The sequence below is a fragment of the Larus michahellis genome, chromosome 8 (genome assembly GCF_964199755.1).
Source record: "Larus michahellis chromosome 8, bLarMic1.1, whole genome shotgun sequence".
In the NCBI taxonomy this organism is placed as follows: domain Eukaryota; kingdom Metazoa; phylum Chordata; class Aves; order Charadriiformes; family Laridae; genus Larus; species Larus michahellis.
Window position 1 is genome coordinate 28,485,972 of NC_133903.1, and position 121,896 is coordinate 28,607,867.

Below are 121,896 nucleotides of genomic sequence, written 5' to 3' on the forward strand. Positions count from 1 at the left end.
ATGAAGAAGAAAACTTCTTGGAGAATTTTACAGACCACAGAAAAGTGATTTTGGTTTATGAAAAATTATGGCTAGAAAATTGTAATTTTAAAAATGTTTTAAAACTTAAATTAGGCAAAGGACTGCCATAAATTGAACAGGAAATTTGAACAGCATCTTCATGACACCACCAAAAAAAAATTGGCCTGATACCAGGGCTGAATTTCACAAAGGACTTTGTTTTTAATAAGTTTGAACAAGAAAAATGGGCTTTGTTATCAATATATGGAAAACTGAATTTCATCTGAAAGACAAAATGCTGTAATTTTGGTCACAATATACTATCTCACTGAAAGAAAAGGAGGTTTTCTCATCCCTGTTTCCCACAAAAAATTGCCTTAACTATGGAGCAGAACCAGTAAGACCACAGCACAGTGCTCCAGCAGCACTCAGTCAGGAATAACCTCCTCTGATGAGTATGGTCAGAGTGAGTCTGTACAAAATTGGTTAAGAAACGAAAAGCAAAATATAAAATCAAAATTGAGAGAAAATGTTTGTTTCTGCTGACTGTTGAGTATAATTCCTACTCAGTGCGTGAATTCACACGTACTCAGCCCAGTGGGATTGCTACCGTGGATAACTTGCCAGAAGGTTGATTCAAGAGAAAAGATTTTAACTTAGGAGAGTTAAGAAAAAAAAAAATCGTTCATATCAAGCAATGAAATGAAGGACTTATTTCAGCAGGTTGTGTTAGGAAATGCCATATTGAATCATATCAATAGTCCTTTAGACAACTTTAGAATGATTATTGGTAAAGGAAGTTGATTCTTCATTTCTCCTGTTAAAGACTTCCAATCTCACTCTTAGCCGTGCAGTCACTACTAACTATCCAGCCTTCAAGGAAGTACTTCCAACAAATTTCCATCAGTTTCAATGAAGCAGATAAGAAAAGTGCTACCAAAGAAGAAAATTTGAAAATTTTACTTCATACATGCTCAAGATGTTATTGATACTCCATATAGACATTGTATAGCAATAACAAAAACAGAACAATAGCAAAAATAAATTTACTGTTAAAAATGTTCTATAATTTAAGACAACCACAACTAGATTAGCAACAGGTGAATCAAAATTTTATCCCAGTTCTCTACGCTGTACAAATGTGAACGACATTTGGCATTGAAGAATTCACACTGAAACCAAAGGAGGAATAAAGGCAGCTGTAGTGAAACTTCTGCTCTCAGTGATGCCCAGGGAAAGCCCTGCGTCAGAGTTTTAGGAAGAAAATCATCTCCTCATTTCTCTCTAGACTTCCTTCAACATCTATTTCTGCGTGTCTGTAGGGAACACATTAATAATCTCCTTCTGAAATTTTATCAGGAAATTATCAAAACAAATAGGAACACTTTTCAGTGTTGTTTTCTCCATGGTGTTTCTAGACAAAGTAAACATGCTCGAGCTGGCCTCGTTAGCTGTTTCTTCCAAGCTGTGAGATCTTTACCATATATACACACGGGCCATAAGGAAGGGAGTCACGGAGCAATGCCTGATTAAATACAGAGCAGCGAGATTCATTTCAAGTTACATTCCCAGGAAACTGAGACAAGGTTAAATATATATGGGTTATGACAGGAGGAGGCTTCTGCTCAGGTGAGCTGGCATCTACACATTGCCACATCTTCAGGACATGGCAGATTTGCTGACTTGACACAGGCAACCCTCCAAGTGCAGGTGTCCCAGATACCTACAAATAAAATACCTACCGCAAACAGCAGCAGCCAGAGGAACATTGATTGCGGGCAGCAGCTCTCTAACACCTGAAAAAGGATTCATGATTACGGTGTTAAATATCTATAGTAAGACAGAGATCAAAATAAATATCTGGGGAAATAGGTTTACAGCCAGAGTAGCATAAATGCACTTTGCACCCTTTCCTCACTGAAAAATATAACTGGAGCCATTTGGTGTCATACTAAAGTGGTATTTGCTGTATTTCAGGGAAGGGATGAGGTACAAATTCTTCTAATTTACACAGGAAGATGAGCATTGAATTCATCACACTGCTTTATTCATGTCTTCTCCCACATTCACGCTCTTCCTAGTTCTTCTAATTTGAGTTTCAGGTTCACGTAGCCGTGATTATGGAACAATTCATTCACAGGATGAGGAAAAGAAAAAGAAACCCCACTAGACTGCGGTTTGGCAGGACACGATCTGTCTTTAAACAAGGATTAAAATGAGAAGGATTGTTAAAAATCAAGTGAACTTATGCAAGCAATTAGTGCAAGCTCCTATAATTTTAGATTATTTCTCTTTGTTACTGTTCAACTGCAACTGGCTAGTCAGAGCAGGAAGTTTCCTTTTTATGGGTGTTGTTCAAGGCATCCGTACAGACACCTAGAAAACTCACTCATCACAGTTACCAAAGCTGCATTACGATTTTAAGAACAATAAAACTAGATTTGTTAAACTAGCTGAAGTTTAGACTGAGAACCAATCTTAAAACCAGCAAAAAGGCTATCTTACTAGTTCTCTTGTGCAAAGTCAAGTGGAGATTAGAAGAACTTCAAGCAATGAAATCTGATGCAGACTGAAATTATTAGGAAGAAACAGATTTATCTTCATCTTATTTTCATAATAGCAAACAGCAATCTGGCTGACATTTCAGAACCTGTAGTCTCAAATTCCTTAGAACTTGAGACATACTTTGGGAAACAAAGAGTGATTAAGTGCAGGTTCCCTGGGTGAGTAGGATCCATTCACTCAGGACTGCAGTGCAGGGATTTCCAGGCATGGGCCACTGAGTTCAGAAATGCTGTCCACCAGCTTACTCGCCTTGGGTAAAATGTCAAGGGGCCAATATGATCTGGAAAGCTGATGCAGTGCTTTATACCTAAAGAAGACCCCTAAAGATGCCACCATGTTATCTGTTTCCCTTGCCCTGCAGGCAGGAAGAGGCAGCAGAACACCCACATGACGTTCACCGATGTACCGACACCAAGACAAATCGACGGTGTAATTTGGGGATCTTTCAGCCTCAGAACTGAGAGCTGGAAGCTAGAAGAGGGTTACAGCTACATCTGCGTAATGTTTTCTAAATCAGGTACAGACAGCCCAGCAGCAAGGAAGGATTACCATTTTGTTTGGTTTCAGACATATTATCATGGCCTTTGATAAAGGGTAATCAAAGGTTAGTCTTGGCAATTAATTATTTGTTTAGAAGTATTCTATTAAATCAGTGTGAATTGTTTCAAATAGGTTACACTCATAATGCCTAAAATACATTAATACAGAACAGGCAGTGAGTAATAAAAGGGAACCCGGCACCTTGAGCTGAAGATTTTGTTTGCTGAAGGTGTTACTGTGACTGAGGCCAGGTTTCAGATTAGGAACATGGGGTCGGTAAAAAAGAACAGAAGCACCTGCATTATGTCTGTAATCCTCCTGACGATGGGGGATGGACCTTGTTGAGCCTGCCTTGACTACAAACAAACACCCACCCCCCAAAACAAGAGAGAGGTCTGAAATCAAAAGGAATAAATAACTTAAATTTTATTAATATCTTAAGTTTTATTAAGGTGTAGCTCACCTAGCTATCCTTAAAGGTAAGGCAAAAGTTAGACCTGGAAATCCCACGGGACCTCTATTAGCCATTAAAGCTTACATTGCAAAAGCTGGGAAGTGATTGGGCCACAGGAGACACAACTAGGAAGCATCGGAGGTTGTCCAGTCACATCCCTGTGGGACTAACAAGACTAGGACTTGGAACTGTGAAACATCTCTCCTGCAGTCAGAAATCTCATCATGAAAATGTTAAGGCACACGTGGATTAATACTAGTTGCATCAAACATTTCATAAGAGATTTTCCCCTTCCTCTCCATCAGTTACCCTTCTGCTATCACATATTTAGAAATTATTTTATTTGGTAATTACATCACTTGGCAGGTAATTTATAAAGCAAAATGAGCAACAGTAAACCATTTACTAGAACTCTTGCTGAACAGGGAACAAATTATCTGCGGTGTCAGGGTAAGACAAACAAGTTGGAGTGAGTGGTCCGTACATAAATACTAATCATCACAATTAACTCAATTTTATTAATCATTACTACAGTAAAGTCCACAAGCTTGTTGTGTCCTTTTCTGCCTCTGGATATATTTTCCTCTGAAATTAATGAGTTCAAAGCTATCGTCTTTAAAACCTGTTAATGGTCACCACCTGGCTTGTTCACACTAGACCCTTTTGAAAATTTGGAGAGATACTTTACGTATCACCCCGTTAATTCCAAGAATTCAAGTAAGTCCCCGTTCTCTGAAAATGAGTCATCAGTTTTTGGTGCACCATCATTGTTTCCAGTCAAAACATTTGAGAAAGGAAATTACAGCAACCAAGATAATCAAGCATTGAGTTCTTTGGGGTGGATATTTTGCCACCTTAAATTTTACCATGGAAATTTGTTCTGCTTGAATGAATCAGTAACCTGGAAAAAACCCAAAATGAGTAAAAACAATACTACAATAAGTTGTGATTCATTTTTTCACCGTTAAGTGGCTACGCGCATTCATACCATACTAAAGGACACATTGTGAAGAAGAGCACCGCAGCTAGCAAGGAGAAGAAACCCAAACGAGCATCTAGATCAGCAAATGAGTGTGACACATCCACCAGGTTTCAGAGCTCCAGCACTGAAGAAATGCTTTGACACCATAATGATGAGTCTGGTAGGAAAATAAGGGGACAAAGGAAGAAATCACAGCTGAAGAAGTCATCTTTTCAAGGCAGGAATCTCCTCCTAGACATTAGGCAACATGGTTTACTCAGGATGATGTTAAATAGTAAACATAGTGAATAACAGGGTCAAGAGTTTTTTCAAGCCCCATTTGGCATTTAAAATGGTAAATCCTTTCATTTCAAGCCTGGAACAGAGTACAGGTACACATTGACTAATCACCATGCAAAAACTCTGTGCTGGCCAGCAAGATGCAGGGAAGTGAAGAGGCATCGTATTGGTAGGGACGGCATAGCTAACTAATGGCCCCTACATCTGAAGAGGAAGGATTTACCATTTTCCGTATTAATACCAATGGTTTTGTAGTAGGGAAAGAGAATTTAGAGAATTGCTTTTCTCAGAAACACGCAATCACTCCAAACGTGCTTTGCTTATACCATCTTGAACTCATGTATTTTAAAGTGCCAACTTGTACAACAGAGGCTGGTTGTTTTGTATCATGACACGAAAATACAGATCACACCTTTACCGCATGATGTAATAAAAGAACAGTTGGCAGCCAGCTCTTGCAAACATCCATCTTGCCAAAACATGCAAGGTAATCGCATCAATCACTGGCTCCATATAAAAAAGTTCATAATTGGTGGTAGCATGGTCTGATGACCACCGTGAATTAATTTACTTGTGAGACGGTGTCTCTTAGTCTACAAACTACAGTCATATCTCCTGCAAATCCACATAATTTCATTAATTCATTCATCCTCATCAAAATTCCATCTATTTTGGGCTGAATGGGACCTGCAAGTCAGGCTCCTGCAGCACAGGGGGATGTGACTCTCTCAGTTCAACCACCAGCCATCCAGAAGTTCTGGGCACCCAACATGCACGTCTGCGCCTCCCTCCTGCCTCACAGTGCCTCCTGGGGACAGCGGCCAGCAGCTCTCCTCAGAGATGGTCAGACCTCAAATGTCAGGCAGAATGAAAAGAAAGTCAATATAGAACAGGGTTGGGCCAAAAAAACATCCGTAGAGTGCACGCACTGCAACGTGAATGCCACCCTCCTCAGCTTCCCCTGGAGAAACAAAATAGAAGATAACTTTGGGTTGAGGCAAGGATTTAAAAATGCCCAGAATTTTGGGTCTGTTGATTATTTTCACTTGGTGGGGTAAAGGAGTTAGAAAGTTCAGAGCCATTTGGGCATTTTTAATTGAAAAGTTTCACTTCAAACACAGCAAAATCTTTAAGAATTTTTAAAAAATTGGTTAAAATTAAAAGATTATCCAAAGGCATCTGTGATTTCAAAATTAAATAAGACATCTTCGTGTGGCACCAAGTTAAGCCAAAATCACTTTTTAATGTTTTCATTTCAACAAAAAGCATTGAAGATGTTATTTTGACTCAAAAAAGCGCTCTTTTTTCAAGGTTCAGTTGCCCTCCTGAGCTATGTCTCTCTTCTGCCCAACTCTATGCAAACAGGACCTGTAAAGTCCACACAGAATATAGATTGGAGCGACTAACATAGCAAGTGTAGATTGGATCAGGGGTTTTCCAGCAAGAAAAAAAAAGCAGCATTGCTTCAGCTTCGGAAGTTCACAAATAGAACAGGAGAAAAAAAGAGAATTATATGTCCTTGTTTTAAAAAATCGTACATTCATAATGTTTCTTCAGGAATCCCTCTGGCATGCGAGACTGGATTCATAGCTAAGATGGTTGCATTGAATTTTCTGAAGATACTCCATTTTACATTCACACAGCTAATTTAGGAGATTAAAGTACTATTTCTTCCAAAAAAAACCAAAACCAAAACAAAAGATGTTTTCTGAGCACAAGTGTTTTTTTTTTTATTTCAGAGACTGAAGCCATAGCAGGTGAGTAGGCAGGGAAACAAAAATAGAAATCGCTATTTTCCTTTGCACTGGATTCCTAAACCATGTGCCGAGGCTTCACAAGCAAGCAAAAGGCAAAGTTTCTTTCCTGGTGTACTCCTCGGCTGTAAGTATGAAATTACATCAACGCCCTTCATTGATCATTGGCAATATCTGCTCCAACATCGCTGCGCAAGAATTACGGGAGTAACTGTTTCTAATTTTCTATCTGGAAAATCTCTCTTCCCCACTGAGTTTTTAATAGTTTGGGTGATTTTCAATCCCTCAGCAGTCTCGACCGGGAGAGACACCGTGGGGGGATGCTGCAGATGTCCCCTTCCTCGTCCCCACCCTCTGCAGCCTGATGCATGATGGCCGGGCAGACGAGCCACGCAGGCATGACTGTGCCGTGATGCGCTCTAAGGTACTCACACTTTCACACAGACGCATGCGTGTGGCACAGAAAGGCGAGGAAAAAAACATCCTGGCGTTTGACATTTTGAGGAGCGGGGAGGGAAGACTGCGGTTTTGTGGGTTTCCTCCCACCCCTTCTCCAACACCGCCCCCCCTCCCCCCAGGGTCTGACACCAAGCCTGTTTTCCTACCGTCTGGATATCAGGACAGCAGACGCAAGTGCCAGACTGGTTTATGATTTTGCCTAGCAATTATCTTCTATCTTTCGATAACACGCTGTACCGTCCTCCTTCGCAGTCAAGAGCTTTCCTGACACAGATGTTCTCTGAAGCAGCTCTGAAAACTGCTATCCTCTCCAGTTTGGGGTTTCCATCCTTTTTCTTTAAATATTTATATTGGAACAACCTGTTGAAATATGTAAGCGTATACAGAAAATGCCTTGAAACTGGAGAAGACAGCCAGTTTTACTTCCTTCATCTACTTGTTTTCTTGCTGCAGTAGAGAGAAGCCAAAATACAGGGCTGGAAGGAGTTCAGACCTAAACCACTGGAACATGGTAATGAGTTTTTTCCATTACTAGATAGAGTTTTATCTATCAGTTTGGAAAAGATCCTCAAACTCCACCAGTGAGGTTAGGAGAAGGTCAGTAAAAATGAGAGAAAGCCTACTTCCAGCAAGCCCCTGCTTCGACTATTTCATTGTATGAAACCCCACAACGAACTCCAAAGACAGAAAAAATACAGGAAAAGATAATGACCGCAATCTTCAGTAACAGCTGCGCAAGGTATTTAACTTGGAGAGAGGTAAGGTAGGAGAAGGTTTAAGCCATTTCCACGGTCCCCTAGGCCCAGGCCAGATAAGCCTGTTCAGTCGTGTAACATAACTCACAGCATCCCGCTATAATTTAAGCCCGTTACAGATGACCCCAGGGGCTGGAGATCATTGCAAGCAGCAGGTGTTCCCTTGCAGCGTCTCTCTCTCTCTCTACCGATTGCCAAGATGGAAAGAGAATGGAGGAAGAAGATGATGTCTTTTTAAAGCATTTAATCTATTTTGAATTGCTTGTAAAACTGTGATTCTTTATTACATCTGTAGAGTAAGATACGTTCATTTCACTTTAAGCCTTCGTTTCCCTTTCATCCTCCTTTGAAGGACTTGCATCATCTGCACAGTATTTCCTCCTTAGCTCCTTTCACTTGTTGCTTAGAAGTCCCATCACTTGAAAGGACTACATTTCTGCAACATCATTTCATCGACACTTGTCTTGAGATAAAAATGATCACTGTTTCACATAAACCAAAAGTTTACACAGTTTTCTGTCTCCATGTAGTTCTTTCTGTAAATCATTTGCAGGCTACCAGCGCACCCAATCCAAGGTGATGACGATGCCTCCTGTTCAGCTGACATGCTCTCCAGAAGCCTGTTGATCATAACTGTGAATGGAGCTGAAATCTGACTTGACACTTTCCTCTTGCTCCTGGTAGATGTGCGATAAGGGGACAGCGCGACAATAAAACCCCACCCCCCTGGATTTCTCCATTCAGAGCATCCCAGCATGGCTGTATGATGTTTTACATAGTCAGCTTCTTCTTCACAAACAAAAATACAGTGCATATCCTGGTGAGATTTCTCTGAATGCATTTAGTTTACTTGGGATACTCTGGAGGTCAGCTGTACCTCAGGAACCACTATTTATTATAAGAGATCGATGGCGTGAGGCTTAATGCATGTTCCTCTCTCATCTAGCAGTTGATGATAGTGAACTTTTAATTGATCCAATCAATTACACAGACTGGGATTTCTCAAAGGAGGCTAAGGGAGTTAGGTGGCAAGATCAGTGAATTTCCACGGGCACTCAGCACTGATATTACACACGCATCTTATATTCTGTGGTATCTCCTAACCAGACTGCCATCTTACAAGCGAATTCCTGTGGCTTATGTCATAGGCTTCAGGTTCTTGTCTTAAAAATAACACATGCAGCAACACAGATCATACGCAGCACAGAAATTTAAAAGGGCAACTCCTCTTAATATCTACATCTTGAGATGGGCAGGGGTCCAACTTTTCCTGAGCAAGCCAGTGTCAGGTGAAAGGTTGCCAAAATAGACATTGCCATCACACTTGGGGATCCTACTCCAAACTAAACGAGAGTCTTGACCATGTATGTCCTTCTATCCTGTCATTTTGTATTTTAAGTTCTTTGGGCAAAAGATACGGAGATCTGATCCAACCTGGCAAGTTCAAAGACACAAAAATATAAGAAAGAAGAATTCTTGCAGTTTACACCCTGGATTTTTCTCTCAGTTTTAAAAGCATTTTATTTTGCTGGAGGACCTTACTGGTGAATCAGGAAACTATTGTGCTAGGTACATATGAAGAGTAAAGCCCTCCAGACCCTTTCCCTCCTAATGGATGGTAAGTATCTTTTTTTTTTTTGTGGAAGAGAAACTGAGATTGAAATACTCAGGGTGATTAGCCAAGCAATCATTATTGACAAAAAGATAATGACCGCAACAGTATTTCTCCACATTTCCATGGATGCATTATAACGCAATTGATAACAGAAGAAGTAGTGCCAAGACTGATTCCAATATGCATTTCTAAAACCTCTTCAGGAAGTCATGTTAGAAGGACCCCTGTCAGATATTGACAGGTCCACTTATAAAACTCTATAAAACATTCTTGATGTGCATGACTTTAGATTTTTTTAAGGAAGTTAAGTAACCGAGGATATGTTTGGAAACTTACTCCAAATAGTTCTCTTTCTTTGGATCCAGCATTTAACTGTTAATGTAAATAAAATGTCTTGACATATTCTGCAGCTGAACACAGCCTGCCGCAATGGCACAGGGGAGGATTTCTGAGCAGAAAAACATGCCACTCCCACCGTTCCCACTATTCAGGAAATAAAACTTTGTGAGAGACATTCACAAACACTAATTCTCACATAGAAAAGCCACCGGCTGCAAGCGTCCTCCACAGACAGTGAAAAAAGCTGGTTTTGCATTATTTTACATCAACGTTTTTAGAACTGCAATATCGTAAGACATAATTTTGATTAGGCTACAGGGCTGGTAGAGCAAAGATCCAAACCAAACCCTTACGGGTTTATGGAAAAAGGAAAGAGCCTTCAGCACAGACATGTTAACATCACATAAATCAGGCAAGAATCAGAGCCAACACAAGTATGATTTAAGAAATGCATTAGTTCAAATAACAGAGAAAGTGAAAGCCCCAGGACACAGAGAAAGCAATGTCTTTCCCTTAAAATTTTGATTCTGCCAGATTATAGCACTGTTGGGCTCAGTGCCATTTACACCATGCCAGACTGGGCAAGAATCCTCCTCCTCGGGCAATGATTGGCAGGTTCAACAAAGGAACTCTTTCAAAAGTCAAATGAGGTAACATAAACACCCAAAGAAATCAGAGAAGGCCAGGGGACTATTTATAGTCCGTTCATACCTGTTTGAGCTTATGAATCTGACATACCAGTGAATCAAAAGAAGACAATTAGACCATCACTTTAGCAGTACCTGAGCAAAGCCAAAGACTATGCTGAGATTTCTTGGACTGATCAAAATCTTTGTGCTACCTCTTGATGAATTACTGTGCTCTCTACAAGAACCACACACTTTGAATTCCCAAAGCAAAACTTAATTATATCTTGCTTCCTTTGCTCTTAGGTTAAAACCAATACATTTACCCAAGATAACATCCAGCACATCTGATTGTTGTGCCAACTTCTCATTCTAACTGAAATACCTTATTGTGCTCCAACACTTCATGAATAAATTCCCAAAATTGTCTTTAACACAAATTTTGCCCTATAGTTTTTGCTATTACACAAAAAGAAATGTTGCATGTCCATGGAAAGGGGTCAGTAAAAGAAACATTCAAGATCCTTGAAAAGTGATTTGTGAGTCCCACTCACAGTATGGCTGAAAGGTACAGGCAGATGCAAATTCCTTTCTTTCACTATATGATATACAGGATTTGAGCATAACCTTGTGCCCTCGTTAATCTGAGCAGGTCCAAACTTACCTGTTCTGAGCAAATTCAGAGACGTTACTGTCTGTGTAGGTACACCTTCATTTTCTTCTCTCCAGTTGGTAAGGACAGCATCCAACTGCTGCTTTTTAAAACCCTCTAAATAGAAAAATGAGCCCTAGAGGCCAAGAGGCAATAATAGATTTTGCGGATTAAAGTGTTGATTATAATCTAATGCCATTTCACAAAACGTCCAAGAAATGCTGTAAATCCACCAGACAGCCATCACTAGCCCAAAAGCACCATGAAATGTTACTATCATTGCTAAGAAAGTTTAAGTGACACAATCAAATTCAAAAGCATTTTGAGGAAATCCCTGTCTATTCATGAGCGTTAAAAAACAAAAGTGTGTTAAAAGAAAAAGACCTTTTTTTATTACCTTTCTTAAGTTGTTTTGCTTTTAAGTTCTCCTCTGATGACACAATGAAAAATTAATTTATAAACCAATGCACTTAGCTTGCATTTTCAAGGTCTTTATGCTCTAAGGCTCTGTTTTGACCATAATGTAGGGAAAAAACACTTCAAACTCTTGCTTCTGTTGAATGTAATAGATCAATTGATCAGTATTATCTTGAAACATCATTTGGAAAGTATGATTCAGGGCCAGTATTTATCTTTAACATTTACTCAATCTGCACTAATTTCATAATCCAGAAGCAGAGAACCTAAGCGCACAGAAAATTGCCTGGTATTTGCTGTTAACAGATATAAAAATCCAGAACAGAAGAGGGATATGGTTATTTGAACCAAGAAAACCTATTCTGCCTGTCCTTCACAGCAGAGCCTCATGGAGCATATGCAGTTGGAAAGCCTTGTGTGTCTTTTTTCTGTTTCTTTGCATAGAAACAGAGCTGTACCAGCATCACGCTGCTGGGCACAGGTGATGCCGCACTACGCTGCCGGTTGCCAGAAGTTTGTTGGCATCAGCCAGTGCACGATGTGCCTTGTGCTGTGTCTCCCCAACAGGGAAGTTACATTCACCCAATCAAAGAAGAAACCAGATTTGCTTACTCAGTCACAAAAAAGAAATTTGAATCTCAAATACCCAAAGCAAACTGTGCACAAAGGACGTAAAAGCACGAAAAATCTTTGCAAAATTTTAGGATCGCACATGAGTAAGGCACAGTCTGTTCAGATAATTCACTGCACCAAAAGGGCGAATATTTACTGGAAAAGTAATTTTCAATGAATTACACATTTATTGTAATTTTTCAGTTCCTCTAAGGAATCAGAAACAACTCAAGAACTCACACTCTGCTATGTCTAATACATGTGTGAAACATGAACATACACAGGTGATATATATATATATACATGTGTAGATATATGACAACATAAACCAGCATATGCATCTGAGCCACATATTCTTTAGTAAAAAGCTAAGACAGAAAAAGCACACCCCAGCCAGAATTCCAACTCCCAGAGGACATTTTCCAGGACTCCTGTTCAGGAAACAAAATTACAAGTTTACTTAGCCACTGAAAATACTTAGATGGAAGTTACTGAGAAGCAGTAACCACGGAGCCCAAATTATGCCATTTTTTACTGTCATTTTTTTTTTCCAGAGTTTAACAACATTACACTGCAGTGCTTTTTTTTCTAAGACATGGACAGTGCAGTAAGCTGCCAAGAAACATCTTTGCTGGATATAATGACTAGTTGGCCTCCATGTGAGGAGGAGCGGCTCAGTGTAATTAAACTCTTCCATGACGCAGGGGACTGGACCTGGTGACCAACAAAGGGTTCCTTCCAAATGTTTTTCTGTGATTATATGCTGATTAAATACCTGTGTGTATCACCAGCTTATTTCCCCATTTTGCTCAAAATTCATCGGGCAGGCTTGGATCTGCATCACTTTATGACGTCCAGTATTGTATCAGGACCTATGAATAACTGCCTGCCTCCTTTCTGTGTCTGCCCCAGTCACTTCTGGTTTGTGGGGTTTTTTTTTCCTTCCCCCTGGTTTTATAATAATTTATTTTTTCCATGTTGTAACCATAGCCCTTGCACACAGACCACCCACCCAGCCCCTGCATGCAGAGAGCCAGCATAAGCAGTGTGACATTCCCATGGTGCATTCTCCGAAGATCTGCCAAAAAGATGCCCTTGATAAACTGCAAAAAACCCACAACATTATCACAGGCAATTAAAGTTTCACTGCTGCCTATGGCATTCAACTTTAAATAAACTTTGGAGGAGCAGCTGGCCACTGGAGAGAAATCTGAGAAGGAGCTTAAGGAGACCAGCAAGCACTGCACTCCTCTTGCTGTTAGAAATAGTTTGTTTGGGTTTTCTTCAAAACAGGTAAATAGGAGAGAGGTCCGAAAGACCTTTTCTGGGGTCTCAGTGACATTGCTCAGTGGGGGACTTACTGTACAGCCAGCGTGGCTCTCTACCACAAGACCTATGCGTACTCTGGTTCTTGGCAACACCATCCAAAGCAAGGGGCGGCACATAGCCTTTCACCAGGAAACAGCTGTTTCAGTTGCAAACTCTTTGGACCAGGAACTGTGACATCCTGTATTCAAACGTCTACTTACTTACTGCCTGCAGCTAGCTGTCATCTTAACTATTGTCTACACGGTAAATCAATAGCTACATGAGATTACCTGTGTTGCCTGGACTCTGTTAGGGGAAAACTTCCTATTTGCTTTTAAAGCTTTCACTGAACCATGCATGGAGCTCTGGTTAATCCCTGGGAAGGAAAACGAACACATGCAAGCTGTCTGCATTTGACTGCTGAAAGCTTTTGAATAATGGGGCGACTGACGGGTCAGTTTACTCGATTCAGTTTTGAACCTGACCCATTTCTCTGTCCAAATATTTTAATTGTGCTACACATGTTTGCAACAGATTTCTGGAATGCATCTGTTACACCTAGTCCATGATGAATTAATTGGGACTACCAAGTTGCTAATGTCCTTGATGATACCATATTGATCAGGTTCAAGACCATTTGAGGAACCTGAACATACATCAGTTTATGGGACCTGATGAGATGCGTCCCAGGGTCCTGAGGAAACTGGCAGATGTAGTCCCTAAGTCGCTCTCCATCGTATTTAAAAAGTGATGGCAGTCAGACGAAGTCCCCAGTGACTAGAAAAAGAGACGCATCACACCCTCATGAAGTTCAACAGGCCAAGTGCAAGGTCCCCAATGTCAGGGCAGCTAGGGCAATCCCCAACATCAGTACAGACTGGGGGATGAATGAATTGAGAGCAGCCCTGCAGAGAAGGACTTGGGGATACTGGTGGGGTGGCAAATTGGACATCAGCTGGCAATGTGTCCTTGCAGCCTAGAAAGCCAACCATATCCTGGGCTGCATCAAAAGAAGCATGGCCAGCAGGTCGAGGGAGGGGATTCTGCCCCTCTGCTCTGCTTTCATGAGATCCCACCTGGAGTCTGCGTCCAGCTCTGGGGTCCCCAGCACAAGAAGGACTTGGACCTGTTACAGCCAGTCCAGAAGTGACCACGAAAACAATCAGAGGACTGGAACACCTCCCCCATAACGAAAGGCTGGGAGAGTTGAGGTTGTTTAGCCTGGAGAAGAGAAGGATCTGGAGAGACCTTATTGCAACACTTCAACAATTAAAGGGGGCTTCAAAGAAAGATGGAGAGAGATTTTTACCAAGGCCTTGTCCTTACAGGACAAGGGGTGATGATTTTAAGCTGAAAGAGGATAGATTTAGATTAGATATTAAAAAGAAATTCTTAACTGTGAGGGTAGTGAGACACTGGAACAGGTCGTCCAGAGAAGCTGTGGATGTCCGCTCCCTGGAAGCATTCAAGGTCAGGTTGGACAGGGCTTTGTGCAGCCTGATCTAGTGAAAGATGTCTCTGCCCATGTCAGGAAGGCTGGAACTAGATGATCTTTAAAGTCCTTTCCAACCCAAACCACTCTATGATCATATTGAGGAGTGGCAATGTGAGCGACATATATCACTGTTTTGGAAAAGCGTATGTGGCAAATCCCTACAAGAAGACAACAGGAGAATTGCTTTGTCTGATTCCGGATTGTCACTCAATTTTAGCACGCAAAGGCTACCGCCGGTAATGGAAGAGAGACAAAAGTCTTATTACGTGGCAACAAATTAGTATAGAGACTGCAAGTGCGTCGTTGAACAGTTCCCAGCCTCACCCTTTACCCATTGTTCTGGTGAAAGAATTTGCTGCCTGCACGCACCCAGCCAGTGGAAACTAAGGGGTGAGGGGAACATTACCATGCCTTAGGTAAGAGTGCTCCCTTCTGGCTACAGGTCTGAAAGAAGAAAATCAGAAGTGATCTTCATTTGTCCAGACATAAATTGAGAAAGTCATGTATCATATTGTCCTGTGCGCTTCATTTAAAAAAAAATAAAATGTTAGAACTCACACACTTGTGTGCGAACAGAGTATTTCAACACTATGAGAACCCCTCACCCCATTGCCAAGACACTTAAGGAGGGAAAACACTTTTTAAGGTGGGAAAAAGAATATCAGAACAAATGTATAATTTCCACTTTTCCACTAATACATTTCCAAAAGCACTAGTTGCACCACGCTTTCTGCAAACACTTCATTAATAATCTATCATTCATATAAACTTCACAATGAATGGAATACTATCAAATTGAATTGCTTTGATTTTTGTAGAAAAATGGTCACTCTTCAAAGATGGATTAGGCCAACCTAATTAATGGAACACACAGAACTATTAATGGTAGTTTTTTCTTTTATCAAACAGGTGTGAAATACAAGAATTCGGACTATTTTGCAGCAAGGCATACTGCTCAAAACCATTTCCAACCATCATACACGATGAAGCTAAAGAATGCTTATGGTATTAAACAAAGTTTCTGTGTCTTGATATGATAATCTAGGATCTTTATCCAGCCTGTAAATTCATTTAACATTTCTGCTTAAAACGCATTTAGATGGTTCAGTAAACTGCAATGCACACAACCTAGGGGTAGTTTACAAATACAGTTGAGGAGATAACTAAGGGTGGTGCAATCCACACGATTCTTACCTCAATTTCCATGTGAAAGCATACGGAAACTAATTCAAAGTAACATTTTTTAAAGTTGTTTAGGTAACACTAGCAACGGCTCATTTAAAGAACATTTGAGAAGACAGTCTTTACAAAATACAGGCATGGTATTTTGGGTGACTGCTTTTATACTTTCCTCACCCAGCACTCACTCAAAACTACTCTACAGACTTTAGTTCCCAAAGTGTCTTCCATAATCTCAGGCAACTAGTTCGTGTAACTACTCTCATACAGCCGCAAATGTTGCTACCATTGACAAATAATAGTAGACAGGTCCCATGATAAAGAGGGAGGGTTTCATTCTACAAGCCAGTAAATGACTGCATAAAATATATGTAAGATGCTAACTACAGATATGGTTCTCACTCTGAATGGCCCTCTGTATTCCTCTTTTCGATATGCAAATATTTTATGAAATGTCAAGTTGTCGGGTTTTTTTGAAATACAATGTTTGATCTTCTAAAATATGTTAAAGATAGCAAAACCTAATGATGTACCAAAAAACATACTAACATTTTCCTTTTCAGTCACATCTTTAGAACCTCAAAAGGGATCAGTGTAACATTATTAACCCAGGGAAACGTGTAGAAGCAGATATGAAAGCCAGCTGCGTGTTAAGTGACAGGTATTACAGTGCTTCAGGAATACGGCTGTCCTTTCTGAAGGCAAACACCGACCTCTATGGGCAACACCTAATGGTGCAAAATAGATTTACTAAAGAAAGGCCAAACTGTTTGCAAAAAATATTTCAAAAAGCTTTGTGCAGCTTTCTGTAAGACAAAGTATTACACTGAAGGAGGATAAGGATAAGGATATCCTTTCCTTATAAGGAAAGGATAAGAAAGGATATCCTTTCTCTGGATGCAATGATGAACTTCAGAAGCAGTTACATCCCTCATCAAAATAGCTTTCATCAGTTTTGTATCGTCCTTCAGTGGAACAGATTTTTGCCTGTAAACATACTTAATTCAACATACAAAGCACTATTAATACCAAGGGAATGACTCACAAAGACACCTCCCCCAACGCTTGAACCGCTCCAGATTGCAGGCATCTCACCTGCATACCAAGATTCGAGATCTTCCTTGCTAAGGCTGTGAGGGTGGTCCAGCCCCAGCCCCAGGGTCACACAAAAGATGTAAGGATGGGCAAACAGGATGAAGGAGAAGATGTCATGGTGCCAGAAGATGGACCACTGGGAATATGGCTTCTCCTTGTCCCTCTTCAAAGACAGGGCACTGCCAGCAGGTACAGAACCATCTCTCTCTGTGTGACGGAGACTTGGTCCGCACCAGGAGAAAAACCAAGACACAAACTATGACACAAAATGCAAAAATATGAAATGGCAGTGCATCACAGCAGGAAGATGGGACGAGTCTTATCCCACCAGTGTGAGGACAGAGAGGTCTGGGCTGTCCCCCAGCACCTTCGTACTGATTGCAGGAGGCAATTGTTCTAAACTCTTCAATGAAAAAAATAATTAAATAGGCCAAAATTTTAAGGTTTGCTATGCCTCAGAGCTACAACAGGGCAAGACACTGCAGCTCCGTGATGAACAGGACACGGGAAACACATTGCCCCTCTTCCTGCTCTTTATTTTAATCTTCCTTAAGTTAATGACAGAGATGCAAACAAACGGAGTTTTCCTAATTGGTTTAGGATCAGTTTCCACGTCAAGATTTAATCCACGTTTTTGCAACAAAGGGCTTTTTAAGCCAATGATGAACAACTGCAATTTCATAAATATTCTCGCAAGTACAAATTCTTCACCATTAGATATAAAACTATCACAAAATAACACTAGCAATCAATTTTTTAAATAGATATTTTTCTGGAATCATGGCATATACACTACAGCATGGTAGCAGAAAAAAAAAAAGTAATTTTAAATTAAAGATATTAAGGTCATGTTTTAACCTAAAACTGTAGAAGCGATATCTCATCAAAAGCGGGGGGGGGAGGGGGGGGGAGGAGGGGAGAAGGAAAAAATAAAAATAAGAAACCTAAAAATGTATGAAAACTTACATGCTGTACAACACTGTAAATTGTTTCAAATGGCATTTTTAGGCCTCATGAAGCTTTTTGGACACACTAATTTAAGATGTTACCTGCACAAGGCATACTGCGAATTTTTAAATTTTTTTTTTTCCTGTCACTTGCAGTAGGGAAAAGCTAGAGGGTGATGATGCAGTTAAGACATACGGAGGCCTAATGCTGTCACAGAGAAGGAAATTAATGCCCACAGTCTGAAGTTATAAAAATAAATGAAACAGATAAACATAGAAGGTTAAACATTTACAAGCAATGACATTAACTATCATACTCAAATACAAAGCAGTCTCAAATCTAATGCGACCCTCTCTCTTCAAAGAGATGGACATTGACAAGTTTATATTTAAAATCCCCTGCTTGCCCTCTTTCCTATCCATATGTCCTCCTCTTGTTGCGCCTTGGAAAAGCCCCATCAACTGCTAAATGGAATTCTGCCTGTGTGCCGCTAACTGAAAACAGTGATATTACCTGTTTCCATAGGGTATGAAATTTCTTGCTTTTGCCCTTTGGAACAGAGCTAAGTGAGCTTCCCAATTTAATGGGATCTTCCATTAAAATTAGCAATTATCTCATAAAAGACAGGTAAATATTGCATAAGGAAGTGAAATGAAGTACCTGAAATCTCTGACAGCTAGTGCGTGTCAGGTATGAAATAGCTGAGGACCGGCTTAACAAATAGAGACATAGTCAAGCAGGTAATAAAAACCGGCAACCAAAGAAAGAACAAATGTAAACAAACTCCTATATAAATGCTAGAAGTTGGGGGGAAACATCACTGAAGTGGAATGTCTAATTTTAAAAGGAAATTTTATCATTTCAGCTTCTCAAAATTGTGATTATTTTTTTTAAATTCAGACACAATGCTTGGAGAGCTGTGACCCTTACTCCTGGTGCTGCTGTTACCTCGATAATACTCCATCAAGCCTAGGCTAGGAGTCCCAGCATGAGGGCATTTCCTCCTGGGCAGCATTCCTGCATTCTCCACTTGGCAGCTACACCAAATACACAGCCACTGTTTCAGCTGTCTGCAACTTAAATTTTGAGTTACAGAAAAAAATACAATAATGCAGAGCTTTTTTCTTTCATTGCAATAATCTCAGTGAAGAATTTTGTCAGGTCCCCAACACATTTACAATGTTCTTTCTGAGGATAAACCAACCTTTAATATGAAATTGAGTTTATCGATACAGGGGAAAACTGATTTCTCTTATCGTTCTCTACAATCTTATTTCTAAGGAAACAGCCACCCCATTTTTCAATAATTTGCAACTGATCCTTAAATAACTCTTACAGTGTTAACAACTTAAAAATTTAAAGACTAGCCAAGGTCGGAGGCACCTCTGGAGATCGTCCAAGCAGGGTCAGCTAGAGCAGGGTACCCAGGACTGGTCAGATGAGTTCTGAGTATCTCCAAGGAGATACTCATAATCTGTCCCTTGCCAGTGTTCAACCACCTTCATGGTAAAAAAGCATTCTTTTATGTTCATAGGAATTTCCTGTGTTTCAGTTTGTGTCCGTTGCCTCTTCTCCTGTCACTGGGCACTACTGCCCAGAGTCAGTCACCCTTCTTTATAACCACCCATCAGATATTCATAAACATTGATGAGATCCCCCTGAGCCTCCTCCTCTCCAAGCTGAGCACTCCCAGCTCTTTTGGCCTCTCTTCATATGACAGATGTTCCAATGCCTTAATCATCTTTGTGGCCCTTCACTGGGCTCGCTCCAGTAAGCCCACATCTCTCCTGTACTGGGGAACCCATGACTGGACACAGCATTCCAGATGTGCCTCTCCAGTGCTAAGCAGCAGTGGCCTCAAAATCGTGGGTACAGCCCATGTCCCATCGACTTTATTACATCCAATTTGTTTAAATGTTCCTTAACCTGATCCTCCTCCACCGCAAGAAGGAGGAGTCTTCCTTGTGCCAGACTTTCTGCACTCAGGAGGATGAGGATTAATGAAGGCTGGTCTTAATGAGGACTCAGACCTCTGGTGAGCTGTCAGTTTTATCAAGGGTCAGTGCTGGGTGGATGAAAACAGGACTGGCAGTTGACTGAAAGCTGGTCATTACTTTATCGCTAACACTAGTCACAAATGACACACAAGCTCAGTTAACCTAAGCTACCAGACGGCCACTCCAGCAACCCCTTCAGAGCCAGGTTTCCAAAAGCTTTTGGTACCCTGCAAGTCTCGCTCACCATATGCACAGGGCAATAAACCTCACATTGCACCTATGTAGCATGTTCTCCCCTCTATATATGTTTTTTTTAACTGGATAAAATTTCCTGATTTTGGTGCAACAATAAACTATCTCCATTACTGCTGCATAAGCACTTTGAATGAGCTGACAGCTAACAATGGACTAAAGCTGTGAGCCCATACCAGGAAAGCAGTTGACGCTAATTTTTTGGATTAGCTTTATCCCAGCAGATGTTATGAAACTTGCAGTGGGATAAACCCACCAGCTAATTCAGTAGAGAGGAAGAACTCTAAAAGAAACGTGCCATGAGACAGAGCAAACCTCTTTGAGCACAGCAGTTCCCGGCACCCCACGGGGCATCAGTGGCAGCATTTCCCACTTTTCCTCGACCGCACAACCAAAATGAGAAACAATTCAAGGGGAGGAGGACTCTCGGTTCAGGTACCTCGCTGCACCCTGGTCATTTCCACACTGCCCCACCAGGACACGTATGGGCACGGACACCGAAGCCAGGGTCCCCTCCCTTCCCCACCTCTGTTCATTACTTGTTAGTGTTTCCACAGGGCCACTCTCCATAAGCTCATCTGAGCAACAGTGTGGGCGAGAGATGGGACCTTCGTGGTTGCAAAGCATCCAACTATGTGTGAGAGCCACAGCTGCAGGTGTTTAAATTCAAGTCTTCCATTTGAAGCTGCTCTGAATTTAATAGAATCAGAATCGCCTAGACTGGAAGGGACCTTTCAGATCACCTAGTCCTAACTGCAGATCATTAACCTAAGTCTGACAAAAACCATCACTAAACCATGTCCCTCAGCACCACGTCTACCCGCCTTTTAAATACGTCCAGGGATGTGGCCTCAACCACTTCCCTGGGCAGCCTGTTCCAATGCTTGATAACCCTTTCAGTGTAAAAATGTTTCCTAATATCCGTCCTAAACCTCCCCTGGCGCAACTTGAGTCCGTTTCCTCTTGTCCTATTGCCTGTTACTTGAGAAGAGACCAACCCACCCTGGCTACACCCTCCTTTCAGGGAGTTGTAGACAGTGATGTTTCTTAATGCCACATACAATACTTATCATTTTCCATAGAATAAAATTCTCTCTCCCTCTTTTTTCATTTGCACTCTGTAAGTACTTAATTTTTTAAATTAATGACTAGCTAGGTATGACTGGGTGACTTATCTAAGTATTAGCATCATTTCCATGAATAGTTTTATCCTTTTTATAAACACACATTCACAATTCAGAAATATTTAAAAGGCCACCAGGGCTGTAAGGGTAGCTTTGCTGCGTACAGTAATGGGTTCTTATACCATGCTTATAATCCATCTGTGTATCTTTAGCATTTTTAATACACCTTGCTCTGCAATACTAAGGTGCCATCTGTATCTCTTCTTCAGGCTCGGTTGTTTTTCCCCCTTCCCAATTATATCTATGCACTAAATCCTTTAAACCTCTATCCAGTCTGCAACTTCATTGGCTCAAACTAATAAACAGAATTTTCTAATTCCCTTTTGGTAATCCTATTACCTGTCCCAAGCTATTTCTGCAAGGGTCATCGCTACACAGAGATGTAAATCTGAGACCAGGTCTACCCGTGGTCAGTTGTAATCCAGCTCCTCTCCTGGAAACCACCAAGGACATTTGTCAGCACTCGGAAAAAGCAGAGCTGAGCAACTGCGCCTCGCAGGTAGTGATTTGTATGTTGATTGCCTTTCAACTTTTATTTTAGTACAGGAATAAAATACGGTGTTTCAAAGATGGCCACAGCTGCTAAAAATTATTAGTGCCATATTAAGCATTCTAATAGGTAAACTTAACTGATGCGGTCTCTCAGAAGAGCTTTACCTTTGGCCTCAGGCTGAAATGTAGGTGTTGAGATAAAAACTAATGCCAGATTTCCAGTTATTAATTTGGCAGGCTGTTTTGATTAAACTGAGAATAACAAGCTACAAGAGTTGTTGTTATGCATGCTTTAAATAAATACTTGCTCTAGCATGGACAGTAAGTGGTGCTTCACGCCAGATGGAGTAATTTTGGGGAAGAGGAAATATATTAGAAATCTGACCCCTGAGCACTGACGGTGCTGAATATTGGAAGCGACACCTATGTCTAATTTAACAGGACTTTTATATTCCTTGCATGGAATCCCATCTCTCTTTATTTGATTTTGTCACTGATTTAATTCAAAATGGGATTTCTGCTTTTTTGTAACCTGTATTTGAGTAGTAACCTGTATATAAGAATCTGCAAGAGAATATAAACACGGCATTTCTTCTGCCTGTACTGCGATGAAGTTGCGTGCTCTGGGGAAGGGTGAGTGAAGGGTTCAAATGTCTGGGATAATCCCCAGAAAATTTTCATGCGTAGGTCCATCGTTTTCAGAGCCTCCAAGAAACTCTAAATCCTAACTTTAGAATAAATCCTTCTTACCTGGGTATCTAATTTCAGGCTCAGAATTGTTTTTTTGCAAAAGAATGTTTTGCTAAGTATAAATATTGGTGTGAAAGAATAATAAGCCAAATGTATTGGACAAGAAATTTCACTATGCAGCTGGTGTGACAGCGTTAATTTTAGGCAGGTTGCGAGTACGTAACTAAAGGTATAAATGATGTGTTACATGAAAAGATGAAGAAAATGTGCCTGTCTAGCTGGTGAGCCTACCTAATTTGAGGGCAATCTGCCATCGACAGCAATGGAAAAAATCATTGGGTCCACAGTTCAGTGGAGATGCACGGACTGCTTGACTTACCTCCTAGTATTTTGCTGTTCTCAGTGGCACTTCTTTGTCGTTTGTACTCAGATTTGGATTTGTCAGTGGATATAAGAACAGCAATATTTATTTATAATTATATATATATATGTGTGTCAATCCTTAGAAAATAACCATAACATGAACAAACAAAAAAACTTAGTATATATAACAGCCCACTAACCCCCCATTTTTGATACTAAGAGATGGCTTTCTACAGCTGAGATCCCCCAGATGATGAGCATGTTGTGAACTGTACAGGTCTAAGTAGTCTAGAAACCTTGGGGAAAAATTGCATTTTGGATTCTTGCTTCCACCCTGCTTACACGAACAATGTGATCTTCGCAATCAACAGCTTCACAAGTTTTTTGAAACTTCTTTGACAGGAGGGGACAGCTTGAACATGAAGTCACTCTTCTGCAGCTGATAAATACCAGATTGCTAGAATTATACGCGAATACTTTATCCTATTTCAGAATAGGATTTTAAGCTGATCTCTGTTATAAATATTAATGTCTAATCCTAGCAATTCTAATTACAGCACAGCTAAAATAACGGAGAAATGCATTAGGGAATGAAAGATAGTAATCAAAATAATACAACTTGGGAGCAAATTGCATAGCTGAAGATAAATGCTATATGCCAGTATATGCAACTACTCGTATCCGGTGATAAAGGGAACTTATCACGAGCAGCAGTGGATCTTGAGACCATCACAGGACTCCCTTATTTCTAATTTACAAAATGCAAAAACCCTACAGGTATTCTACAACTTCAGAATGCTCATGATACCATCTGTCCGTATCCTCATCTCAACTGCAAAGTTTTTTCCTGAGTCAATTACATTATTAAAGGACATCCCTGCCCCCTTCCAGGCCTCCAAAACAAAAGAGCAAAGAGAGCACCAATTCAGAAAAAAGGGCCTGATACAATCAGTAGCTGTGCCTCAGTTAGGAAATAACTTTCAATAAATATTGAATATTCAATATTAATTCAATATAAATATTGAATAGACTGGATTGCAGGGATTAGACAGATCAGTTGTGCAACTAACTGCCGTTAGAGGCAGCTGAGATTCTCACTATATGCAGAGACTGTGCAATTTCAGAATAGTCTTAAATGCAGAAGACACAAGATTTACAAAAAAACTACATCACCCTTAAATTTCCACCCTTTCTCTTAGACCTATTGTATTTTTAGACCACTTTCAGATAGCTAGTGGCACAAAACCAGAATAACAAACCCGTATTCCACAAGCCAGCTCTGGACAGAAACCCCTCCACAGACCATGCAGCACCCTGCTTAGACACCAGTAAGCAATGAGAGGAAAGAAAAATCGGATTGCCTCCATGATTTGGTACATTTAACATGGCAAAAGGATGCAGCGAACTCAGATGGAGAGTCTGGTAACTAGCTTTCAGTGCTATCCCATCTTAAACTACATAACAGGCTTCATTTTAAGTCATGTGGCTAAGCACAGTTAAACTGAATAACCTTAATTCTGAATTCATTGAATGAGCACAAAGATTTAGCCTGAGTCCCAATACAGTGAAATGTTACTCACTGATTTAAATGTAAGCTGGAACATGCTATAAATAACACAGAGAACTGTTATATTGCGACAAGCACACAACAATTTTTGCCTCTGATGGTCAGTGCTACAGAGTTCAAATGAAACCTGTAGAGCAATTTTCGCAATCAGCATCCAAGTAGAGAGCAATTCTTATTCTGCTGCTTACTGGAAGGAAGATATCAAAGAACTCTGAGTAGAAGAACATAAAACAAATGAGAGAAATGGGGTCTACCCAATACCAGGTATGAGCAGAGTTGGCCAAAATTAGGGGAATAGCCCTTTCTGTGTAAAAGAACAAAAATCAAAACGAAACAAAAAAGTCCCTTTGAACTATTTCAAGTGAAAGACTTTTTGAATTAATGACGCCTCTTGTATTAATTCTTTTTTTAAAGTTGAAATTAAACATTTCCATTTTTATTAGCATTTTAATTTCAGACAAACATGCAAGATAAGGGCAACAACAAGTAGAGGAAGTATGATAAACCTGAAAAATAGCCCCATATATTTGCCTGCCCAAACAAGAAAGTGGTTTTGATGACCCAGGACCCTTTCAACTCTTAACAGCCACAGAAAATAGAAGAGAAAGAAGGAACATGCATTAAATCATAGTGAGAAAATGCTGTATAGTTTTTCTCATCGCATTCAATCAGAGGAAGGGATGGCGATGTTGCGGGAACGGTGATTCCCGTGGAGAGAGCTAAGCTAAGCTTTAATGAGCCACCTCAGCTGCTTCGAGCAAAGTCCCTGCTGCCTCGCAAAAATCCACATGATCAAAGACCCCTCGAGAAATTTCCGAATTACCACTCTTGTTACCTAAACCAGCCATCTGAGTAAGGCTCTGTGAACTGGAACAGCAGCAGTAGCTTCAGCCTAAGCTCCTCCACGCCAGCCGGCAGGTTCAGTTCTTGGTCTTTCTCAGCCTCATAGAAAACTGATGGCTGACAGGTCTTGCAGAGAGCCAGGTGAAAGTGTGTTATCAAAGCTCTTCTTAACAAAAATCTATTTCACTGATTTATTTTTTTTAATTGTTTCAGTGTTGATAAGAACTTCCACAAAAGCAGCATCTTTGCTTTTCAAACATTAAAGTAATAAATCCAAATGTCAGCTTGAAATTAAATTTGTTTCTATTTGCATATCCTTGCCATTTCAGTAGTATAAGTCATTCATAATATGACATCATAATTAAAATATTCTTAAATTATTCCATTTATGCAATATCTTAAGGAAAGTTGCTTTGCATAGAATTAAATATTTCATCTTAATTGAGATGAAAGCATGTTATAATAAAGTCTTGTCATTTTCATACAAAGTATCAAATAAAACAATTGTGGTTCTGTGTTCCTTCATAATTGCTGGAACCCTGTTAAAATAGCTGCCTCCAGCAGTTCCCAAAGATAAGCGCACATTCCCATTCCTCCTTATAGCAGGGATGCTGTCTATGATTAAATCAGTAAAGACACTAGCTATTCCTTTTCTCAGAAATCCCTTCAGGAAGGTCTTCAAGTTTTTAAATAAATCAAACTGAGACTGTTTTGAAAGAAATTATGAGATAAAGCCTTGGATCTCGCCTCTTTGAAAGCTCACAATGATGAAATGCCGTCACTGAAAATTTTAAGTTAAATCCAAGCAAATCAATGCTGTTGACCATCAAGTTTAGTGGTGTTGTCCTTTGAACCTGTGACATGCAAAACTGGTCATGGGGAGACCTCGTTTCTTTCCTGAGAAGAGATCCCAGAAGGTAGCATTTGGGAGCTGCTCACCTTCGTTCTTCTGTACTTGGGATGCTCTCCAGGTTTATTTTGTTCCATATCACATTTGGTTGCAGGAAAGAGGCACATTTGAAAATACAGCCCCGCTAAAAATAAGCTTGCTAAGACTCAAGCCAAACAGGATAAAGTAAGCCCTCAGAAAGAGTTAGCAGGAGTCAGGCTATACCAGATGAGGAAACATGCCAGCCACTGACCATCTGAGGTCTAAATGCAGTGCCTGTAGACCCTGGGGACTTCCTCAGTGCCCATGCTACAGCCACCTCCAGGCACTCCTTGCTTTTCAGTAGACTGCCTCTCGCAATGAATGCAAATTTTTCTTCCCATTACCCATGCCTCCCTCCTCTCAAGATTAGTTAAATCCTGTAGTCCATCCAAAAAGGGTTTCCGGCCACCGAACCAAGTTGTCAGTAAACCACAGCCTACGGTAAACAAAACAAGTAGAATGCACGTATCCAGATCTTTCCTAGATGACTTAATAAATCATTTTAGAAAGTGGCTATTTCTTTAAAATACAGTACCAGTCATTTTAGGACTTTATAATTTTATGATTCTCTTCTGTTTAGTATGAATATCGATGCATCATCCAAGACTCTCCTAAAATATTTAAAATACAGGAATTGATATAGATTTGCTCTCATATAGACCAAACTAGTGTTTATCGACCGTTAAATAGTTAAATGAGTTATAATTTGATTTTCTTTAGGGAGCTTGTTAGAACACATCAATAAATGAGGCTCTTACAAACTGATTCACATTTGAACCGTTCTATTGGGACAGTTAATGCTGTAACAGTCATTTATCATGTAAATCAAATAACTGACATCATGCTAATCTGAAATAGCATGGTTTTTTCCTCTGATTTATGATGCTCTCTGGTTTTGTATCTGAGTCTAATTCTCCCAAGGGGAGAGCGAGCGCCCTCACATGCATTAACATCTTAGTCTTTAACACCGGACAATCCACAAATACAGCCCCTTCAAGCGATGAAGCCACAGCAAAAATCTTTTAGACACCAAAATCATTTCAGAAAAAAAAAAAATCATTTGAAAAAAACACAATCACAACACCTTCAGTATCTCTTGTTCTGACTTCTCTTAATCCTATGGCCAGCTGCTGCAAACAGAAGAGGTCAGGACCTGGCTTCTCTTATTGCGTCAGCCATACTAATTCTGTGATTCTGTAATGATAGCAATGAGACGTGGCGACTGGCACTTTGCAGAAAGTACCTAAATCCTGCAGTAACTTTCTACAATATAAGGAACACTGTGTTCAGCCACTTACCACTCATTTCCTATTTTATTCACTAGAAACCTGTGCTGTTGAGTATATTTTCCATTTACCCTTAAGACTAGCACTGAGGAACCAAAGGAATTGAGGTATCCTTGCCCATACCTAGGACCACAGTATCTGTCACACTTATTTCTTGGGTTTTGCATAAGCATGTTCACATCACGCAGGTGATAGTAATGCTTCACCTGGGCTTTGCTCCAAATTCTGTCCCTAGGAGGTAAACTGGCATTCAAGGGCTGGATTGGTGTGCAGGTCCTGTTCGTGTGCACATATGAAGCGGATGAAATGAATCAGAGGCATTTACAGTAAGATGTTCTCCGATAAGATCATTTTGTTCCCTTCATTTTCCTTTTTCCCTTTCCCTGCTTTTCCCACCACTCTCCCACAAGGAAACCAGGTTCCTGGTACCTCCTGCTGCTTGTAACGACAAGACCTTCTCTCCTGAGGCTCTCTTCTTGTGCTCAGATGAATGTCACAAGCCTTCTGGAAAAGATCACTGTTAGATGGCTGCAGCCAGGCTGGCTTCTTAGGAGGTGGTACAACTGTAGCCTGGCCATAGGGAAGGGTAAAATATATGGAATTGATTTGAGGATAGAGCCATGGTAGCCCCTGTGAAGGAGGCTTAGAAACAGCTAACTGTACTCAGAAAAACTGGCCCAGAATTTGTGCTCCAGTCACTACATAAATAAAAGCAAAGTAAAAGGATTTACTACGCTGTTTATCTGAGATGTGTTTTGGAGCGGGATAGGGAAAAGCATGTGTTTTAAGCCATTGGCCTTTTCTCCAAATTGTGACATTCATTTACACATCCAGAAAAACTTCTGTAAATGCCTTAGTTGCTGCATAACTGCACCCCCAGTTTACTTGGGTTTGGTCTGCAAAGGACGCAAAACCACAAATTTTAATTTTATGCAGTTTTACAAGCCACATGTAAAGCTGTTTACAGTTTAGCTGGCGAAACTTCACCATTATAATACGGAGTCAATCGCAGGATACAAAGAAAAACATGAAGCCTCTGGAACAATGCCAATGGTTTAAAAGATCTGGGCAGGAAAGGGATAAACCGGGAAGCATGGAGCTGACGTACCCTCTGCAGGAGCTACGGCTCTCCAGGGCTCTCTGTGGCCACATGGTATTGTCTGCTTTGCCTTTCATCTTCTGACTAATAAAGGTAGCATGAGGAATACATTCCTACTATTGCTTTTACTTCATGCGATTGTAGTTCCCACAGGGATGTCAGGATCCGTGGAGACAATGTTATTTCAGATATTGCAAGCGAGGGGGCCGGGTGAGCCCGCAGTACGCACTGAGGAGCTGCAGCTGGTTGGAACAGGACTTGGACTTCCATCCTTTAATCAATTACTTCATAAACGTTTACTGCATTTTCTGGTAAATGGTCAAGTTAAAAAAAAAAAACAACATTCTGCTCTAACACACCCAGCTGGCAACAGCTTTACAGTTCAACAGAGGAAATTTTTTTTCCTTCTCTTTTGGATCTACTGACCTGACTCAAGATTGCCTGTGCCTCTTCACAGTGGCTTTGCTGCCTTTTGACAAATACAGATATAATCCATTTTTACATGTGCATCTTCCCATTTCAGATAAACATGGGAATTAACCCCCAAGCTAGCAAATTTCACTTTTTGCAACCAATTTTGCATCCAAGAGCTGCACGTGCAGCTATTGTGTGAGTGTCAGGAGAGAAGAAAAACTTTTTTTTTATTCATATTTCTGCACGCTTAAGAAACATTAGTGTATGGCTGGGAGGAGAGATCACAGAACTGCAGAACCATCCCAGCTTTAGGTAGTGCCTCTTTCCATAATGATAAGAGTGGCTGAAAGCTGTTAATACAGAATGAATATCCACTTAACAGTGTAACAGCCAGCAGGATGGGAGATTCACACCAGCCTAACCCACTCACATGCATTACACAGAGAGTCTTCTCCACCTGAAAAAGGCAATACAGACCCATTTTCTGCAAAGCCACTCCCACCCACTGGCTAGATAAAGTTGAGAAAAACCAGCTTCCCATTGTTGGTGCCTTAAGCTTAACTGCCCACAACAAGATGATGTGAACAACTAACACTGTCAACTCTTCTAAAACATGGAGATGTCCTTGGTGGAGTCTCAGGACACTTTGCCAGAGGGTAAGAAAGGGAATGGAAGAACAACAACCTAGTGGGTCTAGTGGGAGGTGTCCCTGCCCAGGGCAGGGGGCTTGGAACTAGATGATCTTTGAGGTCCCTTCCAACCTGAACCACTCTATGATTCTATAACAGCAAGCACCCGTCAGCCCGTTCTGCTCGGCTCTGCCCGTCAAACAGGAACAGCTTCAAGGCAGTAGGCTGGAAGACACAAGAAATTCTTGAGAGCAAAGGGTGAAGGTCTCTCCTTCGTCAATGTCCCTTTCCTTACCATAGCACAGTCTTACTTGGTCTGCGCTGGCTTTACTCTCGAATCATCACCATGAGACATACGTAAATCTAATTAAACTGCCAAGAAGTTAATAAATGCTCCCTTGTCAAGAACTACTGCCCTGGCTTGCCCAAAGAATTAGGTGCTGCACTCTGTCCAACCAGGGTGAGTCCAGCTGCAGAGAAAGGTACTAATTCAGTATTAGAGTGTCAGAATTGGAAGATAATATAACTTTTCAAATGATGGCAAAGTGGCAAACAAAATCTTCACACATCTCAGAGGATGTATGTGAATGCTCAGAGAAAGCCAGGAATGAAGAATACGTGAATTTGAAAGCTTTCCTGAACAACTATTTTTTTCAAATTGATTAATTCTCTCAAATTTGAAAGCAAGACTGTTTAAGTAGACCCTGCATCTACAGGGAGCCTGTTGCCTAGGTCAAGTGTGCCTTTTACAGGTAATGATAACAAAGTCTGGGTATAAAGAAAGCAAAAGCAAGAATTCCTACTGATTTACAGTTACAAATACACATTTGAAAAAACTTCAACCAAGCTAAGAAAAAAACAACCAATCCACACCAGAATTAAATATTATCATTTCTGAGACAAACCTATTTTACTAACTGTTTTCTGGGGGCATTTTTCTGCATATCCAGAGCCTTAGGAGGCTTTCTTGGTCAAGCCCTACCCCAAGACAGTGGATGTTCTCCTAACTTCGGAAGTTTTGATTCCTCCCAGCCCTCGCCTGCAGGGACCATTTTATTTATTTTGGGTTTTGATGGAAAGGAGCAGTAAGAGTCTTTCTAAAGTCCCTACAGGGTACGACCTCTTCTAGGTCTTTAATTAACCTCACAACAAATTTTAGTTTCGTCCCTTTTCCATAAAATGCCGGCCATCAACCTCTCTAAATGCCTGGCTTCAGTCACTTCTAGAGTTACAGCTCTGACATAAGTGATTTTTGACAAATTATAGGGATTATATGCACTGCCAAACATCTGTTGAGCTTGGAAAAAAATTATATAAAATCTCTCCCCTGGGCTTCTGTAATTAATCATGCTGCTGCTTATTACAGCAATAAACTCCAACCAAAGCTCTAAAGGACATGTTAATTCTAGCAGGTATACAGATGCTTACTTAGAGTTCAGAAATTAAATATGTACCTAAACATCAACTGGAAACTCTGTCCTGACTTTCAGAGTACTGGGGTGAAATGCTCAATCCATATGATAAATTGGGCCAGGCACTGAGGTTAAACATGGACTGAGGTTCACGCCCTTAAATATCTGCATTTGAAAACGCTGGCTGTTCTGCTTTCGCTTCAAATAAACATTTTCTTAGGATCCAGCCATCCTCCTCTTCCACACCACTTGATACATCCAAGCTTATTTAAAAAGGACAGAAAGGAATAATAGGTTTCCTGACAGAATTAAAAAAAAAAAAAGAAAGGATGAATTCCTCAAAATAGTAACAAACACTGTAACCGCTCCAACAAATATATAACACGCTCCAAAAATTCAAATCCTCAGTTTCAAGAGACATTCACCATTTAATATACAAAAATAAGCTTTTTCAAGTAAAATACTTTGATAATGCTAATTGAGATTTGACATTATTAATGCCAACTAATGCTTTTTCTGAAATAATAAAACAAGTCCTGCTTTAAAATACCTGCATTCTCTCTTTCCATCCAAAATATAGTAGGTTCTGTGGTAGAAGTGAAGCGGATTGATGTGAAAGATGTTAAGCTGATTTCCCATTTCAGAGTGAAATCCAGAAATAAATGTGCAATCCATAAAAGATGAATAATTTTGGGTGCATAACTATAGGCCAAATTTTGAAAGACTTAAAAAAAAAAAAAAAGAGGAAGAGAAAGGGATAGTTTTTTTAATTCTATGATTTTTTTTAACCTAACACAATGCTGAAGCCGGGGTGGTCACACAGGGAATTTCCTAATTGGCAAAGCCTTAAAGGTAAATGAAACATTGCACTGCATCTATTTAAAATGTTTCAATCTCACAAATAAAGAACGGCGTAACTCTCCTAAAGCGGATAGAAGCAATAATCCAATCCCATAACCCTCTCATCAGTCACACTGACTTGCAGCAAAGCTGACAGCTTTCTACGTCAACCCATTCTGGTTTATATTTTCTTCCTGTCGTATGGTCTCTTCTTTAAGCAAATAAAGCCCCATTCTGCTGTTTGGAAATTATGTTTTTTCCCCAAACACAGTGATCTAATCACTACATGATACACCATCCTCTTACTTTAGGTAAGCCTAGGAAATTTCCATTTATCCATATAATAAGCTTGTCTGTGCACATCTGAGTAACACAATGCTGGCGTGAGGGGTCAAAGCAGGAGACCGCGGCTCTGAAGGATGGCTCTTAAATCTGTATTTACCCACCCACCTCACTGTGAGGGACCCGATTGCCTCTGAAAGCAAAGGGAGCTGCAGGAACTATGTGTGTCCGACCAGCAGCTACGCAGCTTGGTGCCTGGCAGACGTCATGGGGAGCAGATCACCAGAAGTGCCTACAGCTTTCGGCTCCCTCCGCAATGCTCTGGCAATGGGTCTGGAATTCTGACCCCCAACCTTGACATGGATTTGGCTTACGTAATGATGCTAAAGCCTCTTGCAAATCTAAATGTATGCATGACCAAGGTTGGACAGTGCTCTAGCTTTCCGTCCCCCCCCCGCCCTGGCTCCCCCCCCTTTTTTTTTTTTTAAAGGAACCAGCTGAAAAGCACTTAGAATCATAGAATCATAAAATCACCTAGGTTGGAAGGGACCTTTCAATCATCTAGTCCAACCATCAACCTCAGTCTGACAAAAACCACCACTAAACCATGTCCCTCAGCACCACGTCTGCCCGGCTTTTAAATACCTCCAGGGATGGTGACTCCACCACTTCCCTGGGCAGCCTGTTCCAATGCTTGATAACCCTTTCAGTGTAAAATTTTTCCTAATATCCATCCTAAACCTCCCCTGGCGCAACTTGAGGCCATTTCCTCTTGTCCCATCACCTGTTCCTTGGGAGAAGAGCCCGACCTCCCCTGGCTACCCCCTCCTTTCAGGGAGCTGTAGAGAGCGAGAAGGTCTCCCCTCAGCCTCCTTTTCTCCAGGCTGAACACCCCCAGCTCCCTCAGCCGCTCCTCACAAGACTCGTGCTCCAGACCCCTCACCAGCTCCGTTGCCCTTCTCTGGGCCCACTCGAGCACCTCAATGTTTTTGTTTTACGGTGAGGGTCCCAAAACTGGACACAGCACTCGAGGTGGGGCCTCACCAGTGCCCAGTACAGGGGAACTGTCACTTCCCTAGTCCTAGTCACCCCACTGGTCCTGATACAGGCCAGGCTGCTGTTGGCCTTCTTGGCCACCTGGGCACACTGCTTGGTTCACACAATACTGGTGTGCTCCAACCCCCCGCCCAGTCTCTTATTCAGAAAACATGCATTTTGACTAACAGTAAGAGCTACACAATATACAGAACACGGCATGAAAAATGACCAGTCTTGGAAACGTAGCCCTTTGTATAGTACCTACAAAAAAAGATTGCGGCCGGGCCTGAAGCACGCATGCCCTAACCATGCAAATCCTGCAAATACACCATCAACTGCCTCCACTCAGCACTGCAGAGCACACAAGTCACTGAAAAGGTTCTGGTGACACTGATGAGCTCTGGATTAGGGAAATGCCACCGTTGCTAGCACGGGAAAATGCCCACCCTCCCACGAGTAGGCGCAGAGTCTCACACACAGAGGACTCACTCCATTCTGCTATGCTGGGACATCTCCACTGCCTAGGCAGGGGTGAACGATGCCTTATTCCAGTTCCATGTTATTTTGCCCGATTCTCCCAAATTCCAGCAATCTGCACATTTAAATCCATAGCTGTGCTCCTTCTCTTGGCTCACTTGCTAAAGAAGCTGCCCATCCGCTGGGTAAGTTTGATGGCCATTTAACAAGAACAAACAGGGAAGGAATTCTGCAAATGGAAACCAGGAAAAATGGGCAGAGAAGTGAGATTCAAATTAACGCCTGGGTAGAGGGAAATGGTGTTAAAGTCCAGACACATTTCCCAAGAGGCAAGAGCCAAGGGGACGCTCCGGGCACCCATACCGACTGACCAGCCGCCCACGCACAGCTCGAAACATGAATGTGCAATCACATCTCACTGACAAAGATCCTTTACTTTTCATCCTTCCATTTCCATGAGTCCCTCAAATTTCATACTTCCCAGTTCATAGGCAATGTCCCACCAATTACTGGGGATTAGCGGCATGCTGCTGATTTATAGCCTTACCTAAACCCAGACACAGAACAGCATTTTCAGAGGGATTTGCACACATGAAGAGCAGCAAATTTTTGCCTAGGGCATGTTTATATTTTCAGGAAAATGTTTCTCATGTTTACTTATTGGACTAGTAGCAAAAGCTCTTACTTTAGAAATCAAGTTTTATTTATTGGCTTTGTCCTTTACAGAATGCATCTTGCCTTTTACTGTTTGTTCAGAGGTTTATTTTTTTTATTTTCCCTCTCTCTGTAACTATAATTTACCACTAGAAGACACTATTTTTGTATTTACAGCTGCAATATATTACAGGGAATAAATAAGCCTTAGTTACAAATGCACAGGTACAGTGCTTTCTTCCTGAGCTACCTCAGAAATTCAATATGCATAAGACAAAATAGTTTAAAAAAAACTTTAAAAAATTCTAATTTGGGGTAAACAGAAAATTCTCTGTGAAGGTCAAAGGCACAAAATGTTTGTTACTAAGTAGAAAGCATTCTTTCACATTGGATAAAAAGCAACACTTTATTAAATGGTCATTTCTAGCCTGTAGTAAGGCTGGCCCATCTGGTCTAATGACAACAGAAGGACAAGCATCAGTGACAGGAATTGCTGTTCTTGGGCTACAACAGACCCAAAGCTCATAGAAATTAAATGGTAACTTCAGGCATGTACTTGGAGTTTGGCCTTTTTCCTTGCTGAAGAAGTGACTTTTGGGACACAGAAAGGTCTCAAATCTCCTCTATGAAGAAATTGTCGTTTTTGCTTTCTTCACTCAGAAAGTCTGACATGAAGACAGGAAAGTAAACAAGTTATAGAATGATCAGTCTCTTAAAATATGTATGTGAAGTCACTATATGCGTTACAAAATACAGCCTAAGACATTGATGATCTGAAGACTTGATACAGAAAATTTTTTCTCCCCCTTAGTACTTTTCAAATAAAGATGTCAGGAGCCACTTTCATTTGTCAAAATCAATAACAAAAGCTAATGAAAATGCAATATATCTTTTAAATCAGCAATTTCTTCCCCCACAAAGATTGCTGTTCAACTGGCATATTGCGTGCTGTTAAAATGGTGCAAAGGGAGAACTTGAGTGGCAATGAAGCTGGTGTCCTGAAAGGTCTGTCGGTAATTCCTTAGAACTAACAGACACAAATATCTTTAGCTATGATGTTTATTATCGCCTCACCATCACTGCGCATCATCCTGTTTGACTTTACCACCCTCTCAGGATATTCTGCTCTGTGTCCTCTTACTCCGAGCAAGCATTTAGCAGGATTGTGAGACTGCACATTTATGTAAAATAAATAAATAAATAAATCAGATTTAAAGCAGTAAGGATTCTCTAAGAGATGGTTGCAATGACCAGGGATGTACGTTCTCCAGCACACAAGTCCATCCCTATCTAATGCAGCCATCCCCACGCAGCCAAGTGCAGCCCCTGACTTCCACACTCCACGATGCTCCCAGGTGACACAGGTTGTATTGACAGATGACCTTAACAAATTTCGAAAAAACACCACCATCTGTCAACTAATTAGCACCCACTGGCAGCTGGGAGCACAAACATGGCCTGTCCGGGGGGTTGCAGAGTGCAGCAGCTCTTATAAGAGCTGCTGTCTGACACAGAGGATGGCTCTAGCTGTCCCAGCAGTGGGCACACCAGCTTCCAGTGCACCTGGAAAGCTGGGGAGGTGCCAACTTTAGATGAGACATCTTATGATGGGTCGTTACCAAGGGCTCTGTTACACTGTCTTTACTTTCTCAGCTTTGCTGTCTCAGCATTACGCACTGACATTTCCACACGGAGGCACTTGCACAACATGCTCCAGAGCTGGTAGCACCTACATTTCTCCAAATATCAGGAACTTCACGTTGGAAAATGCTGCATGCCCAGCACATAAAAGAAAACCACCACCCTCCCCCCCAAAATACAAACAAAACACTGAACTACCAGCCACAAAAAAAACCTTATCTAAATCCTTCCCAAGGATGTGGGAGAACTTCCTACCCTGGTGATTGCCCATTTTTGCCCACGCAGAAAACACAACAGCTTACACCTTTTTCCACTGAGCTCTCTTCAAAGGAAGAGTATGTGCTAGAGGAGAGGCAGCTCTTCCAGCTATAACCCAGCTTCCCACAGATCTCCTTGCAGGTACATGTTCATATGCCTGTGTCCTCAGGTACCTAATTGGGAAACACCTGGCTTGGACAGCCTGATTCTCACAGTGCAAAGATAAGAATAATAAATATTTATAATTTGACTAAGCAGAAAGGAGAGCGGTTTGCGTGACTTGCTGCAGGCTCACAGCCTGACTCAGTGGCAGGGCCAGGATTAAGCTTAAGGAGTTCCCCACTCTCTGGTCCATGGTCAGCTTACCAGCCTCTGCACTGTCAGGGTTGTTGCCTCATGCCACACTGCAGAAGAATGGTGAAACACAGTTTTCCACGCTGTTATGATTCACCTAATCTTTTCAGATTTATTAGGTACAGCAGATCAGTAACATAAATGTTCCGGAGAGTTTTCATTTGTTAAGCAATCGGTTCCCATCTCTTATGTTTCACCAGAAGCGTGGTCAGTTTTCTGGTTTGAGCCTGCAGCAGACTGCTTATGTTTCATACCCTCTATTTTTAGTGCCTTTCAGGGCTAAAAGCCACAAAACAGCAAAGCATACAGAGAATCAAACCCCCTCTTTTCTCATGGAACAAAGAAAATCCTCAGCACCAGCAGACAGAAAGAGCTTTTTGTAGATGTCCACATAAGTCACAGGTATGACTTCCCAGACTTTGACCCAGCATATCCACATAGCTGTGCATCCCTGACATGGCAAACATTTTTATTTTTGTCTATTTGAGAAGGGATTAGTTTCATATTTCTATTTCAGAATTGACTGAATAGCAATTGATCCCATCATCTGGATCTATACGCTGACAATATATCTACAGAAAGAATTTATACTAATAAAGTATAATTCACTACTTGCTTTTCTTCCAAACGTATTTGCAATGCTTCCCACACATTTTGATTAATTGCCACAAGTACATGTATGGAACAATTTTTTGCACGTTTACTAATCAGCTTTAGTCCCAATACACACAAGAATTGGATTCCTTGTGTCTTGCTCAGACATTATTCCACTTTATCCCTTGATGCTGGTATGTAAAAATGAAGGTGCATTTCCCCCTGTGCATCCATGCTACAACACTAATGTCACTCTAGTCTAACACGCCAGCGGCTTTTAAATATGGCATTTGTGGCATGACATTTTAGCGTTTGCTTCAAGATGGGATTAACTGTGAAATCAAATCACACTTACCTTAACATCTGAACCGCTAAAATTAGTCCAGACTAAATGGGAACCTTCATCTGTCTTACGACTCCCGTGGACAGTGACACTTTATCACATTAGAATTACAGGTTTTTTACTAAAAAGGAAACTTGTGACTGATGTGCAACATGAGAAAAGACTCAGTGCTATGTGGTGGCAGAGTTCATGCAGAGGGCTATGTAAATGTCTATCAGCAGTGTAGTAAAAATGCATGTGAAGAATGGGTACTTTTCTCCCCCGTATATCCTCCTGAAACAGATAACTAACCTTCTCATGAAAGCTGCAGGACTCCAACAACATTTACTGTGATTTTTGGGAACCAGCAGAACACCGGCCTGACCTTGAGAGCTTGATGCTCTGGCCAAACCCTGCCACCCTGTCATGCTCTAGGACCACCCACAATTGGGCTCGTCCCGTCGATGGGAACACACGAAGGGAAACCTCTTCCCTCAAAAAACTGCAGTTCTACTTCACCTCTCAAAAACTCCACCAGAAAAGATAAAAAGGGTGTTGCTTGAGTACTGCCATATCGCAGCGCCCTGTGATTGCTGTCTGGCTCCTTAGGTTGCCTTATTTATAGAAAGGGTGGAACAGGAAAGTGATTTTGATTTATAACCCCCATAATTCTTTCTGTTTTGTAACAAACACGGCCCAACCAGTACAAGCAGTCTAGCTCCGGGATGTTCAGAGGTCTCTTGCCCAACAGGTTCAAATACTTGGCTCCGTCTTCTGTATGAGAAGTGAGCAGTCCAGGTAACCCTTAAAAATAAATACTTAGAGCACTTGGAAAACTAATAGGTTCCCAATTCCAAGGGGGATTAAAAAAAAAAAAAAAAACCAACAAAAAAAAACCCAACAGAAAACTCACTACACATTCCCATTGCAGAAAGTTTTACAACCACTACTTCCTTCACACCATGTTCCCAATATTCTCTGATGGCTGAGAAGGAACAGTAAAATGAAGAAACCCTCGCCAAGGCACTTTCAGTAAAAATCTGGACAGGCATTCTTTTAAAGAGACTGACATATATCCTAATTGCTTTTTATGAGATGATGAGAAACTCTACAATTATTATGTGTATTTTGATCTGCACTGATACATAACAGCTGCAGGAAATTACACACTGCACTGTACCTGCTGCCAACTTATCCCTTTTCTAGCTTGTTATTAACCGTTCTCCTTTTTTGAACTTGCAGCGTCTCCCACTCCAGCCACCAAAATGGAAGAAAACGCCAACACCAGCTTTGAAGAAGATTTTGAAGGGCAGGCAACACACACAGGCAAGGAAACTAACTGCATTTTTTTTTAAATAAGCTAAACTGTCCCTGTTCACTGGGGAAGCCCAGAATTCAAATAGATCCAATTGGTTTGCCAAACCCCTTGGACGGAAACATAGGCTCCAAAGCCAAAGAGAATGTATTTTGGAGTAAGTGATGCCCCTCACAGAAGGGCAGGTGACACTGAACTGATCTTTATGCCAATCTTCCTCATAACTGAAGCAAATGGCAAACGCAGGAGACAACTGAAGAAGCCACCAACAGCAATGGCCCAATGCAGCTCCTGTTGGTTTATTGCTTCAGTCATGAATAATGGCCTTTCTTCTTCGGGGGAAAAGAGAAGAAAACAGAAGAGCAACAAAAACTCTCACACACTAGAACTAGGTTGTAAGGTTTCACTATAAAGGCTGAATTATTTTTTCTTTCGTATAGAAGGAACATGCAGTGCTAAAAGCAAACCTATAAATCCTTTTGGCAAACACAGCATAGCATTTAAAAGCTTTGAAAGCATCCTTGCTCAGAATCACAATTCTTTTTAATCCAGCACTCAGTCACCATGATTTTTATGAGTACTGACATTGTATTCAGCTCTAAAGACGGGTATCACTTCATCCCACCCCAACAACAGGTAACTATATGTCAATCATTCCCTCCTCTGCTCCGAGGGCTTCTTTTTCTTTGTGCTATAGTAAATGTAGCTCTTGTAATAACTCTTTCTGGGGTTCTTTCCAAGCCATTCTTGCTGCTGCTGGTTAAGATTATTATATACGTATATTTTTTTTAGGGACCCAAACGTGGGGCACTATATCCACACCTAGGCTTCAAAATAGTTTTGTAAATCAGGCTACTGGACTGTTATCACTATGCCAAGAGGTTCAGGCTAATTCCTGCTTTGGAATCTTGTTTGCAAAAGATGAGGTCACCCTCCCTTTCCACTGAGGTGTGTAGTGCCTTTCGCCACCACTTCAAGACGTTGAAATTTAATCCAAAACCGAGTCTTGGCAACTGGCAACACCACATCTCTCTTCTAAGAGGGAGAGCTGCTTACCTAGCCTTTTCTAAATTTTCCATAGAAATAAACTTCACTCTGAAAACACTAAAATATTCCTTGTTTTTGCTTTAGAATCTAAAAATGTAGATTAACATTTTTGTTTTGAAAAACACCACTGGAATTTTGAAATTTATTTTTTTTCCCCATTTCAAAATTTAACTGCTTTAATTAACCATCTCCGAAGACCAAGATTTGGTCTTTGGCATTACAAGATTTTAGCATTACAATCAGAATTATCATAGCATTTTCTTACAGGTTACTCTTCCAGTGGAACATGTATGAACTTAAAAACAACCCCAAAACCTCAAGTGTCCTGTATTCTTAGTTTTACTCTAAGTCCCTAAGCATGTTACATATTCAAATACACCGTCTATAAAGAAATGCAAATATGCTTCTACGAAATACTAGTTTTGGCCAACATGTCAGTTTTAACAGGTTTCGACATTCTCATCCTTTTTAACTACTCGTGTAGTTCACCACAATCCTTTTACAGGATTCTGATAGGAACCAGACCACCAAAGTGGTCTGTCTGTCTTTCTTTTGCAAGCTAATGTAATGCTTTGGTCACAAAGCTCTGCTTTTCAGCAGTCCTGGAGAGTGCTCTGGAAGGAAGAGGGGCAGACGGATAAACTGCAGCACAGGACAAAGCATCAAAGAGCAGAAACTTCTTAAGACGGCTTCTTGTAGCAACCAGTTTCTCATCTAACTTCATCTCTCTTAGGGCCCAAAGGTGTGATCAATGACTGGCGGAAGTTTAAATTAGAAAGTGAAGATAGAGACTCCTTATCCTCGAGCAAGAAAGAAATTCTTAGACAAATGTCTTCACCACACAGATCTTTCAGTAAAGATGATAAAGACACCAGAGACAGATTCTGCCGTAAGGTAAGTAAAGCAAAATAAATTAATTTTGATTCTATGTAAAACATATCAGTTATAAGCTAGAAAATCCTGAATTTGCCAGACTTGATTCCTTTGCAATTTAGCAGAGCTCACACCATAAAGACAGAAATAATGCACGTCCAACCATCTATCTACTACTCTCTCAAGCAAAGTCAAACTTGAGTAAGATAAGCAGCATATTTCACAACACCATATCACACAACACAGAATTTGACCTTTCTTCCTCCCCTCCCTGCCTCAATGCTCTATCCTTGGTTAAGGCAATGGAAAATTTTTAACATGCTTAAAACCCTACTAGTCAGGATAGAGCTCTGAGCCTGAATGTCACTCATTGCCATTTACCAGTTCTGAAAGGGGGGGACACAAAACACCCAAATCCACAGGAATTAAACTTTGACACCACTACAGTCACTGGCAAAATTCCCACCAACTCTGGAAGATCCAGAAGTTTTTTTTCCAAATATGGCAACTATCTTCAATACCATCAAGTTGACATGCAAGTGTTGAGACAGGATCTTCACTCATCTCTTGAAGAGACCTTACAGAGTCACTGTAGGACATGACTGTACTTCTGGCTAAGCTTTCGATGTGATGCTCTTTAGACAACAACTTAGTCTCTTCCTGTTTCAGTGCCAACAGATGACCACTTACTAATATAACATTCTCTCAATATTCACAGATGAGCATGCAGGAGTATGAATTAATTCATGATGAGCAAGAAGATGAAAGTTGCCTACAAAAGTACCGCAAGCGCTGCATGCAGGATATGCATCAGAGGCTGAGTTTTGGGCCAAAATACGGTTATCTGTGCGAGCTGCAGAATGGGGAACAATTCCTGGAAGCCATTGAGAAAGAACGCAAAACTACCACCGTCATCGTCCACATTTACGAAGACGGCATCAAGGGCTGCGATGCTCTTAACAACAGCTTGACCTGCCTGGCGGCCGAGTACGCCACTGTGAAGTTCTGCAAGATCAAGGCCTCCGACACGGGGGCTGGAGACCGCTTCTCAAACGAAGTGCTTCCCACTCTACTTGTCTATAAGGGCGGGGAGCTTCTGAGCAATTTCATTAGCATCTCTGAACAATTCAATGAGGAGTTTTTTGCTGTGGATGTGGAGTCTTTCCTAAACGAGTATGGGCTGCTACCTGAACGGGAGCTTCCAGCACTGGGAAATGGCAACACGGATGAGCAAGATGTTGAATAATTAGAGAGCCACGGTCCTTACTGTCTCCCTTTCCTCTTCATTATGTTGTAAATCAATCTCAGTAACACCCATCTCATTTAGAGAAGGCTGTCTTCACTAATTTATTTGTAAGATACATATATATAAACATTGCCTAACTGTTAGTATGTGAATTTTACTTAAAACACATACAGTCGTGTAAATAATTACTTCCACATCAACTGCAAGTAATAGGAAGAACAGGAGATGATATTGGTGATCTCTAAGAAATTCAGGAAAAAAAATAATTAAACATTGAGAGCCCATGCGTGTCTCCAATAAGCACAAGAGCTTAATGTCAACAGGAATGGGACTGATCCATCCCTTTGTGTACACAAAAAACCCATATCCATGCTCTGGAATTATGGCGAGTCCTGGCTCCTCTGGTTCACTCCTACTGACTTCAGTAGGACCAAGATTTCAGCCTGCAGTTTTAAGGAGAAATAGCCTGATGTTCTTGCACTCCTAAACAGCTTAGGTATCTAGGATATTATTTTACGCTTCTGCATTTAACTTGCAATATTCATGAAAATAAAGACGTTAGCTCAGCGCTTCTGTAAGTTTGTCATCCAAGCAGCTAACACAGCCACATTACCAGCTAATTTCAGTTCATTGTTGCTCCCTATTTTGAACAGTAATATTTAAAATGTCTGTGAGTTACTGAAAAAGTATATTGTGCTTATGTAATAACTCTGAATAAAGCTTAACAGCTCTCAAAACCTGCCATTGGAAGTGTGAAATACATTGGTAGTATGCAACTCTAACCTTAAAAACATGTGAAATATTAGCAAGCACTCACTAGACATTTACTAAACTTAAAGTTTTAAGGTTTGCCAAAGGGATGCTGCTGAGAACCACAACGTAACAATTTATCTGAGAAGACAACACAAGGCGAACTCACTATAAACCTTCCTCTCTCTCTCTGTAGATGTAAAAAAAATCCACATCCTCCAATTCTAATACAAAACAACAAAACATGTCCACACTTCAACGATTTCTTTTGCACACTGGCAAAGCCGAAGACTGAATTTTACCCTGAGGACAGAAATATCTGTATCTTACTCTGACGATACAAATATCTGTATCTTAACCGCATACAATTTTGCTGATAACATTTGAGAGAATCAAAATGTTAAAGATTATTTTCAGTACTCAAATGACTCACCAGTTTTTATTTGATCTGATAGTTTCATGTTTTGCTCACTTCGGAGTGCTTTGGGTCAAGATCCCACCATGGAAATGTCACCCTGTGAAATTCTGCAGATGGATCAGTAAGAATTGAGTATTAAGTGGCCAGCACCAAGGAACCATTGTTCCAGTGATATAACCCACACATTAAAAGCAGATTCTTATCACTCTTTTAAACACATTTTTTCCTTCCACTTTTCATTCACTTGCAAAATTCACAGGGGCAGCTGAAAGTTACCCTACTTTCCAACAGATCTGCACAAAGAAACAATTCCACTCAAAAAGATTTGGGAAATATAACCCTGCAAAACATTACTGAAGGAGTCATGAGATACTCTTTCAAACAAAATGATTTAAACTCAACTTATGCCTTGTTTTAAATAATGGTTAAAAAAAAGAAAGAAAGAGAATATATATCTTTTTTATTTGTCCAATTTTAGGGATTCTCAAAATGCTCCTGAATTTCTACTTTTAACATTGTTTTGCCATGGATTAATATTTTAACAGAGCACTAGAAACCTCACCTCATTGTACACTAGGCAACACGAATGAAGTTCCTGATCATCTCTTAACAATGTACAATCTTCTTCAACCTGTAAAACAAATCATTTTTTTATTTGACGAAGAATTCAAATAGCATCTTCCCAAAATGTTATGATTTCTGTGTTGTAGATTTCTGCATGCAGGACTATCATAAGTTTTTCTGACAGAACTCCAGGTGGAATAAAGCTTTTCCCTTAGAGCAGTCCTTTTTCCCCTTACAGAAGCATGATGTTTACTCCTCAGCTAAAGTCACCTTCATCTTAACATTTCGTTTGCATCAGTCGCTTGACTCTTCAGAAAGCCACCATTTGCAGATACACTTAACGCTATGAAAATCTCATGGCCTTAAAACAGGTTACGTAGTAAATAATGAATTATCTTCTATCACAAGAATAACCAGTTCCTTAAGCAGCAGGACAATATTCGCCTTGTATTTTTTCATGACATGTTTTAAAGAAGAGGCATGAAAAACGTCTGTCCTCTACACACCAGAAAAACTCCAAGTCACTGGTGGGAACTTAACATTCTTGAGAACTTTCCTTCTTTGTCAAACTTGGTTCAAAAGTTATTAGACTGCACATCAGCAGCCTGCTCACGTAAGCTTCACTTCTTTGAGAAGCCAAGCTGTAAGCAAAAAAACCTAATAAACAACAACCACCACAGAAACTACATTTATAGGTAGTTGTAAGAAATAAGCTGACACTCCAATTTAAGAGACAGATTAAGCATGCTTAAGCAGGATTTCCTTCAACCTGTAATTTAAAAAAAAAACAAAGAAAAAGAAAACACACATGTGACGCCAAGCCTCAACCGAAGCTCATGACTAATGAAGTTGCAAATAAAGCTCTGATCACTGCAGTCATCCATATTTCTACAGAAAAAAAATAATTAAAAACAAAAAGCAAGACCTGACTCAAACATTGTGCTACTATTTGGAGATTCTTGAATAACAAAAAGTAAATGCTTTAATAAACACATGGGAGCAGCCTTCCTGCCACCCTTGGCTATGGTTACTCTCCCTTTTGAGTCAAAAGTCAAGAGACCCCAAGTGTCCTCAAATACTCTGATGCAGACGAAAATGGAGGAGAGGAAGTACTTAGCAATGGTGTCCCTGCTGAACAAACTGCTAACAGAAGCTCTAGTATGTTATGCTGAATGCTACCCTCGATAAGCAAGGAATTATAAACGCCATTGTACAAGACCACTGAGGCTTTTTAAAACTACATAGCACAGAAAATAAGGTGTCTAAAATTATTCCGTAACATCAATTTTAGAAATACACCAAGAGACAGATTTTCAGATGCGGAAGTCCCAACCATTCCTCTAGTTTCTTACATATTAAAATAAAGATCTATTTGCAGTCATGTATATGAGTTAACAAACCTCAATTTCAGCCACGATGGAGTTTTCACAAACTGAAAGACTCAGAAGACTACATGAGTAGTAGGAAAAGGATATATCTATATGAAACCTGAGCAAAAGTTAAGCAGCGTTCTAGAAATACTTATAAAAGGTTGCTTTCCCTTTTTTTTTTCCTTAAAAAAATAATTTTCTTACATTATCAACGGCTAACAGTAGAAAAAGGATGGGAAGCAAGAGGACAACAAAATCCCCTCTTGATTAGTTCTGTAATTCTTAGACAAGTGAGAACCTGCTTTCTTCTACATCCACTACTTGTCATGGCTGGAACTCTCAATCTGTAGATACAAGTCAAATTACTCATTTTTTCTTTGACAGGGTTAAATTATTTTCTTATTGCATGGATGGGGGTTAAATGCAGTCTCCTGTATTAAAGCAGAAATCTCATCCCAAGCAACTTCTTTCTTTGCTTTCTTCCAACCTCAAATTGGAAAATCAGACTTCCACAGATCCGTGATACCTAGTTAGTAATAAGCTGAAGGATTAATTTGACGGTCTGTAGTAACACCATAAAGAAGAGGATCTTTACTAAACAGTGAATAAGCTTGCACAGGGAGAAAAGAAACAGAGCTCTTTGCTAGGGAATCTATGGAATAATACCTCCAAACAACCTCTACTTTTTACACCACAGGTGCCAAACAAGAACTATTGGAAGTGTGTTTCATGACAATTTTCTTTCTCTGGTGTAAGATATTTAGCATCTCAAATTTTGTACTTCATTTTGATGGTTGAGTTTCGAGTAACAGGCAGCTACAGAATAATCATTTTTTATTTCACCTCCAAAAGCATGCCCTCTTTCCCCCACCCCCAAAAGAGAGAGACACAAAAAGAGACAAAAGACAAACTTATTTCTCCTCATTACTCCCCTGCTTTTTCATCTAACAGCGACTTTAGCAGAGCAATTTTTAAACAAACCATATTTTGAAGCACGTGACAAAATTAATCTCATTTTCTAGATAGCACTCAACATCATCCAGAATCATCTGCTTCTGCATAATGCCATTTTGCCTATTGATTTCACTCATTTGCACAGAATAAGATGCACCTAAAAAACATGCAGCAGCTGAAGGACTTACCCTGAAAACAGGGCTTCCATTACAACACTCACTTTCCTTTGAGAGGACCTACTTGAGCAATACCGAGCACAAAAGATCAACATTGCATTCCAAAATATACTTACAATACTAAAAGCAGATCTTTTTCCAAGCATGTAAAAACAGAATACACAGATGAGGCAATGGTATTTAAGACATCTTTCTCATAGTCACCTTTTATTAAAAGTATCCCAGTACATCCTTAATTATGCTTTAGAACTGTTTATATTTTTTCTTAGTGTTCCAGTGCATTTATACAAAAAAGAAATTTGCAGTGGTATTAAAATGCCCTAAAATCTGGAATTCTTTTCTGTTGTAGTTCAGATCCAAGTAAACATCATATTTCATATATGAACTATCTTTATTAACTGTACTAAATTCTTCCCTCCTTCTCCTCTCAGTAACTAAACAATAATGTTATTGCCTAGCATACCCAGGAAAATATCTCATAACAGAAAGCTATCTGTTTATAGTCTAAAAATCCTGAGTGGCAAACAATTTTGACAAATTTCATGTATCTACATGATAATCCCCCAGGGCTGCCTAGATGCAGCTGTTGCTGAAATAGTTAATATTCCAAGAGAATGATGATTGAATCATAGCTGGACAGAGAAATCCTCATCAGGAGTCACTGAGTAAAAGGCGGCATAAACACATCTCAAAAGTTCTATGCATTTTATTGATTTCTGAGTTCTCCAGGTCTTGAACTAAGGTATTTACAGGCTGAATTGGATTAGTCTTTAAACTGCTAGAAGCTATTTGTATATCTGTTATGCTAGTTAACCAGTATTACCCAAAACAATGCATATGGTGGAATGTTGGCTTCCTTAAATCTAATTTTTCCCGAATAAACTTTAATGAGATGAGATTTCTCTTAGCAAAGGAACCCTTAAGGCAAGAATCGTCATACCAGGTAACTATGCTAGTCTTACTAACAGCCTGAAAAACATCAGCAGTAGCATTTTGCGTTAAAACTGCAAGTAGGAAGAAAATGAAGGTTCTACATTTGTACATTTGTTTAAGGGATCTTTCCGGAAAATAATACTGTCATTCATTTACACAGAGAGACAGGGTTAGCTTCTTGTAAGCTTGATTCATCTTCTATTTGATATTGTAACTGCATGATTCTACTTGATATAGTAAGTGCATGCTGGAACAAGGTAACTGAACCTATCATTACAATTTATTTTGCACATCTAACTGGTGATATTTAGGCAACCATTCTTAATTACTAGTATATTAAACCCAGATGTTTCCATCTTGTAACTGGCCAATATTCCATGAAGCTCTGCTTGCTTGAGTTTAATCACTGAAGTAGTTGAAAGAGAAGATCGATGCAAAGACTGCAACAGCAGCTGCTATTACCACACCTAAAATAACAAAGGAAATGCATTCAGTGAGTGGCAATGGCAGCAGAGTCAGCAGCAGCTAGGGTGGGGAGGGCAGGGCCAAGGTGAATGACAAGCAGGAGGAGAAACAATAAGAGCCACCCCAAACACTACCTACCACTGCTAAGCCTAAATCTGAAGCTACAATGTCAAATAATTGAATTATAAAAGCTCCACATGACATTTCTAATCGGAGTAGGACCCTTCCAGAAATCCAGTTGACTGCATACTTCTGTAGTACCTTAGCTGTGTCCCAGCCTATGAAATAATGCACCAACTTTGCACTACTGCTTAATTCTAAGAATCAGATTAGGAAAAACAAAATTTTAAGCTGTAAGAAACAAAAGCTAGTAAGTTTCTTTGATTCTGTGTGGCACTACAGCTACTCTGTAAGTCTCTTTGTAGCACAACAGTCACCTTCCTATTGATTAACATGCTTGTTACTGATGCACTTAAGAAGATGACACAAAAAAAAAACAAACCCAAAACACCTGAATGATGATTCAAGGCAAAACATTTTTGCATCCAGAGCAAATACATATTTACTGCTACTCTTTAATCTTCCAGTTACCTTGTTCTACTTCTAAGAATTAATAGAAAACAGAAGTTACTGTTTTGTTGACTAAAATGTAACTGGATTTTAATATGAAAAGACAGTCAAAGCTCACAGCAAAGAGAACTGTACCAAGTGCAGACAGATGTATTAAAGCTGGACAAATTAGTATCATGGAGAAGTTGTATTTGGAAGAAGACTTCTACGGCTCGTGTTCCGTGAATTATTGAGGCTGACAATTAGCACCCAAGCCCATATGTTTTTGTCAACTTGGGAAGAGAATTAGTGAGTCACTAGCCGATTTATGGATGCCTACTTGACAACACCCTTCAACCATGTTGTGTTTTTTTTTTTTAAAGTACAGAATTATAGAAGTGGTGGCTCTCCAAAAAACAAATAAAGCTACATAAGCCTTTGGTATTGACTTGTAGACTGAATGAATGCAAACAGTGGTTTTGTTCCAGCAGCGGGCTGTGGTTCTTTCTTCCCCAGAAACACCCTGCACCTACAACACTATTGCACTAATCTCACCAGTTTACTAATAATGCTGTGGAATCTAAAAGTACTGAAAGGACTCATTACAGTTTCTGGATTGCCATAGCAAAATGTAGGAAGTAACATACCCATATTTTGTTGAAGTTTCAACAGCAATGTTGCTTTTGTCACTTGCTTCTGTTGTGTGTCATCCACATTGTCAGTAACTGGACAAATATCAACTGCATGGAAATCAAGTGAAGAAATAAATACTCGGTGAAAAGCTAACAGTTGTGTTTTACAGTTGAATAAATGCAAAAGGCCAAGAACTTCATATCAACTTTATAAGAAGTATTTATGGTAGAAAAAAACCACATAGTATTTCACAGAGAGAGAAGAAATACGTTTGGGAAGGAGCTCCGCTTCCAAAACTCGTTTTCCACACCCTGCTTCCAGAATAACATATCCAACCTCCTTTACGTAAGGGGAGAGAATTCTCCTGGGAAGAATTTGCCTGCTCTGAGAGGGAACCACCAAAATGAATGATTAACCACCGTCTAAGATCAAAGACTTCACTTTAAAGGCATTTGTCCAGAGTTCGGGTTACATGCAAACCCCATTGCCACTAAAGAGCGAGCCCAGCATCATTCCCTACTCAACAGGCATAAATGGGTTTGGTTTTGGCTTTTTTTTTTTTTTTCCCCCTCAAAGTAGTGAAATTCCTTTTCGAAGATTCCTTAAAAATACACTTTCAGAGTAGGCATAGAGGACAGATTCCCCTTTGGAACAATTACTAAATCCTTAGACTGCTCAGCCAGGATATTGAAGAGCTTGACTCTATTCCCAGAATGATGGGATTCAAACCCGTATCTGTTTCCTTTCCGAAGATTTCCCTAATCACTTGGCTATATCCAGCTTGTTGGAGAAGGGGAAGAGAGAAAGAAGGGGATTAATCTTGAGTTCTCTAGCTGAACTTGTTCGTTTGTCCCACACAGAGCAAGCATGCTTTGGACTACATGGTTCAGTGATAAGGCTACTTGATGGTGATGCACCAAAGGTCTAACTTGCTTCCTGTTCCCAGGATAGTTTGCTAAGGCATCACTTGTCAAAAGTTCCGATTGCAATTCAGTAGCTACTATTGCAGTTATCTTCTGGACAAGTAAACAGTAAGAGAAAGTGTTTGTGCTATTGCAGTGAGATCTGGATGTCTTCAGAAAGAACAGAATGGGGCATGCTAACAAAAAAAAAAAAAAAAGACTAACAGATTGTTCTTGTTCAGAAGATGAAGAAAAACCCACAGCAGTACCAGATATAAAGTTTTAGCAGTCCATGGAATACTGATCTAAATAAAAACAGATCTCCCATTTCCAGACTGGGGTTGTCAATCACCTATAAATTACAAATTATACAGTTGAGTAATAAGGCACATCCCTTGCATGATTCATATGAAAATGATTCATGGAAAAGTACTTTCTCTATCATATCATTAGCTATGGGGGAAATGTATAATCTAGATGTGTGATCAGAACGGTTGCTTCTGTCTAAGATGAGTCATGGGCATGACTGTCTTCAAAATATCAAGTCAAACTTGCACAAGATCTGTTGTTACACAAAAGCAATCAAACTAGACATTTAGGACCTGTCTTTAGCCATTTTTATCCCTGAACCCACTAACTTTGTGGAGGATGAAATGCAGCAGAGCAATTAATAACTGTCCAATATAAAACCTAACAAGGATAGCAAGATATATAGGTATACACACACATACATATGCATACACTAAGCATAAACATGGCTTTGAGATCTCTTGCAAGCTGAACATACATGTTAAATAAAAGTAAGGACAAAACATTTCAACGCAAAGGGTGCGTTTTTGAAGAGAAATTATTACATATCTCTGAAGCCCACTGGTACCCAATGAGGCCTTAGTTTCATCATTATTTTTTTTTTTTTTTTTGCAAAGGAAAACACACCCTCATCTGCTTAAAATATGAGCAAAAAATCTTTAACTAGAGTAAACATATTACTAATTGTTGCAAGACAGCTTTTTGAGTAAGTACCTTAGCTAGCACAGTAAGAGCACGACATTCTCTCCAAACTACTTAGTTTTCAATTCTCTAAAATAACATATCACTTTTAGAGAAGCTGACCACATTTCTTGGGTCATCTTTGAAGTCTCGATCCAGCAGGTTTCTTTCTTTAGGTTTTTCTTTTTTAGTTTCTTCTTTAGTTTTTATGAGCAAGTAGCATAGTTAGTGCACTCTAACTCTTACATTTCTTTGCACCTTCATATGAACTATTGCACTTTTGTGAAGGTAACTTTTGAAGCTGCACATCAAGGCAGCAATGCTTGATTGCTTGCTCAGAGGGGGAAAAAAAAAAAAGAAAGAGGAAAAATGAAAAAAGAAACACCCTTGAGCTATTTAGTTACCAAAGTCATTTACGCCATTAAGTTATGGAAAACTTGCATTTGAAGCAGCTGTAGTATAAATCACACAGAGTTTTCATAGTAACAATTATATGAATCCTTAATTCTTCATTAATTCTTCAATTTGCTAAGACGGGGAAGCAATTACCACTACTGAAGTCTTATGTTTATCCACTCAGGGTATTTAACACACCGCCCCCACCTCCTGCTCCAAGGAAGAGCAGGGATTTAGTAAAGCCAATCATAAATGCAAAGCTTCCAATTGCTTGTATTAAAGGACTAAATACCTTGAAACTACAGTGTTAAAGCTATTTATATCTTTCAATTATAAATAGGTTAGGTTTTACTTTCTATTTTCCATGTAACAATCTTAAAGCATGACCCAGTAGTGACCTCACTGCAGAGTTGTACAAGGAATCAAGAGAATAAAACTGTAGGAGACAGTAGCAGGGGCTGTACTAAGTAAGCACATAAAACTGACCTTCTCAAAATAACTTTATTTCATATGTTTTGACTATGAACTGCTCAAAAAATAAATCTTTTGGCTATACTGATTAGATCCTATTCTTCTCAAGTGCACATTTTAAAGAGCAACAAAAAGAGAAATTATTTTTAAAAGCCTGTTCATGTTCTTGAATTTTAAACAATTCTTTTTATCAGCAAACTTTCCCCAGAACTTCACTATGGACAATATTTCCAGTTAATTCAAGGCTAGCACCTAAGACCACAGGAATTTTGATACAAAGAAAAAAGCTAATGTCAAAACTGATTACAAACCTATTTTTATACCACTGCTGAATATTAATTATTATTAATAAAAATAGCACTAAGCTTTGAGAAACAACAAATGCTACCCAAATTCGAATGATGCATTGACTTTACACAGGGGAAACCCCAAACTCTCCATTATGTCACAAAAACATGTTTATAGCAATACTTAAGACACTTCATGCCCAAGTACCAATAAAAATCAAATTGCAAGATTAAGGTTTTTGTTTTACAAGGTAGAACACTTCTTTTTTTTTGCACAGTTAACAGGTATAATTTCTAAAACAGCCTTCCTGGCTTTAATAAAAGTGTATAAATAACTTGTGATTTTAATAAACCACAAGTTAATAATGCCATAGCAATAATTATCAGCATCAAACAGCATTGTGCTGATAGCATTATTACTATCATCACTATTAACAGAACCCATTCTATGGACAAACCTTATGGTGTTCACTGGGACAAGGCCAGTCTCAGTTTTTTAGTGAAATCTTCTTTGCATGTTTTCCCCTTTCTACTGCTATGCACTTACTTTAGATTTTTTTTTTAAAAAAAAGAAGAAAAGAAATCCCACACACTAAACTATAACCAGAAAGCTACAAGAACACAAAAATTCATTTTGTCAGCTACCTGGACATCATTTTACACATATTAATGGCATCAAATCTTTGTGATGCATTGCTGTTAGTCTAATTGTGCTTTCTCCCTACCTCCAGATCATACATCCTTCCATAATGCAATAAAGTTAAACTGAATCATCATCTCTCTCCCTCCCATGCCTATCTCCACTGCCACAACAATATTAATTTGCCTCCCTAAGTTATACTAATTCCTTAAAACTCAGTAATAATTAGCTTTAAGATTATTAAAGTTACTCGTATAATGCAAGGGAGATTTTTATTGTCTTTCCTGTTTTTCTTGAGGTTCTTGAGCTTTTAAAGATATCTTTTAAAGATAACCACTCCGTTTCACTGCTAACAGGTTCAGATAAAACCTGGGAAAACTGATTAATTCTGAAAGACGTGAGAATTTATGGTTATCTCTGAAATTAAGAAACAAAAACCCCTACAAGTAAACAAGTAGGTCAAGTAGAATATCAGTAGTCACAGTTCACTCTACACAGCAGGCTCACGGCTACGTTTTCCACTTTTTGCCCCCAAATACTAACATCAAAAAGTGTCCAAAGTTCTTATCTAAGATTTAGTGTTATTTTTCAAAAAAATTAAATTGTAAAACTGTAACCTGCAGCCCATATTCACATTCATGGGGGGGAAAAGGGAAGAAAAATCTTTTCGATAAGGTCACAGGAAGCATTATTAGATGCATTTCAACTACAGATTTGCCCCTACATTGACAACAACCACAGGAAATGATATAAACCAGAAATATTCAGAAAAAGAAAGTCACTAAATAAATTATAACAAAATATCTGTATACGTGCATTAAAAGGAATATAACATTCTCATAATCAGATCATAAACTTATAAGACATTCAGTAGAAAATGAAAAACTTTCAATTTTCTTTTCATTTTGGGTGAATCACAAAACTTCACATTTGGGCACGGGGCACTGCATTTGATACATAAATTAAAACACTCAGACAAACAAAGTTACTTTGTATTTCGGAGAGAGTCAGGTTCTAGCATGGGAACTTCCTGAAAGACACATTAGACTACATATTTTTTTTTAATATTTAGTGAAAAAACAGTAGATTTGAATGAAGCTCTCAACTTCTTATTCTAATTTATTCTAAATAGTAGCAGTACTCAGCTCTTAAACCAGCAAATTTGAACTACCAAAAAGTAACCAGAATATAAAGCTTTACGGGTTTTTCTTACAGTGTATTTGCCAACGTAGGATCATCCCTAATTCATGTGCAGAGTAATGTATGCAAGCCTTGTTCAACTGAACTATAGTTTGTGAGCTACAGCCATGTTTGCACAGATCATGCGGTGAAAGAGCAAAACATTTGAGAGGAAAGAGAGACAGAGGTCTGTTGCAAGTCAAATAGAAAAACTGCAAGAACCTTTACCACTTCTCTCAAATATATTTAAACTGTAATTAGATTGATATAAGCCCTTAGAGCGTATCTGTATCTGGATAAAACTGGCCTATGCTATTAGTCAACATTTTCGTAATCTGTGATGCAGCCGCTCCTGTTCTCAGATATCGTATTTACCTGTGTTAATTTCCTCTGCTATATAGATATCTTCAGCTTGCACAGACTGATCCAACATCTCAACAAAACGTTCCTGAATTTCAGCATCAGCCTCATCACCAAACTTATAATCACTGAGCATCACACTGGATCCAGCAACAGGGACAAACAGTCTTTGAGGCAAGACATGATATTCCCTCTCAAAATCTAAAAGAAAAGGGGGAAAAATACCATCCAAATAAAAGCCTTGCCAGTTATGATAAGATTCCTCATTAATCTCTGACCATAAGATAAAGCTATTGCAAGAGAACTGTGAAAGGTTTCCATGTAAAATGCCTAGTTTTGGGCATGGCTTGTTTAGTTGTTACTGCTTTATGAAAGTTTTGTCTGCTGTTACACTGATCTATGTTCTTAATCAGTCTCTCCAGAAATACCTGAGACACCTGCAAAACAGACCATAAAATGTTAAACAGACTTTTTTCATGTTTAGAATGACTAGTAAAAGTACTCTAGGAAAGACTGCAGATAAGAGTGTACACAGAACAGCACGTGATTTCAACACCACAAAGGACTGCAAACATTTGGCAGCTTTATACCATAAAGCCACAAAGTTCGGCTGCCACCTAAAGAGGAAACTGAAAACTGCATGCAATTGGAAACGTCAAGTTTAAATCATGCAGGTCAGATAAAGTTGGCCAACACCAAAACAAACCACATTATCCTAAAAGTAAATAGTAATTCTGAACATTAATTGGTTTTCCCTACACAATCAAAATGTTTCCATTTCTTTTCTATTTTTTCTAAAATCACTACCAAAGATAGTATATCTTAAAAGGCTTTCCTTCATATAAGATCTTCAAATTGATATTTCAATCTACTAATAATATTTGGTTTTATAAAACCAAACCAACACAACAGTAAGAAGATAACTTGACACCATTGCACTGACTCAAAGTTTAAAGAATCACCTAGCATGAGCGAGGAGATCTGGTCTCACCAAATACCCCTGTAGTTTTTAATATCATCACAACAGGCAGTTTTAGTTTCATTAGATCAATTTGCATTGTGTTCTGGCCACTGCATGGTGCTCTGTTAAATTCAAGCTAATGCAATCCAGCAATTATTCATGGTGCTGAAATAAGATCTACTTCTTTAAAAAACACAAAGCTTGTCACAGTATTTGATGACGAGAAGTCCAGGGGGCAGAGACAACACAAATGATACATTTCTACAGTAGTTAAAAACAAAAAAAATCAGGATACTTCTTCACATCAAAATCACCACACACAATGCCATATTTAATTTAATGGAGATGAACTATTCAATTTCAGAGCTCACATCCACTAGCATTCACCACATAGGTGATAGAACATGGAAGTCTATGTCCAGCCAGTTCTTTTAATTCTACCAAGTTTTAGCATCCTTCAATACTAACAGGAATACCATGCAGTTATTTAAAAAACAATAATAAAAATTTAAAGTGTGCAAGTTACAGTTAGAACTTCAGTGACAGAAGTTTTAACTACAGAATTTTTCGCAATTACAAAATTTCTGATCAGTGAAAAAGAAGCCGAAATTGCATTTTGTGGTCATGAGAACTAAATACAAACTTGGTGTGAAAGCTGCGATGCCAAAGAACATATCTGAACTTGACAAAAATCCTCAGGATTTAAGAAAAGTCAAGGCTGCCAAACAGAATTTGTGCCATTTATTTTTAATTCTGCTCTAACCATACTGGAACATCAGTACAACAGCAAAACTTTCTAAGAATCAGAATTCACTGCAAATGTAAGCTGGCAGGGTTTTTTTTGAATGCCTACTTTTTTTGTGAGGTCCTTCATTTATAATCATATCTTCAAATAGTATTTCACACCGATCACTCAATGTGCTTATTATGTCTCTTTTCAAAGCCTGCAAGGACAAAGCAAAAATATTAGTAATATAAAAGCCATTTGCAAAGCTTTTGACTACCAGGAAATAACAAAAGTCCCTCATAGGTTTAACCCATGTTGAAAGAATAGTTTTTCACAGAAAATAAAAACTCTAAAAAGAATTTTGAAAGTCCAATAAAGAGACGCTAATATGAAAAGAATTAAAATTAAAAACCAACAAAACAAAAATGAAGAGCTGAGGAAAATTTTAATATTGTTAGAATTAGACCTGACAAATTCTAGCCATTACCGCTAAGAACAAGCAATAATAATCACAAGGCATTGACTCAAAAAGGGGGGAAAAATTTACTGAACAAACAAATATGTATTTACCTCTACACATACAAAAATATGGTCTGAAATCTTTTCTCAATTTTAATAGAATTCTTCAAAGCCTAATCACTTCGACAATTTGCGCAAAGATTCACCAGAGAACAGCCTTAGCAACAGGAGACATACTGCTAGAACTGAAAAAAGGAACTGAATAGACACACAGCCCAGTTCAGTCCATGGCATTTTGGCAAAGAAATACCCATATGACAAATTTCATGTATTTCAGAAAAATGTTTCTGATGAACTAACAACCTTTTCACTACCTGAATAGCTTCTTTAACTTTTGGCTTGTTGTTATGTATGTAGGCTCTGCATTTCACAGCACCTTTGAGATTTATGGAACCACTGCAGACCTGGACTGTAGCCGTCGATCTGTGACTTGAACCCTGAGACTGAAAAATAAACATGTTTCAGTTTTATCTTGTTACCAAGGCACTTGCAGCATGAGTAACAAAAAACAGCACTAGGAAATTAATAGCATACCTTAAGATGTTTACTTATAACCTGTTTTCCCTCATAATTTATAACTCTTATTTATTTAGTTAGTTTTGTTAGTTAAGATTGAAAAATCTCTCTCCTTTTCCATTATGGGAAATGTATTTACTTTTCCAGACGTTCAATTTCTTGCGATTTAAATATTTGCATCTATAAGACTTGTAAAACTTTCCAAGCAAGTGACCTGTGGCTAATATTAGTATTGCAACCTAGAAATCTTTTTAAGATTTTTTTTTTTTTTAAACAGTGAAGTTTGTATGTTTACTATGTAGTCAGCATAACCTACAGTATCCTGAGAGTCATCCCATCACTTAGCACTAAATTATAAATGTGGTCACATTTAGAAGTGTATCAAACTGTTGCCTAGAAATATTCACCCTAATTACCAAAACCATGAGTGTGTTGTACGAAGCACTCTAGGACAACACCTGGAAATACGGGGATGCATAACTCCCACAAACTACTTCTGCCAAAACAAAACATTTCCCTTTCTCTGAGGTGGTTAACCATTGGAACAATACATCAACAAAATTTAACATTTCTAAAAGTTTTGCTGAATGTAACCTTAGAGAAACCAGGAACTACTTGACAAAACACGATAGCCTGAGCTGTGCAAGAAGCCTGGACGCATTTGGACTTTAGGACCTAGACTGGGGCACCTAATTCAGGGTTCAAGTCAGCAGAACCTCTGGTAGAGAGGAAACTCCTGACACAGACCCAACAGCTTGAGATTATGATTCAGCTCCCACGATCCATACCTTAATTCAAAACTAGTGACTCAGCTTCTGACAAAAGCATTCAAGAAATAGCCATAGCTAGCCATGGCAAGTTGAAGCATGGGGGTGATTGTGAACTTCAGAAGGATGCAAAGTCACCTTGCAATCAACATATGCAGGTACTAACAGGTAACCTACTATCAAATGAATTAGTTTGCGGGATTTCATTTCTATAACCAGTTTTTCAAATTTTCCTTGCAGCTGTACTGTGCAATTCTTAGGCAATGCAGTTATCACAGCATGAGAATTTCCAAAGACACAAAATATGCAGATCTGTCCACAGTTTCACAGCCAATATCTGCGGTGGAATAAAAAGCCTTATGACAAAATAAGCTGGATTTCTAGACAATAATTCAGAATGTTCTTTTATCTTTTTATTCTATTTTACAAGATAACAAAGGGGTTATACTTTACAAACTACTAAATACTTACCAGCTGTGTCAGAACTTTGACATCAGAAAACTGAGTGCTGGATTGAGTACTTCCTCTTAACTTTTTCTGAGGGGAAAAAAATTCTGTGTGTCATGAAACAGGAAAAAAAAAAAATCTCCCTGAATCAAAATCTCCTCACTATGGTATCAAATGTGCCCTAGTTTATAGCTTTTAAGAGAGAAAAATGGCACATAGTAAACAGCCATGAGAATATAATTACAAAACTGAAAGGAGAGATGAATGCATCAGCCAAATGTCTAAACATTTAGACATACATAGGTCTTAGAAATCTCATCACCTTAGTCATGTTCTTTAATGAGGAGACAGCATATAGAAAAATTTTTAGTCAGACCTCACATATAATTATTGTGTTTGCGCTGCCAGAGGAAGAAAAGGCAATTTGCAGCAATGAAGATGGGAATGCAAGCAGTCCTGTGCATTAGTTACCTAAAATAGGCCAATTAGATCAACAAATATTGTACAAGAAGACATCTAAATCAATGCTTATCACATTGGAGGTTCTAACCATGCATCTATTAAGAGTTCAATTCCTTGCTGTTCACTACTCACATGCCCTTCCAGTAGTTCTGTATCATCATCTTTGATTTGTCCATTGATCAGAAATACACCGTCTTCTATTTGTTTTGACCATCGATTTAATCCATTCTTTAAAAAAGTGAAACCACAAAAGTCTCATAAGAAAGAGGAAAGAGAATTTCACTAAGAGTTGGACAGTATTATGCTGAAAATTATAGAAATACACATTTCAACAGTTACTCCAAGAGAGTTTTAAAGTCTCTGAAAAAATTGTCTATATGCTTTTCCACAGACAAATCTCAAAACCAACATGTTCAGAATATATTCACTAACAAACAAGCATTTCAAAATATTTAAGTGCTACCCCAGAGATTTGATTTTTGTAGAGACAGAAGCAACCAACTGAAAGTAAATTCTTATTAAAAGCACCCCATACCCCTGTTCTAATTGGATGTAACCTCTCACTAGGTGAAGCAGAGGAGACTTTAGTTGGAATACTCATGGGAATTGCTAAATAAGTTTGAACAAAGGAAACTGCCAACACTAAGCATAGCAGAAGAAAAGCTATCCATGTTTTTTATACCATGAATGCTTCATAGTAACTTCAAACTACGTTTAAGAGAGGAATAATTGCCAAACATTCTCCGACGATTAGTCCTACTCCTCTACTCACCCTACTCAAATCTTTCTCTCTCGTTTAATTTTCAATAGAAAAAGTAGCGTAGAGACCAACTACACAACTGGTTAGTTACCTTGGTATTCTTCTCCAAGTCATGGTTCGGTGAAGTAGCAAGAAGTGGAATGTGAATGTTAACATTTACTGTGCAGTCCAAAGCTAACCAGGAAGCAGACAGAGCACTCTGATATTTCCAATCTGCTGGTTTAGCTGAACTCTGAGAGCAGAAATAAGCAAGAAAGCATTCTACAAAACACTGTATAACTCAAGAGATTTTTTTTTAAACATTATTGTCATGCATTAAAAGCTGTATATGACACAGAGGATGACGCGCTTACCCTTGGATCTTGCACATCATAGGTTCGGCAAACTACTCTTTGCTACTTAAAGAAAAAGATCCAGTAAAAAGCAAAAAAAAATCCAAACAAGAACAATTCACAATTAACTTTGTCCTTTACTTAATTTCTTTGTTGAGCTAATTTACGCTCTGATGAAAGTTCTCACCTTTTATTAATGTAAAAAAGTGGAAAAACATTTGACTGTAAACTCCAGCTACCATAGTGATGCTGTCCCATCTCTCACAAATATATTAAGATCAACACGTATTCTCAGGGAGAATCACCAACGCGCCAATTTGCAATTTGTCCCTGTTTCTCTTACCTTTCTAAGGAAAAGCCTTGCTTTCTCTCCTTATATTATCTCATTGCCAACAGACCCAGCGTTCTTCTTCTGCACTAGTACAGATCCCACATGCCCACTACCTGCCTACTTCCACATTTTTTCTTCCTACTTCTTTTCAATTTATGCAAATCAAAACTGTCTGAGGAAGGCATAATTTGATGCCACTACACACACAAACCTAACAGTAAGAAATGATGGAGATTTTGCAAGGGTAAGAGAGTCAATAGTCTTACTCATGGCTAATGAGAAAACTTCATGATTTCAACTTACTGATCTATGCCTATCTTAACTCAAAACAACTTCCGCCTCCCAATTTATCATTTATTTAGAAATAACTACTGAACAGCGTTGGGGGTAGCAGTCTCAATCAATAAACCTTGCTCATAAAGGATACTTTTTTGTAGCAGAACAAATTTGAAGAGCTGCTCTGTCTGAGACCTCCTCTTCAGCAGGTTTCCAGAGCCTTCTTTTAGTCAAGGACTTTTCCACTGAGAAGATCAGCTAAAGATGAAAAAAGTATTACAGATTTTTCCACAAAAATAATGCATTATATTTCTGGAAAATAGTCTTGCACTGAAGTCCTAAGTCCAAGTGATATCATAATTATGCATAAATGCGAAATACAGCTTACATGCCACCAAAATGTCATGTTAAAAGAACATTCAGCAAAGAATCATAGGCAACTACTCCAAAGCGAAAGTTGCTTCTGAAATCTTAATTCAGCTTCCTTATAAACTGAACCAAGCAACACATATTCACATATTCAACTCACATGCTTTTCTCCCTACAAAAATATTAGAGCTTTATGCCTATTGGTTGAGGATCCGGAAAGACAGTTGTGCAAAATAGCTATCAATTAAAAAAAAAAAAAAAAAAAAAAAGAATTCAGGAATCACTGATGACTTTGACACAGCTCACTTTTTTTTTTTTTTGTGTTGGCTACTAGTTTCAGTAATCACAACTGAGATATGATGGCACTGCACTGCCAAAACTGAATCTTGGACCTTAGGCTTCGAAACCTACTCATGTTTAAATCACTTATTATGCTTACTTTTGAAAACAATAAAATGAACCCACATCTACAGAACAGAACTAAATGTGGCACTAGATACCCCAATACTGTAACAAAAACGCATTTTAAGTCTATCAGACAGTAGTAGGTTCTCCGTAGTTCCTAAATATAAACCCACACACCTAAGTCAAATACCACTAGTTCTATACAAGGTATTCCTTTCAAAGGAATCAGAACTATAGATGTTTCACTATTGTAAGTATCTCTAATCTCAACAATTCATTCAGACAAAAAAAGCTAATAATTGTGCCACGAGGATTTAGCTTACTATAAACCTTGAAAATGCTTTCTTCAACGTCCACTTCCAATAAATACAGTAAGATTTGCTATTGCAGTAACAAACATCACAAGAAACAGAAAGTTAGCAAATACAAGCTGTGGTACAGTTCCAAAGGACAGTGATTTCTGAGGTTTCAGTCTCAAAACCATACAGCAAATCAGAACAGTTGGGCTTTTAGAAATGAAGCAACAAAACAACCATTATACTCAAGACAATGATAGAAAATTATTCTGCTACACACCCAAAAATATTCCTGTCTTTCCTCCAGGAAATCTCCTTACCTTGCGCAAAGCATTTGGACTATCTTTTGACAGTTCTGGAGTTGCAATAATAAATACACCAAGAACTACTAAGCCTCCAGGAAGCATTCTAGAAACCTTAAAAATAAAAATGAATACGTATTAATAGGAATCAGAGATCTAGCATCCATGTAACTTGATATAAACTTTGAAACCAATACAGATTATTTTGTTTTTTTAAAAAAATAATAAATATATATTTTAAAATATCTGTGCCTAGCGTGGTTAGAAAGATTCTTTTACTTTGAGAAAAAGGCTTGAGATTACAGAAGTGACGAGATCGTTTTTGTAAGACATTTCCTTTCTGTTCCTCCCACCCCCTTCATTAACTCATACTGAGCTACCTGACTGGCGTGTGTAGTTATCCATTCTTCATCAATGGATGCCAGTTTTGAAGGAATGCTTTCTTCCTTCTGTTCTTCCTTTGGAGGTGTTCGAACAGCCCGAATTACATAGTCTCTTTGAGGGGAACACTTTCAAAAACATCAATATAAGCAAATATACCATGAGGTTGATATCAAGTCTAAGAATATACCGTGTAGTATAGTAACTGTATAGTATAGTAGCTTTACAGTTGGTATTGTTAAACTCCATAGTAATCTGTTACAAAAATAATTCCTTCATGAATTTGCCTTTGCCTTAAAGCCTTGTTTAGTGATAAGTTTTACCTTTACAATTTCAATTTCTTTTCTGTGTGTCATATCTTTCACAAAACGATTTTAAAAGACTTGAGTAGTTGGTTGACACTGCAAACCCTTTACAGAAGTCCCTTCTGGCCATATTACCACCCTCCTGCATTATACAAGCTCAATGTGATGATAACAGACTTATCCCAGATGATTAAGGTCAAGGGAGTTTTCCCTATTAATATAAATGAATGGAACACACTTCAGATATTACACACTCACCTGCCCTATTAACAGGCCAGTGACATAAGGCTTTAATTTTGTGCTCAGGTCTGAAAGATACTGCCCAATTGCTTCCTCAACAAAGTACGTTCTACCCATTGCTGCAGGTTATAGTTTCAACCTATAAAACAAATAACACATAAAGTCGAAGTTACTACACCAGTTACACGAGTCTCACATAAAAGATCCTGAATATGTTAATACTCCGTCAATAAAGGTTAGTTAAGTAGCTTTACAATCAGCAAGTGTTTTTTTTTTATGAAAAATGTAACTGTCTATACTAGATGAAAAAGGATGTGATTGTTTTTTGCAAGAAAACTATTTTAAATACCTGCCACTGAAATAACATGGCAAAGTCATGCAAGCAAATACTAGGAAAAAACATGTCTCCAAGCAACAATTTCTTACTGCATCATGTTTCATCAGAGGCCAGAAAATAAAGTGTTAATTTTTTGCGTTCACACTCCTCTTTCTTTGAGGGATTTGCTAAATTCTACACATGTACTTTAACATGCTGTGCACAATTTTCTTTTACCAATTCCTAAGTCATTAAAAGCACAGAATCTGTAGACCATCCCAAAGGCCATCTGTACAGCTCCTATCAGTAGCTACACGAATACAGAACCCAGGACATGGGGACTGCCACTGACACTCCTCCCTTCCACACAGGCCTATTATGAAAACGACTTAATATATTGAGGGCTTTCTCAAAAATTAACTATGAAAACGCTGAAGCCAAAGAGCACACGGTGAGGAAGCAAAGGGCATTCTGAGTCCCCTCAACGCTGCCTGCCAGAGAAAGCTGCACAGGGATGGCGTAGATGAAGCGCTGGCCCGGGGCGAGGATGGCTGTCACCCACCTCCCCTCGGCCCACACGGCCGGGCCAAGAGCACCTTGCACCCGTCTGCACCGGCACTGGAGCCCGGGCCGCGGCTCGGCAGTGGCTCCCGCACAGCTCTCCCAGCGCCTCGGGGCGCGGGCCACCCCAGCGCCCCCCGCACTAGCCTGACGGGCGCGGCCACCGCCGGGTCCCCAGGCTCGGCCACCGCCGCCTCAGAGCCGCTGCCGCCTGAGCCACGAGCTGAGGTGGCCCATGCGCGCGTCACCGGCCGGCGCCGCACGCGCCCCGGCACAGGGGGATGACGCGCACCGACGCGCCCCCGCCTCGCGGCCTCCACAGCCGAGCGCGGGAAAAGGCCGCGCCGAGGGAGGGCGCCGCCATGCTCCGAGTGGCAGAAGCGGCACCGCCTCCTCCGGCACCTCCCGGCGGCGCAGGACGCCTTAGAAAGCCAAAAAGCCTCGCGGCGAGCTTCGGGACGAAGCTCTAGGGGCTCCTGTATAGATTTCAACCGCTTTCACACCTCAAACAGCAACTACAGCCTCACTTAACATGGCGCAAAGCGTTTTCCTACCGGAAACGGAAGTGCCCGCAGGCCCGCTGCGTACTCTCTGGGAAACTACATTTCCCGTGACCTCGCGGGGCGCACCCCTCCCCCCGCTCGCGCGTGCGGCGTGGTGGCGGCTGCGCCGTGGGGCGCGTGGCCGTCGGTGGCGGCCCGGCCGGAAGGCGCAGCGGTGCCCTGGCCTGCCTCCAAGATGGCGGCCGTGCTGCAGCAGCTCCTGGAGCGGGCCGAGCTCTCCAAGCTGCCCAAGCCGGTGCAGGGGAAGCTGGAGCGCTTCCTGGCCGACCAGCAGAGTGAGATCGACGGGCTCCGAGCCAGGCATGAGCGCTTCAAGGTGGACAGTGGTGAGTCTGGGGAGGGGGGAAGCCGGGAGGACGGGAACGGAGGCGAGGGGCAGCGGGGACGGGGCAGGCCCCGGGGTGCTCCGTGCGGAGGGGGCTGCGCTGCCCAAGGGTTGAGCGGTATCTGCTCGTCCCGGTGCCCGGGCAGGGGCGGCGGGCTGGCAGGGTTCGTGTAGGCTGGGGTCGGGTTGGGTCCCCCCCCCCGCCTCCGATGCGCTTTTAGCGAGGAGCAGTGCCGCGGTCCCCTTCAGGAGCCAGGGAGGTGGGGCTGGGCCTGACGCGTCCGTGTTGTCTTCGAAACGCTTTCAGGGGGTGAGCTGGGGCCTGTGCGGGGGATATGTGCGCCCCCCGCCTGGGAAGGGGCCCTGAGGCGGGGCTGTGTCCGTTGGCTGGGAAGGGGCCCTTCGGGTGAGATGTGATAGGGTATTTTCTCTCGCTTTCCCTTGGCAAGAGGAGTCTGGTTTTTTGTGGTTTTTTTGTTGGTTTTTTTTTTTACTTTTTTTGTTCTTTTGCAAAGGACTATTCAGGGTTAAAACTGCATTCAAAATGGGCTTAAAAACCGGTTTTTAATTAGATTTTTAACAAGCCTTTCAGTCTGCTTTGATCCTTGCATGGAAGAGAAATAGTGTTTTGTTTACCCAGCTTTCAAATAGTCTTAGGTTTATATGTTTTCTGTTAAATTCCACGTTGAAGACAATAATGTTTCCGTAAAGTGCCCCTGATAAAATCATAGAATGGTTTGGGTTGGAAGGGACCTTAAAGCCCACCCAGTGCCACCCTCTGCCCTGGGGGCAGGGACACCTCCCACCAGACCAGGCTGCTCAAAGCCCCGTCCAACCTGGCCTTGAACACCTCCAGGGATGGGGCAGACACAGCGTCTCTGGGCAGCCTGGGCCAGGGGCTCACCACCCTCACAGGAAAGAATTTCTTCCTAATATCTCATCTAAATCTACCTTTTTTTTCATATTGGTTTGGAGGTTACTTGATCATAGAAAAATAATACCAGTAGCGAACTGGAGTAAAAATGATAAAAGAGCGTAGATAAGTGTAAGCATTTGTCAGAGTTTTGAATATGAGTTGGTTTATCGGATAGGTAACATACTTTATTTCCACCTTTCCTTCAACCTTTCTTTCTCTTTTGTGATAAGAATCTTGCCAAGGTGAATTCATAAAGTGTAGTGTGAATTAGGGTAACCCCCAGATTTAGCAGGTTAGTCTCTTTCAGGTCCCTTCTTCTCATGTGGGTGGAAGGGGCAGCGTTATTTGAAATTCTAAGATATGGTAGGAACCGTAAGATAAATAAAAATTCCTTAGTACTTCCTTAGGAGCTTGCTGTGCCTGAGAGTGAGATTAGTTCTGCTTTTACTAAGTATTTTACAGTTAAGCTCTGTGACACAGTTACTGTTTCAGATAACCAAAATGTAGATGTAATTATTTTTGTCAGTGCTGTGGGGTATGCAGGATAAAGCACAAGAGTTTTCATTTTAAGAAGAGTTCACTACAAATTTTCTAAATCAAATCTCTTTATACCTAGGGTTATATGGATTTTATTGCATGTGTATAGAAATGTGCTACAGGTAAAAGAAGCTTTAAGTTGATGTAGCTGAGACCACACTCTATAATTCTGCTGATAGAACATTCTACCTACATCAAAAATGTTAAAGATTAGGCTGTTATTTTATGGATCATTTCTGGAAACGTATCCCTTTCCATGCAATAAAATATTTTAAACAGTGTTAATTCAATGTGGAAATGCATCTTCAGAAAGACTTTTTTTCTTCAAGTTCTAGTGTAGTCTTAATATTTTTAGATATTTTCTTTATAGGTACCATTATTTAATGCAGATGTCCATTAATAGAAGTCCTTGGTACAGGTGAGAAAGAAAAAGAAATGTTTATTAAGTGAAATTGAGATAACATTGTTATTTTGCAGAACAACAGTACTTTGAAGTAGAAAAGCGTCTGGCTCAAAGTCAGGAGAGACTTGTAAATGAGACACAAGAATGTCAAACTCTCCGTGAGGAGCTTAAAAGACTTCGTAAGTATAACTGCACGTTCTTAAGATTGGACAGGATATTCATTCTTCAGCACAATGTTATGCTCAAATACTTTAAGTTTTAAATAGAGTTTGAAAATCCATCCATCAACTACATCTGTTATTTCCAGAAGTAGAGAGATGTTTTGCTTTTGCATCCAAGTCTGCTTTTTTTTAAATGGAATTTTTGTTCTAATGGAAAAGAAGAAGTTGCTTTCTGACTTTTTAAATAATAGTAATGTAGTGGGTTACCTATTGATCTTCACAATAAATGCCTCTGCTCTAAGGATTGCATTAGTTTGCCACAGTACTACCTAGTTCATCCATAGTGAAGTCTTGAATTCTTCTCTTTCTCTTTTTTTTTTTTTCTTTTTTCTTCATGTTGTTAAGGGAAACTTAGGCTTAATTGCATTTGGAGAGTGAATTCTGTCATTATGTTATGATGGAGATACCTCACTAGGCTTTCTTTTTATCCAACAGATGAACAGTTGAAGTCACTGAATGAGAAAAATAAAGAACTCGAAGCTGCTCAGGATCGTAATGCAGCCATTCAGGTACTGGAAGAACTTGACTATGAGTTGAAAAACTTTGGTTCAGTTGTGTCATTGCAGCAATCAAGTTCCAAACTGGACTGTATCGATATCAGTACAAATATGTGCTGATGTACATATTTGCATATCTGTATGGGTGTGCGTACAGGAAAATTGTGTGGGTTTTTTAAGGAAATGCTGGTCTTCTAGAAAACTGAATTACAGGTGAACGTATGTCAGAGCAGATGCTTTTATTTCAGTTTGGATAGGTTGTTTCATTTTAGCTGAAACCTTTTCTGAAGTGACTTTAAGGCGAACCTCAAAAATTGAACAAAGGTGTAAAGAGGAATTCTAGTTTTCCCCCATCTTTTCACATACAGAGGCACAGTTTTCCTTGCATTATACTCAAAAATTATGGGGTTGTGGGATGAGCCACTTCAGCTGACCAGTGAGCAGAACACTAATTTTGGAGTGGGAAGCAAAAATATTATTATTAGACTGTTTTATCCACAGTGAGAAAATGGATGTGATTATTTCCCAGAGGGACTTACCTGGGCCTAAATGGTTTGATTTGACATCTTAAAAGACAGAGGCAGTACTGTAGCCTGTTGACTTTTATCTGATTTTGATTTTTTGCATGTGTTCATTCTTTGGTTACTCTCTTACGTCCTTTATTTAAGCAAATAAAACTGTTTCAATGAAGTCTTAACTATCAAAGCTGTCTTCCAAAGGGTACTAAAATCAGATGCATTCTTGAACGGTTCCCATTCTTTGTTTTGGATTTCTTTTAGGTTGTTAGTTCATTTCGTCATGTCTAAGTTCAACAGTTTTCATTCTGATCTTCATTCAAATACAGGTAGAACCAGAGGGAGTCTTCTGTCAGTCTGTACCTCTCTCTGCCAATTGAAAAACAAAGGCATGAAAACTGCCCATTCAGTATGCCAGTCTTGAAAGCTGCATGATAATTCTCTCATCTTTGCTCTCTAATCTTATGTGATAATGGCGTTTCACATTTATGCACAAAGGGCCAGCTAGACATTAGTTACCAGAATGATTTATGGGGAAAAAAACCATTAGTTGAAGCGTGTTGGCTGTTAGGCATTGGAAGAAAGAGGTAGAATAACCTGCATTTATTTGAATTATATATCCTAACGTGATAGAAAAAATGAAAGCAGCCATGCTTTCATACTATGTAGTTTAGACTGATTCGGCTGCCCACTCTAAAAGCATCTTATCCCAGTTTTCAGTCAGTATAGTTGACTGGGGTGACTTACTGTTGTTTAGCATGCTTCTCTGTGATAGTAAGTGTAAATAGTGACTATAGAAAGCTGATCACATTTCTTCATTGCTTTTTTGCATTTTTTTTCAGAGCCATTTAAGTAGAGAAAAAGAAGAACTGGAAGCTGAAAAGAGAGATTTGGTTCGAACAAGTGAAAGACGATCTCAAGAAGTTGAGCATTTAAATGGTATAGCCAAGAACATAATAACAAAATACTTCACATGATCTTGCTAAATAAAAGACCTGCTTGAACAATCGGACTGGCATGGAGGATCCAGTTTGTATAGGCAGCACCAAATAATGGATTAGCAGGAAACAGTATTTAGAGAAGAGGGAGCAAGGCAGGAAATTACATGCTAATTGCAGAAAAAACACAGCAGTTTGATGCTTGGTTTTGTAGATGTAAAATCATACATTATACAAGATCTTATTGCACAATATACAATTATATACTTTATATCTTTTCTGTTCTCATTCTTTACAATTTAATTAAGCTCAGTAATTAAAACTGTTGGTTCTACAATTAGCTTTTCTTAACACTGGTTTCCCTCTTCCAGAGGATGTTAAACGCTTAAATGAAAAGCTTACAGAAGCAAACACAGAAAAGGTGAAGCTTCAGTTAAAGTTGGATGAACTTCAAACATCAGATGTTTCCGTGAAGGTGAGTAGTGCTTTATGTGCATCGTATGTGTTAATGTTCTAATAAGTAGTTGTTAATGTGTGATGTAATCATAATTTTGTCATTTTTTACTTTGAAAGTAGGTCAAGTGTACTCCTGTTATTTATATCAAATTATATTATTATAAAATTGATGGCAGTGACCGGAAGGGAGACAGACTTTTTTAGAAGGCAAGGGGGCATCCAGTTGGGCAAGCATGTTGAAGCCTCCTTGGTGGTGGTGGTGGTGGTGGTGGCAGGGGTGGCTGCTTCTGCTTACTAGGAAGAAGGACTCCAGATCCATAAAGTCAGGTAGAAAGGAGAAAAATAATTACTTGTGAGCCTGCACCATTTCTCTGTGGGCTGAAGAAAGTGCATAAAGAACTGAAAGACAGGAGGAAAGGAAAAAAGAGGGGGGAAAAATTTGATAACTTATTTCTTTTAAGTAGATATTAATCTAGTTAATGTTCCTGGCTAACATAAACTTTGAGAAGCTAACTCAAGTTTCAAGAAGTTCTTTGTAGTTTGAGAGTAGTAAGTTAGTTTTACCAATGTAATAAAGAACACTGCCACTCATTTGGTGCTACTTACCAAATCATGGTAAGTTTTTGTTACTCCTACTCTGATCATAGAACTTTGATTAGCTGGCTGCTTTAATTTCTGTGTAACCAGTACAATTACACTATGCAATTTTCTTTTTAGTACCGTGAGAAAAGGTTGGAGCAAGAAAAAGAACTGCTACAGAATCAAAACACGTGGCTGAACACTGAGTTGAAAGCCAAAACAGATGAACTTCTACATACTGCCAGGGAGAAGGGCAATGAAATCTTGGAGCTTAAGTGTAATCTAGAGAACAAGAAGGAGGAGGTAGTGTAATAGCTGAGTGCTTTTGCCATTTCTTATAAATCATATTTCCTGATTTACTGTATTGAACAAAGCCAAGTACTTTATTAACTGTTTTGGAGTAAAAATTTTTTTAAAAGTAGATTTTGCAGTTAATAGGGAGATGTTCTTTTAACTTCTGGTATTTAAGGAATATGTATAGTTACCATTATCGAAAATAGAAAAGTCAAAGATTTTAGTTCTAAGCTAGAAATTTTGGAGTCGCTGGTAACAAAAGTGTATAATGGTATTAAAATGTATGGGAATACAATTCTTAATAAGGGGAGGGGGCAGAAGAATCTGGCTTAATATTGTTTGCAGAGTGGTGTGATGGTATTTTTGTTTTCTAGCAAAATACATGGCAGAATCAGCGGCAGCATTTTGAAAATATTCAGCTTCGGTCAGCTTCTGTTTGGGTACCTGAGCAGTTTCTTTAACTGCAGCAATTGGTCGGGTTTTCTGTGGCACTTAGCAGCACTGAGGCTCAGGGGTTTATGTGGTTATACATAATTGGAGCAGTCTGGGGACCCTCACTTTTTCATTTAGCTGAATGGGTGGGAGCAAAGACTGTTAGAAAATGTAACCATTTATGCTCTTTCTGGAACTTTTTTTTAAAGTGAAAAACATTGAGACGGGCATTTTCCAAAATCAAGTGGGTTGGAAAGACAAATTTATACATGATGTTCTCATTTATTCTTTGAACAGGTTTCCAGAATGGAGGAACAGGTAAACAGCTTAAAACAGTCGAATGAAAATCTCCAGAAGCATGTGGAAGACCTTTTGAATAAACTGAAGGAGGTAAGAGAACTTTGTACAAGTGTACATGTAACAGCATTACAGTTGCATTACAGTTAAAAAAACAAAATGTATGAACTAGAAATAGTGGAATGCTTCCCCACTCTGTCTCTTCTTTAATTTCCTAGGCAAAAGAACAGCAAGCTGGCATGGAAGAGAGATTCCACAATGAACTGAATGCCCACATAAAATTATCCAACTTGTATAAGGTGAGTTTAGTGATTCTGTTATAAGCATATATTAGTATTACTTGGGGCTGAATCTTAGCCTTAAATGTAATGCACATCAGGTTTTTTGGGTTTTTTTCCCCACAAAGTATGGGATGTGGGAAAGACTAACTTCATTGCAAAACATGGTGAAACATCCAAAACGTTGTTTTCTTTGTTGCTGTCTTGGGCAGCATTTGAAATCTTACATTGCTTGGATCGTTTTGTAGATTAAGCAAAACAGGAGTTAAAATAGTAATTTTATGCTTGCTGTTTTGAGGCTTCATATTGTATGAATGTGGTTATGTCTTACAACATATTGGGAGGTAAAAGTTCATATGTAAAATGGGACTATGCAAGAGATTTTTCTGCACTTGGTTAGTAGAATTCATTTCAAATAACACTGCAAGCATTTGTGATCTGATTAAGACACAGCTAAATGTCATCTCTTGTGTCAAGTAAGTACCATCTAAACAAATATTTTTGTTTGGTAAGCTCAAAGACTGAAAAATACCCTGTAGCGTATTGACTAAGACAAAGTCAGCTGAAGGGGACAACTGATTACTCTTTAGTTTATGCGTATTAGATTCACAGGTTAATGAGTTCTGCTTCCTGAGTTTTCTTGCATAGATACCGACATAGAATTACGTCGGGTAGAATGCTTGATTTCTACATTAATATTTTGTCTGATTAGATGTAAACTGATGTGCCTTCATTGAACCGCAAGTCAATAGGTAGCTTTTCAGGAGTGTAATGCATTACCATTAACCTTTTAATTTGCTTTTGTTTGTTTTGTTTTTTTTTATTTCATTCATGCTTTTATTATAGAATCAGTGGTTTGAAGAGGTTTAAAGGTTTGTCTTCTGCTTAATGCAGGGTTTGCTATATACTTCTAACTGTTGACGTATTTGTCTTACTCAAGACTAAAAGCATGGAAATTGAGTGCCCTCCCACGGGAGCCTATTTTGAGGCTTCCCTGTTTAGCAAAAGTTGAATCAACTTTATTTCAGTTATCTCTAATTGCCTTGCAGAATTGCTGAAGTATTGTACAGTCTTGCGCTTGTGAGATCTCTAACTGGAAGCGAAGAAACATAAACCGTTTATAGCAGATTCCCTAAAAATATCAATTTTTTTAGAATTATTAGAATTGAGTACTCAAAATTTCTCCAAATTTTCTTTAGTGAAGAGAAGGAACAAAGCCAGCACCAGCTATAAAGCAGCTAAAGGGCATACGTTTTATTTGGATTTGTCATATGAGATCAGTGTCTGACGCTTCTTACTCTCAGATGGGCAGTTTGCATCAAAGTGAGACGTCATCCAAGTGGAAGGAGAATTGTCCAGTTTAGGTGTATCTTTTAGCGTTTTATTAAAAACCAGCATGTTCATGATTTTTGGTCAGTTTCCTACAAAAAAATAATTGCTATTATTACATAATGAAAGGTTATATAAAATGCTTTTATTTAGAGTGCTGCTGATGACTCGGAGGCGAAGAGCAATGAGCTGACAGGAGCGGTAGAAGAGCTGCACAAGCTCCTGAAGGAGGCAGGTGAAGGTAAGCGGTGAGCAAGAAACAGCAAATGCAACAGCACAGTTACGCTCCATTGTATGTTGACACATTGAAAAATAGGTATTGAGCGTTTATGAAAGGAACTTCATTAGGCTTTTGGGATGGTGGAGACATCAGTCACTTTGTAACAAAAGTTTTATGTGACTAGTTGAATTTACTTGTGGGGAGTGTGTGGGAGAACTTTCTTCAAATATACCTGGAAATTTTACTTTGCATCTTGATAAGAGGATCTAATTTTGCAAGTTACGTCTTCATTTTAGTTTCTCATTTTAGATTCCTTTTCACTGGTAAAAGGACACTTCATATTTTAGCCCTCTTCTAAGCAAAGGTGATAGGCAGCAGTTCATGCTTCCTTCATGCTACTGAGTTTTCTTATCAGTATGAACTTCTGCAGATCAGATAAAGTAAAATTTAAGGTACATATGCAAATTTTGGTCTTTTTAAAAAGAAAAAAAATCAAACCAACCACAACAAACTACTTGTCTGATTTAATTTTAGCTAATAAAGCAACCCAGGAGCATTTGGCTGAGGTGGAAAAGTCAAAAGCTGTAATGGAAAAAGAACTGAGAGAGAAGATCAGTAAGCTGGAAAAGGAGCTGGAGAATGCTAATGATTTACTGTCGGCTACAAAGCGTAAAGGTAGGGGTAACGTTGGGAACTAAAATACATAAAGCCTTAGGCTTTCTATCCTAAGTAGTCTTGCATGAAAATACTATGCTGAATTTCTATAGGAAGTAAGTACATTAATTGTAATTCTTAATTCATCTTTGGTCAGTTCTAGTCATGAATTTTAGAAGCTTTTTTGTGTACATATGTATGCAAATATACTTTATATATCTATGTATATATAAAGTATATTTTTTCCCCACTAGAAAATGCATTTCTGTCAAAATGGTTTTTGAAGTTCTTTTGTTAATGTGACTTACCTCATGAAAGACAAGAGAGACAAAACATTTCCTTAAGGCTGAATCATCATGCTTTTAATGCTTTTCTGGAGAGGCGAGTGGGGTTGATAAACTATTCTTATTTTCCTCTTAAAAAAAAAAAAAAGCAATGGAAAACAAACCTCTGTCCTTAAATTTCTATTTAACATTAAATCTTGCTCAATATTCAGTGTTCTAGTTCTGTCATTTTTTTTGTTGAGAAGAAGAGTCTGTTTCCTACATACAGCTAATTTCTAAAGGGAAGAGAGAGCACATCGGGAAGGAACAGAGACATGAAGTGTATCTGCTGTCTCTATGTCTTAATTTAATGAAAGTAAACAAGTGCTTTGCCACTGTAAACCTCCTGCAGTTTGCCAAGAAATCTACTATTTCAATTCAGAAATGATCTAAATTTAAAGAGTCTAATAGCAAAAGCTTTTCAGCATTTCAAATTACACTAATCAGAGACTTGGTAACGTATGACGTGCAATATTGTATATAATACCGGTCACTTGCATGTGTATATGGATTACGTAAATTACAGAAAACTCTTAAACCAGTAACTTTAAGGACTTAAAATACTAATTTAAAATGCAGTCGTTATAAAGCACTAAAGTGTGTGAAGACACTATATTAATAAAGAATATTTAGGATGGGAATTATTGCAGCTTTTTAATGGTAATTGGTGGGGTTATGTCTCCAGGAGCCATACTGTCTGAGGAGGAGCTGGCAGCTATGTCTCCCACTGCTGCAGCAGTAGCTAAAGTAGTCAAGCCTGGGATGAAATTAACCGAGGTAAGTGAGAAGAAACTCTGAAATTTCAAGGCCCTTGAAATGCCAACAGAAATACGTTGATAATATAAGGGTGAAGACTTGATTCACTGTTTGGATGGGGTGTAATGCTTGATTGAAGTTGATGAAATCTTCATGCATTTGAGATAGACTTTACCAGTGAAGTTACTAGGATTTTTTTTTTTCAACATACCTTACCGTTTTTCTTTATTCAGTGAAAACATTTGTAGGGTCTTTTTGTTCTTTTTCTGAAATACATTTTTTTTTTTTGCGCACATAAACTTACTTTCTGTATGCATTTTTGGTGGGGGTGTTTTTTTTTTTTTTGGCTTATTTACATAAATTTTTAATCTGTACTGATGCGCATTTGTCTTGTACTTGCAGAAAAAAATTAACATAATGTTAGATCATACATCTTCTAGGTTTTGGGGTTTTTTTGCACTTCTATTTATGCAATTGTAATTTTCATGTTGTTTGTTGTTGGTCATTCTGTTCACCCATTAAATTACTTCCATGCTTGCCACTTTCTTTTGCAATACTAGTTTTATATTTCTGTTGTCTTAAACTTGCAGAAGATTTGTCCATTTTACGTAGACTTCTTTTATTACATACAGTGGCACTATAAACGTTTGACATTTTTAAACTAATAGGGATAACTGCTTTGCCATGGTCTGAGTACTAAAACCATTTTTTTTTTATAAAAGCTCAACCTGTTTCTCTGAATTAATTGGTTTAGAGTTTTATGAAATTGTACTGCCTTAAGGTATGAATTATGTGGTTCTTTGATACATCTTGACAGACGTATGAAAAAAAACAACAAAAAACCTTTTCTTGCAGCTGTACAATGCATATGTAGAAACTCAGGATCAGTTGCTTTTGGAAAAGCTGGAGAATAAGAGGATCAATAAATATTTGGATGAAATAGTGCAGGAAGTAGAAGCCAAAGCACCAATCCTAAAACGTCAGCGTGAAGAATTTGAACGTTCCCAAAAAGCTGTTGCTAGTCTGTCTGCAAAGCTTGAACAAGCTATGAAGGTCAGTATAAAATAAAAGAGCATGTAAAATTATGGGAAAAAACCAGATTTTTAATTCCTTAAGCCTAACGACTGTTAGTAAATGTATAAAATGGATCTTTTAGTCGACTTCTATTGTGGGAAAATATCTGTTGAACTTTCTAGCTTGTGCTTTATCGGACTGTGCACAGTATTTTACAGAAACAACATTTTTCAGAGTTTTTTTATACAAATTGGACTTCAGTGCCTACTTCCCATTTTATTTTATTATGTATTATTTTAATACATACACTAATATAGCATGAAAGAGTGTGTCTTTTGATTCATAAGTATGTGGAATTTAACCTTTGCAGTGTAACTTCAAAGAAGTAAAGCATAGTTGATTCACAAGGCATATCTCTCTAAATTATATTATCTGTCTGGAAAGAAACGTGTCTTGAGTTTAATTGCTATGTGCTTCTTAATGCTTGTATGCTTGCAGGAAATCCAGCGATTGCAGGAGGATGCTGATAAAGCCAATAAGCATGCCTCTCTGCTTGAAAGAGAAAACCAGAGACTGGAAATACAAGTAAAAGACCTTTCACAGCAGGTAGAACAAATGTTGCTATGGTTAAATGTGCTATTTGCAATTTATTTATTAATATGGTGCTGTATTGCTCAAGTTTACTTGAACATTGTGTTCAGCCACAGTCGTGTAGACTTTGATTGTCATAAAAGCCTTAGTGATGTTAAAAGCTTCTTAGGACAATGTGATATTTACATTTCTGCTTACAAAATTAAAATAAGTTTAACTGGATAGGAGTGGTGCGCTGTAGTGTAGTATTGTTAAACATCTAACATGGAAAACTTGTATATATGTAACTTCTGTATTTATTTGATTGGAATGTCCTGAGATCTATTTGCAGAAGTGAACACAGAATATCTGTTTCCGATTTTTATGTGGTTTCCTTTTTTCAAACTGTTTTTTCTATAATGTAATTATCTTGCAAGGAGGATTTATTGGTTGCAATGGTTTGTATGTTGTAGGAAAAATTTTACTTAATTTCCAAGTACTTTATTTCTAGTATATTGTTTTTCGGAACCAGCTTTTGAATCTGTTTGCAAGACTTACGGTAGAGCGTTGTCTTTCAGATTCGTGTGCTTTTAATGGAACTTGAAGAAGCTAGAGGCAATCATGTGATTCGCGATGAAGAAGTGAGCTCCGCTGACATCAGTAGCTCTTCTGAAGTGATCTCTCAACATCTAGTCTCTTACAGAAATATTGAAGAACTTCAGCAGCAGAATCAACGTCTCTTGGTGGCTCTTCGTGAGCTGGGAGAGGCTAGAGAAAAAGAGGAGCAAGAAACAACGTCATCTAAGTAAATTATCTGTTCCTTCTAGCAAACTGTTTATACTAACTAGTAACAGGGATTTGTTCAGACTCTCTTCAGTTTTTTGGCTTCTGATTGTTAGCAATTGTGTGCATATGTACACGTAAGCACGGGTATGCTCATGAGCAGCTGTGTAATTCATAAAGGCAAAATGTTATTAAGGAACATTGTCTTTAGCTTTTAGATTAAAATGGCTCTATAGCTATATATCTTTAATTTCTTTTCATCGTTTTTTATTCAGCCCATGTAAATAATGTCTTTAAAAATTCTTCCTAAACAAACTTTCTTAATCCAGAGGTGCAGAGAGGTATGAGAGCCCACACTGAAACCCTAGCCTTTTGTAATCAGAATAGATTTTTGGGAAAATCTTTCAAACTTATGACATTCAGTAAAAATAATTGTCGGTCTATTAGTGAATGTGATTTCACAGAACAGAGCTGTTTTTTGAAAAAGATTAAGTTTTCATTCCCCTTAGCTGAACATAAAATTGAATACATGCATATCTAATTCACTACCTGTAAAGCCCACAGAAAATGTAATTCTGTAGTAAAAGTTCTTAGCTTGATTCTCTGTTCATGCTACTGCCTGTTTGAAGTTATTCACGTGAATCGAATTACCTCTGCTCTGCTTTTCATGGAAGAGGCCTGCTTTCTTTGTCATCTACAAAATGGCAAGCTCAAAGACCAATTTTCCTATAAGTTTGCTCAAAAAGTCTCAGCGATGCTTAACTTTCAAAGATGCAATAAATGCACACTAAAAGACTTGTGACAAAATGTAAGGGTTGTGTCATCATGGTGTGCCTTGCTCGGCGTGTTACTGAAAAAAAACTTTTGTTGGTTTCAGAATTTCTGAGCTTCAGAGTCAGCTTGAGGAAGCTCTCAATGAGCTGGAAAAACTGCGCGAATCACGTCATCATCAGTTGCAGCTTGTTGAGTCTATAGTTCGTCAGCGTGATATGTTCCGCATATTGTTGGCACAGACCACAGGAGCTATCATTCCTTTGCATGGTAAGCATCAAGTTTCTGTGCCATTGAAAAGAAAAATAACAACGTTGTAATTTGTTATAAGTTTTCAGTAATGGTGCTGTGATGGTACCAGTAACTTCTGTTAATCTGATATTCAACTTTTACCTTTACTCACTGAAAAACCCATTAATTTGGATTTAGACACATGATTCTGCTTTTACAGTGTAATAACTTGCTGCATAAAGACTGCCGTGTAGTGGTGACTGTATTGTTCTTTTAGCCATATTTCAATGCGGTTATATGATCTGCTTTGGCAAGCATTCGTTCAGTTGTTGCCTTTTAAATCACCTTTATCTTCTTTTTTTTTTTTTTTTTTTTTTTTTAGCTTCAGGTGTATTACCAGAGGAAATTTCTCTTACATCTACTCCAAAGCGCCCAAGTTTGCCTCAAGCCATGTCCACTCCCGCTCCGGTGTCAATGACGGAGTCGGTGGAGACTGTAGAGGCTAAGGCTGCGCTTAAGCAGGTATATTTTTCAATAAACACTGTAGAAAGCTATCACTATTTCTTTTTACTTTTCTAAGCACTTTAATGTCTGTTCTTTGATGTAGTTGCAGGAAGTTTTTGAGAACTATAAAAAAGAAAAGGCGGAGAATGACAAGTTGCTGAACGAACAAAATGAAAAACTTCAGGAGCAGGTCACAGACTTGAGGTCACAAAATGCAAAGATATCCACACAGCTGGAGTTTGCTTCCAAACGGTAAACCAGCTGTTTAATTTCATGGCCTTATGTGTTCTCTGTCAATAAAATCGTGTTGACTGCTTGATATTGTTTGCTCAGGAAGATTTGCCGGTTAAACGTTAATATTGTCTATTCTGTTAAAGAGCACAAAGGAAATAGGGAAGGTGGGATCAAGAATATACCTTCTAGTTCAGCAAGCCACATACAAGAAAATTTGTGCACAAGAACATGAAACATACAGTTGTGTACATATACCTCTTGGAATTAAACTCTAACAATTTAATGTGGCAAACGTATACTTTGCTTTGTTGTTCCACATGAAGTTATGAAATGCTGCAGGATAACGTTGAAGGCTATCGTCGAGAAATAACATCTTTGCATGAAAGAACCCAGAAACTCACAGCAACAACTCAGAAGCAAGAGCAGATAATTAACACTATGACTCAAGACCTCAGGGGAGCTAATGAAAAACTGGCAGTGGCAGAGGTTAGTAATACAGTGTATTATACTCAAGATACTCCAGGTTAACCCAAGAGTTTTTCTGTGATTGTCTGGAAGGCTGTCACAGCTTAAATATGTGGCTCTTTGAGTGCATCAGCCATTAAATTTGTAAAAGCCTGTGTGCATGTATATTTGGTGCGCACATTTGTAACATTCCACAAAATATCTCAAGTACTGAGTGAAGGTGGAACACCATTCTGAAGGTGTTTCAATTTACAGAGAAAACAGAATGTGATTAGTCAAACAGTTATGTACTTGCTGTTCTTGGTTTAATTTCAATGATTTTTTTACAATCTCTAATCTTAAAGGCTCTTATTAAAAAAATATTAACTGATCATAAAAATAGTATTGTCCAAATTAAAATTACTCGACAGATTTGGGATCAATAACAAAGTTCTTATTATTTGCTGTCTTAAAGGTGAGAGCAGAAAACTTAAAAAAAGAGAAGGATATATTGAAGATGTCAGATGTGCGTTTGACTCAGCAACGTGAGTCTTTACTAGTTGAACAAAGAGGACAGAACTTGCTGCTTACTAACTTGCGAACTATTCAGGTATGTGGTATTACTCTATGTCCAAGTCTGGTCTGTCTTTCAGAGTTTTCAATGCATACCCATTGAAATCAACTTCAACAGTCCTGGGGCTGGGTCTTAAAGTGGATTTTTTGTTACCAATTGACACTGAACGTAAAGTACTTGAGCACCTTGTTTAAGCAAGTTTGTTATTCCTGTCCTAAATTATGATAATAATATTTGCCTGGGCAAAGTCCTGAGAATTTTGAGTTGATGAGAAGGGTTTTCACAATAAAATGGAAACAAAACACATGAAACAAAGTGAAAGGGAAAAAAAAATGATAGCAAAATTTGCCAATGCCTGCCTGCCTTGGCAGTTTATTTTCCTGTTCTTTTAAAGTATATTTACTTTTATACTTTAAATGTTCTGTTATAAGGTATATTGACTCTTGAGAGTATAAATATTTAAGTTTGCGCATTTTTTCATGTGACTGAATTCTATTTCTGCAGTAGATCTTTTGGGTTTTTTCAATCCCTGAAATTAGACTGCATAGGTAATAGATTTTCCCCTATAATACTTATTGTATCAGTATTTTAAAAAAAATCTTTCAAAACTTAAGTCATACATCCTAAGCGCTACTCTTCATAATTTTCTCTATCTACCTATTATTGCTTACTCCCTGCAGTAATCTTGTGGATGGGGGAAGTGTTGTGATAACTTTGTGCATAATTATTAAAGCTGCCATAATTATTAAAGTATATTGTAAGCATAATGCATCGTGCTCTTTTATTAGGGAATACTGGAGAGGTCTGAGACAGAAACGAAACAAAGGCTCAATAATCAGATAGAAAAGCTAGAACGTGAGATATCTCAGCTGAAGAAGAAACTAGAAAGTGAGGTGGAACAAAGACATTCCCTTACCAAAAATCAAGAGGTAAATATAATTCTAAATATGCTAAACTTGTTGTAGTGAAAATAAAGCCACAGTTGCATGTCTTCTGCCAGCTTGCAGTGCATTGGTTTTTATATGTGAAATTTATAAACATATTTGGTCTTTATGCCATTTGTGAATAATTACAAGCTTAAGAACCTTGTTCTTTCAGGTTCATATCCTGGATCTTAAGAGGCAACTCGAGACTGAGACAAACCGTCACATTAACACAAAGGAACTTTTGAAGAATGCCCAAAAAGAAACTGCGATGTTGAAACAGCAGCTTAACAATACGGAGGCTCAGCTAGCATCTCAGTCATCACAGAGGGCTCCAGGGAAAGGCAAGAGATTTTTCTACGTTGAATTTCTCTTTATGTTAAGCATTGCTGTCTGAAGAATGGTAAAATTCATAATTCATAATAATTTAGAATTAGGATGATAGTGCACTAAATAATAAACCTCTTCATTATTACAGTCACATATTCAAATGAATGATAACCAGGATGATTTGATAAAATAAAATTAATGCCCAAGCAGTCTGTGACAAAGGGGAGAAATAAAGCCAAATTTATTAAAGGATCCCTTTCATTTTTATTTGAAAGAACCTAAGTCTTTTACTTATTTTTAAATAGCCTTTTTTTTTTTTTGTTTGGATAAACAATGTTTATCGTAAGCCCCTATTGATTAAGGCTGACAGTTTTTTTTAGGGAAGCTTTGTGAGGGTGATTGTTTTTTCCATGTTATTATGCTAAAAAGACTTCAGATTTTCAACAGAATAATGGTTTAAAAAATTGAATTAAATGTGATTGGTTAATTACTGTGTTTTAATATTATAGGTCAGCCTAGTACAAGTGAAGATATGGATGATCTTGTAAGTCGATTAAGACAAGCTGACGAACAAGTTAATGACCTGAGAGAAAGACTCAAGACTAGTTCTAGTAATGTGGAACAGTACAGGGCCATGGTTCTTAGTCTAGAGGAATCCCTTAATAAGGAAAAACAGGTAAGGAGTTACCATTGTTTATTAGAGCAAAAACAAACAAAATGAAGACGGTTTGGTTGTGGGTTTTTTTTGTACTGTAGTCTGTAGGATTATGGGAGGAATTTAAAAAAAAAAATCAACTAAAGTTAGTTTAGAAGGCATTAGAATATAATGTAGTAAGACAATTTGTAATTTTCAACATTTTCAGTGTTGTTCTAAATGAGATGCTGAGAATATCTATTCTGGCTTTAAAATGTTAATAAAATACTGGTTTCACATCAGAATACCATATTTAAATGCAAAAAAAAAGTTGATCTCTTATGATGGATTTTAATGAAGGTGACAGAGGAGGTTCGTGCAACAGTTGAAGCTCGTTTGAAGGAATCCTCAGAGTATCAAGCACAGCTGGAAAAGAAGCTGATGGAGTCAGAGAAAGAAAAGCAAGAACTGCAAGAGGAGAAGCGTAAAGCTGTGGAGAATATGGAACAACAAGTATGCGCTGAATGCCCCCTCCCTTAAGCTCCCCTGTAGAAAGTCCATGAGAATACGCTTTTACATAATTCCCTAAACTTCAGTTTGTGTCCAAAACGAAATCTTTTAGGATGTACTAAAGGCTAACTAGATTTGAGAGGTTTCCAAACATGAGTAGTACATTAACCTTATCACTTTATTAGGGGGATTGTGTGTTTTAAAGCCGTGTCTTCCTGAACGTTGAGCACTGTTTGCAGAAAAACATCAGTAAAAGCCTTTGAGAAGGGTTTCAGTAAACTTTTTTTTGGAACGCGAGCCAAACCCAAATTTGTAGCATGCATGTATTTTAGAACCAGAGTGGTCTATGCCCTTGTTTGTCTGATTTATATTTGGGCTGTTACTGGGGTTGAAAGAAACAAGATTGCTGTAAGTAGAATTACTGCAGGCCTGACTCTGAAGAACAGTAATACATTTTTACCAGGAAAGAGCTCTGTATATTAATAAGTCAAAATCTTGAAAGTATTTCTCTTTAGATTAAAATTAGTATGGAAAAACAAATAAACAGACAAATCACCCTTTGGTTCTACGTTATTTACAACTGTGTCCATTCAAAGCCTTGCTGTGTTCAATACTCTCTAAAATACTTTGCCGTTTAGTCTTGGTTTTGTTTTATTTTTGTTGTTGTTGTCCCCCCCACCCCTCCTACCCTACCACTGTAGCTGTCGGAACTAAAGAAGAGTCTGTCAGCCGTGCAATCAGAAGTTCAGGAAGCTCTTCAGAGAGCCAGCACAGCTCTCAATAACGAACAACAAGCCAGACGTGACTGCCAGGAACAAGTATGTTTATAGTATTTGTCTATTTTAGCCAGAGGTAGTAAACTCAATGTTAGTTTTTCCTTGTTTTTGAGTTGAACGTAAAGCATTTTCTTAAAGGTCATGCTGCTAATCAGACTTGTGGAGTCAAGAGAAGCACTAGACGAGCAATTTCTCTGTTTTGTGAACAGCTGCTAATTTAGCGCTTCACTCCTCCACCTGATCAAACATTGTGGTAATATCAACTGAACTGACTTTGAATATTAAGTTGTGCTGCAAGCACAGTTTGTGTCACGTTTAAAAAACAACAGAAGATGAAAGGGATTACCGTTTCTAAGGTCTTTAAAAAAAATTGATTGGGGAATGTAACTAACTGTTTTTAATGAATTGCTACCTCACTGTCCTGAGTGGGGAGTGAAAAAGAAAACTGAGCTCTCACAACAAGACAATGAGGCAAATATCTTTCTAACCCGAAACATAATTGTCATCTTTTAAAAATGGGGCCATGTGTTATTTAGCCGTACCTGATAGGATTGTCTTGTTACTGTTTTTTAAAGAGAATCTATTTTTCTGCAGGTGAGAATTCCAGCAAAGCTGGTTAGTGTAAAAAATGCAGAAAAAATTTTTTGCTGTTGCTTAATCAAATACAAAATTTAATAAATAGAGAACCATTTCCTTCTTTTTTTTTTTTTTAGCTAATACTGTGACCGTAGCCTGTCCTTACCTTTTTAACCTCATGCAGTAAATATCTTTGCTATTTATCTTTCTGTCATTCACATGGATGTTTTTAGATGAATGGATGCCTCTTATCCATGCAGAATCTACAAGAAGAGGTTTGATTGTAGAATAACTACAGAGAGTGTGTCCTCCTCCTAGCCACTCAAAAAAAGTTATTTCAGATTCTGTCTTGAAAATAGTAATTTCTCTATATCCTCTTTTTTTTTTTTTTCTTCGTATTTGAATCACCAGGGTTTTGGCCAGTGGTTTTCTTTTTGATTAGTGGTCACTGATTTTGTCTAGAACTTGAGAATCGACTTGTACCTGTCAAACATATAACATTAAAGGTAATAGAATGTATTTTTTATGTTCTTTTCTGCAGGCAAAGATGGCTTCTGAAGCTCAAAATAAATACGAAAGGGAATTAATGCTCCATGCTGCTGACGTTGAAGCATTACAGGCTATTAAAGAGCAAGTTGCCAAGAATACAGCGGTACGGCAGCAGCTGGAGGAAGCTGCTCAGAAAGCTGAGTCTGAATTGTTAGAGTGCAAAGCATCCTGGGAAGAGAGAGAGAGAATGATCAAGGTATGATTATTTTTATGGTTTCGGTGTTGGGTTTTTTTTCAGTTAACAGCCTTTATGGAATTCAGTCATTGAACAATTTTGTTGTAGGATGAAGCTTCAAAACTTGCATCCCGCTGTGAAGACCTGGAAAAACAAAATCGATTGTTACATGAACAGCTGGAAAGCCTGAGTGATAAGATGGTGACCTCTATGAAAGAAGCCATGCCAAGTGCAGTGAACGTTTCTCTGAATGAAGAAGGCAAATCCCAGGAACAAATCTTAGAAATTCTTAGGTAAATTTAGCTCAGGGCTCCTTCTCTTGGTGGTTATAAATTCAGTTGCCAAATTAAATAGTTATGTATTACTTTATATTTGAAGGATAATGTATAGAATTTGAGATACTGAAGTGCTCTTTTGCTAGGTAGGAGGTGGTTGTTCTGCATCAGTAACTAATTAAGGGGATTTCTTTCTACTCCTAGGAAAAAACTGAGAGTCAGTTGTGACAGGAAGCTGAATCAGATTTTAGCAAATGTGATTAGCAAGAAAGTTTTAGAGGTGATTTTTTCCCATTGTGGTTCTTAGGGGGTTTATGTAGATTTTCAAGGACTTTTATCTAGGACTTTCTTTTTTATCTTTCTGAACCAATTTCTATACCCAGTAGGCCTTCAGATATAAGATGCTTCAACTTAAAGTGCTTTATTTTGCATTTTCATTGACGTGACGTGTTGTGTTGTTCATTTTCCTACTGCAGATTTATACGTCGGGAAAAGGAGATTGCAGAAACTAAATTTGAGGTGGCCCAGGTGGAGAGTTTGCGTTACCGTCAGAGAGTGGAGCACCTGGAAAGGGAACTACAGGAGCTGCAGGACAGTCTCAATGCTGAGAGAGAGAAGGTGCAGGTATGGTGGGATATTGCTGCTTATGATTTCAATGGGTAGAGAGGGCTGTTTTCTGTGTTCTACTCTTTGCTGCCTGTGCCCAAAAATGAAGTTTTGGAACAATCAGGAGCTTTTAAACTGAGGTTGCTACATAGCCAAATGGAGGATCTTGTTTTGAGTCCTGTTAAGCAGTGTGGCAATTCCAAAAATAAAATAAATAGGGAAAATAAAGCTAACTTCTCTCTTCTCCAGCCCCCCTGCCCCTCATTTTTTAAGTGTTAATTACTTGTTTTGAATGTACATGTGAGATAACGAATGCCATGGTAGCTTGCTAAGATAATGTTATGCCAGATTCAGGTACATATATATGCATGTGCAAGCAGAGCAAATGACTGACTTAAATCTTTTCCAAAGGTAACAGCAAAAACCATTGCGCAGCATGAAGAATTAATGAAAAAAACTGAGACCATGAACGTACTGATAGAAACCAACAAGATGCTAAGAGAAGAGAAGGAGAGGCTAGAACAAGAGCTTCAACAAATTCAAGCCAAGGTTAGTACTGAGGTTCATGTAAATCTTTCAGATATTCAAGCTGATGAGTTAGTGTCTGGATATACCGTTGCTCATTACAATAAATACGTTATTTAGATTGTGATTATTCCGTTACATCATACACAGATGGATAAGGAAACTTTCCACTTAGAATTTTAGAAGATGTTGGTCCACCTACAACGTTGGAAAGTTTAAAATTCAGTTTCATTTTTATGAAACTGGCAATCAGCATTTATCCAGCAGCAAAGACTTTATCAGCAGATAAATGAAAAATGGCACAGGAATACATATAAAACAGACCACGGCTTTATTAAGAGCTTAAGAGGGAGATACATGCCTCTCTCCATTTCTACATGCCAGTTATTTTAATGGCATCCAGTGCAGTGTTGCTTGGCTTCTAACATGTAATTAATAATATGTTTCCTGTTCCAAAGTACAAAAAGTACCAATCTAAGATTGTGAAGTCATGCCTGGATTTTTTTTTTTCCTCTCTGTAGGATCATCCCCTGCTCTTGGTCCCCATCCCTTTCCCTGCCCACAGCTGGCCACTGGGAGGCAGAGAGTTGAAAAGAAGCTCTATCATGACTTTTTTAGGGTGTTGGTTTTGCTCTCTCTGTCCGTCTTACCATCATTGTTCAAGCCCTACCATATTCTGTTTCCTTCAGTCTTGTGAGATCCAGAGATTAATCCCCAGTTGTGTTTTTTCAGGTACGCAAGCTTGAGGCAGACATTCTGCCTCTACAAGAGTCTAATGCTGAACTGAGTGAGAAAAGTGGAATGTTGCAGGCGGAGAAAAAGCTTTTGGAAGAAGATGTTAAACGCTGGAAAGCCCGGACTCAGGTGGGGAATGCATGTTTTCAAATATGTTGGTGGGGGAAGAACTGAAAAAAAAGTTCTAAATGTTCTTAACAACAACAAACTAAGAAATGTATAATTGAATTATAAAGCATTGCTTATGCAGCTTCAAAATAGGCTATTCTAATTCATAGGCATTCTAAATCAAAATGCAACAGCAGTAGCTCTAATTCAAAGAGATTTTTCTGGATATAACTGTATAATCATCTTATGAAAATGCAAATTATTTTCTCAACCTTTCAGCATTTATTGAGTCAACAGAAGGACACCGATCTGGAAGAGTATCGTAAGCTGCTTTCAGAGAAGGAGGCAAACACCAAGCGTATACAACAAATGAGTGAAGAAACAGGCAGGCTTAAAGCAGAAATAGCCAGGTGTGGTATAAGTCAATTAGTAAAAAGTTTTGTGCAAAGTATTTTAAATAAAGCTGTATCTGGAAGTGTAATTTCTTAGCTGTCTCTACATAACTATGAACCTTTGGTATTCCTACTGCAGCTTGATAAGGTAAAATGAAGCGAGAATTGGTTTGGAAGTTGTCTTTTAGCTGAACTTATTCTAAATTAATTTTGTAGAATAATTTGTATTCTACAAATACCCATATGTATTGCACAATTCTAGAAAACATAATTCACTACAGGTAGTACCTGTGTTATTATGTAAATGATCAACATTGAAATGTATTAATTATTTCAAACATGTCATTTGCATCTTCCTCCAATCTCTTGTTATTTAGAACTAATGCATCCTTGACTACAAGCCAGAATGTTGTTCAGAGCCTGAAGGATGAAGTAACTAAAATAAGAACAGAAAAGGATACTTTGCAGAAAGAACTAGATGCTAAAGTGGCTGACATACAAGAAAAAGTGAAAACTATAACACAGGTCAAGAAAATTGGGCGCAGGTACAAGACTCAGTATGAGGAGCTGAAAGCACAGCATGATAAGGTAGATACACTTTTTCTTTGTTTGCAAAGAAATTCTGTTTAAAAAGTATGTTTTCATCTAGAGTCGCGTATAATCTAGCCAATGATCTTCACGTTCCCTTTGTATAATATTGTGTGAATATTTACCCATGAAGAGAAAAGCAGAAAATTACATTGTTTATTCTGCCGTTAGCTCAAACTGCCACAAAGCATGAGCTGCATGTCACTTAATACTTTGCAGCACTCTTAACAGAACTTCAGAGTTCATTAGAGTTCCTGGGTTTTGCCTGGAACTTTTTAAATGATCAGTTTGCATGCAGAAGCAACTTCTGAAAGTAGTGACGTACTAATCAGATAGTACCCTTTAGCCTCATACCGTTTTACATGTTTCAGATGGTTGCTGAGGCATCAACTCAGTCTTTAGTAGAACAACAAGAAGAACAAGTTTCTGTCCAGGAAGTACAAGAGCTGAAGGACACCCTCAGTCAAGCTGAAGTAAAGACAAAGGCTTTGGAGGCTCAGGTTGAAAGTTTACAAAAGGTAAGAAGAGTGAACTATTTCAGAGTACCATACTCTACTGCAGTCTTAAATGCCTAACTGTGAAAAATGTGAGGGTGTTTTTGTGTGTGCAGGTATGCACAGAAATATGTGAAGTGACCCATTTGTGCTTTTACCTTGTTGAGAAAGAGGGAACTTAAACCTGTCTCACGCTGTTTCTTGGAATAAATAAGTGGGAAAGAGAATGCTGTTCTGTCAACTGTTGCATTCAGAGAGGACTGTACTCCTCTACTGTTGATTAGAAGCTCTTTAACATTGATACAGTGGCCAGAATAATATTAGGTCCTTGGAATTTTTTAGGCTATATATTATGCCAAAGTAGCTGGTTATGGACAAATAGCTGCAATCTCTCTTTCTCTCTCTCTCTCTAGACTGTAGCAGAAAAGGAAACTGAAGTTAGAAATCTTCAGGAGCAGATAACGCAGCTACAGTCAGAACTTGCTCGTTTGCATCAAGATCTGCAAGAGAAGACTACACAGGAAGAACAGCTCAGGCAACAGATCACTGAGAAGGAAGAGAAAACCAGGAAGACCTTGCTTGCGGCCAAGCAGAAAATTGCACAGTTAGCTGGTATTATTACATTTTTTTCTGTCCTTAAGGTGTCATCTTCTGTTTGCTTTTTGGGAAAGCATTTAGAGAGGATGCTTGGGAAAATATGGCCTACTTCATATTTTACTTAAAAGATTTTTTTCTGGATTAGATGATTAGATGTTACAGGAATTGTTCTAAAACTTAAATTATAGTCCTTCAGGAGATGATAGAAGTATATAATTATCTGTACACTGCAGGGCGGGCGCGGGGGGGAAGTTTTGCTTAGTTTTGGCCAAGTTGATCACAAAAGGTGATCCTTTTGTTCATTAGAGCAGATTGACCCTGCCAACAGCTTGGGTAATTCTCCCCTTCTTCCCTAAGTGTACAGGTGCAAAACATATTACTTCCTCTGTTTTTAATTGATGTTGAGAGGAATGATGGTGCAAGGGCTTGCTGAAAACGTCTTGTTCTTTTGTGACTACTTTTTAATTTAAATTTTTATTTATATATATTTATTAGACATTTTTAATCAGAAAAATGGCATGTGAAAGTTAAAATTACCTCTGAGAGCTCCATCAATAGCTCAACATTTTTAAGATTTCAAAATCTTTCAGTAACCTGTTAAGACAGAGAGGTGTTCAGCATACAGACTTAGTAGGCAGCTTTACAGTGGTGAGGCTGGATTCTTTCCTATTCAATTAGGTACAAAAGAACAGCTAACAAAAGAAAATGAAGAGTGGAAGCAAAAGAGCAGTTCATTAGAAGAGCAGAAGACTGAACTGGAGGTGCGGATGAGTGCACTCAAATCACAGTATGAAGGTCGAATCTGCCGTCTGGAAAGAGAGCTTAGAGAGCAGCAAGAGCGACACCATGAACAGCGAGATGAGCCACCAGAATCTACAAATAAGGTACAAAACCCTTTTAGCTAGCTGTGGGAGAGGAAACAAACAGCTTGCACATCTCGTGACTTCATGACTGAACGAGAACGACAACTCTCAGTGTGAGCACTATTGTCCAACTTGGTTTGGTTTTGTGTATACGGTAGTTATACTCAGGACTACTTTATGTGAAGATGGTTTTTCTAAGCATCCTAAATAGCACATGGAAATTCTTGTCATAGGATTCCTACACTTTAAAAAATAAAATAAAATAAAAAAACCCGAATGAGCCCAACAAACTGAGCTTTCCTATGAAGACAGGCCCAGAGAGTTGGGGTTCTTCAACCTGGAGAAGAGAAGGCTCCAGGGAGACCTTAGAGACCCCTCCAATACCTAAAGGGGGCCTACAGGAAAGATGGGGAAGGGACTCTTTATCAGGGAGTGTAGTGGTAAGATAAAGGGTAAAGGTTTTAAACTGTAATAGGGTAGATTTAGATGAGCTATTAGGAGGAAATTCTTTGCTGTGAGGGTGGTGAGCCCCTGGCCCAGGTTGCGCAGAGAAGCTGTGGGTGCCCCATCCCTGGAGGTGTTCAAGGCCAGGCTGGATGGGGCTTTGAGCAGCCTGGTCTGGTGGGAGGTGTCCCCAGACAGGGAGATTTGGAAGGGTCCCTTCCAACTCTAACCATTCTGTGAGTCTATGATTCTATGAAACTGTGCTATTGTCCCACTGTTCCCTGGTTTTAGAAATATACAAGTTGGCTTTAGTAAGGATTCAAAACTTAATTTAAAACTTATTTCTTGCCATAGTCAGGGTTCCCAGTGCTAACAAGCATACAGTTACATCATTCACTGTGAATCGGGCAATGAATTGTTTGCACTCTGCTCTCTATTTTTGTCTTTTTATCCATCTGTTCAGTATAATGGGTTCTAGCTTGTATTGTTTCAATAGCTTCAGAAGATACCTGAGAAATTACTAAACTGGTTTACATACTTTGCATGACTGGTATGATTTGTTTTGGAGAATTTGCAATAATCACAGAGTCTTAACTAGATATGCTATCAAGTCTGTTAGAGAAACGATTATTATTAAAGAGATCTGTCTGCTGAAGTGTTTTACCAAATTACTCGCTCTGTTTTTTACTTAATAGGTCCCAGAACAGCAGAGGCAAATCTCACTCAAGTCTACCCCAGCTTCAGGTGAAAGAGGAATGTGAGTTGAAGGGTTTAGGGGTTTTGCAGAGTTTCTGTGGTTTGTGTTCCCTGGTTTTGTCTTTTATCTAGTTGCTCTTCTTTTTAGTAAACCACTGGCTTTTCACAATTTTTCTTAAGCGACTTTGAAGATACTGATTGATATGAAGTGTTCCTCCTGTTTTCTCAGCTACATTTAATCAGTAAAGCTTTTAGGCTGTTAAATTGTCATATTAACTACCAGAAACAAGATATCTGGGAAACATAAAAGATTTCTTAAATGTTGTCAGAGTTCTTGAAGTTGTACAGTTTTGATTGATTGTTACCTTTAACCTTTTTGGTTTTGTGGAGGGATCTTCTTTGTGCAAGAATCTCAAACGTGAGAAACGGACAAAATAGATGGTAACTCTAACAACAGATAAAATAATCAAATGACTAAGCTCTAAAATGGGAAAGATTACTGTATTACTGAGTTTAGGTAACAAACTCCCTTTCGGTTTTTATGACAGCATCCTTTTGAAAGCAAGGCTTTCATAAATGCCTCTTAAAATTTGTCTGATCCTTGTCTCAACAAAGAGATGATACAGCTCTTTAGTGAGTGAATCAGTTAGTTTTAGTGTAATAAAGACCCAGCACAGCTAATAGTACAAGCTACGGACTGCTCCTTTAGATCTGCTTACACATCTCTAGTTGATTACCTTTGAAAAAACCTGTCAAACCTCTAAGCTGGACAAAATACTGCTGATGGCATAGTGGGTCTGTTTTGGTTTGTTGGGGTTTTTTAATGAATTTTGGAAGACAATTCATTATTCCTTTGTCAGGCTTTTAAATTTTAAACCTTTAAAAATTAGTATTTCTGGATATGATAATATATTTACATTTGGTATTTTTAAAATCTGCTTTCTGCGCTACTGTGATGATACCAATATCCTCTTTTTCAGTGCTAGCACTTCAGATCCACCAACAGCAAACATTAAACCAACTCCTGTTGTGTCAACTCCAAGTAAAGTGACTGCTGCTGCAATAGCTGGGAATAAGTCTACACCAAGAGCTAGTATCCGTCCAATGGTTACGCCTGCTACAGTCACTAATCCTACCACTACTCCAACAGCCACAGTCATGCCTACAACACAGGTGGAGACTCAGGAAGGTAGGCATTTTAGTACGGTATAGGATCTAGTGTAATCATAAGTGCTACCTGTGCCTTGAAATCCCGGTAATTATTAATTTGAAAGTACCTCAAATAGTTTTATTGTCACTGCATCTTTTTCAATATTGCACATTTATGACCACTTCTGTTGCAACAAAGTTCATGATTCCTCAACTGAAGACGGGTATAAGCAATGTTAACTCAATCTGCAAAACATTGAATCTGCTTATTAGAGCATTCTGAAATGGAGAACTTTATTAGATAATATGAAGACAGTTGAATGTGCTACTGTTTGCCTTTCAGCTATGCAATCAGAAGGACCTGTGGAGCACGTTCCAGTCTTTGGAAGCACTAGTGGGTCTGTGCGTTCCACCAGTCCTAATGTTCAGACATCTCTCTCTCAGCCCATCTTGACTGTTCAGCAGCAGACGCAAGCGACTGCTTTTGTGCAGCCCACTCAGCAAAGTCATCCTCAGATTGAGCCCGCTAATCAGGAGCCATCCCCTACCATTGTAGAAGTTGTACAGAGCTCTCAGATAGAGAGGCCCTCCACTTCTACAGCAGTGTTTGGCACAGGTTGGTTTTATTTATAAGCCTACCTTTTTCAATAGTTCCTTTTAAGTAGCTCCATTTGGACCCTTGTCAAACCAGGTCTAACTTCAGCAAAAGAATTGGCTGGGTTTTATTTGGTTTTTTTCACCCTGCCTTAGTTTATGGCACGTTTTGCAGACTTCTGAGGTTAGGCTGCTTTCTTGAGCCTTCAGAAATGGTATCTCTGAAATGCTGTTGTCACTCGTTCCTTAAAATAAAAAATAAAAACTCATGTTTGTTTATCTATTCAGAGCAGCGTAGGGATTTAATACATCAAACTTTGCTGCCTCTGTTTCCATGGTACTGTTGGAGCGACGTTAATTTTAGGAGTCATGAGTAAGCTGCTTAAGCTGGAATATAAAATACAGAGAACTCTAAAGCTACTCAGTGTGATATGCTGTTGCACATCTGTTCGCCCTGCATAGTGTTGATTTTGGTGATGAGCATTTTCCCCAAAATACGCTTTTGTAAACTGCTTTTTTTTTTTTTTGTTTCTCAGCTGTTAAACTTTTAGGTGTGCTTGTTAAAGACGTTAGAAGAAATATTTCAGTTATACCCTGAAGCTTACATTAGGTGTCAATTAGGTTGTGAATATAGGACCAAGAACATAAGACTTGTAACAAAAGGGGCTGGTGTTTTCATGTCCTAGGAAATGGCACAAGGTGATTCTATCTGATTGTATTTGTTATCATTCAGTGCAGAAAAAGAGGCAATCTTCCAGAGAAAAACAGAAAACCTTTTGATTTTCTCGTTTGTACTTTTGGTGTTCTGGAAGTAAGTGAGAGGCTCTTTTAAGTTTCAGCTACCCCAAGTTCTTCACTGTCCAAACGTCCACGAGAGGAAGAGGAGGATAACACTGTGGAAAACTCAGACCAGATCTCAGAGGAAACAGTGGATGTACCGCTTCCGAAGAAACTGAGGAGCATACAGAGAGTTGGACCTGAGGTTTGGCAAGAACATAAAATGCTACTATTTAATCTGTCTCTTTGGAAGATTTTAATGGAAAGAGCAAGTATATTACTTCAAAGCCAGTCAGTTAATTCTTAATGTGACTTTTTAATCTGTCAGGGAGGAAGCAATTATGTTTGGGTATCATAAAAAGCAGAGGTTATACCAGTTGCAACGAATGATGTAAATCTTAGTGATCTGTAGGATGGAAAAGAAAGAGCTATATCCTAGCATTGAAGAGGAACAAGTTAAAATATTTTTCAGTGTGGTCTGGAAGGTCATTATCTGCAGTTATTCTGGAATAAAATACAGTGTACTTGAGGAGGTGCCAGGGAAGCAAGAGATGAGTTCCATGGAAAAGCTTACAGGAGCTGCATGTGAAGTATTGGTGTGAGAGAATTGTATTTCTCCAGAGCAGAGAAATGGGGTGCAGATAAAAGCAGATCTAAGGAATAAAGGGGAACAAAATGTTGCCCATTATCTTTGTGGGAAAAGATAATGTCTTTGAAGAACCCAACTTTAGAGCGAACTATGTGTTTTAAACAAGAAAAATATATGTTCTTTCAGGAGGAAGTGACAGCAGAAGAGAGCACTGATGGTGAGGTAGAAACTCAAACATACAATCAAGACTCACAAGACTCAATTGGAGAAGTAAGCATATTTGAAAAGAAAAAAATCTTTCTTTCAGCTTCAAAATCGCTATCTTCTTTGGTTTTTTTTCCCCGAACACTCAATATTTTTAGAAGTGAAACCTCAAATCAGGTTTCCACTGCAGGTTTCCAGTGGAAACCATTTATAACCTTTTAAAGTTTAGACTTGCAGTGTTCAAGGACAGATACTCAATTTTTATTGCACTCTACACAGACCTCTAAAAGTAACATTTCAGAATGTTAATGAAGCTTATGTTATTATGTTAATGAAGTCACGATGTGATAAACAGGGAAAAAAAAAAATGTTGGTTTTGTTCTAGTTCTGTAAATTTCCCATTGTAGCTGTATTAGGAAAGCCAAATATAAGTGAAAACCATGAATTTAATCTCCTTTTTACCTGAGAAACAAGCAAAAGTTGTGGTAGTTCTCTAACTTGGCAAAACCTCATGTTGTGTTGTGATATATATTTTCTCCAACCATTGGTAGGCGCTGAGTCTTTAGTCATTCATTTAGTGCTGAATGGAAGGAGAACTATTTGCTAGCTCTGTGTCTGGCTATCACGTGAATTGCATTACTGTTCCTCCAGACCAAAAAAACTCTAAACCAGCAGCTCAGAGTTCACACTTAGAAGACAGAGATGGTTGTTCCTTCATCCTGGAGAGACACTTAGTTGTCTGCAGTTGCTTGGTGACAATATCTGTAGCATTCTCTTTTGTCCTCTCCTATCTTGATTAGTTATTATCAAACAACAATAACCAGCGTTTCTCTTGTAAGCATCAGAGTCTGTTTCTTTTTCTCATTGCCCCATCACCAGCCCTGTGCACTGACAGTAACTGCGGTGTTGTGGAGTGCTCAGAGAGCACCTCTCTGAGTAACCAGGCAATTGTTCTGGCTGGATGTGAAGTAAGGTGTCAGCAATGCTCTGTGTATCTCTGTTTGCTTATTGTGCAGGTCTCGGTGACAGCTCCTTGCTTGTCTGAAATAGGTAAACATTTAGACAGCAGCTTTTTATTGATATACATTCAAATGCATCATATACAAATAAAGTATCCCTAATGATGGCACCCATCCCAGATCACATTTGGAAGTGAAAGACAAAATACTTGTGTTGCAGAGCAGGCCCCTTGTAGAGCAAGGTTGAGAGCTGAGTGGAAACAGGAAACCCTTATAAATACAATGGACCCTTTCTGAAGAGCATTTTTGAGAATTGTATATGCTGCGTTTCATTTTGTTTCTTCTGGTAATTTACTTCTATCGTTTACAGGGTGTTACACAGGGAGAGTACACTCCCATGGAGGATAGTGAAGAAACTTCACAGTCTATCCCAATAGATCTTGGACCTCTTCAGTCAGATCAGCAAAACACTTCTTCATCTCAGGATGGTCAGTCCAAGAGAGATGATGTCATTGTAATTGATAGTGATGATGAAGATGATGATGATGAAGAAAACGAAGGCGAGCAGGAAGTATGTATATCATGGCATTACTTTATTTATGAACTACTTTATTTATGATTTTGTCTTTGATCAGATACAAAGCTCACCTGACAGGACTAATTAATCAAAAATATTTTTTTTACTGTATTTATGTAGCCGGAACGTCTAGTGTTTTAAAGGTACTCAATAATTCAGCTTGATTTTTTTTTTTTTTAAAGCCATAAAATTCCACAGTGCCTCTAGATTATCTAAGACTATTCAACATAGAAGGGCAGCCTCTGTGAGGAGAGGCTGGGGGCTTCCCTGTGCTGGGAACAGCCTGCTCCAAGCTGGCTCTGCAGTCACCCCACTGCAGGACACAGCTCAGCCCATCATATATAAAAAAGGGCAAAACGCAGCATGGTGGTGTTAGTGTGAGGAGGAGAAAAAAAAAATGTGAGAAACAATCCTGTGAACTCCAAAGTCAAAGAAGAATAAGGAAGAAGAGGTGCTCCAGGCATCAGAGCAGATATTCTTTGTAGCCCATGGAAGAGACCACAATGGACCGGGTATTTCCCTGCAGCCTGTGGAGAGGAGGATATTCCCTGGAGGAAACTGCAGCCCACAGGGGAATAGGCCAAGAACCTTGGCCCATGAAGAGGAGCCAACGCAGGAGCAGGTTTATCCTGATGGATGGCAGCCCTTCAATGGGAAGGACCCAGCGGAGCAGTTCCTGAAGGACTGCAGTGTGTGGAGGGGACCCATATGGGGGAAAAAGCGTGAGGAGGAAGGAGCAGCAGAAAGAAACTGCTATGGACTGACCACAATCTCCCATTGCTCGTCCCCTCTGCCCTGCTTGGGATGGGGGAGGAGGAAGAGGAGTTGGGAATGAGGGAGTGAAGTTGAGCCTGGGAAGAAGGGGGGGTGGCTGGAAGGTGTTCTAGTTTTTGTCTTTCTCACCATCCAACTCTGTTTTTAATTGTCAATGAACTAAATTAATTTTGCCCCAGTTAAGTCTGTTTTGCATGTCATGGTAGTTGGTGAGTGATCTGCCTGGCTTTGTCTTGACCCTCAAGCTTTTCCATCTTATTTTCTCCCCTTGTCCTGTTGAAGAGGGAGTGGCTGGGTGGGTGTTGAGCAGCCAGTAAAGGTAAGCTACCACAGCAGGCAAAAAATACGTACGTTTCCTCTGTGGATAACAAATGCTGAACATCTTCTGGAAGAGATCCACAGACAGAGGTGGTCTGTGTACCACAAAGTGAAATGTACCACTTCGGGATTTGAAATTATTCCACTGTGCTTTCTGCGCTTCCTTCAAGGCTTTTTTATGGTCTTGTTATAGGACTATGAGGATGAGGAAGAGGAAGATGAGGATGATGATGAAGACACAGGGATGGGAGATGAAGGTGATGACAGTAATGAAGGAACTGGTAGTGCTGATGGTAACGATGGGTATGAAGCAGATGATGCTGAGGTGAGATTTGTACCTTTCTTATAGCCTGTTAGATTTCTTGAAATAAATTGGTGGTGTAAGGCATCTGCACAGATTTGAATACTTGAGAGAGAAAATCTTGGGATGAATTCATCCCAGAAAATGGAGGCTGCTAGTAGGTGATAGTAATTTCTGTTATAACCGGTGTTTTCACAAGAAAAGGCAACGTTGAATGTTTATGAGGGCTGAATGAAAATGCAAAGTACAAGAGCCAGCAACAAATACTGTAGTTGCAGAACTAGTAAGGCAGCTTTGTCAAAAGCTGTGTATTTCATTGTCTATTAAACGATGATGGCTACATTGTTCACAATTGTTTATGTACAGATAGGCAGAACTTCTGAAATTTCACACAGTTGTATACGTTTACCTGACTTTGTAGATATTTACAGAAATATTTTAAGATATGCATATTACTTTGTTTACTTTCTGAATGCTTTTGTACTGCTTTTATATTCTTTTTGCAGCCTATAAGTTGCTTAGTGCTAAGGCATATTACATTTATGTGGTTTTTTAGGGTGCTGACGGTACAGATCCTGGTACAGAAACTGAGGAAAGCATGGGAGGAGGCGAAAGCAACCAGAGGGCAGCAGATTCTCAAAACAGTGGTATGTTATTCCATGTTGCTCCAAAGTGTATGTCTCTAACATGAAGAAGCTGTTCTGCATGTGTTAAAATATGCACTTAAAATACGCACTGAAGACCTGAAATGTAAACTTGAAGTGTAGATTCTTTTCAAGTGTTCTTTTCTGGATATATTCTACATTCCTTTGAAAACCCGACAAGCTCTGGTTGATATGGAAACTGCTGTTGATGGCTCAGTAGATTAATCTCCTTTCTCTAATTCAGCACTTGAGTAATGAATAGTTTGTCTCGGTGCTGGTCTTGATGTAGCTTGCACAAGTCTTATTTTAAGTAATTTTAAATAACAGTACTGACCTATCCCCACTCTTGCAAGTGTAAAAATATCTCTGTTAATGAGGTAGCAGAATTTGAAGACTTGCCTTCATGTTTTCAACTCAGTTTGGAGGGCATGGGTTTACTCCTGTATACTTCTGTATGTTTTAGGAGAAGGGAGTACAAGTGCTGCCGAGTCCACTTTTCCTCATGAAAGTTCAAGAGAACAGCAGCCATCGTCGGCCTCGGAGAGACAGACCCCTCGGCCCCCACAGTCACCACGCAGACCACCACATCCATTGCCCCCACGACTAACTATTCACGCTCCTCCTCAAGAGCTGGGTCCCCCAGTACAGGTATGAACTATCTCTAGCGCTTCAGAAGACTTTAAAAAAAAATTATTGTATGATTTCTTCTAAATAAAACCTAAGTACTCTGCCTGTTGTAAAAACAGATGACATTTATTTAGCATCCTAAAAATGGGAGCTGAGCAAACTGGCTTAACATGTCTCATCCTGCAGATTATGGCTGGACAGGGGTCATTAAAAGCAGTAAGGCACTTGTGATGGATTTGTATCTTGAAATTTTTAATACCGGCATTCTTTCAGTCAGTGACTGCTGATATTTCCACTACAAAAGCTGTTCTTGGACAGGCTGTAACTCAGACAGATTGTCAGGGGTTTTTATTAGTCTCTGCCCCAATGAAAAGGGATGTTGCCATTCATTTTCTAAGCTAAACCTTTCGTAGTCAGTGATTACAATCCACTGATTCACAACCCATGATTATGCTTTGACGTAGACCTATAGATGTTGTTAAAACAGCACAAACTGAATTTTGCAAAAATATCCTGACTGAAATTATCCTTTACCATTAACTTGTTCTGAGGCTTGGAGCTGCAATATTTCTGTGTTCAAGTTTTCTGTCCTCAGTAGAAAGTTGAATAAGATAGTGATGTCACTTCCCCAGAATTTAAACCTACATGATTCTCCTTCACGGTTAGAGCAGGCAGCAGATACGAGATGTGGCATAGCTGCTGCTATGGTCCGTTCTTTAAGAAGGCGTGATGCTGTACCTAGTAGTATTGTACACTTAGTCATTTAGCCACTATCCTTGGCTCTGATTGAATAATTGTATGTTGTTAGAATTCCAGGAAAGCATTCATGCTATTTTTTCTTTACTCTAAAGAGAATCCAGATGACTCGAAGACAGTCGGTGGGGCGTGGACTTCAGCTGACCCCTGGTATAGGTGGGATGGTAAGTATATGAGAGTCTGCTACTAAAAACCTGCATTGAGGGAACCTTCACAACTCTTGGGCTTTATTTTGTTTTTTAAAGAAGTCTAGCTACTGACTTCAGGGATGAGATGGTCTCTGTAGCCTTGCAGGTAATATCTTGGTCCTGTTAGTTTCTGTATTAATGGAAGGCAGGAAGAAATTGAGTTGGTTTTGTCCAAGGCAGTTTAAATTACTTGTTTTTTAGAGTCAGTCTTTTAAAGTGGATATGTTACTGAAAAAAATAATACAGATGTTTTCAGCCTCATCCTGAAGGAATTTCAACTAATTCTTCAGCTAATTTTGAGCCTTTAATTCAACTTCAGCTGTATTTGACAGAACAAATGCCAAGTTCAGTGAGGAAGGGGAGAGAGACGGACTAACTGACTAAAAACATATCTTTTCTGAGATCAAAGGCATCAGCTCAGATTTTTTTATTTTGCTTGGCTTGCGTGTACCTGCCATTCCATTTCTCATTGGGACCAGCCTTGGTACCTACTGCGTTTTGCCTGCACGGTAACTGAGCACATGGGAGGGACCTTACAGGTACTTTGGAGGGAAAGGTTTGAAAGATAAGAGAGGAAGACAGGGAGATGAAGAGCATGCCTTGTGTAGGGCAAGGGAAGAGGGAGCTGAGGTTTCTGGCTTTGGAGGCAATGCAGGAGCAAAGGACGCAAGTCTATAGGGAACAGATTATTTGATTCACATTTTGAAAAATCCCATATGCTGGGTACGTTACAGCAATCCAGATTAAGACAGATGATTCCTATCTTATTTATGAATGTGTCACCCTAAGATTCCTTTGTAGTCAACAGGGAGGCATGGCACTTTGATGGTAGAATGATTTCATAGAGTTGATGTCTAAAAATCCTTTGAAAGATGAGGGCCCTGCAAATGTATAGTTTTTAGTTTGGTTTGGCGTTTTTTTTATTGCCTTTAAGAGTGATCTATCTAATGAGCTGAGATTTAGATGTCTGAAATTAGACAAGAATTTTATTAGAGCTAAATGTGTCTTTGTTTTGCTGGACAATGTGGAAAAAGCAAACCAACCTTTAACTCGGCTTGGTAGAAACTGGAAGGACATTGTGGGCTCTCATATCAGTCTCTTTTTTCCAGCAGCAACACTTCTTTGATGATGAGGACAGAACAGTTCCAAGCACACCAACTCTTGTCGTTCCACATCGTACAGATGGATTTGCAGAAGCCATACAGTAAGTAGATAGAAAAAAAGAAAAAAAAGGCATCTATTTCTTTCTGTTTTTCATTATAATGAAGATAAATTCAAATGAAATGAACTTGTGATTGGAGTAACGTGCTCAAAGGTGCTCAGTAGTATGATAACATGACTGCATCTACAAATAAGTAATTGTTTCAACGGTGTATCATGAAACTTGCCAGCAAATTAGGAGGCTGATGATCTCCAGTGTTTTGTAACATACTGACTTAAGGGGAAAAAAAAAAGGTTTCTTCTGTTTCAATTCCTTCCCCATCCCTCCTCCCCGCTTCCCCACAAATATTACCAATAAAAGTAGGAAACTTCTCTCCATTTTTGGATGTGTGACGGTTCTGGACATGTTCAGCAATCCACTTAAAATTGTGAGAATTCATAAGATGAATAAGTCAAGACTATTCTCTTCACTGTTTTACTGATTTCAGATGCAGTCCAAAGAAGTTTGTGAAAGTATTTGCTATTTAATTAGCAGTATTTTAACTTACGGTCAGTTCATTTTGTCTCGTGCATAATGTCTGGTCTTGTTTTGGTCCGTCGTCTTTTTTTCTTTCCTGAGCATTGGAAAAATTGCAGAATTCCTTAAATCTTTATTTTGATAGTTCCCCCCAGGTAGCTGGAGTTCCTAGATTCAGATTTGGACCCCCTGAAGATATGCCACAAACTAGCTCAAGTCACTCTGACCTTGGTCAGCTTGCATCCCAAGGAGGTAAAACCATTTCTGTTCTTTCTTTTCCATGGTGGTGGGAGTGAAAAACAAATAATGCAGCCAATAAAATGCAGTTCTACTTCGTGTACTTGTTGAAGTGTGGAAACCTGCGACTCTTAAATAATTGCCAGCAGAGGCAGACTAATGGAAAGGAAAAAGGTGTTTCCTTCAAGCTGCTGCACTTCTGTTTGTAATACGGTTTAAAAAGTAGAATGCTTCTGTGGGTGGGAACAACAGACTTGTGAACCAGAGAAGCTGAAATTTAATGTGGGACAAATTGCCTGCTGGGCACAAGAAACTTCATTTAAGGAGAAATGAAATATTGAAGGAATGGCTTTTAGCTTTATTTTCACTGTTGATTGTAGCTTTCCTGTAGTAAAATAATAGGGGGAAGCAGCAAACGCAAAGAAACCTTTGGGATATCTCCTTACCTGCTAAGAGATGGCTGGGCAATTTGTCTGGTGTCGTCTTTGCTGTTGTCCCTTTCCCCTGCATCCCTGCCAGCATGGAACAGTATGCTGTTCTTTGAAGAAAGCTCACAGCAACATAATGGCATAAGAAAAGGATGAAAGTAAAACAAGTAGTAATATTTTCATCAAGGTTTTTACCTTCCGATAAATTGTAATTAGCTCTGGCAGTAAGTCAAAACAACTTAAAACACAAAAATCTCCATATTGATGTACAAATCACAGGATTTCATCAAGTGTACAGAGAGAAGACAGCAGTTAATCTGTTTTTTAGCTGGCTATTTTAATTGTGACTAAAACTTTGTGTTGCAGGTTTAGGAATGTATGAAACCCCACTATTCCTTGCTCATGAGGAAGAATCAGGTGGTCGCAGCGTTCCAACAACACCATTACAAGTAGCAGCACCAGGTAAGTGGCAAGAAATTTGCAAGCTGAAGTAAAAGCTGGAAACCTTCACTTTCTGGAAAAGAATTCGATTATTGTTGTTATAGTGCTTATTGCTGCATCAGGAGTATTCCAGTAACCCTTTCCCCAACGTGCCAAAGATTTCCGTAAATTTTCTGTAGGAAATTCAAATTAACTCTATGTTTATTAAACTACCTTTCTTGTACAGTGACAGTTTTTACGGAAAGTGCATCAGCTGACGCCTCGGAGCATGCATCCCAGTCTGTCCCCATGGTGACGACATCCACTGGCAATCTCTCCACCACTACGGAGCCTGGAGCCGGCGATGATGGGGATGAAGTTTTTGCAGAGGCAGAATCTGAAGGGTAAACTGTGACTTGTTTGGTTCACTAAGACTTGATGTCATGTTATTTTTAATGATTTATTTTCATCCAAGTGTGCCTGTGATTAATTTTCAGTTTAGCCTGTGCTGGTAGGAGGGACAGCTCAAACAGGATTTTGGTAGATTTGTGAAGTAGCTAAATCTGACCTTTTTGTCTAAAACCAAAGATTTTCTTCTGATTTTCTCCCTTCTGATTTACTATAGCTAATATTAAAGTCACACAACAAAAAAAAATATTTCTGTATTTTTTCAGAACGCAAAGGGCTCTGGACTAGTCAAACACTGATGGTAAAGGCCCCAGTGCAGTCTGTGGAATAAAGGCTAAAGCATTTTGTTCATAGAGAAAATCACTCCTTGTTACCAAACAAGCATACACAATGAAGTCATCCAGTAAAGGCAATGCCAAAGTATGAAAAGATGTAGCACAAGAGAGGGGGATAACCACTTCTTAAGAATTTTATGGACAAATGATTTTGTCTTACACTTTGCAAGTGCAACTTTTAATATTTATAATAATTGCTTTTATTATGACTAAATACATTAGAAATCTAAAAGGGGATATGTTATCATCTTATGCTGTCTTTTACTTTTGATTTTTATTGGTTGCATAATAATAAAAGATGTTTAGTTCACAATTTACCTAAACTTTTATCTACTGATTGCAGGAGGTAGGAGGTTTGCTCATAAAAAATTTAAATGTTATTGCTGCGAGTTAAATAAGCCACACAGTTTTCTTGATGCAGCACCAACTTGGATTGCAGTAGCCTGCCTACGAGTAGATAGAGCAGAGGATGGGTTTTCTAATGTTAAGGTCTCAAATTTGTTTCTTACAAAATCATCTGATCTCTAGTGATTAGAAGTATCTCCGTAGAGGAACTAAATGGTTCACAGAACAATCTGTAGTTCAGAACAGACTTTTAGCTTGATAGGAGAGTGAGTCGATCTGTTGCTAGTAGAAAACAGATGGTTTGCCTAATTTATGAGTTTTAGTTATCATCTTCTAACAGTTTTTATGTACTAATCAAAGTAAATAAAATGTATATCAAAAAGTGAGCTGCATTTAAACTACATCCAATATTTAAATTTTTTTTCCAGCCCTGTAATGCTTTTTGTATTTTTTCTTCTGAAGATAGAGTCCAAATAACTTAGGTATTGCACCAAGCAATCTTTAGGCATAACTGGTCAGTGGTGATCTCTCCCCTTCATTCTTCTCCTGCCTAAACAGACACACCACTGTCACATTAGGTTTTTTTAGTTATCATTATCAAATAGCTTCTATGACCACTTCTGAAAGACAATTAATATGTCAGCTATGCATCTACAGTTGGGCTGCATATCAAGGAAATTACATTGTTATTTTTCTAAAAGCCAGATAAATCTCTCATGATTGGGGCAGGTGGGAAACAACAAAACAGAATAAAACTTGTGAAAATTTCCAGGGAAATTTTGCATAGGAATCTTTCTGCTCCAAGATGATGCTTTTTTTCCTGAGCTTTTTGACACTATGTGAAAATACATATATGTCTTTCCTCCCCCTCCTTCTTTTCTAGAATTACTTCAGAAGCAGGCCTAGAAATTGATAGCCAACAAGAAGAAGAATCTGTTCAAGCATCTGATGAGTCAGATCTTCCTTCGACTAGTCAAGATCCTCCTTCTAGTTCATCTGCAGGTACGGATTAATTGCTGGACACGGTTGTTTTGTACTGTTTCATTACATGTGGGAACATTTTGGACCAGCATCATGCACTACTGATAGCCAAGATACGCAAAATAGGACTGAACTCTTAGAGCAAGGTCACATTTTGTTTTTAAGACTATAGGCATCAATTTTTTCTTGGACCACAAGAATAATGCTTCAAGGAGCAGAAGTTACTGATACTCAGGTGATTTTGTCCACTGTTATGTGTGATGTCAGATTTAAAAATACTTTTTCATTCAATTAAATCATCAGAGAACAGTAAGTAAATCACCGTTGAGTTACCAGTTTACCACTTAGCATAGGTAATGAAAAAAGTCCCAAACTTACTTGTTTTGAGGCTTTTATTTATATCAGAGATGTCAGTGAAATAAGGGTGCACCTTCATAATTTTAAAGTAAATTCAAGAGCATAACACGTATCAAATCGTGTAAATGTTAACACTGAGAAACTGTACTAGACACAGACGTTCTTTCCTGCATTTCGACTTATTCACAGACACAAGCAGTAATCAGCCTAAGCCATTTCGACGTGTCAGGCTTCAGCCGCCGACATTAAGAACTGGTGTTCGTGGTCGTCAGTTCAACAGACAAAGGGGTAAGTGTTCATGGGTGCCCAAAGTCAGACTCTTTAAAACATGTTTTTAGTACTTTCTTCCTGTGGGGACCATGTATGAATTACTACTTTATAAGTTTGTCTTTGCTTGGGAGACATTAAATAATACAGCATCCCTGACCTATCTTTCAGTATATTACCCTAAGAGCTCTGTAGTTTTGTTTTAGTATGTTAGTTTGAGCCGCTTTTTAGTTAGGCAAACTTTCTTATGTGGCACTTGGTTCTTAGCAGTGGAGAGAGTGTAAAGTACAGTAGATCCTAAACTAAGCAAAGTTTTAAGAAGATCTAAAAAAATAATGTTAGCACATAAGTTCAGAAATCTTTGGTTTTAACATTTCATATCAGTTTCCTGTATGGCACATAGGGATTCCAGTTGTTATCTCACTATGTCTTACACTGATTTTAAAAAAAAACAAAAACAAAAAAAAAAACAAAACAACAAAAAAGGTTTATGGAAGTATTACAGATATTTGTAATGCAATATAGAGTTAAACCATGACAATAAATTATTGTTTGCAACTTCTATATTAAGAAGAATCCTTAGATGAATTGTATTCAGTTTGGCATTATTTTAACATTGTAGAAGATTTGATACTAGCATTGAAATACAGGTATCTGGCATTTTAAAGGAAAAAAAAGAAGTGAGGAGGTAGACCTAGGATAGATTTTCTTTCGAGTCTATCACCATTTCTTTAATAACCAAAGGGAGGGACTAGCTGATTTCAAATATGGTAAGAATGCTTTTGGCACAAGTCAACAACATTCTTTTAAATGACAGAAGCGTAGTGTATCCGTATCACCAGGCTGTAGGGGAGGGAGGGGAAGCTTGGATTTTATCAGAATGCACTTTATCACTGCAGTAGCGATTCCTTACAGAAGGATGAAGTATCACATGTACCAATGGTTGACTAAAAGGGTGAAAAGGATTTCTATTAATGCATTTGTTTTCTCTCCCAACACAGGTGTAACTCATGCAATGGGAGGCAGAGGAGGCCTGAACAGAGGAAACATTAGTTAAATGATCTGTAAAGTAATTACAGCTGTGTATACAAAAGTGCCAGTTTGCCTGTGGTTGCTTTAGTGTAATGAAGCCAGAGCTTAAAGCAGCATTTTATACTTAGATTTGTGTGCACACATTTCAATGTCCTTATTAATAAAATTAGACAAAATGTCAACATTCAAATGGCATCTTTTTTTTAAAATCCTCTGCTGTGCATCACTTGCTAGGACAGTTGTACCAGTCTTTGGATACAGTCTTTCCTGTGAGAGCAGTAACAGGTCGTGCTATTCTTTTGCCAACATCCAAACTGTAGTACCGATCTGAAATGAAGATATGTCAGAATTAAATTCCAGAAACTACATTTAGTACGTGGAAAGAATCTTGAAGTTAAAGACTTCTCCTTTTAATTTCATTTAAGCATAAATAACAGATTTTTTCATTCTACACCGAATGCATACATATGCAGTTGAGGGGCTATAACAACGAAGTTTTGTCCCCAGCTTTATCTTTTAGATGTCCTTCTTTGTGTTTAGCTAAGTTTTATAGTACTGCTAATAATTAAAACTGCCCCAAGAACAGGGAGTAGGGAAGAATACTCTTCTACTGCTAGAACACAGAAATAGTTTTAAGAATTTGGAAATGAAACAAACTAGAAACAAACCAATCCTGCATTGACTACAGAAGTGGGAACTCTCCAGTCCCTGAGTGTGAATTGGCCTATGTTAAGGTTAGGAATTAGATCATACTGGCAGAGACTGACTTTAGCTGTAACCCAATACAGGATACTAGTTCTTAGAGCTTTTTCTTCTGAATAATCCAGAAAATTCCGAGGAGTGCTTTTTTGCATGATCCTGGCTAGAGGGAAAGGATCTACCTAATCTGCCATCATAAGTAATTTTTTCCTGTGAACCAAAATGATTCTTGTTCCTGCCTTTTTTGTATTGTTTTGTCAGAAACATAGTTCTATGGAAGCTGGTGAAAAAAGGATCAACGGACAGTGGTCCAAAGACTTCAGTCTGTCATTAATGTAATTCTGTGTTTAAGTGTCAGGTTTTTTGTCACTTTACAAGCCTGAACTCTTAACGGCAATGTATTCCACAGCTGGCTAGCTTGAATCATTGTACCTAATTGCTGCTAGTTGTCCTGTAACTTGATTTCTTTTTAATAGAAACATCTCTCGATTGCAGGCAACATTTTAATTCTCAGGACTTTTTGGTAGTGCTTAAAATTAGTCTTGCAGAATCAGAAGTGGTAACCTCACGCTTTGGAAAACTCTGAGATACACGGGCTTCTTTCTTTCCCCATCCCTTAGTCTTTTGAGCTATACAGTAACTTGCATTAGCTTGAACTTACTGTAAGAGAAGGCATAATAATCGTAGCCGTCGGGCTTATTGTGGTTGGGTAGTGATATAGTTGAATGAATTACTTTGGGGAGCCCTCTCCAGTAGGTAGTCATTTTGATTTCCTTACGCAAAACTCCTGCAAGCGAAAGAAAGCTGAAGTTAGGAGGTGTCATGGTGTGTTTGCTGTAAGCTATCGTTTGCTTGTGTAATCTACAGCAAGCCAGATCTATTGGATTAAAATTTTTTAAAAGTACTATATTTAAAAAGAAAATGGAACAGAATGTTGTGTTTCAGAAACTACTAAGGTTAAAATGGTTGTATAAAAGAAACTTAATAAACATAAGTTACCAGATGGATATGGGTTGATTCTGACACTCTGAATAACGGTTGGCATTCTTGCTGCTCGTTGGAAGCGTCTCCTTATTACAAGTCTTGGGACAAAAGCTGGGTATTTTATGGTAACATGGGTTCTTCTCTGACATTTCTTGGTTGGTTCTTGTCTGTACACATACTGTTGCATGTTGCCATCTAAAACAGGCATTTGTTTCATTTGGTTAAAAAAAATACATCCATATTACACGCAGGAAATCAATAGCATCATTTTAATACATCTACAACTCTGGCAGCCTTCAGCTTTTCATATCCGATCCTATGTTTTGAGATTAAAAAAAAAAAAAGCCTTGCTCTCTAAATCCAACGTGTGCTTCTAGATGTAGTGAGCAGACCTCCTGCAGTCTCATCACAGTTATTGTAGTAAGTGCAATTCCAGGGGAACTGCTTTTGCTCCCACTATTCCTATTTATCAAGCAGAGGGTGAGACCATCATTTTAGGCTGCATGAGAAGGAGAGCCAGAGTCCAGAAAAGGATTTGCATTTTGTTAACCTCTGCTTTTTAAATTCAGATAGCAATTCTTATGTTGGCAGCACATCATTCATATAAGATAAGGAAATTAATTTAAAATACAAAATAAGAAATATGGAGAGAGGTTTCCATACATAGTTATGAACTAATAAGATTAAAGCCTTCATTTCTCTAATTAACTTGAGACTAAAATAGTTTTACCACCAGATAAAACTTACTTTAATACGCTACAATGCTGGATTCTGTCCCTTACAGCCCTATTTTAAAAATGCACTTAAAGACCTGTAAGTACTAATACAAATTTTTTTAAGCTTCAGGCTATTTTTTGAGCACCTAGCACACTGACATCATATATGTTTCTGGTTTTGAAAGAAGTATGTCTTCCAGTCAAGAGAAACTGTGTTTTATTCCCGAGTGAGGCAATTCAAGCACCTTTTGATCACCTGTCAACTTTTGAAATATGAGACATACCTTTTTTGATAAAATAAACAGATTCTGGTCTGCTGTTGTATCTTGCCACAGGGAGGGTTGCGACTATTTTCCCACTTAGGCCTGCAAATCCATTCGCAAGAGGTTTGGGATAGCCTTTATCCATAACACCGTTAGTGAAGCGCCAGTAGAGGGGACCCTAATGATTTACGGAAGATAAGCTTTAGAGAAAATTCATTCTTGGTAATTCAGCTTCAACGCAGACCCGAAAAATACTCGTAACACTAGCATTTTGATAAATAAATGGCAAAACTGACTGGAAGCACTCCTCCTACGTCCAGTAAAACCAAGAAAAAAACCCTACAACTTCATAAAATACCTTCTGCAGTCTTTTAACACTGCTTTTGAATACAGATCGATTATCTTAGAAATGAACTGTGAGAGTGGTTACTGAACAAGGCCTTGCGAAACCTTGATGTTTTCACGGGTAGGAAAAACTGCTTGAATTCCAGGACTGAATGGTAAATAACTGTATAATGTCTTTAATGAGGTGTTCATGCTTCACTATCATTGTCTTTCAGGAATGGACATGTATTAGGAACAAACGTAGGCCATGCTTGGGCAAGGGAGAGACGTGCTAAAATAGCTGTATTTTAAAGAGCTGGGGTTTTTTGCAGTGTGGCTGATCTGTAACTAACTCCATCAATGTTTTGTCTCCCAGCTAATCACGGAAGTTGGGGGGGGAAACACTGAATTGAGGTTTTTCCTGAGAAATCTCATCTCAAGGCCCGGGGAGTGGGGGGGGGGAGGCGGTGCTGGGGAAGAGACAAAGCTTCAAACCCACTGCGCTGTTTAAAAATACCATTTCTTCTATAAAATGAGCAACGCGGCCCCAGAGCAACACAAGGCCCCCCTTCTGTAAGCGACGCTGAAGGGCTGCGTTTCGAAACCTGTCCCTTTCTTCAAGCTGACCCGCCCCACAGGGCGGGCTCCCCCACCTTGATGAAGAAGGTCTTGCCGTCGCAGTTGCACCTGGAGAAGACGGAGTCGATGGGGGATGGGATGCCCCAGCCGTCGCTGATCCGGCGGGGGTTGGTGGTCGGCGGGCTCCTGCCGTTCAGCAGCCAGTAGTAGTGACCTGTGGGGCGGAGGAGAGGCGGTGGGACGCGCGCGGACCCACAGGGGCAGGGAGAACGGCCCTAGAAACGGCCGGGCAGGTGAGGGCGGTGGGGGAAGCGGGGGGGCTGGGGCCGGCCTACCTCGGAAGACGGCCAGGGTGCCGTTCTGCAGGGCCACCATGCCGTCCGCCGGCTTGCCGCTGCACAGGTCCTTGTCGGCTGCAAAACAGCAGTGATTCGGGTTTAACATTCCCCAGAAAGTGCGTTATCTCCCCTGCCCACCGCCGCGGCCGTTCAACGGCATCGCTTGTGTTGGGCCGTGCTCGGGGCTCGCTCTCCCTCAGGCCTCTCTGCCTGACACTTGTCGTGCAAAGGGTTTAATTACTCGTTTGAGAGAGGTTTTTGGAAAGTTTGTCTCTCATGTTCTGGTCCCGGGACTGTCAGACTAGCAGTCTACCAGACTAGGTATGGATATTACAACTGACTGCTTACTTGAGTACCTGTTATTCAGAAAAAGGCCTATAAATGCATCGTATGCTACGTTCCTCATTTAATTTCTTCATATCACCACTTATTGCTTACCTGAGTACCTGTTATTCAGAAAAAGGCCTATAAATGTATCGTATGCTATGTTCCTCATTTAATTCCTTCATGCTCCAGGATGTTTACTTGATGTTTCTCACAGTTGCTCTAGTGGGTTCCCCTCCTGTGTTTACTTTTAGTTAAATATAAAGGAAGGATAAATCTGTTTTGGATCAAAACTGACTTATTTTTTAAAAAAAAAAAAATTTTTTTTTTTTCAAAATATGTGTCAATATATGATTGAAAAATTGCCCAAGAACCTAGGGGCTATATACCTGATTAAAATAAACTGTGAGGACGTGAAAAATGATGTGGCAAAAAGCACAGAGGAAAAAGAATACGAGGAAAAGACTTCTTGCCTGTCTTATGTGACAGGCAAGGCATCTTTTTTGTATGTGACTACAAAATGACAGGTTAGGTACTATGAGTAATGGTGAATATTCAGCCTGACCCCCTAGCAATGGTTTCATGGGACTTAGGAATGTATCTTCTTTGTCCTTGATTTTTTGTGTTTGCATCTTTCACTGTACTTACAGCAAACGTTTTTCATCTGAAACAATTACTGAAATGGGATCACACTCTAAACTACATGGAGAATTTCCATAACAGCATAACTGAAAACTGAGGTACCAGTATTCAGGTCATAGCTGACCACCAGGACAGGAGTGCCACGTTTTTCTGGCACCAGGTAGAAAGGTCTTGCATGTCCTTTACTCACGTGTTTTGTTGTGCTCTCTGGCGGAGTTACTGGTGCTTTTGTACCTACTGGAATGCAATTACCTTGTGTTTCTCCAGTTAAAATTGGCAGGTCCGCAGTGTGTATTAAAGGCTTGTTGATTATCTCAGGCTCTTCTTTTGCTGGCAGAGTTTCAGGCTCGGATGGATGAGGCTCATCTCTCGTGTCAGTAACTTCCTGGAAATGTACAGTTGGCTTGTCTGTCCCTTTAGTAACAATAAACATCTCTTCTATTGTGTCTTTTTTCTCTCTTGTAGCGGTTTCTTTGGTAACTGTAGTTTCCTCTCCCTTGTCAATATTAGGGGCCTTCTCAGTAGCATCTTCCATTTCTTTTTCAGGTGTGAGGCTAGTTTCTTTGATGGTCGTTACCTCTGTTTTACCACCTGTTACTGTCTCTACAACACCACAAGTAGGAACTGAGGTCTCTTTAGCTGCAGCTGTTATAGGCTGCTTAGTTTCCGTAGTTGTGTCTTTTTTAGTTGTTGTCACAATCTCCTTGGGTTTAGGAGTTGAATCTGTTTTGGCAGTTGCTGTCAACACAGTGGGCTTGGGCATGGGAGTTGTAGCTGCTGTTGTTACAGTTGCTGTTCCCACAGGGCTTTCTTCTTTTTTAGCTGTTAAAGTCTCTTTTGGTATGGGAGTTTTGTCTTGTTTAGCTGAGGTTGCTTGGTTTTCTGCAGCTGTGGTTGCAGTAGTTTTGTCCGCAGTCATTGTTTCTGATTCAGCTGCTGTAGTGACAGCTGGCTTGGCTGTAGGAGTTGTATTTCGAGTATCATCCTTACCTTTAGGAGAGTCATCTGGTTTGGCTGTTATCACTGTAGTTACAGTAATTGTGTCTTTCCAACTTGTTAAAATGTCTTTAAGCACAGTAGTTTTGTCTTTCTTGGGTTTTGTTATCTCTTTGTTCACCGTGGTTGTCTCTATTTTAGTGGTCGTCTCTTCGGTTATAGGAGTAGTAACAGTTTTAGCTGTTGTTTTGTCGTTTTTGTCAGTTACTGTTACAATCTCAGTAGCACTAGCTGCAGTGACTACTGTCCTTCGTGCTGCTGTAGTTGTGTCTTTTGCAGTTGTGCTGGTTGCTACTTTGGCTGTAGGAGTTGTTATTTTCTTTTCTGCTGTTGTTTGTGAAACAGCTGTGTCTGCTTCAGTTGTGACTGCCCCACTGCTTTGAGTGGTTGTGTCTTCTTTAGCAGTTGTTACTAATCCAGTGATGGTAGTGAGTACAATAGGTGTTGTTTTCTGTGTGGCAATGGTGTCAGCCTCAGTGGCTACAGCGGTAGTCTCCTTGACTTCAGGGGTGGCGGGAGAGTCTGCGTCTGCCTCCTCTGCTTTAAAGGTGGTGGGAGAGTCGGCCTTGGTTGTTGGTGCCTCTGGGGTTGTCTCTTCAGCTTTGGGGGTGGTGGGAGAATCAGCCTTGGTTGTTGGTGCCTCTGGGGTTGTCTCTTCAGCTTTGGGGGTGGTGGGAGAATCAGCCTTGGTTGTTGGTGCCTCTGGGGTTGTCTCTTCAGCTTTGGGGGTGGTGGGAGAATCAGCCTTGGTTGTTGGTGCCTCTGGGGTTGTCTCTTCAGCTTTGGGGGTGGTGGGAGAATCAGCTTTGGTTGTTGGTGCCTCTGGGGTTGTCTCTTCAGCTTTGGGGGTGGTGGGAGAATCAGCCTTGGTCGTTGGTGCCTCTGTGGCCTCAGGGGTTGTGTCTTCAGGTTTGGGGGTGGTGAGAGATTCTGCTTCAGTCGTTGGTGCCTCTGGGGTTGTCTCTTCAGCTTTGGGGGTAGTAGGAGAATCTGCTGCAGTCATTGGTGCCTCTGGGGTTGTGTCTTCAGCTTTGGGGGTGGTGGGGGAGTCAGCCTTGGTCGTTGGTGCCTCTGGGGTTGTGTCCTCAGGTTTGGGGGTGGCGGGAGAGTCTGCTTTGGTCGTTGGTGCCTCTGTGGCCTCAGGGGTTGTGTCTTCAGGTTTGGGGGTGGTGGGAGAGTCGGCCTTGGTCGTTAGTGCCTCTGGAGTTGTCTCTTCAGGTTTGGGGGTGGTGGGAGATTCTGCTTCAGTCGTTGGTGCCTCTGGGGTTGTCTCTTCAGGTTTTGGTGTGGTAGGAGAATCTGCTGCAGTCGTTGGTGCCTCTGGGGTTGTCTCTTCAGGTTTTGGGGTGGTGGGGGAGTCGGCCTTGGTCGTTGGTGCCTCTGTGGCCTCGGGTGTTGTGTCTTCAGCTTTTGTGGTGGTGGGAGAGACTGCTTCAGTCGTTGGTGCCTCTGGGGTTGTCTCTTCAGCTTTGGGGGTGGTGGGAGAATCTGCTTCAGTCGTTGGTGCCTCTGTGGCCTCTGGGGTTGTGTCTTCAGGTTTGGGGGTGGTGGAGGAGTCTGCCTTGGTCGTTGGTTCCTCTGTGGCCTCAGAGGTTCTGTCTTCAGCTTTTGGTGTCGTGGGAGAGTCGGCCTTGGTCATTGGTGCCTCTGTGGCCTCAGGGGTTGTCTCTTCAGCTTTTGTGGTGGTGGGAGAGTCTGCTTCAGTTGTTGGTGCCTCTGGGGTTGTCTCTTCAGCTTTGGGGGTGGTGGGAGAATCTGCTTCAGTCGGTGCCTCTGTGGCCTCTGGGGTTGTGTCTTCAGCTTTTGTGGTGGTGGGAGAGTCTGCTTCAGTTGTTGGTGCCTTTGGGGTTGTCTCTTCAGCTTTGGGGGTGATGGGGGAGTCAGCCTTGGTCGTTGGTGCCTCTGGGGTTGTCTCTTCAGCTTTGGGGGTGGTGGGAGAGTCTGCTTCAGTCATTGGTGCCTCTGTGGCCTCTGGGGTTGTGTCTTCAGCTTTTGTGGTGGTGGGAGAGTCTGCTTCAGTTGTTGGTGCCTCTGGGGTTGTCTCTTCAGCTTTGGGGGTGATGGGGGAGTCAGCCTTGGTCGTTGGTGCCTCTGGGGTTGTCTCTTCAGCTTTGGGGGTGGTGGGAGAGTCTGCTTCAGTCGTTGGTGCCTCTGTGGCCTCTGGGGTTGTGTCTTCAGGTTTGGGGGTGGTAGGGGAGTCTGCCTTCGTTGTTGGCTCCTCTGTGGCCTCAGGGGTTCTGTCTTCAGCTTTTGGTGTTGTGGGAGAGTCTGCTTCAGTCGTTGGTACCTCTGGGGTTGTCTCTTCAGCTTTGGGAGTGGTGGGAGAACCTGCTTCAGTCGTTGGTGCCTCTGTGGCCTCAGGGGTTGTGTCTTCAGGTTTGGGGGTGGTGGGAGAGTCTGCTTTGGTTGTTGGTGCCTCTGTGGGCACTGCAGTTTTCTCTTCTTCTTCTGGGGGGTTGGTGGGAGAATCTGCCTCAGTCATCGTTTCCTCTGTGGCCTCAGGGGTTGTATCTTCAGCTTTTGGGGTCGTAGGAGAGTCTGGCTTGGTTGTTGGTGCCTCTGTGGCCTCAGGGGTTGTGTCTTCAGGTTTGGGGGTGGTGGGAGAGTCAGCCATGGTCGTTGGTGCCTCTGTGGGCACTGCAGTTTTCTCTTCTTCTTCTGGGGGGTTGGTGGGAGAATCTGCCTCAGTCATCGTTTCCTCTGTGGCCTCAGGGGTTGTGTCTTCAGCTTTTGGGGTTGTGGGAGAATCTGGCTTGGTTGTTGGTGCCTCTGTGGCCTCAGGGGTTGTGTCTTCAGGCTTGGGGGTGGTGGGAGAGTCAGCCATCGTTTTTGGTGCCGCTGTGGCTTCAGGGGTTGGCTCTTCTGCTTCGGCGGTTGTGGGATAGTCTGTTTCTGTCACTGGTTCCTCTGTGACCTCAGGGGTTGTTTCTTCAACCTTAGCGATAGTGGGAGAATCTGTCCTGGTTGTTGGTGCCTCTGTGGCAGCAGGGGTTGTGCCTTCAGGTTTGGGGGTGGTGGGAGAATCTGTGTAAAATTGCACTTAATTAGCATTATAGTGGTTGAAACATTTATGTAAACTGGCCAAAAAAAGAAGATGTGGAAACCTAAAAATTGATAAGTTGCCAGTTTATGTACTCATGTAACTGTCAAAACATAAATAATTTAGAAGAGCCAAAGTAACCTGGACTTAATTATAACATTGCCTGCCCTTATGACCTGGACTTGAATGAGAGAGGTAGGGAAACAGGAGGAAAATAAATTTTCTGAATACAGACACCTGACTGCATCTCCTACTGTATCTTTTTATATCTTGGATGTTTTTCTCTTTGTGGTTTACAGCTTTAAGACTCTCTGTACTTGTATGTATAGCTACATTGACTTGAGTCAGATTGTTAATATAGCTATAGTCAGCAGAAAGTAACAGTAAATGCTTCTGCATTTTAATCTCTCTCTAAGTGTTCTCTCTCTGAAGTTTTGCCACTTAGTTCTGTTTTCACATAGGTTTTGTGTTTTGGTTTTATGTTTTTTTTTTCCCTATGATTTCTGCTGTGTTGCTGTCTACCATTACAGCTGAATCGGCATTTGTTTGTTGAAGACCTGAAAAACCAAGTGCAGTATCGTGTGGTTTGGGACCATGTTGGTCAGCTTTTGAACAAATCTGAAGATATAAAAAGATCTGAGCTATTGTTGATGGTCACAGCCTGATGACTGTTATCAGCACCAATGCAGTGTCTCTCCCAGCAGGCTGGAAGAACTTACAATACTGCAGTGCGAGAAATAATTCCTGTGTAAATGTATTCTAGAAAAAGTGCAGTATTAGCAGAGCGTTACAGAATAGGTTTTCCTCCCACCCAATGTGTCTGAAATACCGTAAGCCAAGTGGGATCCTGTTAATGGTTATCTGAATTTCCTTAATTTTGTTTCATTCAACCTGCTATATTGATTTTTGAAATAGGAAATTGCCACAGCAGCAAGGTAAATACTCCACATTTAAAATAAAATATGTAAGGATTAAAATATTGGCCAAAATTGATTTCTAGTCTCATTTCATGCCTTGTCACTTGAGGTTTCAAGTTGAAACTGATCTCCCAAGTTATCACTTAAAATGCTGGAACAGAATATCAAAAGAACACAGGAAAGCAACATATTTTCCATTCAGAAAAAATAAACTATATGTGTTGTCTGAAGCTGCATGAGGCCTGGCTTGATTAAAGCTACAGAAGCCTGCTAGGAGACTTTCCCATCCTGGTCCTGCCAATTCATCACTGTCCCAAAATATAACACCGTTCCTGTTCCAGCCGTGGACTTGGTCCAAAACTGACAATGGCATGTAACATATTTTTGGAAGATACGTGTGAAAATCCAATAGAGACGCAGGAGACATCACTGCACTCCAAAATCTGTTAAATGAACTCTCCAAAGTCAGTATCCTGAGGTCTAGGTGAGGTAATTAGTTTATAAACTGAGCGGTTCCAAGCTTGGTAACTGTCTGGTAATGTCTCGCATCGGCTTTCTATTTCCAGAGCAGGAACATGGTCTTTAATGTTCCTTCAGGTAACACCCATCCTGTTTCATTCATATGCTTTCCTACCTTCCATAACTTCATGGGGCTGTGTTACTTCCTCTGTCTGCTTCTCCTCATTTGTGGATGACCTTTTAGATGTTGATTTGTTTGGTGGAGTCGTCTTAGGTGTTGTCTTTTCTGCGTGTGCTGAAAGAAATAAAAGAATCCGTTAATGGGAGTGTTTTTCTTTATAGGTACTTGGTGTTAACTGTATAAAAAGAAAGCGATTACAAAATTTCAGTGACAATCTTCCATACGAATCTAAGTTTCTTTCTCTATATAGGATTCTTTCCAGTGTTATTCAGGGGAAAGAGGAAAAATACACTTTGGATCCCAAAGTGTTTCATCACAGATGGGATAAATGGTTTTCCTGGGAGTTTGAGGTGCGGCATTGTTTGCTAACATGAATTTTGAGGTGGGAAAAAGATGAATGCTGAGTGGAGCTCTATGTTTTGAAAATTTGTCTATTTTTTTTTCCCAGCTTATTTTTTGGCTACAAGATGTCTTGGGGCTAACTCAGTATAGTCTGCCTCTGAGAGCTACCATATTAGCCAAGCATTTCCTTTGATAATCCCCTGATGACTTAGCTGTATTGTAGTTCTTCAGATGGGGTAATTCTGCACATAAGTGATTGTTTCAGAGAGATATCTTAAAAGCGATTGTTTCCTTGAGAGAGACAGAAGCTACAAAATGGATATGGACCAAAGATACAATGCAAGGTTGTTTCTGAGAGTACCTGCAGGATGTTTTTGATCCAACGAAAAGGAGTTGGTACCTGCCATAGGTATATGTAACGAGCCTTTGACAAAAGGAGTGGTATTTTTGTCTAATAAGGTGATGACCATGGTATCAAAGGATTTACTTTCATAGCAAGCTAGTACTCAAAGCAAATAAGGTTGGGTGGTAGACCATATACTGAAGCATTTATTGAGAAAGAGAGAGAAATTGTAATTGTTGAATAAAACCACTTTTGGAGCAGAATCAGCTTTCAGAGGAGTCAGTAGTGGTGGGAGGGAAATGTTTAACCAGCCCTTAACTCTGTGTGTGTGTGTGTTCTGGGGATATAGGGCTACTGGAGGATAGGAAAGATAAAAATGATCTCTAGATATACATTGTAAACTTAGCTTTACTGTACAGAACAAAGTGTTCAGAAGATGCAGAAACAGCAAAATCAAAATTCACTGCATGGCGTTAAGTTACTGCATTCTTTCAAAAGGTTTAACACATTTCTCAGTTATTCACACATAGCGAAAACACCAAAATACTGAGTATGGTTGTAGGCTGTGTTTTGGGGATTTTTTTGGTGAGGTTTTGTTGGTTTTTTTTCCACAAAAATTAATAGCAAAGCTAAGTAACTAAAATACTAGCAGAAGCTCTCTAAGATAGGAGTGGTTAACTTTTCATTATATTTGAACTGAATACAAGTGAAAGCTAACTATCTTTTGTGAGCGTTCATGCATGTTAAGCTCCAGCAGAAAGAGGGAGGAGTTAAATAACCTCCAAGGCAGCAAATTAATCTCAAGACACTTCGAAGACATTTATCCTCTTCTAGACATCCAGTCAAAAATGCTGAATACAGAGTCTATTTCAGTATAAATTACTATGCAACAGAGTAGCAAAACCAAGCCACTATACCAGCACTTGGGGACTGGGAGTGGTTAGTGATGTGAACCAAATGATAATCCATAACTCAACCTGTTTGTTAAACTGCATGCTTTGAAAATCGGCTGCCTTGGAGGTTGTCTGGTCTGTGAATGCAGCAACCCGCTGCCAAGCCATATGTGCCAAGTGTGTTCACAGAAATAAATTTAGGTCCGCGAGTGGCAGAAAGTTTAAGGACATGATGAAATTAAACATATTCTGTTGGTGTTTTCTACACTTGAAATTAATAGCTGATGTCATTAAAGCTACATGAAGGTGAAACTGCTCCTCCAGATCTGATAGCAATAAGGAAATTTCTTACCCTCTTTACAGTGTGTCGCGTAGTCTGGGCAACATTTGCCATATCTTTCACAGTCTGCATCACAGTCACACTCTCTTCCTCTTTCAAAGGATTCGAAGCAACGTCCTTTGCAGGAGAGTGCTGCATAAGGCAGAACAAGAGAGTTAGTATTTTTGGCCAGCTCACATTTAACTCTGAGACCTTTCTATGGTAAAGTCGTTTGCTTAAGCTGATGCAAAGAACAGCTTCATAAAAACAGGTGGTTATTCTTGTCTGATCCAGAACTTGTTTGTGTAGTTGTGGGGTTTGGATCAGGCTGTACAGCCAGGACTGCACTTTGCCATTGCAGTATACTGAGGCCATTTAGAATTTGTAGTAAGATAAAATGTGACCTCAGAGTGTTGCTGAGTCGTCTGTGTTGCTGGATCTAAGAAGTCTTATCTTACACCTGTAATTTTAATAGCACTACAGTGCAGTGTAACAAACTGCAGTTATCTAAATCACTGGAATTTTAGACATTGGTGATTCGTAAGAATTTTTTTTTTAACTCACAGTAAAAGTTTGAAACACCTGTATTTATTTACACTACACAGTTTTGTGTATAAGTAAAGCATATAAAATAATACTCAACCAACCATCTTCCCCATCAAACTCTGGATGTGGCTGTGATCCAGAGCCAATTTCTATCCATGGAAGGACACCTTCTGACTTTGGATTAGACCCTACAGCCTCCACACTTCTTAAATTTGAGTTGGAATGTCCCAGAATTTCTTCCTGGAAAATCCTGAATTTGCTTTTAACAATTTTTTATGTGACAGACAAACAGATGTAGTACAAATGCACTAAGGAGAAGAAAGCAAGCAGTAGGTTGCTCTGCTCTTCTGAAAAGCAAAATCCTGTTCTCAGTGATAACCTGTGGATACACAATTTTCTCTGAGTGGGTTGCAAGAGGTTATCACTGAGTTTTTGAGGGGGAGAACAATACACGTATGAGAAGAGAACAAGGACGCAGTGAACTACAGGAGACATTTAAGCATTCAGAGGAGAGACACTGGTGTGGTAGGTAGTTGGAACAAACGGGAGGGGAAGTCTTGCCAATAGGAACTGGCTGTGTTTGGGAACTTACCCACTGTGCAGACTTTGTTGAAGTCAGGGCAGCACTCCATGTAGTGTTGACAGCTAAAATCACAGTGGCAGTCATGCTCTCTAGAATACCCTTCCCCACATCTCCCTGTACAGCTTGATAAATCTAAAATCACACAACACTGGTGTAAACATTGCCAAGCCAACATGATACATAAGGAAACGCTGAACGGCAAAGTGGTAAGATTTTTTTTTTTTTTTCTACAGAATGCCATTTCTTTACTCGGTATTGCAGAAACCGTGGGCCCAGTGTGAGCCCTCCTGAAGGCATGTGGGTCAGAGGATTGCTCTCAGCCAGCCTGAGGACCGGCAGCAGTGCGCTCATGTTAGAGGCTAACTTATCCTGTTTCTCCTGAAGATTAATGAATCCCTGAGGGACTGGTTTAGTAATAATGGCCACACCAGTTCTGGCATAAAACTAGCCCATGCAGATTATCTTAATGAGAATATCAGCCAGGCACTCTATTGTTTTGCAGACTTATTCTCCATCTTAATTCACCCTTTGTGTGGTTATAGATGTGTGCCTGCACTGCCACACCTGAAAGACTCATTCAATTTTTTGTAATGTTCTACATAATGACCAAATAAAACCAGTTTAGCTTGCAAACTGGTGAGCGCTGTCATAATAAACGCAGGGTCCTGGAGGCATTTTTATTTGCAGTTTTCAAAATCTGTCTGCCCTCTACATTATCTTTTTCGCTGAGGTCAGAGAGGAATTCAGTATCAACTCTGAGGTTAGGAACAGTTGGGATCTAGTGCTGCAGTCTTCTGTAATGTACTTTCTGATTGTTAATTAGGAGATTACTTATTAGCCAAGTAACATAAAAGCTCATCCCACAATGGCTTTACTGCTAGGCTGCTGTAGTGTTGGAAAATGCTAATAATAATAAATGGTGCAGGTTACAGGTGATAAGCAAGACATCGGGAGGTCTGCTTTCAAACTGCACGCATTCAAGCTTGGCAGCCATTTGGTTCCTTCTACTGCCAGATCAGATATTCACCCTGAACTCCTCTTCCTACGTGAAATCTTTAATAACGTAAAACACTAACAGCTTCTTCTGGAAATGAAACATGCAGGACCACAAGTGAAGCGCCCCTAAATACAAACAAAGAAGCTGAACAATCAGCAAGCTAAAACAGAGTTAAGATAATCAGCTGAAACACTGAGGAACAAGAAGAAAATAACAAGAAATAACGTATAACACAAGACAACAAAGACAATTTCTAACAGCACACGCTCCACGTTTGTATATATGAAGGAAGACTATGGGATAACAAATAATTACATGTATTGTGATTTTTCAGCAGTTAGGTATAATGTTTGTTACCACTTCTTTACAAATAACGAAGTGGGACTAGGGAATAAATGGAATAGGGGAATTGAAAAGAGAAGGTAGGCATCTCTGTTATGAATATGTGGCCAATATATTGCACCCTTCTTCCCTTCTGGGAAGAAAATACAGGTAAGTCCAAAAAGTAACACCTTTTCATTAATTTATTTGTTTTAAGTTTATGACTTGTAAGTTATGAGGTAGCTTCTAAGAAAAATGCCTAAATGATTCTAGTTGCTGTTGGCAGGAGTCTTGATTTAGCTGAAAATTGCGAGAAGACTCCCATCAACTACAGAGGGTGCAGTGTCAGACTGCTCTGCCCTGCAGGTAAAATCTGACTTCTGCTGTGCCCTGGTGAACTGCTCAGATATACAAATGTTATATCTTCTACTATCAAGTAGTAATAAATTATTTTCTACCAGCAAGTAACACACAATGTTATCACTATAACAACTTGATAGCTACTTGAGAACTATGACAGCACAGGACTTGGCAGGCTGCAAGTTCTGTTTCTTCATAACTTTAGTTAGAAATCAATTACAGAGGTTTGAGAGTAAATAAAAATCTGTAGTATTAGACAAATAATTGCCAAAATTGGCCTAGGTGGTGGTCATAACAGTGCATTTAATGGCAAAGCACTTAGCACGGTATAGACATTCCTTTCCCTGAGCCTATTGTATTTAAATATTTCTAACCAAATTACGTGGATATTGTAATTTTAGATTCTTCCTTGAATCATACTGCAAATCACTTGGGCTAAATATGTCAGTCCAAGGGCAACAGGATCTGTAGATATGTCTACAGAAAAAGAAGCAGGTTTGTATGCATTTTGCATGATATTTATGTTATTCCTCCAAAAAAGAGGACCACACTGTAACAAAATATATTTATAAAAATATTCAATGATGATAAAAATTAATCATAACGCCTGTCTGAATAAATATAAAGTTCTAGAACTTAGAATTTTTCTGGAGATGCATTTGAGGTATTCTTAGTATGAAGTATCCCTTCAGCTTTGTTACAGTACCTTCAGAAGCCACTTCTTGAATCAAGGACAGTGAAAGGATCACCAGGGATATGCAAAGTATGTTCCATATGATCATTACTTTCAGGTACGACATCATCCCTAAAGAGAAATAATCTCACATCACTACGTGTGATTCAATTTATCAGTTCATAATTTTAACAACATTGCAGTGCATATCTTTAATACTAGTTTAATAACAACATAAAATTAATACTAAAATTATTCAAGGACAAATTGCTAATTTAGAATTACGACATAAATTCTCTCTTGGTTATTAGTCGATTAGCTATTAAATTTTGAAATAGGACTAGGAAAATTCATTATTAGCAAATAATGGAAGTAATTTTTTTCAGAATTCTGTTACATGAAAACTACAGTCATAGTGTTCGCCTTTTAACATGGGTGCACTTCAGTACAACAGTTTCTAAGGTTATAATACTGATAAATATAAATGTAAAGTAAAAAAAATACCGTCAAAATATTAGCCATTAAGCAACGTAATTTTATAAACCATAATCTATCATTGAAATATTAATGTTTAAACACATCAAATGGAAATGTGGATAAAAGTAAATCTTCTTTCAAAAGGAAAATTGTCTGGTTTTTCTCTTCCAGTTCATCATCTTCCTTTTGAAGAAGTGCACTGTGATCAAAATGCTCAGAGTAGAGATAGATATTACACTTACCTAACAAAGAATACGTCTGCTCCCAGTGATGTTTCAGATGCCTTATATATTGCTTTGTAACTATGCTGGGGTTAACTAATTAGCTTGTTAAACAAAACCGCCAATGACAGCTTATGACAGCAAACTTTCCACATGAGTTGGAAGCGGTCCCAGATGACTAGACTAGCACAACATCTGGAAAATACTCCCATTAAGAAAAACGATTACAGAAAAAACTAAACACAGACTTACTAGTCAAAACACATTTTGATTACTGAGTGCAACGAACAAATTGTCCTGAGTGCATCTGGAAGGCATTAGATATTATTGCATAGCAATAAAAAATCATTATCGGCAAATAGTGAGTAGATTTTCTTCCTTGTCAAATGTAGCTTAGGTGACAGTAGCCTAAAATTATGCAGTAGCATCTGCTACTGATGCTGGTGTATCTTCTCCAAAAAGTTTTAAGATCTAAT

General features: G+C 39.3%; 4 protein-coding genes across 6 annotated transcripts; 2 read left to right on the forward strand and 2 right to left on the reverse strand.

Annotated features, from left to right (window-relative positions):
* Window positions 1-38,098: 38,098 nt before the first annotated feature.
* On the forward strand, window positions 38,099-42,174 carry PDC (phosducin). The gene is made up of 3 exons (XM_074597764.1): window positions 38,099-39,019; window positions 40,789-40,949; window positions 41,647-42,174. The coding sequence occupies exons 1-3, from the start codon at window positions 38,959-38,961 to the stop codon at window positions 42,172-42,174; spliced, it is 750 nt and encodes a 249-aa protein (XP_074453865.1). The 5' UTR covers window positions 38,099-38,958.
* Window positions 42,175-46,094: 3,920 nt separating this feature from the next.
* Window positions 46,095-63,759, reverse strand: ODR4 (odr-4 GPCR localization factor homolog). Of its 2 annotated transcripts, none has more exons than XM_074597736.1 (14): window positions 63,486-63,759; window positions 62,626-62,746; window positions 62,062-62,190; window positions 61,700-61,795; window positions 60,461-60,567; window positions 59,724-59,760; window positions 59,462-59,602; window positions 58,743-58,838; window positions 58,173-58,238; window positions 56,733-56,861; window positions 56,026-56,116; window positions 54,227-54,412; window positions 49,001-49,093; window positions 46,095-47,806 (listed from the first exon to the last, which is right to left on the reverse strand). In XM_074597736.1, the coding sequence occupies exons 2-14, from the start codon at window positions 62,722-62,724 to the stop codon at window positions 47,739-47,741; spliced, it is 1,338 nt and encodes a 445-aa protein (XP_074453837.1). In that variant the 5' UTR covers window positions 62,725-62,746; window positions 63,486-63,759; the 3' UTR covers window positions 46,095-47,738. The 2 variants fall into 2 exon arrangements, with proteins under 2 accessions (XP_074453837.1, XP_074453838.1); XM_074597737.1 differs by having other exon boundaries at window positions 63,632-63,754.
* Window positions 63,760-64,144: 385 nt separating this feature from the next.
* Window positions 64,145-106,589, forward strand: TPR (translocated promoter region, nuclear basket protein). 2 transcript variants are annotated; one of them, XM_074598759.1, is made up of 51 exons: window positions 64,145-64,373; window positions 66,303-66,407; window positions 66,885-66,958; window positions 68,304-68,400; window positions 68,771-68,874; window positions 69,573-69,737; window positions 70,458-70,550; window positions 70,676-70,756; window positions 72,218-72,305; window positions 72,819-72,959; window positions 73,947-74,038; window positions 74,873-75,070; window positions 75,530-75,637; window positions 76,180-76,406; window positions 77,262-77,425; window positions 77,769-77,908; window positions 77,994-78,142; window positions 78,448-78,610; window positions 79,044-79,178; window positions 79,931-80,071; window positions 80,241-80,409; window positions 80,905-81,071; window positions 81,390-81,542; window positions 82,241-82,357; window positions 83,433-83,636; window positions 83,724-83,908; window positions 84,367-84,514; window positions 84,908-85,045; window positions 85,754-85,885; window positions 86,144-86,274; window positions 86,634-86,844; window positions 87,216-87,362; window positions 87,752-87,950; window positions 88,614-88,819; window positions 89,938-89,999; window positions 90,919-91,127; window positions 91,431-91,703; window positions 92,515-92,663; window positions 93,234-93,317; window positions 94,581-94,781; window positions 96,073-96,204; window positions 96,737-96,827; window positions 97,288-97,472; window positions 98,303-98,371; window positions 99,505-99,599; window positions 100,219-100,325; window positions 101,105-101,200; window positions 101,406-101,562; window positions 103,130-103,248; window positions 103,774-103,872; window positions 104,853-106,589. In XM_074598759.1, exons 1-51 carry the CDS (start codon window positions 64,223-64,225, stop codon window positions 104,906-104,908), a joined length of 7,107 nt encoding a protein of 2,368 aa, XP_074454860.1. In that variant the 5' UTR covers window positions 64,145-64,222; the 3' UTR covers window positions 104,909-106,589. The 2 variants fall into 2 exon arrangements, with proteins under 2 accessions (XP_074454860.1, XP_074454861.1); XM_074598760.1 differs by having other exon boundaries at window positions 99,508-99,599.
* On the reverse strand, window positions 103,613-121,458 carry PRG4 (proteoglycan 4). Its single transcript, XM_074598763.1, has 11 exons — window positions 121,442-121,458; window positions 120,756-120,854; window positions 117,276-117,395; window positions 115,340-115,459; window positions 110,005-113,772; window positions 108,784-108,861; window positions 108,523-108,662; window positions 107,567-107,723; window positions 106,582-106,761; window positions 106,244-106,369; window positions 103,613-105,210 (listed from the first exon to the last, which is right to left on the reverse strand). Exons 2-11 carry the CDS (start codon window positions 120,850-120,852, stop codon window positions 105,107-105,109), a joined length of 4,890 nt encoding a protein of 1,629 aa, XP_074454864.1. The 5' UTR covers window positions 120,853-120,854; window positions 121,442-121,458; the 3' UTR covers window positions 103,613-105,106.
* Window positions 121,459-121,896: the final 438 nt, after the last annotated feature.

Bases quoted from the DNA above. Each gene is read 5' to 3' on its own strand.
- PDC (XM_074597764.1), top strand. From the start codon at position 38,959: ATGGAAGAAAACGCCAACACCAGCTTTGAAGAAGATTTTGAAGGGCAG. The intron at 39,020-40,788 runs GCAAGGAAACTA...CATCTCTCTTAG, and splicing joins AGGGCAGGCAACACACACAG to GGCCCAAAGGTGTGATCAAT. The intron at 40,950-41,646 runs GTAAGTAAAGCA...CAATATTCACAG, and splicing joins GAGACAGATTCTGCCGTAAG to ATGAGCATGCAGGAGTATGA.
- ODR4 (XM_074597736.1), bottom strand. From the start codon at position 62,724: ATGGGTAGAACGTACTTTGTTGAGGAAGCAATTGGGCAGTATCTTTCA. The intron at 58,839-59,461 runs GTAACTAACCAG...ACTTTTTTAAAG, and splicing joins ACTTGGAGAAGAATACCAAG to AATGGATTAAATCGATGGTC. The intron at 47,807-49,000 runs GTATGTTACTTC...TTGTTATTTTAG, and splicing joins GAAACTTCAACAAAATATGG to GTGTGGTAATAGCAGCTGCT.
- TPR (XM_074598759.1), top strand. From the start codon at position 64,223: ATGGCGGCCGTGCTGCAGCAGCTCCTGGAGCGGGCCGAGCTCTCCAAG. The intron at 79,179-79,930 runs GTATGTGGTATT...CTCTTTTATTAG, and splicing joins CTAACTTGCGAACTATTCAG to GGAATACTGGAGAGGTCTGA. The intron at 84,515-84,907 runs GTATGGTGGGAT...TCTTTTCCAAAG, and splicing joins CTGAGAGAGAGAAGGTGCAG to GTAACAGCAAAAACCATTGC.
- PRG4 (XM_074598763.1), bottom strand. From the start codon at position 120,852: ATGATGTCGTACCTGAAAGTAATGATCATATGGAACATACTTTGCATA. The intron at 115,460-117,275 runs GTAAGAAATTTC...TATTTCTTTCAG, and splicing joins CGCGACACACTGTAAAGAGG to CACACGCAGAAAAGACAACA. The intron at 107,724-108,522 runs GTGGGGGAGCCC...GTAAATCATTAG, and splicing joins GCAAGACCTTCTTCATCAAG to GGTCCCCTCTACTGGCGCTT.